General features: G+C 32.7%; 1 protein-coding gene across 2 annotated transcripts; it reads left to right on the top strand.

The window, feature by feature from the left end:
* Window positions 1–24,528: 24,528 nt before the first annotated feature.
* Window positions 24,529–116,918, top strand: LOC142333958 (tripartite motif-containing protein 3-like). Of its 2 annotated transcripts, XM_075381602.1 has the most exons (13): window positions 24,529–24,801; window positions 29,515–29,638; window positions 57,129–57,252; window positions 60,649–60,908; window positions 66,807–66,989; window positions 71,624–71,839; window positions 76,954–77,194; window positions 77,306–77,519; window positions 84,219–84,384; window positions 91,608–91,762; window positions 96,676–96,853; window positions 101,671–101,821; window positions 108,673–116,918. In XM_075381602.1, exons 2-13 carry the CDS (start codon window positions 29,633–29,635, stop codon window positions 108,909–108,911), a joined length of 2,133 nt encoding a protein of 710 aa, XP_075237717.1. In that variant the 5' UTR covers window positions 24,529–24,801; window positions 29,515–29,632; the 3' UTR covers window positions 108,912–116,918. The 2 variants fall into 2 exon arrangements, with proteins under 2 accessions (XP_075237717.1, XP_075237718.1); XM_075381603.1 differs by lacking the exon at window positions 57,129–57,252.
* Window positions 116,919–128,388: the final 11,470 nt, after the last annotated feature.

Raw genomic sequence — 128,388 nt, 5'->3', positions numbered from 1 at the left:
TTTTCAACATAATTTCCTACCTTATGAACAGATCAAGATGCTTTTATAAAATTCAGTATATACTGGGCGTCCCAGTGGAATGACTGCTTTCAACCGATTTAGAAGGTTGCATGAAAAAGACAGTAGTAGCATAGTAGAAGGTTTTTATTTGCAATTTGCAAGTTACCATTACATGTAAGGACTTCAATTAAATTTTCACCCTGGCAACAAATTAATTCATTCTTTGGAAAAAATCATATGTGCTCCAGTAAATTAACATTTATTATTGCATTGTTACCTAACAAATATTTCTTTCAGTACTAGTAATTTTGTAATTTTATTCATAAACCTTTGACAAGTTCCATAAAAAAAAGTAGTGGGTTTAGATCCAAAGACCTTGTTGGCCGATTGGCATTCCAAACCTTGAAATTACACTCCGTGGAAAAAGTGTATTAATATTGAATCCTGATATACGTGTGCCATTGCACCATCCTGTTGTAGAGTGCACAATCTTCTGCATAGGGACTACAGTAGTGTAAGCATTTCTTGGTAATGTGCTGCTGTTGCTATCAGTTACATTGTTCTCAAAAAGGTAGGGCCGAATGACTGAAATCTGCTCCATAGCAGACTGTTATATTACTATGAAACAGCATTAAGATAACAGGTTTTTCACACTTACCAGTTTGGGTAACATATTTTTGGTTTGTAAAACCAACAAAAAAAGTTCTTTTGTTCGTGTATCATAATTGAAAATGAGCTTCAGTAGACAATCAGTCTTTGCATAACAGTTAGAGATTATTTAAAAACTCTAGAATTGCGGTACAAAACTGTAGGCAATTAGATTTTGATTTGATTTTAATTCTCGCACGATCTTGATTTTATATGGATGCAGTTGTGAAGGTCTATGTGTAATAGAAAATACTTTTTTGAGAGATATTCTAAAATAACAAGAGACTGTGCTACCACTTCCCATCGTACTTTACATACTATTTCCAGGGTACATACTTAAAGGCAGTTACTTTTATACAGATTTGAATACTAGATTGTGGATGCCAGTGTTCTTTGGCGATTGGATTTCAATTAATCACACATTTCAGGAATGGTCAACCTGAGACTGTACAAGACTACACTTTATTCACGTTCATACATATCATCCTCTGAAGTAATAATAGTTTATGGCTGTTCGGGAGGCTAAACAGAAAAAGAAAGAAAAGGGTAGAATATGTAGACCTGTGAAATAATTGTTTACAATTTAGTCATTCATATTAATTCTGACTTAATGCTGATGTCATTTTGTAGCGTGCCATGAAGATTCACATTTCTTCACCAATATCAGTTTTGGAAGTTAATTACAATCTATTAGAGGTTGCCTCATCAGTGAACAACTAGTTCAATTTTATTAACGGCAAAGTTAAACTTGTACAGTATGTCAGCAGGTGTAAGAGACTGCATGCACTGCTAATTAACAGCATAATCAAACTGTTCGTGGAACTCTCTAAGCTTTCATATGTCTAACTTGTTTTAAAGTCGATGTATTATACTTTGAGTAGTATCTTGATTTACACATCTAAGATTTTTTTTTCGCTGGAATTATTAAATTCCATAAAAATATAGTTTTAGAATTCTTGTGCCAAGAATCTGGAAGCAGCTAAGCCGCAAAATTGTTTCCATACGTACTGATGAAAGACTAAAAGAATTATTAAGTAGAAATCTACCTAGGAAATTTGGAAACAACCTGGAAATTTTCAAGAAGTTCATTACCGACTATGAGTCTAATTTATACAGTTATGGCCTTGAGAAAAAACCCAATCTTCTTAGAGGAAGAAGCCGCCTAACTCAGATGCTCACTGTGTTTGTTTTTAAAAGGAAGGTGTTCACTACAGATACGCTGCAAAAGGCCAGACAGTGAATAACAGATATTACTTGGAAATTCTAAAACAATTTTGAAGCATAGCAACAAGGAAATGGCCTGATTTATGGAAAAGCTGTGTGACTGAATGCTTTATCATGACGACACACTTGCCTGTTTATCACAACTTGCCTAGCAATTTCTAATAAAACAGGATTTTGTAACTTCATCAGCCCCCTGATCTGCTTCATCTGACTCCTTGCCTTCTGTTTGCTAAATTGAAAAATCCTCTAAAAGGATGAAGATTTGATGATTTAGTGGAAATTTTAAAAAATGCACAAAATGGCCATTAGCTTTTCAGAAAGATAGGGAGTGCTTTAAAAAGCAGTTGTGATTTTCAGATGGGGAGTACTTTGAGTGAACATTGCCTCTACCACAATTATCTTTTTCACCAGCCACAGCACAAGCTCGATATCTCATATTGTTCAGCCATATGTAGAAATTATGACTGCCTGATCACAAATCGGTTAAGTTTACATAACTGATACCAGAAGTCGCTTAATATGATTAGCAAATTATGTGGAAACAATTACTAAATATTTTTAAATAATGTAACCTTTAATAATTAAAATCATGAGGTGTCTATTATGACAAACAGTTGTTATTTTTAAATAAATAATAATACTTGGATCTGTTGTAAAACATTTGATTGTTAGTCTTTTTAATGGAGGAAAAGAAGTAAAGCTTATAATTCAGACCGATTTTGTTTCAATAATTTCTAAAGAATTAATTGTTTTCAATTTAAATAAATAAGGTGATGTGATTTTGTTTGTTATAAAATACTTTATATATTTTCTAATGAAACAAAAACACAGCAACAAAGATAATAAATTACTTAAAGAGGATTACCACAATTTTTTAATTTTCTGACGATAATTTATTTTCCTATGTACACTTCCGTTGAGAATTTTAATTTAAACGTGCATTTCAAACGTAAAGAAAATACAAATGCATTATTGAGGTATGAATTTATATTGCAAAAACAAAATGTTGAGCGGATGGAAAATTAAGCTTTTATTGTATATGCAGGTTATTATAGAGTATTTTTACATTTTGATGTGAGAAATGTACTTTCAAAGTTTCTCTGTGTATTAAAAGGACAGACACCTCTGTGTAGCGATTGATATGAAAAAGTTATAAAATCTTTTACTCGAAACTTATGGTTTTCCTAATAGTATCTGCAAAATATACTTTTGACATTTATGGTAGTAAAATGTTATCGATAAGAATGGTGTATGAAGACAAGTTAAATAATAATCTAAATCCAATGACCGTACTAAATGCATCTGCTCTTGCTGTACTCCTATACTTTTAGCATATTTGTACACCGTACTGGTTTTTTGTAGATGTGTGTTACAGTATATTTTTACTGAAGGTCATAAAGTGCTGCAAAGAAAAAATGACTAGTATTGCTACACCAGTACCTGCCAGAGCGGTAGTGTCTTTTGCCCTTCAGTCAGAATGTTTTAAAATTCCTGGTCAGATTTGGCATTTCTCACATGCTGTAATTGCATTTGTAATTTATTATTATTTTTAATAAATAAATAACTGGAGGGTAATCTGGTATAAGTTAAATTCCTTGAGAATAAATATTATTTTTATTATCAACTTCTATTTCAATCTGTAAATAAAACTTTATCTTATTTTATATTTACATATGATTACTTTTTATTTGCAAAAAATGAATATACTAACTTGATTAATTTTAAATATTTATGTTCTATAAGCAAAGATTAATCATATAATTTTTATCGCTTTCAGTCTTATAAAACTTGATTGTTAGTATTCAGTAAAATGCATTATTAATTGTTCATGAAACTTAAAAATAGTTTGCAGGAAAATGTTTATAATATAATCCTGTATATACATAATAACAATGTTAAAAGCTACCTCAGCATCTATATCTAATTTCTTAAACGGGTGGGAAAGTTTCAGTTTTTGGTAGTCGGTTGATATAATTACCATTCACTTTTGTATCTATATTGAGAATAACGATATTAAGTACATGAAAGAAGAACTAACTAATGTGCTTAATAGTGTTTGTTGTAAAATAAAGATGCTGCTGCCACCTGTGAAGAATTTCATATGAGATTCCTAATTCTCCACTTATGATTTTCAACATTACGTAAAACGATTATAAAATTTATAAAAATGTTGAAGTGGATAAGTTCTTAACCTAACAGTCTCAATGCACGCAAATTATTATATAACCTCTTTTATAAATATACTAAATTTTTTGAACAAAAACCACAGCAGCATACATTTAATTAAACTCATACAAGTTTATCAAACTGATTCTGAAAACTTATAGCTGGTGAATAGTACTTTCTGTCGATTAAGAGGGTTACAGAATATGAAACTATCACTCAACAGCAACAGTTATAATCGAAAATCACCACACCATATTAATAAAAATTAATTCTCTTAGTACCTGCACAAAGTTGCTTAGAAATTTCCTACGGCCGGCCACAATGTCAAACATTTTATTTATTTCTTATTGATTTTATGCAGTATAAACAGTGTTAAAAAATGTAATTGATACATTTAATAAAGTTTACAATAAAATTTCAAAATTCTGTCCTGCTTCAATAAATTTGGCTGCACACTTTCGAATTGCTAGCATTACTCTACAATTCTGTACAACTTTCCTTAATTTGTGCGATGGCATCTTTTATACGAACAACTAATTCTTCATCTGAATGAAGCTTTCTTGTGTATACAATACTCCATTCAATCCCACTGGCAGAAATCTGACGTTAGATCACGTAAACTTGGTGGTGGCTTGCTGCGGCCAATCCATCGCTGTGGAAATTACTCATTTAAGTATGCTGATACGGCACGTGAGAAGTGGAGATGCGCACCATCGTGCTTAAAGTACAGGCAGTATCTTGATGCTAGTGGAAAATCTTCTAACAGTAGCGGCAATTGTTCCTTAAGGAATTCCAGGTAAATCTCGGAATTTAGATGACATGGAAGAATGAATAGTGCAATTAACTGATCATAAATCTAGACCGTACCACACACTGACTAAATCTGTGTTGGAAATCACAAAGATTTTGTACTCATTGATTACGGTAAGGATACAGCTTATTGTTACAGTGTCCTCTACATCAGAGGCCGGCAACCTTTTTGTCTGTAAGGGCATAAAATAAATTCAATAGTTATTAGGGGTGCCACACTATTATTGCACAATAAGCAGATACATTTCCTTTAAAGTCAATAAAACAAAATTTTTCTTCTACAGTTGTTCATGATGGGTTATTTATAAAATCCGTTTAACCAGTACAATACATATTTGATAGTGAAGAGTGTGACTATCTTGTGTGATATGGTTACTATTAATACGTAAATAATAATAATACTCAAAATACAAAGCACTCAGAATACGGTAACATCCAACCAAATTTATCAGAAGCGAGAATATGCTTGTATGTCAATGTATAACCTTGATTACTATTTGCTGACCTTGCGCAATAATATTGTGACGTCGATATGGTTACTGGGCTTAGTAGGTGTGTAATGTAGTGAGGGCATATAAAAATCTCATCGAGGGCACCGCATTACCATCCCCTGCTCTAGACCATAGACTGGAAAAGTAGGAACACCCGGGAAAGGTTTTGTGTACTAACACCCAGACTGCATTGAGGAACCTCGATAATTGTTTTGTCAATATCAGTATCATGATTGGCAGAACAGTGCGATGAGTAGCAATACAGGAAGTGCACCCATTTCCCATGGCGACGGAAAGTTTCACTAATTGTTTTAGGATTTCGAATTCTGGGATTAGGAAAACGTCTTTGATATTCTGCAGCAGTTGCAATTCCATCACACTCCTCCAAGATAAATACCATGTTGGCGTATTCCTAATGTAAATAACAGAGGGATTGTTGCAGTATGACACCAATTAAAACAAAAACATACCCAGTTGATTTAAACTATACTTTACTGGCAACAGTTCACTGCAGAACATACAATGCAGTGATGACAAGACATAAAATGTTAGTTAGCCAGCTGATTTCTGTGTTGCTAACTTACGAAATCAGATTTCTCAAATTTTCAATTTGACTGAATTCGAGAAAGATAAACTTTATTGCCTGAATAACATTAGTACTGGTTTTTAATTTTTTAAATCTTTATACAGAATTATTTTTTTTTATCAGTGCACTTTAAAAAAAAAAAAAAAAAACATGCTTAGTACGTGTAATCCTTTCGTTTTCATAAGTGTTAATAATAAAATCAAATTTCTTGTACTTGTATTTGTTTTTATCGGGCTATTTTACATCAATTTTCTCAGTTTTAAATTCTCTACAAGTTTTGAAATAAATTTTAAGCATTTATTGGTCACAGAACAAAGTTTTTTGTATTACAAACATAAGAAAATGAATTTTTAGACAACAATTTTTTCTTTTTTATGTCAGTTATGAAAAATACTGGAGGTATCATTCTGGAACCTGTTTTATTCAATCTGTCAGGTAAGAAACCATTAAGGTTACCAGCCCTTTACTTTGGGTTCCTAGAATTTCAGTCTGGTCGTTAAGGAAACTAGTATAAATATCCATATTTATGAACAGTTGTTTTTTAGAAAAAAAAGCAGTAATTATAAAAAAAAGTAATCTATATTTAAAAAAATAGATTGTCTTTCATTATAAAAAAATCTCACGTTTAGATTACTATTATTACATGTCGAAATTATGGAAGCAATTTTTTCTGACTTAGCACAATGCTATTGCACACTCTGCAGTTGATGCACCTTTGAATTTAAGTATTTTGCATCTGCTTCGAGTACTAGCCCATCTTGGCCAGTGAGCTATTCCATCCGTATGCATATCTATGAGTATAACTGGAGTGTTTGCAGGAGCATTTCTACGATACTCAGCCTCGAGCTAGGCTGTCCACATTTCCCTATCGCTGGTTCACCCCTCCTACATATAGCAATAGTAAGGTATTCTCAGAAATCTGCTAGCGTCGTGCTTTTATTATTAAATTGCTGGGACTTTACCCGCTTGTAGAGAAGCCAAAAATGTACAACTCTCACATCTAACGGTCGGTAAAAGAACTTAATTTACCGCTTTTCCATTTCATTGCGATTTTATATCGTCATATCAAACTATTGAGCAGATCCACACCCCCATAGTATAGCGGTTGAACACACACAACTTTTGGACAGCCAGTAATTACTGTTTTTTGTCGATGAATTTATTACAGCTAGTGTTGGAAGCAGTTATGAGCGTGTTGTCTTTCAGACTACACCTGAAATACCTACATCGGCAATACATTTTTCCATTGTGGCTCTACAGGCTTTTTTCACTTAACAGGTTCACATTTGGAAACCCGTTTCTCCTAACCGCTCCAAGAGCAAATAGTCAACAAGAGGCGATGAAGTAAAATAGTTGTCAAAGTACACCGTATAATGGCAATTATCAGGTAATGTACATAATAAATGTTCTACAAAGGCTGATACCAGGATCATGCTCATGTTCAAGACAATTTTCTTCATTGTTTTCTTGCCCAGAAAAAATGTCAAAATTATAGACGTAACCGATACACCGCAAAGGAAAAATAGTTTACATCCCTACTTGTTGGATTTCATGGATATATATCACTTGAAAGAAATAGCATGCCGTGGTAGCGCATTTGTTCACAACCAACAAAATTTCTTCAACTGGAACTATAACAAATAAAACACAATCTCTTAAATATCGGTTGTATTTAGTAAAGGCGGTCACGGTAAGGGTCATCATTTGCTTTAATATTATTTAAACCATTAAAGTGTGAAAAGGTCTAATTTTCTCAAAATTGTTCACATCGATTGCTTCCACAATGACTATGTTGCACAGATTTTTGGACCGGTGCTTTCGAACGCTTGGAAAATACAAATATATTTCTACATTTCAGTAGTAGTAACTTCAAAATGAACAAATATTAATGTTCTGAAAATAAGTGTTCACAAACTTAGAACTTTTTACAAAAGTTGTAACGGTAAAAATGTATATACTATTTTTTTAAACGTCATGTAACAACAAAACAAATTGAAAATCACTCGAGAAAAATGTAGACTTCACTAACATCTTAATGTTTTACTCTGCTAGAATTGTAAGCGTATAAACAAAACAGAGCAGTCCAAGAGTTATGATACTATCGCGTTCCTACCGTTTTTTTGTTAGCCTCTGGGACCACCATTAGGTATTTTGCTTCAGAGGATGAAATGGCAATTTTGTAGCTTGTGAAAATGTCATTCGTGACCGGAATTTGTACCCAGGACGTACGGCTGAGATGCTACCGCAGAGGACGGCAATAAAAAAAAATAAGCTATAATATGCAGTAAAGCTTAATATTTTGACTATTTAATGGTTTTATTATGTTATTTGTTGTGTTGCATATGTGCAGTATAGGGTTAATCGTATTCTAAAAACAATGTTAAAAAATTACCGGTACAAGTTCCGAAGTAGTAACCGAAGTCGATTTAAAAGAAAGGCAAAGGATTAAAAACAGAAAAGAAAACCGTAGAATCTTGAAGAAAAAAGAACTTCACGTATTTTACAAAAATTAAATATTAAGGAACTATAAAGATCAGAAATAGAGAAAAAGTCGATTAATTTCAATAATAATAAATAAACACTGTTGAACCATAATGGTAATGGTGGGGGTGGGAAGGTGGGCCCCTACTTTGAAATCTCATTTTTTCTATCTAGACGAAATATTTCCTAATGAATAGTTTGTTGATACGTTAAGAAAATAGGAAAACAAAGTATAAAATAAGTTACGTCAATTATGAATAATATAATTGATCATTAACCGATAAAAAAAGTTAATGCGATGCGATTACAAATTATCATTAAAAGGTATAAATTTAGAATTGATATTTGATTTATTAAAAATCGTCGCGTCTCATCTATCGCGGGAAAAATTTCAGTTATAAAATTGGAGTCGTCTTGTTTTTACAAATTATGAATACGGTTTAAAAATGTTACGTATGGTACTTATTAATATTACAAACGGGATGAAATTATTATCGACTACATATGACGAAAGTAACGGTTGTAATTATTATTAAAAGTATATTACGTTTAAAAGAAGTACCGAACGAAGACTTGTGGTGTTCACTATAAACGATGAAAAAAATTTTTATTTTCTTATGAATGTACTAGCTAGATTTGGACCCTTAGGGCCCGGCGAACGAGGGAGCCGACTCAAGGGCTCTACAGGGCCGCTTCGCTTGCCATTCCCGTGTGGCAGGAAGACGTCCCCTTGGACACCCGTAAAGCTCGCTTCGGTCGCCATTCTCGACTACCAGAGGGCTCCACCCCCTCGATCATTTAATCGGCATCGGGTTTTATCGATGTAAAATACTAATAAAACACGATTTAAGTAAAATCGTTTAGCGGTTTATCGCTAATGAACTATATGATCTAAAAGAATAGTTGATAAATTCGATTAAATAATTACAAAATAAATATTTATAAATACGCTTCTTACTTTTTATACAAAAAACACAATAACATTAATTCAAATTATACCGTAAATTATCAAAGAGGTAGTGGAAATTAACTCGATTAATAAACCTATAAAAACGAAGAGAGTTTTTGTTTGTTCGGGATAAACAAAAAACTACAACCAAATTTTTACCCGTGTCTCTTGGTATAACCGAGAAGGTTTTTAAATATATTTAAAAAATATTTATATATATACATTAGTTTCCCGTCTAACGCTACAGCCGTAGAAGGGAAAGTATTGTAATCGGTCCGATTTGGCCATATGCGGTTTTCACCGGATTTTTACGTTTTGACACCTAAGGTACCCGAAAAACCGGATGGAAATTTCCGGATATTCGCAAGTACTTCTGTACTTTCGGTGTCGCCCGCTAAATCGCCTTATATCTCCAGAATACTGCACCGATTTTGACCGAACTCAATCAGATTATTTCTACGTACGGGGCAATGATGCCGTTAAATTTTAAACTTAAAAGGTGAAGGGAGTGAGGCTGTAAAGCGAGGTCACCCTCAGTATTTGTAAATTCGTCCTAATTAAGGTCTTATTTTTCTTAGGCGCTTATATATATTTTTTTTCTTATATTTTCTTATGAAGAAAAATATTAAGTTTTCTCACTTAATTCTTATACGATTTAATATAAGAAGGAAGAGAAGAAATGAATAGTTACTGAAATATACGTAATTTGAGCGAGTTTCTGAGTCGGGCAAACGGTGTGGAACTAACTCCAAGCTTAACCCTTAAGGCTAATTGTCTGAGATTCACAGTTCGAGAGTCGGTCATTTGGAAAGGTTATATTTTTACAGGAATTGTAAAATCTGAATAAAATACGACGGCGGCTCGCAGCTGAAATTAATGGGGGTTCTGCTCCAGAAAATTTTTTCTGGGCCTTTTCAAGGCCACGGTTAAATTTTTCTGCAAATAAAAGAACCGAAAAAACGAATCGAATAGAATAACTGGAAGCAGGATAATAATCTAATTCTACACTTTATCGCATTCAAGAATACGATACACGGCTTTTTATGCGGATTGTGTTTAAAAATCGTATTCGCTTTAACCGAATACCGACACAAAAAGAAAACATCTTGAGGGTCTGTTTCACCTCGCACTCCGGACAATTTTCAAATTGATCGAGCCCGAATCTATACAAATAAGACCTGAATGCCCCACGACCCCCCAGGAATCGCGTTAACTCAAAACTCAGCGTGCCACGGGTCCTCCGAAACCACGCCCTGATGTGTCCCTAATAAGGCGGTGGGTCCACCTACCCTTCGTGGTCCGATACCACCGCAATCGCCATGTTGTGCGATCTCTTCTTCTAGTTCTTCAGCAGAACGCTTCCTTTCCTTTAACGGGAGTGTTCTCAGTTCCCTAGTTCTTCTACGCCGCATGAATTCAGTTCTGCTACGCCAACTGAATTTGGTATAGACGCGATATAAATATCGCCTGCAGAATTCGATGCCGTCGGAATACTTTGTTCATTTAAACCGGTAAAATAATCTGAAAGCTCCAAAGTAACCTTTTTTCTTATCGATACTTAATTATCTTATTTGTCAGTAAGAATCGGAACAAAGTACGTTACAGCAGTCCGCTAGAGTAGTTTTTTACGTAATTAACGGGTGCATAGAGTTCGAGACGCAATAGTACATTCACTGCTCGTACTACTGGTGTTCAACCTAAGTAAAGTAAATACTAAACGCTTATTTTTATTAAAATGCATAAGACGTGGAAGATGTTGGTATGACAAAATGTAATCTGATTCATTACCATAATATTCGTATCGGAAAAAGTTACCGTCGTACGTTATATCAAAAGTCATTTTATCCGAGTAATGATTTATACAGATATATTTCTATTCATATCGGTAAAAAAGTGTTTTTTTTCTAGAGATTTTTTCGGAGATTCAAAAGATTTTAATATTATCAACGAATCAAATATTTGCGGCGACTCCTATTCTGTGACCAAACTGGAGTGTATCGGCCGCATTCAGAAGCGCATGGGCAGTCGTTTGAGAGCATTGAAAACAATGCGAGGACAGAAGTCGTGCTAGATAGACTGATGTAGCAACGTTACTCTTCCAAAAATATTTCGATTTAGCTACTAGATGGAATGTTACTGTTGAATGTATGAAAAATGATATTTGGGATTTGCATTTTTAATCTTCTAATGACGATCTACAACACAGGCTGTGTCCAAAAGATGAAGGGACACTGTGTAAATTAGCAAAAGCTCAGCAGAGAGGAGAAATGTATGATAGCGACCAACATTTTCACATTCAGAGAACTGTTATGCAAGCGGTTAGATCTATATTCAGGGATTTAACCGATAAAGATCTTTTGAAAACGTGTTTGCGTAAAAAGACGCCGAATCCTACGAATCTGTAAATCGGATTATCCGGTCTCGATTACCAAAAATAACGTTTGTCGCATTAAAATCGCTCGAGTGTGTTGTCGATACGATTTATAGTTTTAATGAAGGTAGTATTGTAAAGCGCTTGATATTTCAAGAGATCGAACTAAAACCTGGAAAGAATTGCGCTCAGACGAAGTCGCACGGAATACGTATGTAAAAAAGCGATCGATGAATTTTGAAAACCGGCATCTGAAAGTACAAAGACTGCTAAGAGAACAACATAAGACACGTTTTGAATTTTACGCTCCTTTTTCTAGAAAGTTACTCAAGCGATTAGCTGGATTTTTTAAAAAAATTATTTCTGTAAGTTCAGAAGTTGTGCGGAAATAAAACTTTTCAAAAGTATTGAAAAGAAGTTTAAAAATTAAAAATCTAAAAAAAATTACCGTAAAAAGTTCAAAATTAAACTTTTTTTAATAAAAAACCGAAATTTATAAATTTCAGAGTTTCAACGGATAAAAAATTATACTTAAAGCAGGCAAAAAAATTTCAAGCGACTAGCTTAACTAGTTTGTAAGAAAATGGAACGTAATATTTCGTGATTTTAACATCGGCAGAATAAGATACCAGAACCCCTTAAACGTAACACGGGTGAAAATTCTTTTAATAATAATGGTAATTTTAAGAAACACCATAAAATTCGTACAGGAGAGATTAATATTTGTTTAAAGACAATAATAGAGACGAAAAAAAATTTATGTAATATTTTTAAAAAAGTGTTTTAATAACGGCACTGATTTGACAAAACATCTTAAAATTCATACCGAGGAAAAAAATTACTCGTAATATTTATTTTAAGTCTTTTAATCAGAGTCGTTTTTAAACGTTTCCATTCGTAGCGGTGAGAAAAAATTCGGATGTAATTTTTGTCAAATGTTTTTTAACCAGAGTTTTCATCTGAAAACACGGAAAGTCATCAAAATTGTCATCTTTCTAGTCGTACCGGACGGATAAAAATTGCGATTTTTGTCAAAAGTTTTTTATTATTATCTTTTACGGCCGCATAGGATCACTTTAGTCCGGTCCATTATCCAAGTCTCTTCGATGGGACTGTTTGGGCCTTGTAGCCCTCTCGGTATTTTTTCATACGTTCCGATCTTTGTGGCCTTTCTAGTTTTGAAAACGTTCGTGTCGTAAGTTTTTTTCTAGCGAGTACGAGGCGAGTGTTTTTGTTTTTTATTTTCTTGTTTAATTTTATCTTATCTGCGGTGTCTTTCGGTGTAAAGCTGATTTCCTTCAAATCCTCTCCTATTTCTCTGACCGCTGCGTCCTGTTTCGGTGTTCTTCGATGTTGAGATCGTACTGTACTAGCTGTTTCAGAAGTTTTGAATCTTGCATCCTCACGATACGTCCAAAGAATCCTAGTCTCCTTCTACACTCTTCTAACTCTTTGTACACGACTTTGTCGGGTACGATCCATCACTGCCTGTCTTTCTGGTACTTTTTATCGACGCAGCCTCTTCCAATTCTTGTTTCGATTTTCTGGAATCTGTCTGTCTTTGATCGTTTGTTCAGGTTGAAGAGTGTTCCTGTTGCATAAGCGGCTCTGGTTTTATAATCGTGTTGTGTTGTATTTGCGTTTATCGATAGACATTTTTTATCGTAGTGCACCGGGTTAATTTTTGAGCTCTAGCTAATTCGTTTCTTCTTATTCGTTTCGGTTGTTTGCTATTATTTCTCCGAGATATTTAAATCGGCGTACTATTTTGATTTTATTACCGTTTATGTAAAAGTTTTTTAATAGAAAGGAAAATTAGAAAAAAAACATAAAGAAGAAGAAATTTCTGTAAAATTTTCTTCATAACAGTTTATATGTATAACTCTTCTAAGTTTACTAACGATACAGAGTGTAAAAGTTTAACGATGCATTAGCGTTTTTTTTTCATATGAAGTTAGTATGTTATAATTAAATTTTGTTTTTAAGGATTATTTATTTATTTTAGTAACTTATATCGGCTTCAAAAGGATTAAACAAGTTTTACTAAAAATATTCATAGCCAAAAGAAGTGACAGTAATACAAACTATTTTTGTTCAAAAAGTATCTGTTTATAGACCGGGGAAAATATAACTCGCCTGTTACCTTCTTAATTTAATTTACTTCTAGCTGTGATTTCACGTAACCCTACAGTTCTTCCGTTGTTTGAAGTTTTTTTTTTTTTGTTAGCTGCGCGTAACAATTTTCTTTATATTTTCTCAGTTCTCAAATTAGGACGTTTTCACAGAATCTCAATTTGAAGAATCAGAAATCACAAGGCGTATATAAAAGGTTCTTTTTTTAAAATTTATTATCTGTGATATTAAGAGTCCTTGTGTAATAATGTTTTCGGCCTTTTTGGAAAGAGAAATAAACTGTAAAAGTCGTTCCTCGTCTTTATCGCTGTTTATGCTCGTATTATATTCGTATACATTAATCACAAACCTTTAATAATACCAGAAAATCTTTTGTAATTTCTTACTTGGTAAGTATTCGTGATAAAAAAAACATTATTTCCTTTGTGATAAAACAAAAATTGCTGTTCCATTATCAAAAATGCGAGCTTCATCACGATCTGCACTCTTTTTGAAATTTAAAACTGTGTTCTTTCCTAATAATTTAAATGTTACATGTTCTTTAAGGCTGTTGTGCCAGCTTGTCGATCGTAAATATTCTCTTATACTGAGTAAAACGTTTCTTTCACACTAAATACATAATATGGGGGGGGGGGGGGGTTTAACAATGCGTTCGCATAATTTCTGTGAATATAATCAAGCAAGAAACTTATTGCGGTTGAATTCTGGCCGACTCGAAGCGGTATTGAAGAAACGTTTGTTTCTTCGGTTTAGAAATGTTCTTCCGTTTCAGTCTTGGGATGAACTAGATTTTCTATCGAGAGAACTTTTTTTATCGCTGATGCGACTTCATTCGACCCACCTAATATGTCTTTCTTATCAGAATGTTTAAATGTACTCTCTTCGTAGCGGAGATATAAATATTCACGGACGACAAAAATTAAACGTACCGGGTGTCCTTAAAAGGTGAGGCCGAATTCTAGAAAGTGATTCTTGTTAACATAACATCCAGTAAACGTAAGTCCGAAAACGCATATTTTTCCGTCTGTCTACCGTTTTATGTTTTTTAAGAAAAAAATTATTTTTCACGAACGGTTGGGGTAACGCGATAAAATGTTGTACTTTATTTTAAACTAACATTTTTTAATAGGAAAAGAAAATAACTGTACCTTCGTTGACAAATTTCAAAATGGCGGTCGTTTCAACTTTTAAAACTTAAATATCTTAGGAATTAATAGATTTATAAAATTTTGTTACGTTATAGAAATTATGAAGTTTTCTTTTTGCGAACAAAATGTCACCGTAGTCGTAAAATTCTAACGACAGACAACAGAGTTATTGCAAAAAGTAGACTTAACCGATATGGCGGCCGTCTTGTTTTTTTGTTACCGTGACTCGCTTGATATCTAAATCAAATTTTCTGTTAAAATTGCTACAAATTTAATATGGAATTCCATACCTGATTGCATATTTCAGTCATCAGGATGGCGACGATGGAAATATATTTCGAGACGTTTGCAAATCTCTCGAAAGACATTTCCATCGGTATTAAAACCCGTCGACTAACAAAATATATTTTCAGATTCGCCTAACCCGAAACGTAAAACTGACGATCGATAAAAATTTACAAATCGACCTGTAACAAAATATTAATCTCATACCCTCGAAAATTATTCGCGACACCGGAATTTTGATCTACCGTACCAAACCGTCCAAAATTATCTACGAATCAACCCACCGACATACCAAACAACAAGCGGGCACAATTGCCGAATGTCCCTACTTTTTTTTTATAGAGGTGGAGGAATCCCATTTACGGACGCCTAGGGCCGGGCTCGCTAACAGGTTCTTCAATATATTACTAGGTGCGCATGTGTTCCTGTGCACTTCCAACACTCTTGGGAACCGCTTAGGCAACATTACTTCAGGATGGGGAAACGCCCGCTCACACAATCGGACACCGAAGTCAAGGAACGCCGATACAATCACATACAAAACGCAAAGACAAGGCAAATCACAATTACGTCCACACACACAGTCGGCCCTCACAGGCAAACACCAAACGCACACAACAGAACAACAAATTGCGGTACACATTCACGTACACACACAGCCAACATCAATCGTGCACACTCTCAGGTACTTATCACATACTTACACAGAACTTACCAGGACGTCCACAGTCTAAGTTTCAGAAGAGGGGAACTTACCTTCGGGCCCGTGCCGGCGAAGTGACCACGGCTTCATTAAATTCAGTTGATCCCCACGAGGTCGGAGGGCCCCCTAGACGCTCGACCGCAAACGTTTTTTATCGGTTGAACATTTTCTACTGGAATTTTTTTTTTTTTTAGTTTCTTCCATTTAACGTAGTAAAAGTAGAAATATCATAAAACTTTCTTGGAAGGCGATTTTGGAGGTGGTGAACCAGAAAATTTTTTTAAAATACTGATTTTTAAAACTTTTTTTGTTTATTTAAACGTATAATGATAATTTTATGATAAAACTTGGTCGTAAATTACCCCCACCCCAAAAAAGAAATCTTAGATAACTTTTTTCACGTATAATTTATTTTTCTATTATATAAAAAGAAATAACCGATGCCTGGAAAGTATGACAACTTCGTTAACTTTTTTCAAATCCGTAACTACTTTCACGTCTTGATATTTCACGCTACATGTAACAACTACGTAGATTCCTTACTCTGATTTTTCTATTAACACGAGAAGTATAACCCTTGATACTCGATTACAGATTGTCAACTTTTTTTCTTATTTTTCTTTTCTCTCTAGTTTTTCGGTTATACAACACATTATTACACTATACTTCTGACATAAAATAGCAGGTAGCTACTAACACGGTTTCCATTTACTATTATTTACAATAAAAGAAAAAAAAACAAATATAAAAGAAAATCTAAATGTAATACAGTGTTGTTTTTATTATTAATATAAGATCTTATAATCGACTCCCAAATGAAGACTTATTTTTTTCTTATTTCTTTTTTTAGCGGATTTCCAAAAAAATTTGGAAATCACTACTGCGATGCATATGTTTGTACCACTCTTCCGTATGTATGTGTAGAGCACAAGTCGGCAACCTTTTTATCAGTAAGGGCGCAAAATAAATTCAAAAGTTATTGGGGGAGGGTGAAAAACTTATTAAAGGCTTTATTTCAAATACTATTATGGCAAACATCCGAATCGGTGGAACACTTGACATTGCAAATCGTCTGTCGATTTATCGTTGGGAGTATAATTAACGGTTATCTAAATTAGAATCTGTCAGCTTAAATCGTTATTTTAATTTTAGATACGTCATATTTGAAAACAGATGTTCGTGATTATACGTAATCGCAAAATAAGAACAAATTAATAGTGCGCATTTACTTAAAATATGATATTTGTCTTTGCGAACTACACGTGTTCCAAAACATGTTAATATTATCAAACGATGTTAATACGAGTATTAAAATCATATCGTTTTGCAAATTTATTATTTCTAATCTATTTCGTCCGTATTACAAAGCTCAAAATATTGGCCGATCGCATCAGATGCATTATTAGAAATCACACTAAACGGTTTAACAAAAAATAATATAACAGATACTAATTTTTTTATATCGGCAAGAAAATTCTCTATAATTTTTATATACCGTGTAACATTAAATATTTTATTATCCAAACTTTCAGTAATACGTTTCGCATTTCGAAAATGCATTAACGAATTTTTTCCCGAGTAATGCTAATTTAGTTTTAAGTGCGTTTACCAAACCGATCGTATCAGCGAAATGATAATTTTTTTCCGTGTAAATCTATATTTAATTCGTTTAACTTGGCCGAAACACGGGTTAAAAATCCCAAATTTATCGACCGGTCACTATTTTCTAATCGCTTGTAATATTCGTCCCTTGATGAAAGTAATTCTTTTATTTGTGGCAAAAGGCTAATAAATCTTTCAATTATTTTACCCCTGCTGAGGCATCTCGCATCAAAAAAAGAAGGTCATTACGTCTGTTGATTCATCCAACTGTAGCGAAAAGAAAATGCATTTTTTCATATCGTTTGATAATTGTCTTTCGAAATCGTCTGAAATCGCTTTAATTCTTTTGGTTACCGTTCTGGCTGACGATTGTAAAGTATTTACGGTTGCAACTATTTCCGATTTATTTTTAAACCCTTCAGATAACGAGTCAGAAGCTTCTAACGCGGCTTCTTTAATTAAATCCCCATCTGTTATGTTTTTTTCTTCTTAGCTAATAAAAGTTAAATCTTAAAAGACGCGGTTGTTGTAGCTTTAGACCGTTCCAGCGGTTTAGTAAGAAAGCTTTGTTGTTTGATAATAACCGATTTTAGGGAAGATATCGTTTTTTCTTACTTCGGAGGCTACAAGATAGTCGGCATCAAAATTTGAATGAACGGTTTTGAAATATCTTTCGATGATACTTCACTTGGGGATCGCCGCACAATTATTACACAATAGGCAGGTACAGGGGACGATAAAAAATGTAAGTTACCTCTCTATGAAACAAACGCATATTTATAAGACAATTTTTTTTTTTATTGAACGAAAGGCTATATATTTTTATCTATTCTTCGACATAATCGTCAAGTTTTTCTAACGCTTTTCATACCTTGTGCTTTAAATTTTGCTCTCATAAAACCTTTTGTCAAATTTCCTTCAACCATTTAAAGACCGCTTATTTAAGTTCATCGTCAATAGCGAAACGTTCCCCTCCCGGGGCTCGCTTGTGAGGACCAAACAGATGGTAGTCGCAAGGTGCTAAGTTTAGGGCTGTAAGGCGGATGAGACTACACTTACCGCTTGAATTTTTGCAGTAACTCCTTTGTCACGTGAAGCTGAATGAGGAGTAGCGTTGTCGTGAAGAAAAACGAGTCGCTCAATCTTCCGGGTCTTCGATCTTTAATGGCTTTACGCAATTTTTTTAAACTCTCACAGTAAGATTCGGCATTGATTGTTGCTCCTCAGGGTATAAACTCGCCGAAAACAACTCCCTTAGATTCGAAAAAGACTGTCAGCATAACCTTTCGAACGTGTGGGAATGTTTTCACTTTTTTGGGGTGCGGCGAATTTTTATGTTTCCATTCGCGTGACGCTCGTTTAGTCTCAGGAGTGTAATGAAGCACCCGGCTCTCATCCCCTGTGATGATTTGTTTCAAAAACTGTGGACCGGTCCTGGAATAACGTTTAAGAAAAGAAAGAGCAGACGCAAAATGTTGATGTTTGTGGTTGTCGGTCGACAGATGTGGCACCCGTCGTGCACACGGTTACACAGAGCTGATCGGTTACACATAATAAGCCGATCGTGAATAATCGCAAACACGCTACCATAACCGACGTTAAGTTCACTTGCAATCTCTCTAATTTTAATGACCGGTTACTCAAGATCATTTCATTCATGCGTTCCGCCTTACCCGTCGTGTTTGCAGTAGAAGGACGTCCGGCACGCAGTTCGTCACTCGCATTTGTTCTTTCGTTTCTGAACGTTTGACACTATTTTGTGATCAGCAGGCGTGGCGTTGTATTCACACCGTATACCTCAACAATTTGGCGATGAATTTCACAAAAATTATAATTTTTTACCCGCCAAATTCGGACAACTGAACGCAATTTTATGCCGGATGAAACCTCTAGAGGAAACGCCATATCGACAGCGACACTGCACACGTATTGAATGTCGTACAAAATTGCTGCTTGGGAAAATTCATTGCTTGTTGAAGACAACAACGTGACCGGTGCTGCCACCACAAGACATATCCCTTTCAGTTCAAGAACACGGCAGGGGTGTAACTTTTTAATCCGATTCTCGTACGTTTGCCTTTAGAGTCGGTAAAACAAAATTTTTCTTCCCGGTCAACATTAAAACAATAAATTCTTTTTCCTTTACGATTATTCATGACGGGTTACTTACAAAATCCGTTTAACCGGCACGAAACGTATTTGATAGTGAAAAGCGCGACTATATCTTGCGTGATATGGTTACTAGTAATACGTAAATAATAAAATATATTCGATAATAATAACACTGGCAATAAGTAACACTCAGAACACGGTAACATACTAGCAGATTTATCAGAAACGAGAATATTCTTACAATTTTATAACTAATAGAACCTAATATTGAATTAACAGTAAGATAACAATATAAAAATCTACGATTCATGCGATTCACTTTCTGTAAGTATTGTTCACTTTTACTGTTTAAGCCTACCCTTTACGAATGAATAGAATACTAACACTTTCACTCCTGTTTACAAACATTTCTTGTTTTCCACAGCTGTCCAAAATGGGATACTCGTATTGCACTCTTGTTTGTTACCAAACACTGACTGCGATCGCTTCTATTGCAAACTGCACCAAACTAGACTTGAAAAACCAACTAACTGCCCTCCTCTGGTCCACGGCAGTATCAATATCTGACTGTCCTTTTGATCGCTCAAATATAATAATTTTATTGTTTGCCTCATCTACACTTTTCTTTAAGTCCTTTTCTAGAAAGAATCTCTTTGACGTTCCTTCTAGATTCTTATTTTGTTTTCTCTCTCTTTCTTTGTTCTGGAAGCTTCTCTACCCGTTACAATATATATATATTGGATGTCCCAAATAAAACTCTGCACCGATGTTTAGAAAAATCTAATTTATTATATTTCAATAAAACGATAGAAACAGGAATAAAACTTATAGCGATAAATTTTTATTTACAGAGATGCTCAAAACTGCTTCCGACTACGCCTGAAATATTTGAAAATACATATTGAAGCACCAAAGGATTGACTGCATTTACAAGTTCAGTTATATTATATTTCAGTTCATCGATGGTTTATAATTGTTCTTGTATACAGATTTTTTAGTACTCCCGTAAATAAAAATCAATATGTATAAAATTTCAATGGCCAGATGATCTTTCAAACGAACCGATCCCTGAAAACTTAATACGGCAATTTAGCAAAACGCTGGCAGCGTGCGCAATTGCTCCATCTTGTTGGACGTATGGTCCAGAAATTTCTTTCTCATTTAATCGGCCGATAAAAGAATAAATGATATCACACGCCGCAATAATGTTCTAAGTGTACTGTGTTTTGGAAAACCGAATGAATATCCACTAGCGATATAGCACACCAAACTCCAGTTTTTTCACGATGTAATTATTGTTCTAAGATCTCATGAGGATTACTCACAGATCCCAGCTGATTGTTCTGGTTGTTGTTATGACCTAATAAATGAAACCGTATTTCATCTGAAAAGAATGTACATCGAGAATGTATTCTTTTATATTTATAAAATCAAAAAACCATGGCAGTATTCAACACGTTTGAGAAAATCAGTGTCATGTAACCAGCGCCCTGAAGTTATTCTATGCGGGTGTAGTTTTAACTGTTTAATCGGTGCTCTTTCACCCAGAGGTCCCAGGTTCAAATCCTGGTCAGGCATGGCATTTTCACACACGCTACAAATCATTCATCACATCCTCTTAAGCAATACTTAACTGTGGTCTCGGAGATTAAAATAAAATAAAAGAAAAACTCAGTGCTCTTTGCATATTACTCCTTGAGATTTTTGCTTGTTGTGTCAATTTTTTCATAAATTTGTTTGATCTTTGGCCTTCCGATCAGAAATATCATCCGACTTTTCCTCTGTCAAGATACATGTTCTTGCAGACTTGTGCACGTCTTTGACAGATTTCTGCACAATCACAACCACAACAAATCATATTTTCAACCAAAAAAATGCAGGCTTCAAGAGTTAAAACTGTTGTCACACACTGGAACCAAAAGAGCAAACAAAAGCTTCACCGGTTTTGGAAATGAAAAACCGTCGTCGACAATGAAATATGGAAATAAGGTGTGAACTAACTACTGACAAAAACAGATTAAATTATATTTTAATGATCGAGATCCAGATCCTTTTGTTTAGATGCACAGTTAATTTGAGGCCCTAGTGTGTGTGTGTGTGTGTGTGCGTGTGCGTGCGCGCGCGCGCATGCGTGCACTTGTATGCATGCACATGTGTAAAATCGGCTCAATTGGAGCAAGAATGGCAGTTGGAATGGTCACGCTCATGAGTCGGGGATTGGACTAAAAGACTAATCCCTGATATAGGTAGGTGGTATGGAAGTAGACGCGGAAACGTTGACTTCTATATGACACAGTTATTATCGGGGCATGGATCTTTCGGGCAGTACCTAGCCAGAATTGGAAAAAGGGACACACCACAATGTGTTTATTGTGAGGAAACAGATAATGCGGAGCACACTATATTTGTATGTCCTAGATGGGCTGAAAACAGGAGGGTAATTATAACAAATCGATTAACACCGGATAATCTAATTAATTGGATGGTACAAAATCAAGAGAACCGGGACTGGTTCAGAAGGTTTGCCGGAGAGATCCTGAGAACTAAGGAAGAAGGGGGCGGTAGACTGTGATTAAGTTAAGTAGGGAAGGGTGGACAGTCTCTCCGTGGAGGGCCCGTATGCCCTGGTATGCGGGTTCCTGCGAAAGGGGATAACTCCAGGGGAGATGGGAATAAAAGAAAAGACCGAGTCCCGGACGGCGGTGTTTCTCCCTGCGGGCGTCTAGGCGCTTTGTGGGGTGGGTACCGTCGGTTAGAGGCATAGGCGTAAAGACCGAGACCCGGTTCCCTGCGGAAGGGCTGGGGGACGGCATCGCCGGACCTTGGCCCTAACGCGGGGAATTAGAGGCAGGCAAAAAATAAAACAAAAGATCCAAGACCGGTGGGGCCAACCTGCCGTGCCGGATGTAAAGCCGGTGGATGGGGAACGCCCCCTTTGAGTAGAAGGACACTCTCCCCGACTGAGTATACTTAAATGGATATCCGGTCGGGGAGAGTAGGGAAAAAAGAAAAGAAAAAAAAACATGTGTAAAATGATAATAAAAAAATATTAGAAGCTCATATAAATAAATTAAAAATAATAATTATGTGAATTAGTAAATATGTAAATAATAAATAAATTAGTAAATAATATGCTGATCTCTGTGGCAAAATAATAGCATCTCTGCTTTCCATCTGGAAGGTTCTGGGTTCAAATCCTGGTCATGCTCAGCATTTTCTGTACTCCAGAAAATGTTGATCCTTCATCAGTAACTTTAATCGGGTGAGTCGCCTGTTGTTACTAAAATAAATAAATAATCAGTAATATCTTCAATAAAAAAAAAAATTTAAATGTTTTGTATTTATGGAAATTATTTAACGTTTAACAAAAATTTTAAAGTTTTATTAAGTTAGAATTTAATTTAAAACAAATAGCAACGTAGGCGCATTACAGCCCTTTTTCATACACTGAAGTATTGCGCAGAGTTAAACAAAAATAATCTTATTGTCTGGTTTCACGGAAAGAATACAGTTTTTGTTTTTTTAAGAATAAGCAATCATTGTTTTTAGTAAGTTTCTTTAATCATAAATAATACAATCGTGTGGATAAGTTAGAACTTTTAATTTACTGAGTATTATTAAACATTCATATATATGGGTGGCCAACACTGATATGTAAGCCCCTGTAGCAGAAACGATAAGACGTAATACTGATACGACTACTAATTTTTTTGTCTGAAAACACTTGTTCCGACTTTTAAAGTAGCTCAAAGCTTTAATATTATATTTTAAACATAAGTATACATAGGTAAAATAAATAATTAGGAATGACAAAACGTTTAAATTTTATTAAGACGGTTCGATTCAGAACAGTATGATTTGATTTTTTTGTAAATAAAATAATATTGTCTACCTCTAAAAGTTATCATTTACCAAAAATTTCCAGATATTTCATATTTGGGCCAGAAAAGATAATTAAATACTATCTACAATATCCCCTGTTCTATGTGTTCAAGTGAAGCTGTATGTTAGTATCGATATAAAAAAAAATAAATGTTTTTACTACAGTGATTGTTATTATGATAAGTATATATCTTAAAAGTAACAATGTTGTATTATATAAAGAAATAATAAATGGTAAACTCATCGGCTTCTTTAATCTTTAAACATTGTCATATATGTGTTAAAAAACCCCATCCTGTTATTAAAACTTACTGCAATCTATAAATTCGATTACAGTGTGTGTGACATATTATCATAATTATATAATAATTAAATTTGAGGCGAAAAATAACCCAGTCATCTAAAAAATCTTACTTTAGGGATCCTAAGAAAGTTTTTTTGAACTTGTGGGAACCAGTAAGTAATTCTGTCTTATATTAAGCCTTTAATACGCAGATTTACTTTAAGTTATGACTGATGAAGATACTTAAGTTTTTACACATTTTAAAATTGTAACGTATATTGTATATTTTAATTCAAAAGTGTATGCTTTTTTCTGTTACCAGGTTTTTTTTCAAATTGGGAAAATATCCACTATACAATAATAATTATGTCATATCTGTGATTTGTTTTCCTTTTACGTATTTTAATTGTTAAAAAAGTTCTTTTTTCTTAATATTGGAATTTGTACGTTCAGTTAATTCATCATTATTCGGTACGTATTTCGATTTAAAAAAAAGTCGTGACGATAACCTTTTTTTAATAATAAATATAATTATTGGCATACGCAAATATAATTTGTTAGTTTAAATGTAGATATCGATCGTACTTAAATACAGCAGTTCTGCAATCGTTAAGTGTAAATAGGAAAAATATTGAACTGTGTTTGGCCTGATGGTTTAGTTTGTTGCCACAAGATGTCACTGTTTTGTGAGAAGAGAATGTTGAACAGTTCATGAACATCAGCTGATTCGACTTCGTATTGTATTGATATATGTTTATTCGTCGTTCTGTAGTGAACAAAGAAATTTGATGAAATTTACGCGCGTTTAATAATTTTATTTAATTGTGATAATATATAAATCGTGTGAATTAGTATTTATAGTATATTATTATGTAGATTTGTGCAGTTGGATACGTTTTATTGACAGTTTAGTTAGAGTTTACTCAGGTACGCATTCAACAACTATTTTTGATATTTACGTATTTGGTATATAGTTATTTACTTCCTTTTGTTTTAATTCTATCGATGTTTATTTTTGGAAATAATCAAGGAGACGTAGAAACTGCCTAGTGAATACTATTCGATCAGCTCTTGTTAACAAAATACTCGCTAATAAGTTTACTATTAATTGATACGATACCAGCTTTATTTTTTATGGTTTTAAATAATCGAGGAAGTAAAAAATCGTTTCATCGATACTGATGGATGTTAGAAAAAACACGTGCACCAAATAGTGTTTCGCTTCATTTATTTTCTTTCATACCTTTGTATGAAACGATTATATTGTGTTGTGTACTATGAAGTTATTTAATTAGTGTTAAAATAATGAAATTTATTGGAAAAAAGTTCAAAATGATGCTTTACCATATAAATAAGTTCAAAAAGATAAACGTTTTGATTGAGAATATTTTAATTGAAATTAATTTATTCACACAATATAAAGATAAAACAAAAAAAAAATAGTTATTTGTTTTTAATGTATGAAATAAAGTCATCCTATTAAAATATCTGTGTAATATAAAATATAATACTTATATAAGTATATATACTATTTATATTCATTTTTTTTTAATTTATGAAAATTGATAATTTCTGGAAAATAATTTTTTTTTTCATTTTCATCCCCTTTTCTTTAGATTCAGATAGAATATAGACTGTTGTCTGGTGAGAAGATTAATATTTATATTTATTTTACATAGTCTTTAAAAATCAAAATTAGTATTAAATTTAATGTCTTTCAACCCAAGTCATGCCTTACTAAATTCTATTTTCTGAGCGGATTATTTTTTCTTTGTTTTCATCTTCATCCTTCTTATGTATATTGTAGCCTAGCCCACGTATTGAACAGATACAGAATTATTGAAAACAATTGATGAAAAACACTTCTCCATGCCAAAACCTTCAAGTGTTTAAAATTTTTATTTTTAATTTATTTCATGAATATTAATACAAAAAATAATATTAAACTTGAGAAAAAAATGTATTTGTAAATTAAAATTTATTTTATTTATCACTTATATTAAAAAAATTGGTCTGAAACGTATTTCCAGACCATCCGGTGGCTTTTCATTGGCCTCATTTTTTTATTTTATTCCTTGGAATGACCAACAGATAACACAAGCATGATCAGACCCTAAACTTAAGTCTCTTTAGAAAGATCCTCATTAATCTTTAATCGAGTAACTTTCTGAGGTTATTACTTACAGGAAAATCATTTTGAAAGTTCCATTGATGCCTATATCTATGGAATATTTCAAGCAGAATAAAAAAAATTCAGCCCAATCCATCCAGTAGAAAGACTGGACAGACTGGATATAGGTTTTTAGCACGTATTTTACATTTGGTAGGAAAGGAAAGAGAAAAACATGGAGGTTGGTGTTGAGACATGTGAAAGGAATGGGGCTTTAGCCATCATTTTATAAATTCAAAAAAATTGTTAAATTTTTTTATTGTTAAAAGCATTTAATTACCCTTTAACTTTCTTTTTTATTACTTCCTTCTATGAACTAAAGGAAGTATTGTGATTGCAAAAAATTTTGGTTTTCAGATTTCAACAAAAATTTCCATTTTGACCATCCCTGAATCCATTTATACTAGTTTCGGCATTATTCTGTACATTTGTTTCTCGCATAACACGGAAATGGATTAGCTGTAGAAAGTTGAAATTTTGGATTTAGGACTATTGTAACATCCATTTGTGCACCTCCCCTTTTGATTGCAATTGACTGGACCAAAACTGTCCGACTGCAGTAATAAGCCTTCACTGAGAGCTTTTTAACAATATATCAAAAGTGGTACTTATTTTCATCGGTTCCAGAGTTATAGCCAAATAAAATTTTAATTAATGAAATATTTGGATCTTGTTAGGGAAATGCACATCGGTTTGAATCAGACTTCATCTCCTTTTTTTTAAAAATATATTGTTAAATATATATTAATTACATTGTTTTGTTTAGTAATAATTAACCTCTTATTGTAAAAATTTTGATAAATAATATTCAATAATAACAATAAAAAAAGAAAATATGAAAAAATATCAGAAGTTATTAATAAATACAATTTTATGTACTTTTCATTTTAAAAAAATATTTATATGTAATTTAACAGACAAAGGAAGTCATGTGGTGTCCCCATCAGATTTTTTATTTATCCTTTTTTTTAATCTTGTTTAGTTTTGAATTAAATTTTTTTATTATTAAATTCATACCCTTGATGGCATGTTTCTACCCATCAGTTGTAGTTTCTGCCAAAAGAAAACAATGTCATTGATAATTCTTTGTATTTCAATTTTTTTGTCCATGGACGCTTAGTCTGTTCTAAACTTTTTCTCTTTTATGTTATAATTTCTCTTACATATACAGTGCATATCTGCCAGATTAAAAAGCACTATTGCTGAATGGCCGAAAGGACAGACTTAAGGGGAATCATGCCAGCAGAAGAATGGACGACAAATTTTGCAACTTTACCGGTTCAAATTTTATCATATTTATAATCAAAAAAAGATCATATTGCAATCCAAAACTCTGTTCTCTTTCAAAGAACTTAAACTTTTAATATATATCTCCTAATAAATAAATAAATGTTCTATTCACTAATACTTAAGTATTCATATAAATATTTTAAAATAATTTCCCCGTAAAAATTTGAATCTTAAAATTTTCAAAAACCTTTTAAAATATTGATTTTTATAATTTACTGGGTTATTAATTTGCTTTGAAATTTAATTCTTTAAATTTAATTTTTTTTATTGTTTTTCCCCGTACCTATTTTATATTGCACTGCGAATAGTTTGTTTGATAACATTCAAAATAATGTGGCTTAATTCAAAAATGTTGGCTTAAAAAAAGACTATTTGAGAGTAAAAAACCTTTTCTCCCTGGTCTTAATATTTCCTAACTATCCTTCTTTTTGCTATTGAATTTCATTTTTTGTTTTACTATTGTTTATATTTATCCTGAATTCTCCCTTAGAAATAAATCTATTTCAGCGTGTCTTTTAACTGCAGCTTTGATTTCTGCCAAAAGAGCGACATTGTCGACGAATCTTAATGGCTTTTATTTTTTCTCCTCTGCTAGTTACCCCACTCTGAAGTTAGTTTTTCAGTTTCTGTGTATTAGTTAAAAAGCGATGACAGTAGATCTATTTTTAAAATAGATCTATTGTAATTCTTATCTATTTCTAATTCTTGTTCTGCTCATTTTTAATTCAGCGTTTGGCTTTCTTCATCTTCTAATAACAGTCACCTGATTTCTTGTATAGATTATAAATAACTCTTCTTTCCTGACATTTAGCTCAAAATTTCTATAAATTTTAAATTTTTTATTATATGCTTTTTCCAGATTTACAAATGTATGTCGCTTTATTAATTTTAACTTCTTTCTAAAATTAATGCGATGGGCATGAATCATCTATCTGTCTTTACGTTAATGTCCAATACTAATTGAATATTAAATTTAAATAAATAAAGTGATTGATTACCTTCTACTGTGAATTCTGTTTCTCATCTGTTGATGTTTGTTTGTTTTCTTAATGAATTATTTTCAGTTTAGGAAGTTACATTATATTGATTCTTTAAACACGTCTCTGAGAGTCTTTGAATATTGTAATACAGTAGATATGTAGGTTGTTTGTCTTTCTTTTGTTGATGTAATTTCCTTATTTTCTATTTTTTGAGAATTGTGATCATTGTACTCTTTATAGTCATTGTAAAAAACATTAGTATTTTATAGTGTTTTAATTCTTCTTTAAAATCATCAATGTGATGAGGTGGAAGAGTTATTAATTTGTTAATTAAGCTGTTGTATGTTTTTTTTTTAAAATAAATAGTACAGGCTAGCCTGAATATTAATATCTTTAATTTTAGGTTTTCTGCATATTTCATGTTTGAATTCGCCTTATTCAACATTCCCTGTTAGCATAATAATTTTTAATCGTGCAATGAAGAGTATGTATTTTTTAATTTTATGTTTTTACTATTAATATTTCATGATCTTCTTGAAGTAATATTTTGATAGATCTGTTGATGGAATGTGTATTCTGAAATCCATCATTTACTAGATGGATAAAGAAAATGAACTCTCTTGCGACTGGATACTACTATAAACCAAAATTTTTGATTGTATTTGTTAATAAAAATACAACCTGTTTCACAAAATGTTTAACTACCTTCTCACTGTGGGTTTCACTTCTTATAATTTTCATTGAAAATAACAAAAGAATTTTTCTTGATTGCATTTCCCATGCAAAATGGTTAAATAAGGTTTTGTAACCTCATTCAATAATTAGTCATCAGCACTTAATAATTAAATTTGTGTGCGCAGGTGGAATTGAGTTTCTCATTTCAGCTGTAATCTCTTATGTATTAGTGAATTATTGTATGTCGATAGAACTGTGATAAATAAAAAGCTAGTGTCAAACTATTTACAACTGAAGTGAAGATGAATTTTTAATTAGTTAAAGAAAGTTTGATGGTTATATGTATATAACCATCATTTTTACCTTTATGTGCTTTACCTGCTTTTCCGTAAATGTAATCTAAGTATAAATATGTATACTGCTAAAAATTTGAGTGGCACGTGTTTTATGTTCGAAAATTGTTTCAATTTACTTTGCTGCTATTTATGAAACTATTATTCACTGATATAGTTTTTTTTTTCACAGGATTTTCTACTGGTGTGGGATAAATATTTATGTTCATCGTGTGTTAATTATGGCTTCATAATAATCATTATAGTATTTGATAATATATACATAATATTTATTTGATAACATTTTAGAAATGGAGGTAAGTGGTTTTTTATATATAATTAATAAAATTTATTATTTTTTGTTTGGTAGTGAATGTGATATGATAATTTTTGTTTGACATACATAATAATTGTGTCAATTTATATTTGTTATCTTTGTTGGTACGATTAAGTTATGGTATTTTGTCATGTGGTCTGAATTTTTCCTGATATTTTTTTGTGCTGTTCAAAGTATTATTAATATTTATTAAAGAATTTTATAATGAAGTAAACCGCCTGTGTTTATCAGTAAATTCATGGGCATTTAATTTTAATTGTAATGAAGTAATTTTTAACTCGTACTATAAATATAGGTGTCTATGAGAAGTATGAAATTTTAAAAATTTAATATTTTAAAAATAATTAAATTAATTTATTGTGACATTTAATATTAAAAAGTTTGTTCCAACGATTTTGGTTCTTAAATACTAACACGTAAGGAGGATGCATTAAATTTTTCCTTAAAGTATGCTATATGATTGCTTCCTGAAGTTATATTTTTATTTGAATTTGAAGCAGCCATAAGACAATCAGTATTTTATGAAAGTTATGTGTGCATGAACTAATAGGAAAAAGTAATTATTTTTATCTCAGGTTTCACAAAGTTATACACAGAGGTAATTTTGTTCAATAGTAATCTGATATATGACGCTTATAAATTATGGTTCTGATAGCATCTGTTATTTTGCTTAAGGATTGGTCAGGAATAATTTGTATGAAGGATTCTTTTGCGTGTAAATTCCACTGACGGTCTCTTTGTTACGGAAGATTAACTGTGCATTATTTTTCTTTTTTATAAATTACGATTTTGTTGACTTCTGCTATAAAACTACAAGGGGTCACAATATATAATGCACATTTGCTCATAACACAAATGAAAAGAGATAGTCAATTGAGGCAATTACGTCGTAAAAGTACACTTTATTTGCTACAAAAACTTAACATTTATTTTTGTATGTAATCTCCATTTACAGCTATGCATCTCACAGTGGGGACCGGCTTTCTCATTTTATAATTTAAGATTTGAGACGATTTTTCTTGATCCATGCCACACTGCATTTTCAGTTCATCTGTGGTAAAATGAATCCTCATAATATCCCTCTTTTAATTGCAGAAAGAAGTAAAAATCGCACGGCCCACAATCCAGTAAGTATGGAGAATACTTCTTCTGAAGTATTCAACTTCAGAAGAGCCTCAGTGGTTACATGAAATGCGTGTTGCTGAGCATTACTGAGTTACAGAACTATTGGCTCTGTGGATGGCAAACACTTGACACACATTTCCTAACGGTGTCTTTGTATTGCGTAGAATATACCCATCTTCCAGGTTGTCAGTTTGGAATCCTAGAACACTGTTGAGAAAAGGATTCTGTTTTGAATTTTTTGAATGTAGCGAATTACAGCGCAGGTATTCCCCTTTCTGCCATTTTTCTTCTGAGTTGTAATGATGCTCCCAGATTTCATCTTCCTCACCTGTAATGATGTTTCAGAAACTTTTCACAACATCCATTTTGGTTTTTCTTTACTGTGAGTTTGTGTGGCACCCACCGTGGACAAATTTTATGATAGTTATTAGTCATTCAATAATGTGTCCTACTCGTACTTTCAATATGCCAGTCTGTATTATTTGTACTCCTGTTACATTCCAGTAAGAATCAGATTTCAGCTGTCTCTCCGTATTACTATCAGTTCTTTGATAAGGATGTTGTAAACTAATATGCAAGCGTCGTGTAGTTTTAATTAAAAAGTGTGAGTGTTTCTGTTATGTGTAATTAAATAAGCAGCACGATTATTTTAAAATTTTAAAACGATATTTATTAATGAGAACATAATGATTAACTGAAATGTAATGAACTAATTGAACGTAATAATATTATTGTAGGAACTCTCCTCATCATCGATCCAATTCTTGATTCTATAGTTGGCTTACAGTTGATATATTGAACGTTGGGATACAACAGGTCTCCCACGCTTGTTGAAAAAATGTTGAATTTATATACACGTTTAGTGATTTAAATTGTTAAAGTATAAAAAGGATACGTCGTAGTCTTTCAGTTTTGTTGGCAGTCTACATTCCCTTTCTGATTGTCTCTAAATAGGTTGTTGCTGTACTCCCGATTGCTCTTGAGTTGTTGCATGGTCTTGGGAGCCACGGGGTGGAGCCCCTTTGGGGTATCTCTTCTTGGTTCGTCATATGTGTGTAGTTACTGAGCAATTGTCACTGTTTTCTTTGGTTTTGAATCTATAGAGACGAATAGTAATTGATCGATGTGTTTCTTCAGGGAATGTCGCCATCGAGCCTAACCATATAGTGAAGTTTTCAAAGTTTCTGGACTACAGTTCCGAGTCTCCACATTGGTTTGCCAGCGGAGGGGTACCACCTTGCTTGTACTTGATGTCCCATGGGTAGTTGATGTGCTCTGGGAGTGATGTTGGAAGGTGATGGTGTGTGTGGTGGTGGTGGTGGTTTCAGAAGGTCTAATATTCGTTTTGTTGTTCTTCGGAATAATTAGGAGGGTGGCTCCCTCCAAAAGGTCTCACCTTTCCTTGATGTGCGAAAGGTCACAATGACACCAACTGACAGGAACAAGAAAAATGTGCTAACTGTGGTGATCGAACATTCAGTTCGATCTTGAGAATGCCCAACTTTTATGGAAGAGAAGGTAATCCTAGAAATCTGTACCGAGCACAAGCTTTCTTTCCCAGCCGCCCGAGAGAATATAAAAAGACGTTAAGCTCCGAAACCTTGTTAAACCGGATGACTCCTTTACTACTGCGACATCAATTAAAGCTCCTATAAATGCAGGCAACCTGCAGTACGGATCCTGCAGAGAACTGAAAAAGCTTCTTCAGGTGTTATTTGATCAGGTTGCTTCACTTACTGCAGCTGTCTCTGACTTAACAAGGATGAATAAGAAGTCTGTAGTTGCTGCTGGTGAAGCTAACAATAGCGGGATCCCCCGGAAAGTTACTAAGTCAGGGGTTTATTTAAGCGCAACCTGAGTTCACTACGGGAACTAGGACTAATTTCGTTGTTGCGAACAACATGTTTGGTGGTATGTTGTGTTATTTTGCCTCGAATTACGAGACGTTCACGAAATTGGCTCATAACAAGTAGAACTAGGCGCGGGGTTCGCGCTTCCGCGAGCTCGGTTAGCTAGTTCAGAGGGAGACGATGTAGGACATTCAAGATGTCCGGACGAGGCCTAAGCGAAGGCAATAAGTTGAGTTATTAAATCACCGATGCAAATGTCTACCGCGAGGCATTTGCATCAGTGGCATCCCAACGAGGCCAGGCTTATTACTATGAGATGTAAAAAGTCAGAGGGCGATAGACGACTCCCGTTAAAGCCCAATAGGGCAAGGAACGGAGGGGGGGTGGCGACCGGAACGTCACTAGGCGGGTGTCTTGACCTCAGGGCATCATAGTTTTTTTAAACCAAAAAATTCGAAAAAGAAAAACCGAATCACTTACAACTAAATTTTTCTTACATATTTATCTGTATTTTTGTAGTTGATTTTATGAACATTTTTCAGTGGAACGTTAGAGGTCTTCGGTCCTACATTGAAGATGTTAGAATGTTGATGCGCGCACAAGAACCATTAATAAAGTGCTTCCAAGAAATGCACCTATTACAGCAAGATGCGGTAACATTCAGAGGCTATACGTATGAGAGATACGATTGTCTTGTAGATAGTAGAGAGAGTGCTGACTGATGTTGCTATTTTCATGCGGAATGAGGTGTCGGCTCCAAGGCTACCACTAGCTACCCTCATTCCTGCTGTTGCTGTAAAAATCTCAGTCCCGTTTAAATTGCATATCTACAATTTGTATCTCTCGCAGAACTGTGAGTTTGGTGCTGTAGAAATATAAAATCTCTCGCAAATTTTTCAATGCCCAACATGTCTCCTGGGGCTAATCTTTCTGTTCTGCTCAGGAAATACGATAAACAGAGTCAGATAAAACTTGGATCTTTATCTTTTGAATGTGGTCATACACATTTACGTCTTCATTTTCTGGGACACTGTCGAACATAGATCTTTCCTTATGTTCACCAAATCTACTCCCTCGTCTTAATCGTCTGTGACGACCTTCACGGCAGTGACTACAGGTCAATTATTATAACCACTGGTGTCGACAGCAAGACGAATAAAAGGCTACGGAGATGGATTGTTGAAAAGGCAGATCGGAACGGTTACCATAAAGCCTTCCCATCACAGTATTACGATGGTGCAGACGCCCTTGACGAACTTACATCTCTTACGTCTCTAGTACTTGACAATGCTAATAGATATATTCCACAAACATCGGGAAACCCAAGACGTCTTTCTGTTCCTTGGTGGAAACGAAATGCTATCGGCAATCGACGAAAGGCACTGCGAAAATTTAACCGCAGGCCTACAAATGAACACTTAGATTTATACCGTAAGACTAGAACTGTATGTCGTCGAGTATTCTTGGACGCTAAGAGGAAGTCTTGGAGGAAATACGTGGACACCATCTCACGCACTACTCCTACGTCCGTACAATTTGCGGATCACCAAAACAATCCATTCTCGGACTTATTCGTGAAGGAGAACCCCTTACATCACCTTCTTCAGCGGCAAGTAACTTGGTAGATTCTTTCCGTTCGGTGTCTCTCATCTCATCATACAGTAACGAATTTCAGAGATACAAAATACAGAGGGAAGTACTACCGTTCGGCGTTGATGATTCGGTCGGTGAATTAAACGCTCCACTTTCATTCAACTAGTTGTCACACGCACTTAAAAACTCACGTAATACCTCCCCTGGACCTGACAACATTCGTCTCTGTATGATCTCGCACCTTCCAAATTCAGCACTGCAACGCCTATTATTTATTTATAATGGTTTATTCTCCTCGCAAATTTTCCGTTCGGTCTGTTCAGAAGCCATTGTCATACCAGCGCTTAAGCCTGGTAAAGACAAAGGAAGCCCCTCAAGTTACCGTCCTATCTCCTTGATAAGCGTCTTATGGAAAGTAACGGGGAGAATGGTGAACCTCAGGCTCACATGGTTCTTAGAGAGAAATGGCCTTTTATCCTCAAAGCAGTGTAGTTTCCGATAAGGACGATCATCCTTTGACCGTTAAGCTATTCAGAACGCTTTCCTGCTACCCCAGCGCCTCGTCGCTATCTTCTTTGATATCACGAGGGCGTCGATACGGCCTGGCGACGTGTTATCCAAAATACCCTCGAAGAACGGGGAGTAAAGGGCAACACTCGGGCTTTTATCACAGGTTTCTTAAATGACCGAACTTTCAGTGTTCGTGTTCGATTCTGTATCGGGTAGCGTCACTTTAGAGAATGGAGTCCCTCAAGAAAGTGTTTTAAGCGCCACTTTGTTCGCTATAGCTGTCAACGGTATTAGTGATTGTGTGTGCACCCACCTGTACACAACAGGTATAACCGTATATATTACGTCTCGTTCAACGGACATAGCATAGAGACTACTACAGAACACAATATTTCGCCTTGAAGCTTGGTCCAAGGTGAGAAAACAAAATGTGTAGTCTCTTCTCGCTTGCGGAAACCGACTGCTCCGCAAGTTTTTCTCAACCGAGAACAAATTACTATCGCTCTTGATATCAAGTTTTTAGGTTTGATTTTTGATAACCGTCTTAAGCAGGTCAAACACATCAAAGAACTAAAAACAAAAAGGTTTCAAACCGCTAGATATGCTACAAGTTGGGGAGCCGATAGGTCATGTACGATGCGATCTTATTATTCCTTAGTTCATTCCCGTTTAGATTACTGTTGTTGAGCGCGTAATACCGCGCTGAAAACGTTAGATGCTGTACACCGTTTCTTTCTACGTCGTGTTACAGGTGCTTTTAGATCAAGCTCTGTCACTAGCGTACTTGTGGAGTGCGGTGAACCATCACTTTGGGATAGACGCGACCGACTTTCAGCATCTTACTTTGCCCGTCTTAAAGGACAACCGAATTACCCGGCTTTTATCGCAGTTCTTGCGAATCCTAATTTACAAAGATTCGAGGACCATCCACGATCCACTGCACCTATGGTTGTCCGTATCCGGCGGTTCTACAGCTTTTAAACGTAGACGTACGTGCTATTTTTTCAACGTATCCCTGTTCGTATCCGCCGTGGAGAATCAACCTTATAAATTTTATTTTTTATCTCACCGTATATAAGAAAAATGAACACCACTTATCGTCTTTCAGCAAAATTTTCACCATATCCTTTTCAGAATAAACCCGGACGCACCATTGATTCCCAAAGTGGTCCAGGTGGACCCCCAGGGGTCCACGGGAGACTCGACGGGGGTCTACGTTGGCGTGACAAAAAAATAGGGGTTCACAATTCGTAAGCGGGGGTCCACGAAAATTCATCTGATTTCGATAGTGAAGAACTAAAATATTGGCTTGACTTTGCGTATCGATCTAAGCAGATAATGTTTTGAGAAGCTCGGCGACTGCTACTTGTTAAAACTTGCGTATTCCATATTCAGTACAACGTACGTGTCGAGACTTGCAAAGCGCCGCCGTCGCCGTCCGCAACGCTTGTTCAGACGTGCAAAGGGACGAAATACGACTTGTGGTGTGTGTGCTAGCAATCTTGCATCAACTTGTTGGATTCTTCACTAATATAAATACGATTGCCAAGGATAAACGTTACTCGTTTGTTTCCGGAATTTCGAAAAGAAAAGTAAAGCGAATAGATGTTAGCGTTTGCCAGTGTCGGAAAAAGTAGTAAGTACTTACCTTCTTTTTTGTTATACTTACTTTTATTTTATTTATTGTTTATTTATTGATTGGACAATTTATTGTACACGTCAGTAAACAAAAAATGCACAAATTACAAAAAGATACGTAGGTACAAAAGGCGAGGCTTATTCCTAAAAGAAATCTCTTCCGTTTAAGGATTTATTAATTTTTGGTCTAAATTTTTTTTCAGATATATAAAAAAAAACTATTGGAATCGACTTAAAAACTGATCCTGAACATACCATTTCCCGGTTGTAACCCTTATTCTGTAACGCGTTGTATATTTTCATAAATTGTACCTTCCTTCTTTTTCCTGTTTAGCCTCCGGTAACTACCGTGTAGATAATACTTCAGAGGATGAATGAGGATGATATGTATGAGTGTAAATGAAATTGTACCTGTCTTTACATACTCGTAATGCGCATCAAAGTAATAAATAAACGATTAAAATCGCAGAGTTGTGATATCAAAATATTGGTTATTTAAAAGTATTTTCTATAGAATTTACAGAAATATATCAAAATATAATTAATGAAAAAATGTTTTACATCGCATTAAAATCGGTTCAGCCATTTTCATAAAACTTTATTATGGATCTTACCGATTTATTGCTTTTAATAATTAGAATAGGTTTGCCGCTGGTACTTTATTTCATTGCGATAATTAATTAATCCTATTCTGTTAAAATAGTCATATCCTGTTAAGTAAGACCGCTTGAGATTACTAAAACAAAGTTTTCTTTTTATTTACCGGTAGGTAACCGATACGAAACACGGCTGAATCTAAGAAGAAATGTCGACCGTACAGTGTTGATTATTGAAAATTTGGATTTCTTCCATCAAAGGCAGACAAGCGATTGCCTATGCCTTTTGTGCAGCAAAATTTTGAGCAATGACTATGAAACCGTCGAAGCTCGAAGATCATCTAAGAAGGTGTCATCCTGATAAAATAGGTAAAGATTTGAAATATTTTCAAACATTGAAGGAAAAATATGAAAAGAGACCTACCGTGCACAGTATGTTCGCTTCAACGTCTGAAAGTAACGATGATGGCTTGCGGGCATCGTACAATATTTCATTACTTATAGCGAAATCTGTACTTCTAGCACACCATTGGAGAACAGTTACTCTTACCCGCTGTTGAAGAGGTTTTAAAAACTGTTCTGCATAAATCTCCATTTGACATACTCAAAAGAATTCCTTTGAGTAACAACACTGTACAAAGACGTATTGATGAAATGAGCTCTGATATTGAAAGTTTCTTGTGTAATTATCTGCAAACAACTCAATTTTCTATTCGACTGGACCAGTCAACTTTACCTGGTAATGAAGCATTATTATCGGCATATGTTCGATTTGTTATGGACGAAGAAATTCATGAAGAGCTACTATTCGCGAAAACTTTGGAAACGGACACTAAAGGTGAGTCAATATTTAATGTCCTGAGTGATTTTTTTTAACGAAAAATCAATTCCATTCACAAACGTCATTTCGGTGGCAACAGATGGAGCTCCTGCCATGGTCGGGCGATATCGTGGGTTTATAAGCCATCTTAAAAGAATTATACCAGAGGTAACTGCAATTCACTGTGTCATCCACCGACAACACCTAGTAGCGAAAAATCTGAGTGATAGATTGCACCAATCGCTTCGACTTGTAATTAATTTTGTTAACAAGATAAGAAGCGATGCATTGAATACGCGTTTATTTGCCCAATTGTGCGATGAAAATGATGACTTCCAACGATCGCTCTTAAATACTGAAGTAAGCTGGTTGTCGAAAGGTGCATGTTTAACAAGATTTTACTCAGTTTTTGAATCGGTTTTAGACTTTCTGGAAGGTAAAGATTCAGATTTAAAAGAAACCTGATCACTTTGAAAGCTGACATCGCGTATTTGACAGATTTATTCCAAAAATTTAATGACATTAACTTACAATTACAAGGGGACAGTCTCAATTTAATAAAAACAAAGGGTGTAATTTCAGCTTTTCTTGGAAAATTGAAATTTACGAAGCACAATATTAGTCGGCGCGTATTTTCCCAGTTTTCAAACTTGTCACAGGTAGAATGCCTTGATAAGGATATTCAGACATACGTTCAACATTTAATCGCCCTGCATGATGACTTCAAAATCAGATTTGAAGATATTCTGACGATGGAAATACCACCACGGATCATAAATTCCATTTGATGAAACGGAAGTGGAGAATGTGATATTACAAGAGGAGCTACTCGAGCTTAGCACTAATGAGGAGCTGAAGGTGAAATTTAAGAGGGTATCAAACATTTCGGCTGCAGGCAGAAATACCAGAAAAATATCCTGGACTGTGGGGAATTGCGAGAAAGCTTTTGATAGCGTTTCCCTCGTCATATCTTGTCGAAAAAAGTTTTAGTGTCGTTACAAACCTTTTTATAAAAAAAAAGGAGCAGATTCAATATCACAGAACGGGGAGATTTGCGCTTATTCCTAACAAAACTGAAGCCAAATATTGATAATTTGCTGTCAATCCATCAAGTACATCCCTCCCATTAAAATTGTAACTATTTTGTGATCGTCATTGTAGAAGTTACATTACGTTATTAATGTTTAATTTGAATTATATTACAATTTTATTATATTGCATTGCAATATGATAACAATAATAATAATTTAATAGTGTAACGATTACATATTTGAATAAATGCAACACAAAAAAATATACTATTTTTCTTTTGCTTTTTAACCACTCTGAACGGGAAGTTTTCTAAATAAAATAAGTGAGAATCGATTGCTTTCTTGTGCTGCGAGTAGATGTCAAAAATGTAAAGTTGCATTTGACATCCACTCACAGCACAGTCGATCGAAAATTAACCGATCGATTCTCACTTTTTTTTTCGGAAGCTGTTAGTTCGTGGAACTCAGCCGTAATGCAAATTTTCATAGTTAGATCTAATCTTCACATTTTCCGTCGACTGGAAATACGGTAGAAATGTAGGACCACCGGAACAAGCAAAGCGGTCTATGAGAAAAATAAGTTTGGGAACCTCTGCTATGCACAGGTGGATCGAAACAGAATGTTGCCATTGGATGCGCATTTATTAGTAATAGCAGAATTTATATGTTTGGTCTGCCTAATGTTACAAGTATTACTGCAGAACTGTACGTCATCAATAAAGCTTTAAATATCGTTAAACCAAAATACCGTCATATCCTTATTTGCAGCGATTCGTTTAGTGCACTCCAAGCTTTGGAAGATTTTTATTCTAGACGTCCGTCGGTCATCGAAATTTATAACGCAATCGCCGAATCGAACCGTCGTAACGCACAAGTGAGTTTCTGTTGTAGGAATTGTGGGCGATGAACGCGCAGATTCTGCTGCTAGGGACGCATGTAGTCAACCTTCTTTCACCAATCGCGTTACTGCATGCGATTTCAGCGATTATGTAAAATACGCTCTTCGGACAAAGTAACTGGACTGCCGCGGTGAATAATAAACTCCGATACGTTAAAACCCCCGTGTTGCCGTGGAACTCGTTTTTTAGTAAACTCCGTCGACAGGAAGTAGTACTTTGTCGATTGCGGTTAGGCCATACAAGAGTCGCACACGGATGTCTAGTGCCAAAAGTAAATGCACCAACATGCGTACGATGCAACTGCCGCTTGACTGTGCGCCGCATTCTTGTGGATCGCATTTGTTATGCGGAATTGCGTCGTAAATTTAAATTGTCCAGGAACATTCGTCAAATCCTGGGCGATAATAAGGAAGTTTTGGACCGGTTCTTTTTATATCTTAGATGTATTAATATTTTACATACCTTTTAATAGTGGTGTTCTTTTTTTTTACTGTTACTTGTTAGATTTTCAATTATATTTTCTTCTGTTATCCGAGAAGGAGCCTTTTACACTCCAATTTATTTTTAAGTTTTTTATCTGTGATAGTAGTTATATTTATTTTTTACCGATAAAAGTTTTAAGTTTTTACGTTTTTTTTTTATTGATATTTTATCTGTTGTTATTATTAGTTAAGTTTTAGCCTTTTTATATTTTACGTTTTTAACTTAGATTTTATTATTTTTTTTCATTTTTTAGTCTACCCGTTAAGTTGGAGCCCTTTACACCTCTCTTGGACTTTGTTAAATAATTTTTAGTTTTGGTTTGATTTTACGTTTTTAATTTTACGCTTATTTCTAATTTTAGTTTTTTTTTCGTCTTCAGTCATTTGACTGGTTTGATGCAGCACTCCAAAATTCCCTATCTAGTGCTAGTCGTTTCATTTCGGTATACCCCCTACATCCTACATCCCTAACAATTTGTTATACATATTCCAAACGTGGCCTGCCTACACAATTTTTTCCTTCTACCTGTCCTTCCAGTATTAAAGCGACTATTCCAGGATGCCGTAGTATGTAGCCTATAAGTCTGTCTCTTCTTTTAACTATATTTTTCCAAATACTTCTTTCTTCATCTATTTGCCGCAACACCTCTTCATTTGTCACTTTATCCGCCCGTCTGCTTTTAAACATTCTCCTACAGTACCGCATTTCAAAAGCTTCTAATCTTTTCTTCTCGGGTACTCCGATCGTCCAAGTTTCACTTCCATATAAAGCGACACTCCAAACATATACTTTCAAAAATCTTTTCCTGACATTTAAATTAATTTTTGATTAAACAAATTATATTTCTGACTGAAGGCTCGTTTCGCTTGTGGCACTTCTGAACACTTTTCTTTAATCCACTCTTCCTGTTTATAGCACTTCTTAATTGTCGATAGATCCTTTTACTTTCTTCATCACTAGCATTCTTATATTTTCTAAGTTCATCCATCAGCTGCAATATATCGTCTGACACCGGAGGTTTTCCACCGGTTCTCTTTGTTCCGCCTAAGTTCGCTTCTGCTGATAGAATTTCCTTTTTAACATTCTCCCATTTCTTCGTCTACATTTTCTACCTTATCTTTTTTACTCAGACCTGTTGCGATGTCCTCCTCAAAAATCTTCTTTACCTCCTCTTCCTCAAGTTTCTCTAAATTCCACCGATTCATCTGACACCTTTTCTTCAGATTTTTAAACCCCAATCTACATTTCATTATCACCAAATTATGGTCGCTATCAATGTCTGCTCCAGCGTAAGTTTTACAATCGACGAGTTGATTTCTAAATCTTTGCTTAACCGTGATATAATCTATCTGATACCTTGCAGTATCGCCTGGCTTTTTCCAAGTGTATATTCTTCTATTATGATTTTTAAATTGGGTGTTGGCAATTACTAAATTATACTTCGTGCAAAACTCTATAAGTCGCTCCCCTCTTTCATTCCTTTTGCCCAGCCCGTATTCACCCACTATATTTCCTTCCTTGCCTTTTCCAATGCTTGCATTCCAATCTCCAACTATTATTAAATTTTCATCTCCTTTTACGTGTTTAATTGCTTCATCAATTTCTTCGTATACACTTGCCTGCCCGTTATTTGAAGCCGAGTTAATTATTCTAAAATCACCTGACCAAAAGTCGCCTTCCTCTTTCCATCGAACCTCATTAATTCCTACTACATCCACATTTACCCTATCCATTTCCCTTTTTAAATTTTCTAACCTACCGTCCTTCTTTAGACTTCTAACATTCCACGCTCCGACTCGTAGAATGTTATTTTTTAATTTTCTGGTGAGCCCTTCCTTAGTAGTGCCCACCCGGAGATCCGAACGGGGGACTGGTTTATCTCCGGAATATTTTACCGAGGAAGGCGCCTCCATCATTGCTATATGAAAATGCAGAGAGCTACATTTTCTTGGAAAAAAAGCACCTGTAGTTTTCCATCGCTTTCAGCTTCGCAGTACTCAGAGGACCTAGCGATGTTGATATGGCCGTTTAAGTCGTCCTGACTTACGCCCTTAACAACTACTGAAAGAGCTGCTGCCCTCTTTCAGGAATCATTCCTTAGTCTGGCTCTCAACAGATACCTCTCCGATACGGTTGCACCTTCGGTCCAGCTACTCTGTATCACTGAGCACTCAAGCCTCCTCACCGACGGCAAGGTCTCATGATTCATAGAGGAAGCAAGGTCTCATAATTTTAGATTTAAGACTGTGATACTAGTTTTAAGTCTCTTTTAAAAAAGAAAGTTTTCTGTGATATTAGCGGTAAGTTTTTGTTTTAATTTTTTAGTTTCGATGTTTTAGTTTTTTAGCTATTTATTTATTTATTTATTTTTTCCTCAATAAAATTTTATATCCGGGCGATAACGCTATGGTGTTTTTCGCCCGCCAAAAAAAAACCTTTCGGTCTAGATTCCACAATATTTCATTTATCAGCAGTCTTAGTCGTTTTAAGAAAATAAGATCTTGTCATTTGGATTAGAGCTTTTACTTTGCGATTTCTGTCCGATGATTGAAAAATATTCGTCATCGCATTAGAGATATACGTTTTATCGCACACCTCTTCATTTTTATCATTTGAAAGTTTTTAGACTTTTTTAATAGTATTGTAGTTTTGAATTTCACGCCGTACTTTACTAGGATTATTTCTAATTCCGGCCTCATTAGACCGGTCGACCTGCTCTTATAACTTGTGTGATAATTTTCTAATTCTCTGTTTTCTAAATGTCTTCTAAGACGCAAATACTCGTTTTTCTTCGGTTCTGGTTGAACGTAAGAGCGCTGTAGTTATGCTAGATTTCTATCTCTAATCGAACTCATAAGTACAGCCGCTTCGACGCGTTTTATTATTTTACCCGACAGATTTTTAGCGCGTTTGTCGGGTCACCGTCGGCAAATGGAGCCTGCAATTATAGCTCGGTTATTTTAGGTTCAGAATTAGGTAAACCTTGAGTTTTATTGCGCTCTTAGGAAATACTTGCTATTATTGAAAGCTGCGAATTCCAGTTAAAGGTACAGATTTTGATAATATATAATCTACACAAGTTTTACCGTCACCGTCCGCTTTTATCGGTTTATCGATCACCGGCAGATATCGACAAAATATCAACATCCTAGTCCTCCGCAAGCGTACGTATTCCATCATTACTGTTACTTAGCGGTAAGTAGACCGATAAATATTTATTAAATAGGTCGAAGTCAGAGCACGGAGGTGTAATCGTATCTTTGATTTTAATCGACCATATTCACCGATCTGCAACCACCCTTTCCGGAATAAAATAAATTTCTTAATGTAGACGATAGTTCCTTCGCTTCCATAGAACTTACTTTCACCGTGTATTATATATATCGGCATTATCGATTTCCCTCTTCTCGGAGCAGTTTTATATATATCTTAATGTAGGTTAAGAGCGCCTAAAATTTTTTATTAAAAAATTGTGCTTTGAAACGAGCAACCGTTATTTTCCCCGATTCAAAATGTATTATGACTCGAATTAGTTTTTTTTCAAGCCGTCTTCGGTACATCTGTGTTTTGGATTAAATTCATCACTACCTATCGCTTACGTAGAGTTTATATAAATATCGATTCCGGTTTTTAAAAATTCAAGTCTCGATTTAAACGACTCCGGTGCTTTTGTATCGGAAGCATTATGATTTATATTCTATCGATTATTGAATTAATTTTATTTAGCGATTTGTATTTTATTTCGAATTAGTTTTACTCGTTTCTTATCTTCGCGTTCGTAAATTAATTATTCTTACGCGTTAATATTAATTATAACCGTATCTTTTTTTGCCGCTCGTATCTAGTATATTTTGCGGTTTTTCTCCATGGAAAAAAGTCCGCATTTCTATTTCTGCGGTAACAGAATAGCAAACCTATCTTTCCCTACGCGTGTTATTTATAATTAATGCGCTTGCTTATTTAATCAAAAGCTTTGTCTTTTCACGTTATTCTCTGTAAATTTAAACTCTCGTCGAATTACGATTAACTTAACATCTTAGAATTTTTACAAAAGCACCGTTAACATTAACGTAATAGTCGGTAATGACATCGATGTCGTACATTCCTTTGGGTTCTGGTTAAGAACCGTACCTGTTTCTTCGTAATTTCATAGCCGTTCATTTATCGAACCTATGAACTGCATACGCGGTGGTCTTCTCGGGTAACCCGGAGGTCGTCTTTACACCCTCTAACCGATTACATCTGACAGTCATCAGCCAGGCCTCGGTCGGGATACCACCGATGTAAATGCCTCGGCAGATGTTTGCATCGGTGAAATACAAATCAAATTAGGCCTCAAACGGACATCTTCGCATCCAACCTAACGCGATTCCCTCAAACTTATTGACCGAGACCGCGGAAGCGCGGACCCCGCTCCCAGTCCAAATTTCACAACACCGTTCGTGACTGTGAATTCCTCAGAAAGCGAACGAATTGTACGTTAAATCGGTGCTATACTCGCACCGATCAAAATTATGTTTTACGTAACATAGAAATTCAGATCTACATCCAATTAAGTCGACAAAATCGGGCCGCCTAGCAAAGGGAACGTAATCTCATTCCGGTCCGCGCAGGAGCCGGGGACAAACTCCCCCGTTCACACCCGGTCCGATCGTGGAGTCTCGCGCGGCATTACCGAGTCACAAGTCAGCACACTATCGCGGTATAGTTAGCTTTTTTAATAAAACGACGACTATTTTTAGCTTCGGTGCGGTTGTTTTTTTTTTTTTAATAAAAATCGCAAAGCATGTCGTACACTGTTTCACGATAATCAGTAACAGGTAGACTGTCGTCGCTCGGGTATTCAGACGCTTTAAAATTTCTTGTCTCTTTTCACGAATCGGATACTATTATTATTATTTAATTGTTAGCGGATAAAAGGGCCCCCCTACTTTTCAGTCGTTCAGATGATTTGGACTTACTCTTTTATTTTTCTTTTATTCGGTTCGATCGGCAGCATTGCATTTTACGCTTTGTGTGCAGTACAGTATTTTGTTTTGAACTCTGACGTCACAACTTGTGACTGTTCCTGAAATCTCGATGTTGTCGATATTCGAAATCCAAACCCTTCCGTTTACGAATAAATTCCATTTAAAGAAATTTAAGCGGTCCGAGTAGCTTATTCGTTTATTTACGATCACAGCCGCGGCAGCAGCCGAACATTTCGATACGGTATTGTCAGTAAATCTCGTGTTTGGAGTTGGAGTCTCTGTATTTTTTTTTAACACTGATGACCGTCGTGCCAAATTTCATCCGAATCGGCCCGTTCGATCTGGAGAAGTCAAAAAAAACACGTATATCCTGCTAATATGTTTCGAGCTAAAATTGTGTCCTTCGGTAAGGAGATCGTGGCGTCAAAATCTGAAGAACGTATATACATCTTCTGGAAAATGTTACGGGCTTTTTTTTATTACGTCTTGGATTGAGGAATCATCGAGAAACGTCGACGTTCGTAAAAAACCCACACGATATGCGACTAAACAGATATGCGATTAAATTATGAATCTGTGTATATCGACAGTATGACGTTTTAATTTCTTAGTATTTGAACTTACACGCAATACCACAAAATTGCGTATTCATTTTCTGAGAAAGATAACAGAAAGTAAATGTTACAACAAAGTTATTCTTATTCGTCGATGACGGTACTGCTGATTTTGATTTTTCTACTGTAACCGGATCGAATGAGCCTTTCATAAAGTTATATTCAGTATATACTATGACGCTTTTCCTTGTACGCCTTTTATACATCTATTTATATACGGGGAAAATCTCTCTTGTAATAGGAAAAATTAGACGAAAAAAAAATAATGATCGGTTCTAAATTCTGAAAATAATTTTGTTTTTGTTGTTTCTAAGACGTTTGGTTACTAAAGTTAAAAATGTTTAATTTCGTCGAATATTAAAGATTTGAAAGGATTTATTTTAAAGATATCGCTTTCGGTTGGTCGTTTCAATAAATTCTCAAAATTACTTTTAATTTGTTTAATGTTAGATATTTTGGTTTCATTTTTAAAACTTTTTTATTTAAATAAAATTTTTATTAACTTTTTTCCTTTTTCTTTTTTTTTTATTGTCGCTAGATTTTATAAATCGAATTTTAGTTCGCCGGGGTATAAAACGCGTAGCAGGTACTCGGGCGAACTGGAATTCAATTAGATCGATTTATCGGGTCGTCCTTATGGATTAATCGTCTTTTGTTCGCTTTAATGATTTTCTTTCTCGTTGATTTGTTGTTCTTATTCGGTTCGGTCGGCAGCATTGTATTTTACGCTTTGTTGTTTTGAATTTAATATTTGTGATGTCACAACTTTTTACCGTTCCTGAACGTTCTCCTTCGTGTTAATTTGCGTATATATATATAATAACGATTATTTAAGTAGTTAACTGTTGTAGTTAAAATGATATTGTATGTACTCGTACGCATACACACGCTACGGTCGCATGACTTATACTTATCTCGACCCCTGTTTTATTGTTTAAAATGATGGAACGGACGATAAACAACCGTTTTCGTGAACGTGCTCTCTCTCGCACACAAACAAGCGCGCGCGCGCACGTTCATAATAATCGGTTTTTGAAATCTACAACGTCGTTCGAGAAGTTCACTGCCTGATACAGAGATGGCGCAAGTGCGACCGAATGACTATATAATATTTGTCAAGTATGTTCGTTTAGACGGCGTGCTGCGAAGTTTCAGACGCTTTATGTTCAGTCGCTTGTTTTTGGCTGTCGAGGAAAACGTACAAGTTTTGAGGTTTTCTGGAAAACGGATAAACTTGAAGTTCGAGTTAGTATAAAATACTTTGCTTTAAAAGATTTAATTCCGGCGGACTTACAAAGGATTCTTTCCTTCGTAGGGCGGTCATTCTTTCATTCGTAGGGTGGTCCATCCCGATCGGGGTCTAAATTTTAAAACGATGAAACTTTTGTATAAAGGAGTATGCGAGGCGATAATTTTTTACGCAGCGCCTCTTTGGGCAAACAGAATGAGGTGTAAAAGCTGCTGCGATATTCTGTCGAGGGCTCGGCGTTTCGTTACGTATTGTGACGAGCGCTATAGGACTATTTCACGCGGGGCAGTTCTAGTTATTGCGGGTATTAAACCGATTGATATCCTCGCTTCGGAACGTCAGGCACGTTACGCTGCGAAGAAGTCGGGTGAACCCACTGCGCAGCGTATTCGGGAAATGTAGGAGGATCGGTTTGCTTGGCATTTCCATTTTGCCCGCCGACACCCCGTTCGGCCGCCCTAAAGCATAATACCGAATGTCTGTGCCAAAAAACGGCTACTGAGCCTCGAAACAGTTAGCGACCGGTATCCTAACTAGCTTCTAGAGGTAACCTAAAAGCGCGAGCGGAATAAGCGTTGTACCGCACACCGATCGCTTGCGTGTCCCACCGCCCGCATCGTACATCACTAAAACGGGTAGGCGCACCCCGTCAACTACTAAAACATATATGACGATCGATAATTAAATTTATTTCGTCAAAGAGGCCGCTGAATGCCAGCAAGTACCTGTCCACCGTTGAAGCGCTTGGAGCCTTAATCTGGCCGGTAGCCAGCCGTATCTCTCGGTTAGCTTCCTACAGCAGCGCGGTAGGAGTCTTTTCCCTTAGGCAAACTGCTGATGTCGGTTGAACAAAGCAACCGCATCAAGGAATCCGACAATGCGGCTCTCGCCACATCGACTCGCCGCTTGTGAGCGGTCAATTTTCCCCTTGACCTCTAAGTCGCAGGGTAACCTGAGTTCTCGGGCAGTCGAACATCATGTGTTCGTTCGACTAGACCTCCCCGTAGACACACAGCTCATCAGCTGCCAGACGGAACCGAAACATATATAGGTTCAAGTCAGCGTGGTTGGTGAGCACCCGGGCACCCGTTGCCCTTAAAGACGAGCTCGAGGCATTCCATCTCCTCAGGTCCTATATAAACTTATACAAGGATCTTCCCTTAGTCGTGGTGTCCCGTTCCGACTGCCGCGCTTCCATCGCGAGGTTCTGCAGCCTCTTCCGCAGACGGGAGATGAGCGACCGAACGAAATTTAGATCCGGTGCATTGCGATCACCGTTCCGTTTCGGTACCGGCCCGGCTCGAAACCGCACCCCAAATACCTCGGCCTCCCGGCCTCTTCGCATTCTCCGCACGGATGCCCGTGGAAGTTTGTGTATCACTGAGACGGCGTCCGCCGCTACTTGCGTAATGCGGTTGCCAAACAGCAACTTTTCATCGACCTAGGCGCTTATGAAATACAGGAGGAAGAAGGTTTTGGTATTTGGTAGGACGGGTCGGATGAGACGGTAGATGGGCGGTATACGCACGGTCTCTATCCAGACGTAAGGGCGTTAGGAGTCGCCACATGGATCTCCCCGAACCGGCATGTGACTTTTCATTTCGGGACGGGCTGGCTCGATTTGACTCGCCGACTCGGGTCAGTGTCCTCAACGCTTAGTATCGGGTGATGCATATTATGCGCTGCACGTCTGCTGAAGATATGAGTTTAGGCGTGCAGAGGTGGTCAGGGAGCTGGAGATTATAGGTTTGAATCTGGATGAAAGCATTACATAGGGTGTTTAGTGCAGAATTGTAGTCTGGGGGCTAGAGACCCGTTTGGGTGCATTTGACAATTGGTATATCGGTGGGTTGATTCATAGATAATCTTGGATGCTTCGATACGGTAGGTCAAAATTGCGATGTTGCTAACAATTTTTGGAATATTCTGTTGTAAATTTTTATCGGTTATCGGTTTAGGGGAGTTTGAAAAATATCTTTAGTTTGTTGACGGGAAAAAATTTCTTTCGAGGCATTTGCATCGGTGCCATCCTGATAACCGAGATATGTAATCGGGTATTGCGGGTTTAGAACGTGAGAAGCGGGCCAGATTTTGTTCGGTGGGTCGCTAAGTCGTGGCGTCACTTGCCTCTGACAAAGGGAGGGAAGGGTGTGGTAAAAAGGGTACCGATAGTTTGGAATCGCCGAAAATTTGTTGACGGTTGACTTTTTTGGTTTTCACTTTTAAAATTCTCTAGAAACGTTTACGATTTTACTTTTACAAGTGCATAGCAAAAATGAAGTCGACGTCAAAAAATTAATACGAACGGGGTGATGTCATGAATTATCGCACCAGATGACGCCATGCCTAGTGGCGCCTCTGCACTGAGTATTTGAAAGATCTAGGAGTAAAGAAAAGCACACGCGTGCTTTATAGATTACAGATTAATATCCTTTGTTAATAAACAAAGTTCCAGGGACGTGTATATTTATGAAAGTTAGTAAAAGTATATTTAATGTGAAATCTGCTGTTACTTATTTTCAGATAGTTTTTTAATATTAGGTTCGTATTCCGTATTCGTTAGTTTAGCGCATTTTTCAGTTAATTCGTTTCCGTTTATTTCTGTCGGTGGATTTTAAAAAATTCATCGAGGAAAACAATTTTTCACGCAAATACGCGGACCCACCGTCTGTTGTTACAGAAACTATTTTCTGCAGGTCGATATTCATTTCTTTAAACGCATTATAAAATTCTTTAAAAAATCAAGACCGATACGCTTTCCTTTCGACCTTATTAGTTTCATTAGCTCTTCTTTAATTGTATTGTCCGATTTATATCGAGCCGTTTACATCATTACTCTCGTCTAAAACAGTTGAATATATTTCTGCGTACTTTAAGTTATGTATTTACTTCGTAAACATTTAGTTTCGTATTACTTCGCAATACGTGTTTCTATTACGATTAAAGATCGAGTAATTTCTACTTCTTGGTAACTCATATGTACGCTGTATAATCAAGCCGTTTTCTAGAAAATTTGCTTACAAAGTAACACTGCATTCTATAAACGTTTGTTTTTTACATCGATATAAACTGTCCTTGTGAAAGAGGTTTCCTGTGGCGAGAGATGAAACGGGCTACTTGAAAACTAGCAGCGTAAAGTTATTTTTTTGGAAAGTTTTTTAAAACGCTAGTTTCTGAATGATTTTGTTTTTTCTTTTGTAAAAAAATATTTTCTTCTTTCTTCGTCTGTCGAGAAGCCGAGATTTGAATGCGACTTTCCAAAATGTCTTTTTACATTGTATGTACGTGAAGTGCCCTTTTCGTTACAAATTACACACGCAATCGTTTCATTCTTTTCAATCGCACCGTATTTTTCCAATCGTTCTGTTTGATACGGTGTTGATATATTAAGTTTACGCATTATTTATTGATCGAATACATTTTGCAAAGAAACATTTTCGATTGAATTTTGGTAATTTTATTTGTCGTAATTCTTTTTCTCGCCGCTCAGCTGACTCAATATTAGACAAGAGGTGATATGTAATAGTACGGTTACACAACGTATTCATCTATTCAATCCGTTACATTAATACTACTCAATATATTCAATGTGTTATTATTAAACTAAAATGCAATTACGACAAATAAGATTACCAAAATTCAATCGAAAATGTTTCTTTACAAAATGTATTGGATAAATAAAATAATGTATAAACTTAATACATATTCGTCTATAATCATTTGAACTTCAAATAATCAACATATTTATTGGTCCTCCAATCCGGATATTGAACTTCAGCGACGTATTTAATTTTAAATTGTAAGTTTCAAAATTGACTTAATTCGTATAGACATTCATTCGTATAGTTATACAAGCTACTCCAAAAACTGTAATGCGTACAAACATTATACGCAGTGAAATTTAACTATAAAGATGTAAGCAACAGTGGAATCGATGTGTCGGAAATTTCCAAATTGAACCGGATAGTGTTTTCATGTGTTATCTTAGTTCGCCGAGTATACGACAATCTACGAGAATCAACATTCATCATATGCGTAACCCGTTGTTCATTTTATTAACTAATTTTACTATTCTTATTATTATGTTTAATTTCTTATTATTAATATATACGTAAATATAATTAAATTCAAAATGACTGACTAGGAGACACTCAACAGTAAGACTTTGCAGACTAATAGCAAGGAACTTTTTAAAAAACGTGGTATAATTAAGGCATCGATCACACGAATCAATACCTTTGCTGATAATTTTAACCCCACAAAAAATGAAATATATTCTTTACAAATAAAATTAAGAAATTGGTTAGAATTACAAGTTAAATATGATGACATTCAGTCTCAGTTGGAAGCTGTTGATGAGGATACAGCTGAAGACAGAATACAAACTGAAGATAATCTATGTAACATAGAATGTAAATTAAAATCTTTGTTAGATAAAATGTCTATAAAACCTTATGATAAATCAGATCCTGCCGATATGAAACCGATTAATAATCGAATGCAATTCTTACAGCCGATTAAATTGCCATGTTTTAGTGGAAATTTACTTGACTGGCTGCATTACTTTAATACATTTAATGACTTAATTCATTCTAGAAATGACCTTTTCGATATTCAAAAATTACACTGCTTACAGTCATCTTTAAGGGATGAGGCCCTTAATATCATCAAAGACTTACCGATTACAAGGGAAAATTATTCAGTCGCCTTAAATCTCTTTAAAAAAAGATATGATAATAAATACATAATCTCTGTTCATCTTATTCAAAATATTTTAAAAATTGGTTTTATCGAAAAGGAATCTGCAGATAATTTAGATCATTTTATTAATAAAATTAATTCTTGTATAAGTTCATTGGAGGCAATGAATTTACCTGTAAATCCTAATGAGCTCATTGTTATGCGATTACTAGCATCAAAATTAGACAAAAATACTTGCAAAAATTGAAAGGAAAGACTTTCTAATGAAAACTTTCCTAATTTCAAAAACTTTGTTGAGTTTCTTAATAATAGAAGACAAATACTTGAAAATGTTGCAGCTAAACGTGAGTATAATTCGCGATCAAATAACACTCACTCTTTTAACAAACAAGTATTTAACAAACCCTTTAAAGGTCGAGGAAAATATAACGATAAAAATAAAATTTACAGAAGAAATTTAGTTAGAAATTATTCAATGTACTATGTGTAAATCCGATCATTATTTATATACATGTAAAAGATTTCTTGATTTAACAGTAGATGAACGCAAGGAATTTTTAGTCCAGAATAAGTGTTGCTTTAATTGTTTTCGAACAGGTCACTTTGTAAATAATCGTATGAATAAGCACGTATGTAAAATACGTTTCAAAAAGCATCATTCCTTAATCCATACAGAGGAAATTAATAAATCTAGCTCTAAGCGTGAAAATAATACTTATCGTGCGTTAAAATTACAAACAAACAAAAATGTTTTATTGTCTACTGCTGTGTGCAATACTGTGGACAAACATGGAAATTATCAGACGTGTAGAGTGTTGCTCGATTCAGGCAGTCAAGCCGATTTCTGCACAATGGAATTTGCTCGTAAACTTGGGCTAACTTTAACAAAAAATAATCTTCCAATTTCTGGAATTAATAACTCATTATATCAATCAAATTACAGTGTCACAGTTAAACTATACTCTCGCTATGAAAACTTGGCGTTAGACATTGTTTGTGCTGTATTACCGAACCTAACTGACAATCTTCCTGCTGAATCATTTTATTCATCTTATCTTAATTTACCTGAAAACTTATTTCTTGCGGACCCAAACTTTAACATTTCTTCAAATATTGATGTCCTTTTAGGTGCACAGTACTTCCTAAACCTTATTCTGCCGAATAAATTTCTACGTAACCAGCATTTTCCCTCGATACAAGAAACAAGACTAGGATATATATTAGCTGGAAACCTTCTTTTAAATGTTACACGCAACAATTCCGTTTCTTCCTTTTTCATTCGTAATGACAATAAACTTCTTTCAACGCAGATAGAAAAATTCTGGGAGGTAGAAGAACCTATTTTAGTCAAACAAACCTCTCATGATAACTCGATATGTGAAAGAAATTTCATAGAAATAAGGATGGTAGATTTATAGTTACGTTACCTCGTAAATCAGATAACATCAAACTTGGCGATTCTCTTAATAACGCCAAAAATAGATTTTTGTCTTTAGAACGTAAGCTTATTCAAGACCCTAGTTTTAAGAAGGGATACTCTAATTTTATTAATGAATATATAGACGTAGGTCATATGTCTGAACTTAATTCAAAGGATTTATTGATACCCGACTCAGACGTTTTTTATCTACCTCATCACGCTGTTTTCAAGGAAACAAGCTAAGAGTTGTATTTGACGGCTCAGCCAAATCCAGCAACGGTCTATCTCTAAACGATACACTAATGATAGGACCTACGGTCCGACAAGAATTTTAAGATTTAGAGTCCATAATTATGTTATGACATCTGATATCACAAAAATGTACAGACAAATTCTAGTTACTCAAAAGAACAGTAATTTACAAAGAATGTTGTGTCGTGAAAACCCTGAACAAGACTTAAAGCATTATGCCTTAAGAACAGTAACTTACGGTACAACTAGCGCCTCATTTTTAGCTACTCGTTGTTTAGTTCAAAATGCCGATGATAATAACGATCGATTTCCTAATGCTTGCAGAGCCATATTAAATGATTTTTATGTCGATGACCTTATTACAGGAGCTGATAGTGTACATGAAATTAAGCAGTAAAAACTGACGTAAGAAACTTATTAAAACAGTATGGCTTTCCCCTTCATAAGTGGTTCTCCAACTGTCAAAATATTGTTTTCTCCACTGATGATACTGTATTATTAAATACACCTATATCATTAAATAAAAATGAAAACATACATACTTTAGGTATATTATGGAATAATTACTTAGATAAATTAACTTATGTATGAAGTCGATCAAAGGGAAGTTAAAATATTCACTAAAAGACATATTTTATCAATTATTTCTGGTATCTATGATCCATTAGGTCTTATTGGAGCCATTATATTTTTATGCAAAGCCTTTGGCTAGTCAAGTGGAATTGGAATGATACTTTACTATCGCAGTGGCAAATTTTATACGATCGATTAAGTTTAGTTAGTTGTATAAATGTTGACAGATGTGTAAAGTTAAACGCTGATAGTAGCATTTGCAGATGCATTTCTTAACGGTTTCGGTTGTTGTATGTATGTTACAATTACTTACTGTAATGATAAAGTTTCATGGAATTTATTGTGTTCCAAATCACGAGTTGCCCCTTTAAAACAAATGACTCTTCCAAGACTTGAACTCTGTGCTCGTTTGCTTTTATGTTTACTTAAGTTTTACATTAGCCTTAAATGAAAGAATCAATGAAATTCATTTATATGTGTTTGTAGCCGATCGAGTTTCAGAAATTCAACAGTTGACTTGACTTAATGTCAAGTGGCATCATATTGAATCGCCTTCGAATCCTGCCGATATACTCTCTCGGGAATTTCTTCCGGAAAAATTAATTAATTTTGTATTATGGTGGCACTGTCCAAGCTGGCTTTGCAAGATTCTTTCTGTTGGCCGACTAATTATCACTTTAATTCTACTGAAACAAACGTTGATCCTCAACGCCTTGTTGAAAAACGTCAAACTGTTCAAGTATCTCTTTTGACCTCTAATATTACTGTATACGGAGAAACACTTATCGCTGTCTAAACTAATTCGTGTCTTTACTTATTGTTTTAGATTCATTCGAAATATTAAGCGTAAATCTACTAACGATAGAAAATTTGATGCATTGTCTTCAAATGAATTAGAATTCACTCTTGAATTTTTCATTCATCAATCTGAAATTAATGATCTTCAAATAAACTCTGTTCGCCAGATCCATTTTTAGACTGTAAAGGTTTACTTCGTGTAGGAGGTAGACTGGAACATTCTAATTTCTTTCGATAAAAAACATCGATTAATACTACATCCTCGTGCAAACATAACAAGGTTAATCATCCACAGTGAACATTTACGTCTTTTACATGCTGGACTCCGATTAACTCACAGTTCTCTTCGTCAAAGATTTTGGATTGTGAATGCAAAAATAGCTATTCGTTCTATAGTTAGGAAATGCTTAAAATGTTTTCGTTTTAATGCTGATAACCAATCTCAGCAACTTGGTCAATTACTCTCTTCTAGAATCACTCCTTCGCGAGCCTTTTCTAGTTGCGCTATTGACTATGGTGGCTTTATTATGATTCACCATGGCGGGCAGAAATCTAAAATTCTTTCAAAGGCCTATATTGCGCTTTTTATTTGCGAATATGTATTAAGTTTATGCATTATTTATTGATCGAATACATTTTGTAAAGAAACATTTTCGATTGAATTTTTGTAATCTTATTTGTCGTAATTGCATTTTAGTTTAATAATAACACGTTGAATATATTGAGTAGTATTAATGTAACGGATTGAATAGATGAATACGTTGTGTAACCGTACTATTACATATCATGTCTTGTCTACAATAGTCAGCCGAGCGGCGAGAAAAAGAATTACGACAATTAAAACTGCCATTACAATATTTTTAAATGTAATCAAAATATGATATAAAAACTTAACATACGGTCTGGATCTTGTATCGTTTGTTTTTGTTTTTTTTTAACCGCCGACATAGTACAGGGGTACAACTAAAAATATTTATATTTAGAGTACAGTAATTTTAGAAGAGATTTCATGTAGATGAGAAAATTTAATAATAAAAAAAAAATAATAATAAAGTTGAAATATTAAACGGTGACCGATAAAGTTGAAGCAATAAAAAATAATAAAGTTGAATTATTAAATACTTGACGCGTACGCCAAGGCTGCCAGTTAGTTCAACACTGCGAGCTGGTACATCCCCGTTCTACGATGCAACGAATATGCGCGCTAAATTCATGAGTCATACACAGGTGCAGAAATATATAGATCAGTTAGCCAACGTCCACCTGGAAATTTTTTTAAAAATAAATTTGACATTAGATATTTATACTTTAATTTTCTAATATTTTCCATCGCCTATTCTCTCTTTTACGATATAAAATATATATTTGTAAAAATCAACGCAGGCGACCGGGATCGTCGCAAGGCGGTTGTCTTCCCCTATGGAGTCAGGAAGGTAAAAAAAATTGGGCGGCTGAATTTAAACGCGGTCGTACATCGATTCAAGTTGAACGCTCGGGATGCGCCCAAAAACCACTGCGACCGACTGAAGGGACGCGAGCTTGTTGTTGGCATTGCAAACGTCACGGTAGACCGTGTCCGCACATTTTACACGATCGTTTGGGCACGAAGAAAGGCACGACGGGTGCAGCGATTTTTAACGTGCTGAAAACAGCTGAATCCGATCGAACGCTTTTCGAGGGTGCTTCGGCTTATTTAAATGCGATTCCGCTGTGTTTCTTCGACGTTTTATAAAACCGTATGAAACACGGATTCAGTAGAGATCAAACAGCGGGAGCGGATGAAAACGACTCCTATGTGCTGGAAAAGCCGTGGAAAACTGTTTTTCGAAATTCTGTTTACGGTGTTCGTAGACCGGGTGGTAAAACGAAACGAAAAAATGGTGTTTACACGCTAATTCGAATGTTAGTTTCACTGCTTACTAAATCAAAAAACAGGTTAAATTATATTTTATTGGTTGAGATCCAGATGCGTTTTTTTTAGATGCACAGTTATTCTTGCACACTGTATGAATATTTCACATGTTTGTATTTCTTATGTTTTTTTGTTATCTGTGATAAATCAAAGAATATCTTATTCGTGACTTTTTCTTTGCCAAAAACCTGATTGCCCTTATTCTTACTGAACTTTAACATTTACATCTGAATTTTGGTGTTATAATTTTTATATCTAATTAAGTAAGCTGATTTCTACTTAATCGTCTGCATGTTATCTGTTCGTACCCCGATTCAATGTATTGTACTCTGTAGAATTACGATAGCTTGTAGTCAAATATTACTCTGCTCAGAAATAAATATGGATTTATTATGTGTTTAATACCTTATTATATTATTTTCTATGTGTGTTACAGCAAGGAACGCCAAGAAGTAGCAATGTTAGCAGTATTGTGAGTATGAGTTCGACATTAGTAGAAACCGTTTCAATTAATTATGAAGACTTCAATGAAAGCTTCTTGACGTGTGGAACTTGTTTATGTAAGCCAGTTATATTATCGGTTCTGTGTGTTATTCTCATTCGCATTATTAGGGAAATCAGATTTTTAGTTCCAAAGAGACTTTTTATTTGAGAATTCTTTAATGTACAATGATTTTCAAGTTGTCTGTTGCAGATTTTTATTAGTTTTTCTGCCGTAAAGCTTAATATTGAGAAAATGTATCTCTTCATCGTAAGAGGTCAAACTTACTTATTTTTGACTTTATAAATAAAATATGATTCACATTGTTAGGAGGTGCTACCGGAGATTAACAATCCATAGGCCCCAAAACTCTTGAGGAAGAATTATGTACGTGACATGAATAATATTATTTGATATGAGATTTAAAACTTTTTAAAATTTTGATTCGCAGACCAAACCAAATTGTGTAAAAGCTTTTCTTGAAAATATTTGTCTTTGTGAGCATCCTCTGTGACCGATAATACTCTTTTCGCACTGGCATTAGGTGATGTTACAGCCAATGTTTTTTGTTTTTAAATTAAGCGGACATATGTATTAAGAATGCAATTTATTCGTATCTGTTCATTTAGTATATAGTTTTATGCTCTATTTGTATTTGAGTGTTTTTTGTCTTGTGTTTAATATCAACATTGTTATCAATATTGGTAGATTTATAATACATAACTTAATTTGGAAATGTTGACTTTATGTTATTATGGATGGTTTTACGTTCATCATATATTTAAAAAAAATTGCATCCTGTTTGATTGCTATAGAATATTATGCGATGAGAATGGTTCAATTAATGTAATCCGAGGGCATTGTGATTACTCTATGACTTTATTCTGTGTCTTATAATCTACTTTATCTTCATTGTTCTGTAGCCATATTGAATCCAGATTTAATTTTTTTTTTGTGTTTTTTCTTTAATTTATTTTTAATTTTACTTAATTAGTTTGGGCATCGGCCATTAAATTACTTCAATTGTGGTAGGTATTTTGTGGTGTGTAGTTCTGTACGGTCGATTGAAACGGACATGCCGAGTAGTCTGTGGATCATACTTAAAGGTGATGGTTAATGTAAGGTCGAATGATTTGATCCGTGAAATTTGTGTGATATTTTTTGTTTATTGTACATATTTAAAATGTTTTTTTGTTTTTTTCAATGATCGGGAGGTCAGCAAAATTTATTTTTTTATCGGGTTCACATTCAGCTGTTTGGGATGTATTTTATTTGCATATGCTAATAGTTGGTGCTATTGGCTTGCATCACCACGATGCAATAACATAATGTCATCTGTGTTTTTATTCAGCATGTCGTTGAAAGATTTCAACTAGGTTTTTAGAAATAGAGAAATCCATTAGGAACGGTATATGGTTTTCTTTTCTCATGTTATATAAAACTATAAATATTTTTTGATGATGCTCTGGAAAGAAATGCTGTAAAAAAATAAAATTTGTGTGAAATAGTATAAATATTGTTCGAATCTGTTATTGTATGTAAAACAGGTTTATTTTTGTTTATTATTTCTGGTATGGAAAGTAAAATGTAATTCTGTCCTGAACTGTCAACTTTAAAAATTTCAACAAATTAAAAGTGGAGATAAACATTTTTAACTTTTTGTTGCAGTTTATCATTTTTACTCCTTACAAAGTAAAGGAGTATTATAGTCGTGAAAAATGTTGGTTTTCAGATTTCAGTGGAAATATCCATTTTGACCATCCCTGAATTCACTTTGACTAGTTTCGGTGTGACGTCTGTATGTGTATATGAATGTACTTATATACTTGTGTATCTTACATAGCTCCAAAACGATTAGCCGTAGATCATTGAAATTTTGTATGTAGGAATGTTGTTGCATTTAGTTGTGCACCTTCCCTTTTTATTGCAATCGACAGGACCAAAAATGTGAATATAGTCAGGCTTTTAAATAAAGAGGGGTTTCAATATTGAAACATTTGGATTATGGATGTTTTCTTAACTGCAGCAATAAGCCCTAGTTGAGAGCTTTTCAATGATATATCATAAAGTAGTATTTATTTTCATTGTTTCCAGAGTTTTAGCCAAATAAAATTTTAATTAATGAAATATTTGGATCTTACAAGGGGAAGGTACATTGGTTCGAATCCAACTTCATATGCATATATATTTTTTAACTTTTTTTAAATTTAAATGTATTGATTTATTAATAATTATGGGCAGTGGAGGAGCCCTACAAAGAGTTAGAACCCATCGCTGACAACATGTGTAAGAGGAGACTAGAATTCATTGGACGTGTCATGAGGATGCAAGATTAAAAACTTCTGAAATGACCGGTACAGTACAATCTCTGCTTGAAAAACACAAAGAGAGGGTGCAGTTGGATGAGAGAAATAAGAGAGGATCTGAAGGAAATTGGCGTTACACCAGAAGATACCAAAGACGATATAAAATTAAACAAGAAAGTCATAAATGAAAATATTCGCTTCACACTCCCAAGAAAAAAATCACAACACAAACATTTTCAGCACTAGAAATAGAACAAAGATTGGAACTTATGAAAAAGTACAGGAGTACTGCAAGGCCCAAGCAGTCCCATTAAAGAGACTTGGATAGTTGACTAACTAAAGTGATCCTATGGGATCATAAAAAAATAATAAAAAAGCCTATGTAATCAAAGTTAATAATGAATTTTATTTATGACATTGTTAAACTGATAATGCTGTAGTGTGTGTTTTGTTTCTCAGACATGTTAAAAAATATAAATCAAATCACCTAAATAAAAATGAAAGTTGAAAATAAAAAAAAAAACCTTTAATGATATGTTTAATTTAGAATATTTCTGTTCATTGACAAAAATTATTCAGCTGTCAGATAAATTTTTTTTTTTTTGTGATTTTATCATCGCATATGTGTCTTGTAAAAGATTTAAAAGCGAACAAGTAACAATTTATGTAGGATATTTAATTAAACAAAAGAATGACCAGAGATATGCTTCTTGGTTATTAACACCCTGAACGGGGTAAGCTTTTGTAAGTTGATCCTCTCCTTTTATTTACTTATTCTTTATTCCTTTTATTGCACTTTTCTCAGTTAAGTACCGTGGAAATCAAGTCTGCCACCATTCTGGTTTCGTCTTTAGCATCATGCTGGCACTTTTGAGGCATCGGAAGGCAGTATTTCTTTAATAAGATTCAGTAGGGTTAGAACCTTCTGTTTGGAATCATTTAACGATTCTTTTTGTTTCCTATCTAGGGGTTGTGCAAAAAGCTGAACTGTCTGCCGAGATGGCTACAGATTACAGCCAGGCCTCCTATTTCACATAAAATGTAAAATTATAACTGAGAATATTAGAAATATTGAACACTTCGGTACAGTCATTACAGTATTACTTTATAAAGAAATGCTGTTATGTTGTTTAATGTAAAGTAATTAATTTTTTCCCTGTTTTTATTAGGTATGTATGATGGCGGTGAACACACACCTAAATTGTTGCCGTGTTCACACACAGTTTGTCTTCATTGCTTATCACGTATAGCGGCATCACAGACACGTGATACAGGTAGTTTTAGGTGTCCGATATGTCGAGAAAGTATCACGATACCACGCGGTGGTGTACCTGCACTTCCACCGTCGTTTCTTGTTAATCAGTTATTAGATTTAATGGCTAGACAACGTCGGGAAGTTGTACCCAAGTGTTCTATTCATCTTAACCAGGTAAGGTACTTTCTTTTTTTTATATGTTTCTTTCAATTTTTTTAATATTTATTAATTTTCAGCTTTTTCTTACATTAATTGTACTTTTGGCCAAAAAGTGTTGATGTATTTTATATATTGTTATTTTCTTCTTTTTTTGTATAAATAAATTTCACAACAAAGTTTTTTGTTATTAAAACTAGTTGTTTCAGTTGCCAAAGCGTTATGAGTAGCTTAGGCACTGAGGAGTAAGTATATATAAGAAGATAAATTTAATAAATAAATTAAAAAAGAAGAAAAATTAAATAATAGTAGGTATTAATCGATATATTATTAGTTTTTATAAAAATGAAAAATAATATTTAATAATATAAATGTGACGTTTAAGACTGTTTGTCAATTAATATTTATTATTTTTTACTTTTTTCATTTATCTATTTACCTATTTTCTTATGTGTACTTTTCATTCATTATTTATTCATGATAATGTTTAATAATTGAAATCACCATCTAGTTTTAAATTTTACAAAAAAATTTGTAGATAGTTTTTGAAGTGTAATCATATTTTATAATTTATTTATTTCTAGATTACAGAAATAAATTGCAAAATATCATGGGTAGTATTATTACAGGGGTCTTGAATAGTTTAAATTAAAAAAATATCATTTTTTATATATCGTGAAATTAATGAATAAGCAATAAATAGTTATTGCCATTTTAGTATAACAAGAGGACCTATTTTTCTGTTTTAATTGATGATTTTTGGAATCTTTAATGTACCCTGATAATTTTTTTCCTAAGCTATGGTTTTAATTAGTTACTAGGAATCTACTTTAAATAAATATATATACGTCAAACGATACCTGACAGGTGGTTTTCTAAATTTAAGGTGGAAGTTGTATGAATCGTAATGTTTTTATTATCTTAAAGTATTGTTTGGGTGGAAAAAATCAATTTTTCAATTAATAAGAAAACAGTTAAAACAGAATAAAAAAAAAGTTTATTATTAGATGTTTAGAACACATCAGAGGAATTGTTGTTCTTCTGTTCTTTAGCATCGATGGGAGTTTTATTTCTCGATGAAGTTTTGCCTTGATTTACAAAATCGTTTGAGTTTTCAATCAACAGATTGAGACGGTTCAGGTCATTTGGATTTGAAGAAGATATGATGCGATTTTTTATTCTTGACATCAAATCCCATGAAATGTGTCTTGGAGAATTTGGAAGTCTCGCATGAAATTTTTTATGGCTGGCAGAGTGATATTATTTTTTCACAGACACTAAAATATAAATCTTGTTCTTGTTTTATGGACCTTATTGTTTTATTATTGTCAATATGGACACAAAAATTAGTTAAATAATAATTATATTTGCTGATTTTTTCTAACTACAAAACCAAAATTTCCCACAGGTTAAAAAATATTCAAATCTGTATGTAGGGAAAACTTGACAGTCAGTTCGTAATAATATAGTTTTATGTTGTAGTTACTTAATTTAATTGTATTGAAATGAGTTGTTTTCCTTTAACCTGTAATAATGTTAATAAAATTATTATATCCACTTTGTTCTATCTCCTTTAAGGTAATGTGCTAATACAAATGGTTTGTTTTAGTAGAGTGAGCTTATGTTTATTTGACTGCATGTGTAGACAACAATAATATTTTTTTAATTTAGGGGGTTTCTACCTTATTGGATCAAAAAATTGATTATTTTTTACATTTTCCGAAAGTATATACTTGCAAAAATATCTTTATAAATTTTCAAGCAAAATTCATATTTGTGAAGATATAATGAGTGAAAAAATTAGTAGAGACGTGGGTAGAATTTTGGTGCAGTGACAATAGCCATTTTCTTTTTCTGTTTAGCCTCTGGAACCACTGTAAGGTATTATTTCAGAGGATGAATGAGGATGATATGAATGAGTGTAAATGAAGTGTAGTCTTGTACAGTCTCAGTTCGACCATTCCTGAGATGTGTGGTTAATTTAAACCCGACCACCAAGAACACCAGTATCCATGATCTAGTATTCAAATCCGTATCAAAGAAATCGTCTTTACTAGGGCTTGAACACTGGAACTCTTGACTTCCAAATCAGCTGATTTGGGGAGATGTATTTACCACTAGACCAACCCAGTGGGTTGGATGGAGGTGAATGACCTGGCTTCTCAAATCTCAACTTCCCATTGTTTAAGTTAGCATCCGTCCTATCTTTTTCAAAACCTTTTTTCGCTTATGAGTAGAATTTATTCAAGAATCTTATAGGGATATTACTATGGTTTGAGACATACAGTTCATTTTTTTATTTCAGTACATTTCAAAACATTGTAGCAAAGGACATTAATTATATTTTTATTTATTTTCAAATTTACATTGTATTTTTAATCTTGTTTGTTTCTGCAAAAGGAAAAAGAGGAAGCAATTCACAACTTGGACATAAAATTAAAAAAAAAAGTTTTATGCAAATCATCATATAAAAGAAGCAGAACAGTCGTTTATGAGTACTTGGGGAAAAAATTAAAAACTAATAACACTGATCAACAATGATTTTGTTAAATGAGAATGATTAACTGATTCTTATATTATTTACCTTGCTGATTTCAAATATGAAATCAGAATTCTTCTATCAGGCTTAGTTTTTTGTAATTACCCTTCTTATTTTCAGGTAGTATCATGCATGAGCTCCATAAACATAGCATTTTGTGAACGTATTTTATTACAGTCCCTTAATTGTTTTGTTACATTGATTTTTTAGATATTAGTCACCATGTGTATTATTTACACACTAATTAAAATGAACAAGAATGTGACCCATTCTTCCCATTTTCATCTTGCTATAAACATGTCATCCACTCATTAGTTATTTCTCTCATTATATTTACTTACAAACTGTCATGCAGATTAGAGAAATATTTTAATTCTCATTCAAGTCCCAGTTCTCGTGCGTGTAACATTCAGTTTTATAGCTGGCTTTAATATTTGCAGGTATATGTTGTTCAGTAGAGTATGTTTATTAAACTAGTGTGTTTATAAAGTGTTTCTTTTTAAACAATATTAGTTATTGTAATGTATTAACAATGCCTCGCAGTTGCATTAATCATCCAAACAATTTTTGCTGCATCTGTGGTGAGATAACATTGAAGTCTCAGAAAAGAAGTATAACTCCACCGATAAAAAACTCATATGAACTGTATTTTGGATGTAAATTAGGTGATCAAGACAAATATTGCTCCTCGTATTTATTGTGCTTCTTGTGTAATGTTGTTGACTAAATGGATCTCATCACATGCCATTTGCAATTCCAATGGTTTGGAAAAAACCGAAGGATCACACCACAGACTGTTATTTTTGTTTAATAAAGACATCTGGGATAACAACTAAAATTAGACTTTCTGTTAAGTACCCTGATATTCCTTCTGTCATGCAGCCAGTGCCGCATAGCCAAGAGCTTCCAATCCCAGTACCACCAGAAACATGGAACTTAGATGAAGATGAAAATGTTGAATCTTGTGCTGACTTATCTGGCGATGAAGAAAGAGATCCAAACTTTTTAGAAAATAGATATACTGAACCCCATTTAATTAATCGGTCAGAATTAAATGATTCGGTTTGTGATCTAAATTTATCAAAGAATGAAGCAGAAATATTGGCATCAAGACTAAAAGGATGGCATCTTTTACAACCAAGCATTAAACTAACTGCTTTCCATGACCGACAGTCAGAATTTTAACATTTCTTTTCTCGCTATGAAAACTTAGTACAATGTAATGACTCAAATGCATTTGTTTGTAACGACTCTTTACTGGAAGGTTTGAGACACGTGTACCATTCTGGCGAATGGTGACTTTTTATTGACTCGTCAAAGCTTAGTTTTTTGAAAGCTATTCTACTTAACAATGGAAATAAATACTTATCAATATGATTAGCATACGCTATTCACATGAAAGAGTCTTAGGAAACTTGTATTGAGCAGGATTCAGTACGAGAAATATTTATGGCGTATTTGTGGAGATAGGAAAGTAATAGCGCTTTTACTTGGACTGCAACTTGGATACAGCAGAGATAGGAAAAATCATTACATAAAAGAGCAGTGACCAAAGAGAGAGGTACTATTGACTGTGGGAGGGAAGAATGTTGTCAGTCAAGTTTTAGTAAAACCAGAAAAGTTTATCTTTCACCGCTACAGATTAAGCTAGGTTTATTCAAAAATTTTGTTAAAGCAATGGATCATAATGGTGCAGGGCTTTAGTTTCTAAAAAACAAATTCCCTAATATAAGCGATGCTAAAATAAAGGAAGGTGTATTTATTGGATCGCTAATAAGAAAACTAATTACGAGTTATCCAGCGTTTGAATGACTTGGAGGATGCTGCATCGAAATCATTTCAAAATGTGGTAAACAACTTCCGTGGTAAGGCCAATAACTACAGAGAACTTGTGACTGAACTCCTTCAAAACCACAAAGAACTTGGGTGTAACATACCACTCGAAATCCATTTCTTACATTCACATTTGGAGTTTTTCCGTAACAACTTTGGCGCTATTAGTAATGAACATGGAGAACACTTACCAGAAGATATCTACAATGGAAACATGATACCACAGAAAATGAAACCCAAAAATGTTAGCTGCTACTGTTGGAATCTAAAGAGGGATCTACCGACAGCAGAAAATCCAAAAGAAATAGATTTTAGGTGAGTACAAAATGTATGTAATTTGTTGTCATATTACATTCACCATATATTTTTTGTTTCAAAAGAAATTTCAATTACAAAAAACTGAGCCTGATAGAAGAATCCATTAACTTATATGAAATCAGCTTGAAAAATACTATTAGAATCAGCCATTCACTCTCATTTAACAAACAAAAAATTAAATTTTGTTGGAACAGCGTAATTAATTTTGAGGTCCATGTTAATAACACACATGAGTATTGGATTATACCCTTCGCGTTTGTTGAAAACAGATAATATACATGCGTATTGTATGTTGATGCATTAGAGAATATTCTATTAATAAACATACAAATAAAAATGGATTTATTAATAATAAACTAATTGAAATGGTAACATTGTTTAAATCGATAGACCTGACGATGATTGAATATTTTTATAAATACTATTCATTATCTTACTGTGGTAGATATAAGAAGTTTCAATTGACACTAGTGTGTACTTTTCTATGATTTTTCTAAATGCTAGATAGGTAAGTGTTCTTACCTTTTATTTGAATTTTATTTGGTGGATTTAAATATTTGTTTTTAAAATAATATATATAATATTCACTTACTGATATACTAAAAACATTACCGTAAGAAATGTGACGGTGAAGTGAATTTTTATACAAAAGCAGAACAAGGATTTGGATTTGGATTCAAGATCAATGTTAATTGTTAATAGTGAACTTTACACGTATTTTTCTTGAATCGACATGTTTTTCTAAATTGGCTTTAGATCTCTGTACTTACCAAATTATTCAATTGGAGGCATGGTTTTGGCCTTAAAATGATCAGAAACATCCTCTGCATATTGTAGACTGCAGTAATGAAAAAAAATATTAAGAACTCTTTTTTTTTACAATAAAAAAAAATTTCTTTCGATAAAAACCAATATATTTAAGTAGCCATAACAGCCAAAAATTAAGTTTTCAAGTTCATTCTAGTTTAATTTACACACTGATGTGTAGAACCGCTTGATTTTTTAATTTCAATTCTCCTTACCTTGGTATTGATTATAAAAGTAATTTTATTTTTACTCTGTAAATATGTATAATTATATTTACAGCGCTTCATTTATCTAATTAGCCTTTTTGAAAATTACCTATTTTTGAGGCCTACAAGGTAGAATCATCTCCCTTTATCATTTAGTTTTATTTATTTATTTTTTTATCATGTTAATGGTATTTGGTATGATTGGTTTTACAGGAACTGTTATTTTGTGAGACATGCGATATGGTATTCTGTTCATTATGTGTCGGTGGTACTGGCGCTAGTCACAGTGCTGCTACTAGCACGAATAATTGTGAACATACTGTTATACCATTCAGTATTGCCATCAAACGTATGTCGGAAATATTATTATATAAAGCGAATGAATGCATATCTAAGGTAATTTGTGTTTTTTTTTTGTATTAAATCGTATAGTTTTTTATTTGTGTAAAATTTTTTCTGTGTTGTACAGTAGTAAAATCATCTGATAGAACAAAAGTTTGCCTATAAAGGGATATTATTGTTCCAATCTTGTTTTTTATTATAAAAATTTACGGGTAATTTTTACTGTAATAATTATACAAAATTTAAGAAAAAAATGTATTGTGTCAACCGAATAGATAAATGTTAAAATATTGTGTAATTCATATTACGCCTTATTTTTACAAATGAGAAATAAGAAAAATTTATTGATAAGTTTACTTCGTGAAGACAGGTTCGGTTTTAAAAAAATGATGGGAAGATAAGCGATAATAATCTTTAATAGATTTTAAAAGCCGGTTAGAATAAAACCAAAGATGTATATTTTACATCATTGAAAAATTAATTATGTGTAATTTGTATAAGAATCAAGTTGTAATTGGAAAGGTAAAAAATGAGCAAAAGTAAGCTACTTTACAGAAACACGAGACAAAATGAGCTTGTTGATTTTGCTTTATGATTTTTTTTTTTGAGTGGATTGAATTTGAGAATGAAGAAATATTTCAAGTAAAAAAAATTAATATTTACCGATAATATTGTTATTTTGGCTGAAACTTGAAATGAATTAGAAATAGATTGTTAGATTCTAGGGGAGAGAGAAATTTTATTTAAAAGTAAAGAAGAATAAAAAAAATTAAATGAAATGTAGCATAAATGAGTATTAACTTTTCATTACGGGTCCACCATTACATATTGCCTCAGATAATGAGATGAATGATTTATAGCGTGTGTGAAAATGCCATGCCTGATGGATTCGAACCCGGGACCTCCATTATCATCCTTTACTAAGTTAAAATGACACTGCTTTCCATTACTTGCAGAATTTTTATGAAATTTTTACAGAGTGAAGAAGAAACAGAATTAAAAGAGTAATAAGGAGCTATGGCTACTACAACAAAAAAAGTGATAATACAGATGTTAACAATTATAGATGTATTTCTCAATTATACCGGTAACTACAAATCCTTTCAAAAGCACTATCAAACAGAGAATAGAAAACTGGACTCACAGCTAAGAGAATAAAAAGGAGGCTTTAGAAAAGGTTCCTCTTTTGTGGAACAAATTCTTAATTTAAATCAAAGTTGCATGCATATCTCAAACTGAAAACGAAATACTTGACTTTTTTGATTTTAAAAAATGTAAGAGTGAATCGATAGAGAAACCCTAATTAAAGTCTCAGAGGAATTTGGCTTAGATAATAAAACAAGGGAACTCATCAGATAAATACTAAAAGATTCTTACTACAAAATAAGGTTGTGATAGGAAATTTCAAAACTGTTCAAAATAAAGATTACAGTAAGACAAAGTAATGGTCTCTCGCCTGTACTTCTTTAATATTCTTCGCCTCTACTTCAAAGAATGTTATTAGGGAACGGAGAAAAAAGTGAAAGACCCAAAATTATAAAAAAAGTCAGACTAGAATAGAAGATAAACAGCTTAACAATCTAGTGTTTGCAGATTATCTGACCGTCATATCAAGTTCAGTAGAGATGGCAGTGAAGGAAATAACTTTATTAAAAAAATAATCTGAAAACACAGGCCTGCAGATCTCCTTCAAGAAAGCAGAATATAAGGTAAACATTAAATCGGGCCCCAAAAAACTAATAATGGTGAATGGGAAAATTAACATAACCGAAAAATTCAATACCTAGAGGAAATAATTAAAGTCGAAAACTGTGAAAAGGAAGCATTTGGGTCAAGAATAAATAAAATAAAACTAGCTTATCGATCGATTAAAAACACCTACAGTAAGAAATTAATTTCAATAAATGCTAAACTAAGAAGCTATGCTTCCAGAAGCTCTATACGCAGCCGAATGTAAAACATTTAAGGATAAACTGAAAACAAAAATGAAGAACCCAGACAGGTCTGAGGGCCAATAAAAGACGGAGAAGAATACAGAAGACAGTAATGAACTGTACATAAGGGTAGCAAAAAATATTGTATGTAATTAGAAAAAGAAGAATTGCCTTCTACAGTCATCTACAAAGAATGAATGCTAACAGGCTAATTAAAAACCTTAAAAATGTAAAAAAACAATAACAAATACACCAGAGAAACTGAAACAGATAGGAAAGAACTGAAAATAAAACAAGAAAGCATTAAAGAATGTTTACCGCTAAGAAAAAAACTGCAAACATCACAGGTTTCCAGGAAAGTTTAAAATAATGAAAGAATTATTACCGGATAGAAGAAAGAAAAGAAAAACTCTGAGAAACGATGAAGGAGATGATGATGGAAGAAAAGAAACTGAAAAAATGAATAGTTGAAATAACGTAGTCCATAGTGACTAAAACAAAAAAAAGAGCAATACCTAAAAAGTAACTAGATCTTGTTACTGCAGTAACATCAAACAGGCTAAGACATTGATTTATGCTCACCTCTCTTTCTATCATTAAAATTCCAAGTATTTTCAAACACATAGTTCTGAAATAATTTTGTTCAAAGCAGACTGGACCAAGCTTCATCGGAATAATGTTGATGTTTAAACGTGGAATAATATATCAGTATAAACTTCCTTGTAAAACTTTGACCATTTTTTATAGAAATGTACAATTTTCAAAGAAACTTTGTGGTGTGTATATCACGTATTAAGGTTTTCAGTCGGGTTAAAAATTTAAAGAGTGAAGGAAAGCGATCAAAGATGATCTGTGTACTCTGGTTATCGTCATCCATCAAAATCAGATTCTAACATTAAAAACTGATCGTTCAAACAACTGCTGAATCGACTAACAAAGAAAATTTTTAGATACACAAAAAATTAAAAATCAAGAAAAGTGTGTAAATTAGTTTTTCTTTTTGTTCTATCGCTGTTATAATCTTTGTCAAAACAAGATACTTTCATTTTTGACTTTGAACAGTTTTTTGATTTTGATTGGAGCAGTGTTATAATTCATTTTAAGGAATTTGGGTGGTGGAAGGAACAGAAAGAATGATAAAGAACAGAAAATAGCCATTTCAAAGTAAGAAAGAATATTAAGGTTAAACATCTGTTATGATTTTTATACCTTCAAGCGGGAAGTTTTTGCACTGCTAAAACTTAATCGCTTGTTTACTTTGTTTAACCCTTTGAGGGCATAATTAATTATTTAAGGACCAAATCTATCATAAAAAAAAATTTTTTTATGATATTGTTAAAAAAAATTGTACACTTATTATTGGTAAAAAGCTGTAAAGTGCCTTATGGTGGCAATATGTAAGGTGTGCTAAAAAATTTATAGCTATTTTATTACCAATATTTTGTAGCAGTTTTTTTTTTAATTTTAGGAAAACCATTACCCTTAGAAATTAGAAATGTATTTTGTGATAATTTCTTATTTGAAAATTTTTCTTAAGATTAAAACCCAAAAACAGATAACTCAAAATCAAGTAAAAATTTTACTATGGAAATCAGAATTTTTGTCCTGTTTTATGCTAAACCAGAAAATTTCATGATTTTTGGCAAGAAATTGATAAATTTTAATCAAATTTGTAAAATTAAGTTTTTTTAGAATTGTCAGTATACAATCCTAAGTTCCAGATCGATTTTACTCTTAGTGAAATACACCACTCATTTTGTGTATTGTAGCAACTCGCTAATAAATATTGCCAGAAAAATGAAAACAAAAAATTAGCATGAAGTAAGTATAATGTTACAAACCAAACGTCACAAACAACTAAAAACAATGATAAACACACAATGTTCTCAGCTCATCTACATACTATGCAACACCAGTAAAAACAGGTAAATAAAGTAAATCATTCCTTTTCACTCTAAACAAACTATGATTTCATGGCCAAACAAACAATATTTTAATGATATGCAATGAACACGATTAAATGTTCTCTGAAAATAAAAACATAAACAGTCGTTAAATTAAAAATTATATAATTATTTTTGTTTACCATTTGAATATTAATTGCAATGTCACTTCATTACTTAGTTTCCTCCAGTAAGCTTTGCATGATATGGTTGTTTTATTTTTGGGAACGGCTATGACATTTTTAATAGCGAGTGATGCCAAATGATAGATATCCTACAATAGTTAAAATTGTGGCACTTTATATACACATACAAATGATAAGGTTTTAATTTGTGATATGTTACAGTAAAGAGAGTTACAGTAAATAGTATGAATTGAATATGAAGCTCGCTAAATGCAATTGGCTTCTTTGTGTCTGTTTTGAATATGAACAATATGTTATAAAGAAATTATAACTCGGTCTTGAAATTAATAATTTGATCGGGCCAACCTCTTTTTTTTCATTGTATTCTCTGATAGTTTTGGAACTTTGCTGTCTTCTTTGTAAACAGTATTTTTTCCTGTGTAATATTTTCTTACTCGGGTTGAATTTACAAAAAATTTGGAAATGTTAAAATTTAATTTTTAAACATTGGTATGCTCAAAATTCAAAACTTTTTTATGAGGATTAAAAAGAACTTTATAAAGTATGAAAGATGTGCAAAAAACCGGGAATCGTATCTAGTTTTAATAGGATTTAATAATTATTTTTAGTAATGTATCTTTTATTTTTAGTTATTTAAAAATATTATTAAAAAAAATTTACTTTAGTTGACAGCCGCTCAAGAAGCTGTGACTGGTGAATTGCAGAGGCTTGAACAAGCAACCCAGTCGTGTTTAGAAGGTTTGGATTCAACGTTTCAAGAAATTACTACTGCTGTCGATAGGAGAAAATCAGAATTATCATCTGCCATACAGGAAGCGAGGGACGCTAAAAAAAAAGTATTGGAAGAACAATTAGCTCTTATTGAATCTGAAAAAGACAGGGTAAGTTTTATTTTATAATTTTATATCTGTATTACCTTTCTAGTAATTAGACCGTAATTTTATTAACCGATGTTTTTAGTTATAAAATGTAATGAGAAAGGAACCAGCCGTTTCTAATTTTAATTTTCCAGTTGAATGTTTTTTTTAAGGACTTTCCTGTTTTAAGGACTTTGACTATCCGTATTAATGTGGTTTCAGTCGTCTAGAGAGGAAGTTTCATACAATTTATATTGTTTGTTACTCTCTGGTAACAGTTGTAGGTGGATGTCAAGGAAGATATGCTGGCAGGAAATTTAGTTATAGAAGCACTTTGTTGATCTTGGAGATGCTGCAAGCAGTAAGCATAAGGATGAAACCTTAATCTCCCTCAAACATTTTTCTAGTGAAAACATGTTTTCATAAAAGCAGAAGGTAAATGGGATGTCCTTCTTTTAACAACTTCAGTGCCGTGCCGATTTTTCGAGTCCTTTTATTGGCCATAAAATCTCAATTGTTGTTTCACGCAATATCAACAACAGGCTATGAGATGCCACTTGGAATCTCACACTCGGTTAATTTATAGCAGTATCGTATCTTGTTTTGCTGGTTTTTATATGTACAAGTATTCATTACATTCCAACCTAGAAATAGATATACTTAGCTTCATGTTGCATTAATGTTTAATGGAATTAATAATTTTTAGGAACTAAATATCAGTTCTAATGCTTAAATTTGAGTTTTTATTATTTATTAATAAAAGCCAGAGTTAAAAGCTAAAAAAAGGTGTGATATTGCATATTACAAACAATATTCATTCAAGTTTGGAAGAAAGTAAGCTCAGTGAGTTTTTTTATATACTTTAGTTTTTTAATTTTATAAAAGAATTCAATTTTGATAACATTTTTTTCTATAAATAATTATTAGTTGTTAAAGCTTACTGTGTTTCTATGCAGGTACTTTAATTTATTTGTGAGAATCTTAGCAGTTAAATATTTCATGTAGCAAGAATTGGAGCAAACATAAATAAAAGTCGATCCTGTAGCAATCGACCAACAAGAATCTCATATGGATAAATTGTAACCAATTTTAAGTAAGAAACCATCTCATTAAGTTTAATTAGCATCTGCAATTTATATCCTATTTTATATGATATATTATATGGAAATAGACAATTACAAAAAATATGCACCACCAGGAGATCATGAGATCCCACCTTAGATCTCGTATTCTAGGGCCTTCCTGACCCCCATAGGAAAAGACACCCTCTGCCACCCCTCCGTTCCTAGCTCTTATGGGGTTTACTAGAGGTCATCTTCGAAACCTTGGCTTTTGACATATTCCAGTCCACCTCGGCCAGAATGCCACCGATGGGAATGTCACTCGTGACATTTGCATCGGTATACTACTATTTAATGAACAAAACACATCTTATCAAGTCTTAATTAATACTGAAAGGACTTAACTAAACAAAGAAATTGAACTACCTACCTGTAGAAGGTAAAAGTGAGTTCAATACATAACACGAAACATAAAAATATTATACGGAACAATAAAAACACAGTAATATTAAAACAAAGGACAAAAACATAATTTATACAACAAAATATCAACAAAAACAGAATACAAGAGAAATCTAAGCAAGGCTCTAGATCTCCTCAGCAATCCTTTCCTTTGCCAAGTATGCTATAAAACTCTCCACTATTGCCCATTTGGTCTGGCTCCTCCAGTTTATACAGAGATCCAATGCCGACCCAATAAAAAAGTTGACAGATGGTGTCCATGCGCATTAACTCGTACTTTGAGCACTTGTAAAGAACATGGTAGTTGTCTTTCAGTTGTCTAAAATGAGAACATATTCAGAATCTACCAGGCTGAATTTCTGCAGTCTATCACTTAAAGCACTATGGCCAGAAATTAAATCACATATTTATTAGGATGTACCCAAGAGGTGTCCCACAAACGAACAACAAATTTGGAAAGAGATCATGCATATAACGTCTAACGTCCACCTTCTGTCTCATCCCATCTGGCCTGCAAGAAGGCATTGCCATGTTGTTTAATTTCTAGAACTTTATCTGAAGTCAACTCACTGGACTTCAGCAAAATACCGCTGCTGCTTCTCAGTTGAAATCGGTTTCACGTCTGCAATCACCAAGACTGTCTCCCGTGAAATAGTACGGTAACCACCCATTACCATTAACAATATTAGTCATTGAGCCCTTAATAATATTAAGTGACATATTGAAGGTGCTTTTTAAATTGCAGTTTCTTGCCAAGAAATACCCTGATACTTTTGAACCTGACCGCGTACTTCATACGCTGGCCTGCCATTGAAACACTGACTTGCTGACTCACTGCCAAACGGCCTTTGAGGAGTATCATTGTGGTCTTTTCCAGGCAAAGCATAATCTTGTGTTGATGACCCCACAGCTCGAGCATCCTGCAAACATAAGTAGTTTGAAGTTCAACCTCCTTCAGCAAGCATCATTCGACCAGCAGGAGCCCATTGTCAGCATAAGCCATGATGCAACACCCACTGGGAAATTTCAGCCACGGGAAAGAATCAAACTTCACCACCCCAATAAAGGTAATAAAGGATCCAACATGCTGCTTTGGGGACATTCCTTGGACAGCATCTTGCCAACCTCATGGCTGCCCTCATGGAACAGCAATCCTGATGACTGAAGTAACTTTGCATAACTTGCAATTCACTTACAGTTCATTCTCTTTTTTTGAGTTGATAAATAGCAGAAGGCCACCGTAAATTATTAAATGCTCTGGAGATGTGCAGGAAAATTCCTATTCCGTCTCACTGATTGTTACCACACTCATCACACGAAGTATGATGTCCTCAGTACCCTTTCCGAGATGAAACCCATACTGATTCTTTATCAACAATCTTTGTGAGGTTAACCTCTCATTTATATGCAGATACAGAACCTTTTCAAAGACCTTACTAGTAATCGGAAGCAACGTCAAGGGCCTATACGAAGAAGTAACAGCAGGATCCATGTCACCACCTTTAAACAACAATTTTATAATCCCCTTTTTCCAACATACAGGGAAGTATCCACCAAAAAACAATTTATTAGAAATTTGTGTGACAATTCTCACATGAATCCAAGGGGATATCCTAGGGCCTGACCCTGAAGGGAAGACACCCTCCATCGCAGTTAGGTCGCCATACTCTACCCCCTCTGTACCTAGCCCTTAAAGGCTTTATTGAGGTCATCTTCAGTACTACAGCAGCAAACATCTTCTAGTCTTGATTGCCTCAGTCAGGATGCCATCGATGCAAATGCCATGAATAACATTCCCATCAGTGTACTAACGCTAACCTAAATGGAACATACTTACATTGGCCTCAAACAAGACCATACTGATTGAGCTGTTCACCTTGACCTACCTGAAAACTGTAGAAGGTGAGCCAGACATGCAATACCAGACGAAAAACAAGAAGATAAACTGTGAACAAGGGAAACACAAAAACATGTAATATACTAAAACTAATGCATACAAAACAAACTGTAAATAACCTAAACTAAAATGTCAAAACAAGAAGTTAACAAAAAACAAAATCACAAACTATAAATAAACCTGAAATATAAAATAACTTCTAAAACAACAAAACCATGTAAATAAAAAATAAAAACATAACTGGTATACAACAATTAATCTAAACTACTGCCAAAACCAAAATATAAATAAGCATTTAAATGCATGTATTATGTATTCATTACCTAGATGTAAACAGAAAAGAACAAAATCAAAACAGAAACACAAGATGGAGGGAGAATTTCAAAGTTTACATTAAATAATAATCAAATGATGAATCTATCAAATTTTAATTGAATAAATAGTAAAATTTATTAATCTGAAATTTTATTGTTGTAGTCAAAACTTTTTGATTAAACTGTGTATGTGAAAGAACGTTGTAACAAAATTTAAATGGAAATTAAAATTAAATTTTATAAAACATGTTTAGAGTCATGAAGATTGAGTTTTGAAGAAGATAGCTAGAACGAATATGCAAGATATTTTTCTTTTAATGGCCTATGGCCAGATACCTTTAAAACAAAGCGTGTACTATTAAGGCGAGTCAAAAATTTTTTGTACTTTTTGTTATTCTTTTTGTTAGTTTGTTATTTTTGTTATATATATATATTTATTTACACAAAGGTAGAGGCTCAACAGTATATTATTTTTCTAAATAGTCATCTCCCTTGTCAATGCATATGGTCCAACGGTCCATGAGCTTGTGTATTCTTTCTAAGAAGAAGGTTTTTGGTTTGTTGCAAAGTCACTTTTGCACCGCTTGAAAATCTAAATCCGCAGGTAATCGACAACCTCACAAAGCACCCTTGAGTGGTCCAAATAGATGAAAGTCAGAGGGGCAAGATCTAGACTGAAGGGAGAGTGTTTCATTACCTCAAAATTCAGCTTGTTGATGGTTTGAATGGTGATCACCAGTCTTTGTACCCATTGCGCACAGACTTTATGGAAACCAAAATGGTTGTGGAGGATTTGATGGGCAGAACTATGACTGATGTTCAGAGAAGACACTGCCTCTCATGGATGGTAACTCGCCTGTATGCCAGAACCATGTCTCAACTTTGTTGTACCTTGTCGTCCATGGTAGAGGTTGACAAGTGTCTTGCTCCCTCTTCATACGGCACTCTCAAGAAGTTTAAAAGTTACAGCCACTTTTAAACTTCTCTATCCATGAAAACATATTTACGTGATAAAGCACTGTTTCTGTAATATGATAAAGGTCTACAATGGATTTCAGCCCCTTTCAAACCCATCTGGCTAGAGAAATCTGATCACTGTTGTTTATTGTTCCTCCTTGGTGCAAACTGCTAGCAGAGCAGACATTTTTCACTGTAATATCTGGAAGGCTAATGATGAGATCAGGATCAAATTTCGCACATGTGACGACAGTTGTACCAACTCTATGCATTCATGTGCATAAGGCAGTTTGACAACATTGAAGGTGTATTATGGCTAATGTTTAGATAATTTTTGATTTGCCTTGTTATACATATATATATATATATATATATATATATATATATATATATATATATATTTTTTAAAAATAATTTTCATATATTGCTATAATTGTATTTTTACAGGTAACATTAGAATGTAATGATGTCCAATATTTAGTTGAAGTACGGAACATAACACAAAGGATTAGCAGCCTAGGTGAAAAATTGGACAGTGCTGGTGCATTATCAGAACCAAGGGAGAATGCATTTTTAGCTTGCGATTTACCTCCTGATACGTTATCTCGCCTCGATGCTGCTTTAGAAACTTTAGGACGTGTTAGGACATCTACAACATTTCCTAGTTTATCGACTGTTCAAATTAAAGGTTCGTTCAATTTTAAACTTTCATTTATCTTTGAAATATAGAAATTAATTTTTTATTATGTACATTTAGGTACATGTAACATGCTCGATAATTTTTTTGTTTATTTTACAGATCCATGTACAGTTAATTTAGAAGCAACTGCAATATTAACAACAGTTGATTATCATGGAAATGCACGTATAAATGGTGGCGATCCAATAACAGCCGAAGTCGTTCGTGTGATAGAAGAAGAACCATTACAGTGTTCATCCCCTTTAGATACCGAAATTATTGACAGAGAAGATGGAACTTATCATATTAAATTTAGACCACCTGCACCTGGAAAGTATGAAACTTACTTTATGTTTTATATATATATATATATATTTTAACATATAGTGGAGCATCAATTATCCAGATTGACCTTTGCAAGGCCAAATCTGGATAATTTGAAAATTAAAAAGGTCTGTCATATTTTATATATACTGGACATATATATATATGTCCTATCCTACTAAAAGGCATTTGTACCCTATCCTACTAAAGGGAAAATATATATCAATATATATGTGAAATATATATTAATTATATATTTTTTTATTTATGTGATTTGTGTTTCTTCATAAAATAATTAACTATAACCAAAAAATAGGCACTGTAATGTACCAATCACTAGCAGAAAATTACGATTCGTTAATATCAATTTCTAATTTAACTTATACCAATTTTCATCATTCAAAAAAATATTTTTACACAAGAGGTAATCAATTTTAGACACCTTATAATCCAATTCCGAGATGCCACCTGCCAGGGCAACCGGTCAAAAGCACCTACCTGCTGAAAGTGTGTCATAGGCGGCACATCTGCAGCTATCTATACACCATACAATTCCAAGAATCGATTTTTGTGAGATCCTGGATCTTCAGTTTGTATTTAATTCTGTAATTACATTAAAATAAATTGTTTTTATAATTTGTGATTGTTGAATTTTTCAAGATTGCTACTGTTTTATAAATTTTTTAATTTATTATGGACAAATATACAAATTCTACATTCTAGTACTGGACAGCAGGCCTAAATTTATATGTTTTGTGCAGTACAAATTCCAAAAAAGTTAATTAAAAACAAAGATCTACAAAAAATACATTTCCTGTTGAAGGAAAATTTTATTTGAATATTATTTTAGATTTATAAATAGCGAATGTGTTTTTTTTTTTTTAATTGCCTAGTGTTAATGTAAGCAGTTAAAATAGCTGGACATAAAAAAATCAGCATTCAGATAATTTGCCCTGATGAAACACTATTGATTGTTTTAAGATGGTTTTATGATATCCTTATTAATCTGATCGAAATGAAAAAATTCATACAAACATGCTTCTGGTATTTTTTTTTTCAGGATATGATTAATCAAAGATTTTTCCCTTTTGTTTAAATTTAAAACAATGTAATAAGGAATTTATTTAATCCTTTAAACATGAAGCATCTAAACAGTCGTACCTCCAAATGCAAATGCTTCTTTGGATTTGTTCCTTTTTTTAATAATCCTTTTGTTCCTGTCATCTACATTCAGCTATCATGTATACAAAAAATATTTTAAAAACAGTGTATTAGTGACCATTTGGAAATGTCTGCAAAATTTCAAATATATACTTTAGCTTTTATCATCAATTTTGCATCAATAAGATACAAAAATGTAATTTTGCAAAATTTTGATTTCTACTCAGTTGTAATTTAAATAATCTTTATATCATTAAAGCTTGCTACAAAGTTGTGTTTGAAATTTTTTTATTAATCTGTTCTAAAATTAATATTGAGCATTAGCATTTTACTTCCTTTTTTTTCATCAGTAGAAATCTGAAAGTTCAAAATCATATCTGAGCTTTTATTGTTAATGAAATTTCAAAAAAATGGAAAAATATATTGTTTTTTGAAAATTATTTGCTCAAAGAGAAATTCTATTTTTTTGGCCAGAAAAACAAGTTTAAATTTTAAAAGTACAAATATTACAAAAATACACATTTTCACAAAATGAATGTTACAGAATACAACATTAATTATTAAATCTGGAAATAAGATTAACTGTATATTTTACTGTCAATGTAATCAGTCCTATTTAGTTCATCGCCATCCTTATTGTAACTTATATGTTGTTGTACATCAGCAATGGATGTATAGAGTCTGGTAAAATATCTGTTTATCATGTAACATACAGATTGAGTGAAAATTTTTGCACCCACATGGAAAACAAATATATATGGAACCGGTATGTGAAAAACTATCAATTTTAATAAATAAAGAAATGTTAAATAGTTTCATAACTTACAGTAATTTTGTTGTAATAAATGATAAAAATATCTTCCATTTACAGCCCATACAGGCATCAACATATTTCATTTTAGCAGCCAGTTTTTTTTTTTAATGGTTGCAGCGCCGATATGGAATATTTTGACTTAAGTGTTTCATCTGAGTCGATCAATTGTGGGAGGATTATTTCTGAACACTTTTTGAAAAGAAAAAACTGACAACACAGATGTTGGACTTTTCCGTCACTCGGCTTTTTACTGATGCACGGCTTACACACATACAACATAATTAAAAATATTCATAATCTTATTTAAATACTAGCTTCAGAGGTGTGCTGTAAGTGCACCCTCCACAGCTAGGCCCTCTTGGTGGGTCCCTCAGAATGGGATTATTAGGGTTCCAAAATTGATTACCTCTTGTGTAAAAATATTTTTTTTTTGAATGATGAAAATCGATATAACAAAAGTTACATTAGAAATTGATTTCTAGAAATCAATACTAATGAACCTGGATTTTCTGCTGGTGATCGGTACATCCTGGTGCTAAGCTAAGGGGGTCAAATACACACACACACACACACACACACACACACACACACACACACACACACACACACACACACCAAGCCAGACATACATACAAATGCCTTTAGTAGGTTAGGATAATATTTTTTGTTTATTTAATTCAATAATTCTAACTAATGCGCATGCACATACTGAAATTCATTTCCGTGGGTATGGCGATACTAGCGGCCACATTAAATACTTTTTTTATATTTTAAATATTATTTCCTTATTTAATTCTACCACTCACCTGCGACGTTAGAACATAGCAGACGACTGCAGCAGTTGTATGTCAGTGCTACACTAGCGCTTCTTGAGGTGAGAGGGTACTAAGGATGCACTCTACCTACTTAGCCGCTAGTATATTTAGAGCATTTTTTTGGGTTGGGGGTGTGATTTTGCATAAACATTTTTTTTAAATATTATTATTTTTGAATCGTTAACAAATGTACTTATGAAAAATGAGATCTTGATTAGGCAAAATCACAAGTTACTGATGGTGACCTTTCTCTACAACTACACCCCCTTGACCTTTTAGGTTGAAAATGTAATGGCATCAATGCCCTGTACATAGAAGTAATCTGACCAAGTTTGGTCAAAATCAGTAGAGTGGTTCTGGAGATATAAGATGTGAAACACCAAATACACACGCACATGCAAACATTTCCAACCAGATTTTGTTGTTTTTTTGGTTCCTTAGGTGTCAAAACATCAAGATCCAATAAAACTACATATGCCCAAATTGGACCGATAGCAATGCTTTCCCTTCTAAAGGTATAGCGCAAGACGGGAAAGTAAAAATCTGTGAGTGACAAATCTGGTGATGTAGTTGGCCACAGACCACAGAAAATGATTCTCCCTGAAGAATTCATGTAGCAGTAACATTGTGTTATTCGCTGTGGGGCTGTTTCACCATCTTCCTGCAACCAGGATTTGCATTCATCTTCTAGCAGCGCTATGAAGTCAGCTATAATCTACTGGTAGCATTCGGATGTTACTGTTTCCGTGAAAAATAATGAATCTTCTATCTTCTGAAAAATTGTGCACCAGAATCTTTTCTGAATAGAAGAAAAGACCATATTCTCATGGAAAAAGTGAGGGTTCTCTGCACTTCAATATAGATTGTTCTGGCTATTTACAAAGTCATTTAAAAACCGTGTCTGAACACTAATGAAAATGTTATCCAAGATCTGAATATTGCTACAAACAAAATGCATAAACCGTTAATAATAATCGAGTCTTTTTCCACAATCAGGTTATCATAATTCCTTCACAACATGAATATGGTACAGACATAATTTTAATTTCTTTATGACTTTCTCCGCATGATATTCTGGTCTGCTGAGGTAGCCTCATTGTATATTTTCAAGGTGATCATTCAAAGAATGGATGGACATTTTCTAAAGATTCTTTTTAAACTTGACGGCCATACTATTTACATTCATCTACACTACCAGTCTCTCTAATGAGTGATTACACATATAGAGTTGTTTACCTATTGGAAATATTTGATTGAGCAAAAGCTGCAGCAAAGCTCTGGCACTTTAAATTGAACTTTCAAGAATAAATTGCACATGAAGATGGTAAAATGCATGATATTCTTTTTATAGCACACCTGCCATTGACTGACAAAATGTAGAGGGGTTACGTGATTGTTGTATACATATTATTGCTACAAGGTCAAACATTATGAATCGCTCATTAGTGTCAACCTAAAAGCAATTTTCCCACTTTAATGTATTAATAAATTCAGCATTGCATAACTTTACTCACTCGCCTGTATCTTAATCTTAAGTGAAAATTGCTTAATAAAATAATAAATTTTTATGCTTATCACTATATTTAATACTAATATTGTGTTTCAAATGAATTTTATTTTAATTTTATGTTTATTTTAATAATTTTTTATATTGTTCCGACTGTTTATAACACTGATAAACATAATTTTGTTTTCTAACATGCAATATATGATTTTAATTTGTTTTTTTGATGCTGGAAACAAATATGAACTCAGAATCTTTCTATCACCCACCATTTTTTAAAAATTCTTAAATTTTAATCAAAGGATTTTTTTCATTTTTCAACAGATAGTTAGCTTTTTAAGCTCCTATATTGTATTTTGTTAGCTCATTTTTTATTGTTTAACTTTGTTAACATAATTTGTAAGCTATAAATAAACAATACTAGACAAAGAATTAAATCATATCATAGTCAAATATTATGACATCACACCTAATGCTGAAGTGTGAGCCTTCATGGACAAGATTAATCATGTCTGTGCAGGTCAAAACATACAGCTGTAAACACAGTTGTGTTGTTTGTATTAAGCACTGAATTTAGGAATGAATTAATTTTGTTCAGTCGTATTGCTATCTTAAGTTTGTTAACAGTGCGGTGACATAATGTCTCGAAATTGTGTAAATGATGCAGATGCCTTTTGTTATGTATGTGATGAGTTTACCGTAAAATCAAATAGAAAAATCATTTCGCCATTAATTAAAAAAGCATATCATTTGTACTTTCAGTGTAAAATTGGTAATCAGGATAAGATGTGGACTCCTCATATAGTATGCACTAATTTTTCTGTATATTTAAGAGGATGGCTGAAATGTACTCAGAAGGCTTTGCCATTTGGTGTACCTATGGTTTGGCCTGAACCAAAGGATCGTGTGATCGATTTTGTTGCTTTTGTTTAACAAGTGTGTCTGGAATTTCTAAAAAATCTAAACATACTGTAAAATAGCATCATTGCAATCTGCAATCAGGCTTGTACCTCACAGGGAAATTATCCCAGTTCTGAGCCACCTGTGAATGTATGTTTCGAAAGCAGCGATGAAGAATCAGGCACTATTGAAGAAGACAACAATGATTTTGATTTTGAATTATCTTACAATAAGCCACATCTTTTTTTACAAGGTGAATTAAATGACTTTGTGACTGCAAGGAATTTACTTTAAAAAAATACAAAAATTTCAGGCTTTGAAGCCAACAAAAAGAACTTTCTCAGTACTTTATTGATGAAAATAATTTGGTTTATTGCACAAATATTGTTGAGCTTAAGTTGCACTCATGACAAGTTCATAAACCTGAGGACTGGCACCTTTTCAAAGATTCATCCAATTGTAATTTAAACATGGCTCTACTACACAATTTGGAACAGCAATGTGATGAAAGACATTCTTGAAAAAATTAATTATAAAAACATAGCTGGAACATTTGTAGTGATTTGAAAGTTATAGCTATTTTGTTTGGCATGCTGTTAGGCTATACTAAATACATGTGTTTTCTTTGTGAATGGGACAGCCGAACCTAGAGATAAACATTATATTGCCAAAGAGTGGAAGAAACAAGACTACTAACTCCAAATGGGATAAATATTATTCATGAGCCTGTAGTTGAATCCAAAAACATATTTTTATCTCCTCTCCATATCAAGCTAGGAATAATGAAAAATTTTGTAAAAGTAATGAAGGATAGTCCTGGATTTTTCAGACAGAAATTTCTGAATGTAAGTGAAGGAAAAATTAAAGAAGTAATATTTATTGCTCCTCATATAAGAGTTGGTCAAAGCTGATGTATTGAACTCGATGTTAAATAATGTAGAAAGTGCAGGTTGGGCTTCATTTAAAGACGTTTCCAAACATTTTCTCAGCAAACAAAAATCCGACAATAACCACTATATTGTTAATCAACTTCTTACTTCATATAGAGCTATGGGGTGTAATATGTTTTTGAAAATACATTTCCTCCTTTCACATTTGGATTTTTTCTTGGACATACTCAGTGACATAAGTGACAAATGTAATGAACATTTTTACTAAGACACATTTTGGTGATGGAAAGCCACTATAATGGGAAATGGAATACTAGCATGCTAGCCAATTACTGTTGGGCATTAATTTGGAATGTGCCTGAGGCTATTTATAAAAGAAAAGCATCAGCAAAATCATTCTAACACAGGTATGGCCATGCAAAATTATAAATTTTACAGATTTTAACTATATTTTCCCTTTTTTTTTTGAAGTATAATTTATTTAAAACTAAGGGTGATAGAAAAATTGTTTACAGATCTGTAATGTACGCAAAAAAAGCAATTCAAGAAATGGTATCACACTTAAGAGAAGCATCAAAAAAAATTTTTTGTCTATCAGTGTTATTATATTAATGTTTGCATACAGGTATCAGGTGAAAGTGAGTGTTCTTGAACGCCCAGTCAGACATAGTCCTTTAATATTAGAAGTCAGTGAACATAATAACCCAGTTAAAGTATATGGTACAAGAGGTTCAGGCAAAGATGAATTTCTTCAGCCAGTTGCAGTGGCTGTTGATAATGATAATGGAACTGTAAGTATGTTTGATTATTAGATTTTGTTTTTGTTTATACTAATTATTTATAATTTTATAAATGTAATAATTTTTTAAGATACAAGCTGCATGGCTTCTCTAAATTATTTTGGTTCTTGATAGTGTACAAGGGATATCTCTAAAGTAAAGAATGCTGGGAAATTTCTCTCCTTAAGTTTGCCAAACTTGTGTTGTTCATGGTCTCACTAGTAATGTATAAACTCCATTGTTGTCTGTAACTTGTCGTGTTGTAGCATCTTTGATTACGTTATAAAATAAAGAGGAAAATCAATTTTGCCACTGATTGTGAAATACGTGGAATCATAGTTTTTTAAACCATCATAATATTAAGCTCGCTGAAATTCATAGGCAGTTGGTTGGTGTGTATGGTGATAATGTAATGAATGAAAGAAACATCCGAAAATGGTGTGAAAGGTTTAGAAATAACAGAATTAATGTGCATGATGAAGAACATTTGGAGAGGTCCTTGATAACCACTGAGGATTTGTTGAAACGCGTCGATAATGAAATCAGAAAAGGTCATCGCCCAACAATTTCTGACCTGGCTCTTATTTTTCCTGCTGTTTCAAGAGCTGTTACCAATTGCATTGTTCATGACCATTTAGGCTTTAGAAAGGTTTTTGCACATTGTGTGTCTTAACGGAACGTCATAAAAAAACCGAATGGGATCTGCTTCGCAATTTTTGATGCGTTACAAAGAAAAAGGTGATGACTTCCTTAATTCAGTTGTTATTGGCAATGAAGTGAGGATTTCGTATTACATGGCAGAGAGAAAACAGCAGTCAAGTGAATGGCGTCATCCACAATTACCAACCAGACAGGTCAAGCCACAGTCATTTGGACACAAATATTGAAGCTGGTGTATCGCTATGATAAATGTCTTAATTCATGTGGTGATTATATAGAGAACTAGTAAAAGGCAGGTATGTATGTAATTTAAAAGAAATAAAAAAATATTTATGAAAGTTTTCAAAATAAATTTTTTACAATGAACTGTCTGTACTTTAGAGATAGCCTCTCGTTCAATGTCGGCATAAAATGTTGTAAACTTTAAGGAAAGTAGTATTGAAATACATCAATGTTATCCCCTTCAAAATAGATATTCGATCATACTTGTTGAGCTTTTTTTGGTCTTGGTGGTCCAGAATGTCTCCACTGGGATGATGGAGCCTTAGTTTCAACATCGTATCCATAAACCCATGTTTCATCACCTGTTACGACACGTTTCAATAGTTCTGTATCGTTGACTGTTGACGATCATTTAAAAAATGATCTGAAAAAATTTCATGGAATGAGCCAATTGATATCCCAACATCGTCAGCAACTTCTCTGATTGTGATTTGGCGATCATTTATAATCATTAATTTCACTTTTTCCACATTTTCATCAGTTATTGATGTGCTCTGGGGCATCCGGGGCGCTTGTCATCTTCAACGTCTTCAAGACCTTCTTGGAAACGCTTATACCACTCATAAATCCTTGCTTTACTCATAGCAGACTCACCAAAAGCAATATTTAATATTTTTAAAACATTGCTACGCTTTATTCCATTCTTGTAGCAAAATTTAATACAAATTCTGTGATCCATTATACAAATAAAAAATCGCTGATCATTCCAAAACACATGTTATCCTTTTCACAGCTGACAGCAGACTAAACATACAGTATGGCTGAAAATGCACAGATACTTTTTAGACAATGATTACCAATACAACGAAAAAATCCCAAGAATGAGACTAATAAAACCCATGAAATTTCAAAATTCTCTTTTCTTTTTGAACACACCTCGTACTCAAAGTTGAGGAGATAGTCACATTCTCTTGACGTCATATTTTTATATATCTAACTTTTAATTTCAATAATTTTAATTAATATTAATTTTTAATATTTTTTTTTTATTTCTTTTTAAAAATGTAAATTTGAAAATTTTTAAACTTTTAAATTTTTAATCTTTAATAGATTTAATTTTTAAATCTTATATAGTAGGTTTTATATATTATATATTTTAATTATCATTTTGAGTTTAATATGTAATTTGGTAATAAACATTTTATAAAGAAGAATTACAACTGGTGATGTGGGTTGCCATGAAAGTACTATTGTAGACATGAAAAAATGAGGTGAGTGTCATTTTACTTTATTTAATTCTGTACCTGGGTGGATCAGGTTGAGTTTTATGTATATAAATAAATAACTTGATTCACCAAGTATAGTATAAAATTAAATTAGGTAGGATGACACTTACCTTATATCATTGTATATACATAAGAATACTTTCACGACTTTCATGCATCCTCAGTTGATACAATGTTTTTATTGTTCACATAAGATTAGATATTATAAATATACACAATTAACAAAATAAATTCTGATAAATACAATAAAAGTTAATTTTGCTAAAACTTAGATGTAAACTTTAAGTTAAAAATTCCATATATAAAAACATGTTGTCAAATAATAAAAATATTAATTAAAAGTTAAAACTATTTAAGGAGTTTAATCTATTTAAAATCCCACACACTAATATAATATTAGCTAGCCAAATCACCCACACAAATTCATTCTTTTAAAACTTTTTCTTTTTTCATTTTAACTTTTAAAATAAACTCCATTTTTTCAATTCTATATTGCTTATTACAGTTCATTTCACAAATATTTTTACTATAATTTAAACTGTTCAATTTATCAGAAATATTAGACATATTTGAAATACTATATGAAAAAATAACAATGTATAAAATCAATATTTTACTGTTGTTAAAAACTTTTCTATTATTTATAGATTAGTAAAAATGAGTATAATCAATTATTTGTTATAAACAAATAAAAGACAAGTATTCATACGGTATTTTCAGTGATTTTAAGCTTATAATCTATACAGATTCAAGTTTTTTTTAATGTGACAAAATTATGTCAAAATTTAAAAGATTTGAAAATTGGTTTCATAATAAAGATTCTCAAAAACGGTCACTCAGATTCGATTGACAAAAATAATTCATATAAAGCTGGTTCAAAGGGAACAAATCCATTAGATTTGCTGATTTCTGGTACTTATTTAAGAGAAGAATTAATTTTCAATTTAGCTTGTTGAATCTCCATTGATTTCTATAAAAAATGTTATAAAATTATAAAAGATTATTTATCAAAAATTTTAACACATATCAAAATGATAACAATCAATTATAATTGAAATTGAGATATGTAGATGATAATTAAGAAGAATTGCAAATTGAAAATAATAGACTTGTAGATGAAAATTTAAAACGTGGAAGTGGCAAAATGATGAATTAAAGGGTAATGTAAAAAAATTTTAAACCATGGCCAAACCATATTTGTCTACACTTTTTCCACTTGATTAAAGTGATAATTGCCTTTAATGATGCGTATAAATATTATGCTATTCACATTCAATATAGATATTTAATTCATACATTATATAAACTAAAAAAAATATCCCAGTAATAAAATTGTTTTTATTTTTTTATCAAAAAATAAAAGATACAAATAGTATATTACTTCAATCTTGCTTATAAAGATCTTAAATTTAAAAGGAAATGTAATCAATTTAATATAAACATGGATATTAGTGATTTCAAACAAAAGTTAGATATTACCGGTTGTGTAAATATGAAACTGGAATTTTTGTATAGAAAATACATATTTATTGTATGAAAATGATAAAAAATATATTATTCAAAATATTGTCCATCGCTAACTATACATTTTTCCCATCTTTCTGATAATTTATGAATGCTACCCCAAAAAAACCTTGCTCTTTTGAGGCAAACCAGTCATCGAGCCATTTTCGTACATTTTCATAAGAAGTGAAGCGCTGCTCAGCAAGTGCGTGTTCTACCGATGCAAATAAATATTAGTCGGATGGAGCCAAGTCTAATGAGTAAGCCACACGTGATGGTATTTTTCAACTGAATGCCTTAATCGTTTCCTTGACCAGTTTTGTTGTGTGTGATGGTGCATTATCATGAAGCAAAAACACTTTGTGCTGCCTTTTTTGATATTCTGGTCGCTTCTCACGCAATGCTTGATTCAAATCAATCGTTTGTTGTTGGTAGCATTCAGTATTAACGGTTTCACCAGGTTTTAGCAGCTCATAATAGATCACAACCCCTTTGATCCCACCAAACACACAGCATAGCCTTCTTTCAATAGTGTTTTGGCTTTGAAATCAATGTCAATGGTTCGTCTGGAGTTACCCGTGGTCTTTTATGCTTAGGATTCTCAAAGTTGTCCACTTTTCATCACCTATCACAATTTGATGGAGAAATGACTTTATTGTATCTGGCGAGAAGCATTTCGCAAGTGGTTTTTCAGTTTTCTTGCTGTCTTTCATTCAGCTCATGTGAACCCATTTTCCCATCTTCTGGATCTTTCCCACGGCTTTCAGACATATGGAGACAGCTTCTCGTGCTACATTTAATTGATCCGCAAGTTTTTGTTGTGCTTGAGCGTCATCCTCACCAATAATGCTTGCAATTTGCTGTCTTCAAACTTTTTCAACGTTTTTTTTTTATGTGTTTCTCACATCAAAATTGCCATTTTGAATTTATTTTTCTAAACCACTTTGCACTGTGATTTATCCAGAGATGCTCACCGTAAACTTCGACAAGCATTCAATGCGATTCTGCAGCAGTACAGAAATCAATGCTGTCCGCAAATCATAGTTTGTAGGTACAAAACTCGACATGTTCAACGCTAATTAAAAACTCTGCTGTTGCATGAAACTTGTATTGTTATCAGTTGAAAATCTTTGTGCTGTCAAAGAAAGAAAATGTTGCCAGTGATGCGGTTTGACGGTAACTACATAGACAGCTAGGGCCATCTATGGGCAAATTCTGGTTTCATATTTACACACCTGGTATTATATGATAAATACTTTAAAATAAGTTGCAAATCAGGACAACATCAAAAGAGTCATTATTTGAAAAACACGAGGACGTGTTTGACTAACGTGAAATAGAAAACAAACATTAACACATATTCAAGATGATGAAATCGGACGAGTTGGTTAATGTAGGGTCGAAGGGAATACATTATTATTTATGCTTTTTTTTTCTTCTACTAGAACAGAGCAATGTCAATTAAAGCCAATTTAGCAAAAGAATTACACTAGCTGGCCAGACGCAACTACCTGACTAGAAAAACAGTACTAAAGGGCCTAAACAATCTTGTCCAAGTAGATATAATATTCAAAATAATAGCGTATTCCAGACATAATAAGGGAAAACAGACATGACCATTAGAAAAAAAAAACCGGTGTAGAAGTTGCATCTGCTTTGGAATCGATATTTGAAAAGCATAAGATGAAACATTTTCAAACGGATCAGGGAAGGGAATTTTATATCCCTCAAGTGAAAAAGTTATTAAAACTATATAGCATAAATCATTATTCCACTTTTTTAAAAAAAAATAGCTTCCATAGTTGAATGTTTCAATAGATCGTTGCAAATGAAAATGTGGACTAAATTTACAGAAAACTGCAACCATAAATGGATTGATATATCCATTGACGAGCACAATACAGTGCATACAGCTACAAAATTTAAACCAAAAGATGTAAATAGAAAAACTGAACACCAAGTGCTGGGAAATTTAAATAAGAAATATGATAGGAAAAATGGTGTAAAAATTAAATTTCAAGTAGGTTTTACGTTCACATAAGCAAACGTAAAAAGATATTGGATAAGGGTTATGTGACGGGCACTATGATAAAGCAACAGTAATAGGTTACAGGTTGCAGATTTTTTATTTTTTTGTAGTTGTGGAGGTAGCTACTGATTGACAGCTGACATCATGTTATTAGAAACGGGATTCTCCCCATGACATCAGCAGCAGTCTGTTATATTTAATGTATATCCCAAAACATTCAAATGCAAAATCATTATATATTATTTAATGTACCTTTCTAGTATTTTTCCTACTCACCTAAAACCCCTTTTTACTATGTATTTTTCAATAAATATGCTCCTTAACCTTGAAAATTTAACTGAAAACCCACCCTGTTCAAGTAAAAACATACCTCAGGTTCAATAACCAAATGGAAATCATTACTTTCAGTCAAAATGGCTATAGTACCTGAGGTTTACATACTGCTAATATGAGTCTTAAAATTGACTTTAAAAAATTAATATATATATATATATAATGAGATTTGTTATGCTTTGATAGGTGAGGGTAATCTTCCTTGTTTGCCCTTATCTGCTTAGCTTCCTGTGATTTCTGACTGTTTCCAAGATTAAAGACTACAGTAAAAGGTCAAAGATTTTCAGAAATCACTGATATTCAGCATAATACCTAAAGGAGCCTGAGTATTCCGGAAAACACTTCCAAGCCTGCTTTTAGAAATGGGAAACTTTCTAAATCGTTGTCTAGGTGCATAATGGGAGTATTTTGAAGGAAAATGTAATATAAATGTAGGTTTTTTTACTGTGCATCCCAAGAATTAAATTTGTCTTATAATTCAAAAGTGTCTGCTAGTTAATCCCTTAGTAAATAGCAGCTTGATGGAAAAACCATATGCATACAGGAAAGAACCCCATTAACAGTTAATTTACTGAAGTTTGGACCAGTCCAGAATTTTCAAAATATATGTTTCTAAACAATTCATAATTTATCTGTTAAAAGACAACAAATATGTTTATTTTAAAGTATTTTATTTTTAGCAAGGTTTTCTGTTAGCATATTCAGCTTTATTTTTAGCCAGGGTTAGTTTATAGCCATTAGAAAACAAAGATGGTATGTCAAAATGTTTATCGATTAATGTGAAACAAGTAGGTTGTATTTCCCAATTGTACAGTCATTATGGCAAAATGCCATAATACAAATAATGACTGAAACATATACAAAAAAAAATAATAAAATAAAAAATAAAAGGTTAAAGAATTATCATTCATGGAGATGATTTAAACAAGTATTGTGTTTGTTTTGGAAAGAAAGTCTGACCATCAAGGTCAATGAACAGTCCAGCCAATTTTGACAAAACATATTTTGGCCTGTACATATTTTAGATGCATGTTGTAAATAAATAATTTATAAGATTATCTGAAGCAGTTTATTGATTACAGAATATGTTTTTCTGATTTTTTGTTTATTTCACTGGTTCAGTGTATTTTACCATCCTTACTGTTTTGGATTAATATTTAACAAAGTGTTGGTAAATGTATTATTAAATTTTTTTTTATTAGGTTTATGTTGTTGATACGGGAAATTCGAGAGTTAAAGTTTTAACTACCGACCTTCATCTAATAAAGCATCTTGAATGCGGTGGATTATCAGGCAGGTCTTGTACCGGTATCGCTGTCAATGATTCTGGGGGTTGGTTGGCGATTATAAATTGGAGGTATTAATTATTATAAGTTTATATATCTGTACGTATGTTCTATTTTATTGTTCTGTTATTTATCAGCTTGTGTAAATTTCTCTTGTTCTCTTTTAATTGATGTCAAGAAATTTTTTTTAAATATTACTATATGTGGGAAGAAAGGGACTAAGAAACTGGAGAAATTTGAAAACTTGGTATGAAGGATGTTGGAGAATATTAAATGGACAGACAAAATGAAAATTAATGAAGAAAGTGAACAACAGTGTAAGTTAATTTGAAATTTAAAAGTTTGTGAAATTTAAATGATTCAGTACACCAAATTTTATAATGAAATATTTTTTTTATAATAAGGTATTTTAAATCTTGAAAAGTTTTGTCATATTTTTGATTGTCCTTACATTTGCTTTTGTTATTAGCTAATGATACTGCTTGCAGATCTTTTTTTTAAATTAGGCAGTCACACATATTAAGAATGCGATTAAAAAGCATATGTTACTTGAATCGTGTCAGTTCATTAGTATATTGTTTTTGTATGTTTATTATATATTTCATAAAGTTCATAATCGTATAAGGTACGGTCCTTTTACTTTCCGTTGTTGTTTTGTAGCAGATACAGCAAGTTATAAAGAGAAAGTATAAAATTGATCCAAAATTTTGATTTAGAATTTTTTATAGATTTTTGGCATTTCATGGACCTCTTTGAGTCCAAAAAACATTAAAAAATGCATAAAATTTCCAAAAGATGTATTTATGTACATCTGTTGGCCTATATTTTGATTAATAATTCTGCATTTGCTCATCATAAATTCTTTTAAAATTTCCCAAAAAATGTCTATATATGTGGCATTGATAGCATTCATTTTAGACAAAATTAAAAAATAGGGGAAGGGGTAGTTTTTGCCATTATCCCTTTTTGTAGAGGGTAGAAAATTGGACTTTAGTAAGATGAAAGTATTCATTAAGTTGTTTTAAATTTCAAAGTTTTAAATCTACTAGATTTTGTGTTGAGAAATATTCAATATTATTTCTAAACAGTTTTTGTTTCATATCTCCAGAACTTGTTGATTTTGGTCAACAAATATTTGGTTATAAATATTTGGTACAAATATTTGGGTTATATGTATCCCAGCTTTACCCTGATTTTTCACTCCATCAGATATTGTATCAATGTTTCTCAACTCCACCCACGGCAATAGTTATACCGGGTGTTCCATGAGGTGTTTGTTTAATATAGGGACTGATTCAGGGCATCAAAAAGTCGATGTGGACAAACACTCTTATCTTGCTTTTTTTTGTCTGTCCACCATTTTGTGTGTTGATAAAAGTTTATATATAAAGAACGAATTAATATATCCTAATGCTGTTTGGTGTACACGTACCCAATAACATTTTCTCAAAATAAATAAGATTGATAATTTGAAATTTAGTATAATGGTGGTCTTCAAAACTTTTAAATCATTAATATTCATGAATATCAGTTTTATCAAATTATGTTTCATTTGTTAAGCCCTTTATTGTGTGAACAAAATGACATCTCATTTTTTCATGTTGGTGTACAAACAATTGTTTGAAGTATGGCTGAAATTGTTTAAGTGAATCACAAATAGTATGTTTGAAAACAGGAACAAAATTGTAAACTATATAATTTCTAGTCTGCACCTCTACCAGCAAGCAGGTAATGTACCTTTCAGTAATTATACTCTAAATACAATATCATTTGATGATAGAAAGATCATTTGGTCAAAGGAAGAATCGTTCAGGACCCAAAATTTGTTTGTTAATTAGAATATTGATTTTTTTTCTTATTTAAATATTTATAATACTGCATAATTTTCAATGTAACAACATCGTTTGATCAAGGGATTCAAATTGGATGCAAACATTTTATTTAGCATATTGATCTTTTTGGTAATTATTCTCAAAATATTGGATAATTTAGTCTTAAATATTTTTAAAAAAATATAAACTGTACAGTATTTAAAATAAAGATTTGTCAAGAGCAAAGCGATGAAAGTTATGCAATACTTTATCAGGTTCTATGTACGTGTAAAATATCAAGGTTGTTGTCAGTAGTACTGGGGTTTTTGTATATATACAAATTTTACTAATGTATCAAACTTTGCCATACAGATGTTGAAGATGTCATTAAGAAAATCTTAAAGAAAAACAATTATCCATATGTCCTGAGAAGATTGAAGCTCAATATAGAGAAATTAATGACATTGAAAAATGAAGACTTACATCACACTGTTTTCATATTGCAACAACATTCCATAGCTAACCCATCTTGAATCGCATAACTGTGGATAAAAACGAAGACCTTTTGAGTTTAGTTTAGTCAGTTGGAAATGCTCTAGGATATAATATCACAGATCAATAAATTGATAACTTATCATCTTCCTGGTTGCCAAGGTGACAAATCTCTGGTAATTCTGATAAAATTTATAAGAAGAATAGACAAAGAAGAAGAATTGAATGAGACTTTTTGATGCGTCACTTAAACCTCTGTTTCTAAATGAAAGCTTGTTTCCGGAAAGAAGGCAAGTGCTAGCTCTGGCAAGGCAGCGAAAAGCGACAAAGGTTTTAAATATTTGTGAATTTGGAATAAACAAAATCATGATGAAGAAAGCAGGTCAGTCGATTATTGTACTAGAAACAGTTAAGAATTTGAATTAGTTAAGAAGTCAATATATAACATACTAACATAAGTATAACATAAATAAGTTAATTTTTGCTTACTTTATTACTACACTACTACAACTGTGAACAATGATAATCAATTATTTTATTCGGTCCAAAATATTCAAAGCATGAGAAAATTTTTATCTAGTTTTACTTGAAATAAGTAAATTTGTCGATAAACCTATATCTATTATGTTGAGACTTGGATTTATATGGACGAAATGAAACTTTACCTTTTTGAGAATTATAACTGTTATTCTAATTGCAATGATTATTATAGATTTGGGGGAATTGGAATTTATATTAAAAAAAAAAAAATGTTAAAGTTCAGTCTGAAAAAAATATTGCTTGTTTTTGCAGATGGTTTAAAAGTAACCTTTAAGATAAATGAAAATAAAATTTGTATTATCACCACGTATAGATTTTGTAACATGACAGTAGATGAATTCCTAGAAGTAATTAAAGAATTCCTACTCTTTATGAAGAAGATAATGTTATCTTCCGGTGATATTGATCTCCTGAAATCAAATATAGTAATAGACGAGTATAAATTTGTTATGTCTAGTTTTGGTTTTGATTTCCTTGTTGATGAACCAACATGAGTGTGTAAGTTAACTACTTAAACTCATGTGCTTAAATCATGTTTGGCTTGCTCCATAACTAATGTAAACAACATTAATTTTAGAGCTGATTTTAAGTATCTTGGTATCATGGACCACTCTATGATTAACCTGTTTGCAAACCTAATAATTAAACTTCCTATTACTATACCAGACAAAACAGTAAAAATAAAAAAGTGAGTGTCAACATCCTTAAAAAATCGCCTAATTAATACAACAAAAAAAAACTTAAAATCTAGCATGAATAAATGAGATATGGATAGCATATCTTACTGCAACGAGCTGTTCCCTCAAGCAAATTCAATTCCTCAATGTTCTTCACCCCGAACTACAATCACTGAAATATATTAATTCAGTTAAATCCCGAAAACTAGGAAAGCACCAGATTTTGTTGGTATTAAAGTTGACGCCATCAAGATGGTAATCTATGCTATTTCAGATTTTTATATAATAAACAAGAACAAAACAAAAGTAATGAAACGTAGTAGAAATAATGTAGATGGACCGCTGAATATAAAAATAGGAAGAGAAAAGATTATGGAGGTATAAGAATTTTATTTAAAAAAGAAGAATTTTGTTTTCTTTACAACCTCAATATGGCAATAGGCAAATACCCTGAAGGCTTAAAAAAAGACTTATCGTTCCAGTTCACAAAGGAGGTAATAAAGACGTGAATAACTGTGGACCTATTGCCTGTTATTTGTATTTGCAAAAATCCTAGAAAAGCTAATTAGAAGCAGGCTGAATAAATTTTTAATCAAAAATGAGTTTTATAGCAAAACCAGTTTACATTTAGAATAGGACTAAACACAGAGGATGCTAAAAATGTTAGCGTTTATTTATAATGGTGTCAGCAAAAATAAAGAACGTGCATGTCTTTTTCTTGATATCAGAAAAGCATTTGATACTGTTAAATCACATAATTCTACTAAATTAACTCCATAATGCAGGAGTCAGAGGAATGTGTTACAGGTGGTTTTTTAGAAATTTCCTCTTAAACAGAACCCAGCAATTCAGAGTAGGTAATAATTAAGTATAAGCAAATCAGTAAAATGTAGAGTCCCTCAGGGCTGTGCCCTCTCAGCAGAACTGTTCCTGGTGTATACTAATGACCTGTATAAAGAAAAACTAAACGGTTCCATAAAAACATTTGCTGGTGACACTGGATTGAGCTATTGTGCTATCAATAGAAATGATTAGTTGAATTGCGATCTCAGAGAACTCAACCTTTGGTTTCAAGTTAACACTAAGTATAGAATTTTTTAAAAAATTAAAAAAAGAATTTGTTATCTATTTTTTCTTCAATAATAAATTAAAATCCCTCGCTCTTAAAAAAAATGCATAGAATGAACCGCTTTTTTCTTCAGCGGTTGAGGTAGTTAACCTTTTGATGTTTAATCCTTTTTTAAAGAAACAGCTCTTGTAAAATATTTCACTGAGTTAAAAAAAAAAAAGCTGTTGCAGAAAAAAGTGAATTTTAACTATATATATATTTGTGTATCGGTGTGCACGATAGTAAAGTGAAATCTTTTATAATATAAAAGATTTATATATTTATTTATATAAGAATAACATAATAACGTTATTCTTTGTAGTTGTTTAATTTTTTCATTAATTTTAAAATTTTAGATCGAAAATGGTTACTCGTTTATCAAATAAAGGTGAAACGCTGGATTCATTCACCTACTCTGGTTTTCAAGAACCGATCGATGTTGCCATCGATTCAAATTATGGACACATATTAGTTGCAGATAATGGTCCTTGTTGTGTGTTTGTATTCGATACCGAGGGAAAACTATTGTTTCAGGTAATTATAATGATTATTATTTATTTTATTTTTTTTGTACAAGGATCATTCAGAAATTAGACAAATGGCCATAGAAAAATTACTGTTTACACCTGATTTTTAAATGGCTTACTGTGACTTTTGAGTGGTGTGACAGTAAGTGTTATTATTTAGAAGAATTACACCTTTTAAGAGAAAACCAGGACTTTTCCTCCTGGTTATGAGTTTCACTTTATTTTCTAGCATGTCACTCGCTGTTGATTTTACATTGTTCTTCCAAGTAATTACAATAAATTGGGACTTTGTAGTCTCAAAGTATCATTAGCACCGCTTTATTGGCTGGTGCCTGGGTTTTGAATTTTTTCTTCGCTGGTGAATTTGGATAGATCCGTTCCAAACTGTGACGTTTGAATTTAGATTCAAAAATGAGAAATCAAAGTTTTGTCAAAAGTTATGTAGTGTATCTTCTAAAAACAGTCATTTAAATTTTGTAAAATTGTAAAATACATGTTTCTTTGTGACTGTAAGTCGACTTTCTTAAAACCTATCATGAGCATGTTCTGTGGTAATTCAGCTTATCATGGATAATGTAATGGGCAGTGTTGTACTTGCACTACAAATTTCAGAATTTCCCTAATTTTTTTGCGTCTCCTTGCAAATAAAATGAACGACCCTCATGTAATAATGATTATGGTAATAATAGCATGAGGACAGTTGTAAAATTGACTTTGCTTCTGAAAGTAAACAGATTGCTGCAGTAACATTACATATAAAAGCATTAGCTATAAGCAAACTAATCTTATTGTGCACTCATCTACTGTCAATTCTGTATTATTAGCACGAAACAGAAACATGGTTGATGAAATATGAAACATCTCATTGGCTATAACCGTAACATAATTAGGTCTCTTTGAAAAACAAAACATTGGTAGAAAGAGCACCATTGAGATCTATCTGTTACCTCAATTATAATTTTTCTTTTTTTTAATGTATCTAATTCCTTACAATTTTTTTGTATTTCTACTTTATACAGAACAAATTAAAATTATAATCTACTAATACATTATTGTTACATGTATTTATTTAGTTTTAATAATTTATGTAAAAAAAGCTGACAATATGGTTGTTTCTGATGCATGGCTTACATACATACAAATATATATATATATATATATATATATATATATGTATATGTACAACTTAATTTGAAGTATTTATCATTTTATTTAAATATAATATTTTTTTGTTTATTTAATTCAATGATTCTAACTAAAGCACATGCGCATACTGTATTTCATTCGCGTGGGTGTGGCGGTACTAGTGACCACTTTAAATATTGTTCATTTATTTAATTCCACCTGTTACCTGTGACGTCACAGCATAGCAGATGACTACAGTAGCTGCACGTTAGTGCTACACTAGCATTCTTTGTAATGAGAAGGGATACTAATGACACAGTATACCCGCTTAGGCACTAGTTGTATTTAGAGCATTTTATGGGGAGGAGATGCGGTTTTGCAAAATTTTTTTTGGAAATATTATTTTTTTAATTAATAAGAAATGCGCTTAAGAAAAATAAGACCTTAATTAGGTGAAGTCTTGAGATTCTGAGGGTAACCTCGCTCTACAGTCTCACCCCCTGACCTTTTAAGTTGAAAATTTAATGGCATTAATGCTATATGTAGACAGTTTGGTCAAAATTGGTCAGGTAGTTTTGGAGATATAAGGTGATTTAGGATGTGACATTGGAAAATTTAGGATATGAACATCAGAAAATTTCCATCTGGTTTTATGGGTTCCCTAGATGTCAAAATAAAAAGATCGGGTGAAAACTGCATATGCCCAAATTGGACTGATTACAACAGTTTCTCTTTTAAAGCTATAGCACGAGACAGGAACAAAAAAAATAAAATTTAACGGTAAGCTTTGAAAATGAGTGCATTTTTGGTATTTTAATCAGAAGTTGACTTTCTTAATTATTCTTTTTGCAGTAAAAACTTTTTATTAATAATTTTATTATTTGATTGTTTTAGTTTCTAACCAAGTAGCTTGTACGCGGTCTTACGTGAAAAATTGAAAAACATGAAACTATATTTCAGTAGTTTTCTAGAAAATTATTAAATCATAAAAATGGATTTGAAATTCATAATCTTTTGACGTTTGGTTTAAAGAATTTAATCCTAAGAAAATTGATGTAATTTAAGTTAATAAAAACCGAATAAAAGTTTCTAAAATCCAGTTTTATTGAAATCCAATTTAAAAAAAAAACTGAAAATCTTTCAATACAAATGATTATGTATATACTTAATAAAAATATACTTTCTTTTTTTTTGTCTTCAGTCATTAGACTGGTTTGATGCAGCTCTCCAAGATTCCCTATCTAGTGCTAGTCGTTTCATTTCAGTATACCCCCTACATCCTACATCCCTAACAATTTGTTTTACATATTCCAAACGTGGCCTGACTACACAATTTTTTCCTTCTACCTGTCCTTCCAATATTAAAACGACTATTCCGGGATGCCTTAGTATGTGGCCTATAAGTCTGTCTCTTTTTTTACTATATTTTTCCAAATGCTTCTTTCTTCATCTATTTGCCGCAATACCTCTTCATTTGTCACTTTATCCACCCATCTGATTTTTAACATTCTCCTATAGCACCACATTTCAAAAGCTTCTAATCTTTTCTTCTCAGATACTCCGATTGTCCAAGTTTCACTTCCATATAAAATGACACTCCAAACATACACTTTCAAAAATCTTTTCCTGACATTTAAATTAATTTTTGATGTCAACAAATTATATTTCTTACTGAAGGCTCGTTTCGCTTGTGCTATTCGGCATTTTATATCGCTCCTGCTTCGTCCATCTTTAGTAATTCTACTTCCCAAATAACAAAATTCTTCTATCTCCATAATTTTTCTCCTCCTATTTTCACATTCAGTGGTCCATCTTTGTTATTTCTACTACATTTCATTACTTTTGTTTTGTTCTTGTTTATTTTCATGCGATAGTTCTTGCGTAGGACTTCATCTATGCTGTTCATTGTTTCTTCTAAATCCTTTTTACTCTCGGCTAATTACTATATCATCAGCAAATCGTAGTATCTTTATCTTTTCACCTTGTACTGTTACTCCGAATCTAAATTGTTCTTTAACATCATTAACTCCTAGTTCCATGTAAAGATTAAAAAGTAACGGAGATAGGGAACATCCTTGTCGAACTCCCTTTCTTATTACGGCTTCTTTCTTATGTTCATCAATTGTTACTGTTGCTTTGGTTCCTGTACATTGTTTGGTTCCTGTACATGTTAGCAATTGTTCTTCTATCTCTGTATTTGAACCCTAATTTTTTTAAAATGCTGAACATTTTATTCCAGTCTACGTTATCGAATGCCTTTTCTAGGTCTATAAACACCAAGTTTGTTGGTTTGTTTTTCTTTAATCTTCCTTCTACTATTAATCTGACTATAACACTTTTTTTGAAGTCTGACGGAAATTCCCCTTTTTCATAAATATTACACACCAGTTTGTATAATCTATCAATCGCTTCCTCACCTGCACTGCGCAGTAATTCTACAGGTATTCCGTCTATTTCAGGAGCCTTTCTGCCATTTAAATCTTTTAATGCTCTCTTAAATTTAGATCTCAGTATTGTTTCTCCCATTTCATCCTTCTCAACTTCCTCTATAACACCATTTTCTAATTCATTTCCTCCGTATAACTCTTCAATATATTCCACCCATCTATCGACTTTACCTTTCGTATTATATATTGGTGTACCATCTTTGTTTAACATATTATTAGATTTTAATTTATGTACCCCAAAATTTTCCTTAACTTTCCTGTATGCTCCGTCTATTTTACCAATGTTCATTTCTCTTTCCACTTCTGAACACTTTTCTTTAATCCACTCTTCTTTCGCCAGTTTGTACTTCCTGTTTATAGCATTTCTTAATTGCCGATAGTTCCTTTACTTTCTTCATCACTAGCATTCTTATATTTTCTACGTTCATCCATCAGCTGCAATATATCGTCTGAAACCCAAGGTTTTCTACCAGTTCTCTTTATTCCGCCTAAGTTTGCTTCTGCTAATTTAAGAATTTCCTTTTTAACATTCTCCCATTCTTCTTCTACATTTTCTACCTTATCTTTTTTACTCAGACCTCTTGCGATGTCCTCCTCAAAAATCTTCTTTACCTCCTCTTCCTCAAGCTTCTCTAAATTCCACCGATTCATCTGACACCTTTTCTTCAGGTTTTTAAACCCCAATCTACATTTCATTATCACCAAATTATGGTCGCTATCAGTGTCTGCTCCAGGGTAAGTTTTGCAGTCAACGAGTTGATTTCTAAATCTTTGCTTAACCATGATATAATCTAACTGATACCTTGCAGTATCGCCTGGCTTTTTCCAAGTGTATATTCTTCTATTATGATTTTTAAATTGTATGTTGGCAATTACTAAATTATACTTTATGCAAAACTCTATAAGTCGGTCCCCTCTTTCATTCCTTTTGCCCAGCCCGTATTCCCCCACTATATTTCCTTCCTTGCCTTTGCCAATGCTTGCATTCCAATCTCAAACTATTATTAAATTTTCATCTCCTTTTACGTGTTTAATTGCTTCATTAATCTCTTCGTATACACACTCTACCTCATCATCATCATGGGTGCTTTCTTACTATTCTAAAATTTTTATTATAATAGTTGCAATTAATGCTGTTAGGTTTGGAGCAGAGCTCAGTGTAGCAGGCCCTCTCTTATATATGAACAATATTATTCTTAAATTTATATAAAAATAGTGGGGTTATTTGTTTACAATATTTTTGTTCAATTAGGTCGGTAAGAAGGGTAGTCAGCGTGGTTGTTTTAATTTAATATCTTCTGTTACTGTTGGCCCTGATGGAGAAATCGTAGTTGCTGATTCAAGAATACAGGTCTTCTCTGCCAAGGGTGATTTTCTACAAGAATTATATCCTGAAGGAAAAGGTAATTATATTTGTTAAAGATGTGTTGTTAATTTTTTTTGCCGTATACTATTCGTAAGCATACGTTCCCACAGTTAGGGTTAAAGTTCAACTTTAACTGATTAATTCTTCAGATATGATGTATGATTCTGGCAATAGGCAAGAGTTTTTTCCTTAACCCTTGAAGCAGCAATTGTCACTTCACTGATAAATATGCTGCGATTCAAACCGTGAATATCGGTAGATGTTGTGATATCTTGCTCGTTATTGTCGGTATGTTTTGATGAAAAAATGATTATTCTTATAAAAATTTAAATAAAACAGTTAAATTGAACACTTAAATAAACTAAAAAGAAAAAAATGGAAAATATTCTTTTCCATTTAGTATTAATTGATTAGTAAGTAGTACTTACTAAGGGAGGCATCAGCCTATAAAAGAGTATTGATACCCTTTAGCAAGGTGGTAAGAGGAGATTCCTACGTTAAATTCAAAATGGCAGTTCCCAATTTAGCTCTGTTCTGGAGTAAATTCCATTTAAAGATTTTCAAGTTCGTATGACTGATATGAAGCACCGATAGGAGGTAGATAAATCGATTCAAAATGACCATTCCATCACATTACCACCTACCACCTAGATAGACATATTGAAAGAACGAGTAGGACAGATTACTGCACAAATGGGCTGTTATAAAATCCATTTGTGCTGGGCGCTAAGTAAATTCATAGGAAAAAAAGAAATGTTGTGAACATCTGAAACATTATTGTGATGAGAGATGCGACTTCCTAGTCAATATTGTGATTGGATGTGAAACTCAGGTGCATCATTTTGAAGAAAAATGGCAGAGATTGGAATACCAGCGGTATTTGTAATTATAATTACACATTCAAAACAAAATTCTGCAAAAAGATTTTCTTGATGGTGTTCTGGGATTCCAAACATATATTCAAGACCAACGTGGAAGCTGTTTGACTAAAGTCTGTGCAGTAAATAGAGATGTTAAGATATCTTAGGGGATGTATGTATCGTATTTAACAATCTATGGAACTGGTAACTCTGCAACATAATGACAGTTAGCCACACACATCATGTACAATCTTGAAAGCCAAATTGGCAACACTGTAAAGTTACTGGTAAACATATAGTTGTATGAACAGCTGATTTATATCAAGTATTAATATTTTTAGTCTATTGTTGTCACATGAGACGTAAAAAAACTTTTCGTGAAACAAGTTTTTGTTGTACATTACAAAAATGAGCGATACTAATTATGAGCAATATTGTGCAATCAATTTTTGTGTTAAACTCTGTGAGAATGCTACTGATACTTTTTAAAAATTGAAAAGGCATATGGAGATGACGCTCTGTCACAAGCCCAAGTTTTTAGGTGGTTTAAAGCATTTTCAGATGGCCGGGAATCAGTTGCGGACGATCCATGCTCTGGAAAACCGTTAATGTCAAAAAGTTCGACAATGTTGAGCAAATCAGAGACGTGGTACGCACTACCTGCAATTAACTGTAAGAATGATTGCAGAATGGTTGAATTTGAACCGTACCACAGTCTATCAAATTTTGATAAATGAATTGGACGTGAAAAAAGTTTGTGCAAATTGGTCCCAAAAAAACTCGCTGTTGAGCAGAAACAACGTGGTGGAAGTGTGCCCACGATCTTCTAGGGTGAATTTAACCTAATCCTGATTTTCTAAAAAATTTTATTACTGGAGAAGAATCTTTGATATTTGAATACTACCCAGAAACAAACCACCAGAGCAAGGAGTGGTACATTTCAAACTTACCACATCCCAAAAAAGCAAAATTGAGCAAATCAGAAATCAAAACCGTGCTAATTTGTTTCTTCAGTGTAATTGCATTGTCCATTAGGAGTTTTTGGCTATAGAACAGGTTGACTGTAAATCAATATCTTTACTGAGAAATACTTGAGAAACTGTGGAAAAGAGATGCCCGCGTGAGATCAGCCATCAAAGACACCTGGATGCTGCATCATGACACTGCACTCTTAATTAATGAATTTTTGGCAAAGAAAGACATTCCTGTAGTTCTTCAACCACCTTATTCACCTGACTTGAGTCCCTGTGACTTTTTCCGGTTTCTGACTTTAAAAACGCTTCAAACGAAGACACCATTTTTGAACAGTAGAAAACATAAAAAAATTTAACCTACCACTTGAAGGATGTTTTGGTTTCCGAGTTCCAACACTGCTATGAAGAGCAGGAAAACCATTTAAAGCGTTACGTGGCTTCCCAAGGGAACTATTTCAAAGGTGATAAAGAGTCCATGTATAATTTGGATTATAAATAAAAAATTTTCTGAACCTGTCTTGTTACTTTATTTAAAGACCTCATATGTAAATTTTTAAATCAAATAAAATATACTTTTATTGTGCCAAATTTGTTTCAGTTATGAGTTCTGAGCAACTCTGCATTCAGCCATTTCAACCAACCTTCATATAATTTACAGAGTGCGAACTGTATTAACAGTAATTTTGAGTAAATAAAGAATTTAATATCATATATCTAAACAAAACTGGTTGTAGTATAAAAGAAGAAAATAATAAATATTAATCTAAACATAAAAATAAAATTAATAAATTTACAGAAAAAATCAAGACAAGACGAAGAAAAAAAAAAAATATATATTTAATTCATAAACGAGGTCTGTTAAGAAAATAACCAAAATTTATTTTTTTAATCTTTATTATTATTTTACAGATTATTGGTCTTTTTCCTCTTCAAAATACTCCCTATTCACAACGTTTCCTGGCAGTGTTTCCACTTTTGAAGCAGTCCTAGTTAGCTTCGTTTGAAATGGCTTTTAAGGTCCATGATGAATTTGCTTTAATGTCATCAGTACTCTTCAAAATGGCATCCTTTCATCACTGATTTTAATTTCGGAAATAAGAAAAAATCGCAAGGAACCAGGTCTGGCAAGTAGGGAGGCTGTGGCTGACAGAAGACAATAATCTGAAAGGCAGTCTCTGATTTTTAACACAAAACTGACAAATTGACAAAGCTGAGTATGCAGACACATTGTCGTGGTGAAGGAACTGTGAGTTGTCTCTTTGATATTGGATCAAGACTGATGTTCTTTCTTGGGGGTGAGGATACCATTTGCCTATCCATTGTGATGATTGAACTTTTGTCTTGATTTCGTAGTCCCAAACCCAGCTTTCATCTCCCATTATGATCCTTTGTATGAATGGTTCATAATCATCGGCTAATCAAGAAGTTGCTTACAGAGTGTCCACTTGAGAAACAAACTTGGCTGCAACTTGATACATGATCAGTTTATAAGTCAAAATGTCAGGGCATGATTCAATCAAGATGCCAACCTCTTCTGCAGGTTCTCTGACAGTCAATCGGTAATTTGCTGACACCAGTTTGTTTTTTTTCTGAACGCGGGTGTCATCAGTTGTAGTCAAAGGTCTTCCTGGTCGAGGGTCATCTTCAATTGACTGACAGCCACGTTTAAATTGTGAAAACCATTTGTAAGACTGCATACGACCCAGAGTGTCATCTCTGTAAGCTTGTTTTAAAAGTTGAAACATTTGTGAAAGTTTTCCCCGGTTTCACACAAAATTTTACATTTTATCGCTCCTGAAAATTGCAGATCACAAAAATCACTACTAACACTTCCAATATGTCATACTCAAATAACATAAAAACTAAACAAGATATCAACAATCCAAGAACATGTGGTTACAGAGGAGGTTATGCACAACACAATGCACATCACTAAATATCTCCGTTGGTGCATAATTAAAGATGTTTGGTTATTTTCTGAACACACCTCGTAAATTTTTCAAAAACATTTAACTATTAATAAAATCACCTTTAAAACTAATTATAAAATATTGAATAAATGATTTAAAAAAGAAACCTAATTCTAATATTTATAATGTAGAGCGGTCTCTAAAGTAGAATGCAAAGAGCAAAATTCTGTGTTTCTCTAAATAGAAACTTTTGAAAATGAATCAGCAAAATTTTTTAGCATGTAAACTTAGAATAAACAAAAATCTTATGCCAATAATATCAAATAAAATTAACATGTTTTGTCACATAATAAAAAATTGTATGAATAAAAATTTAATAACCAAATAAAATTTGAATGTGATGACTAAGTTCTAATTAAAATAATGAATTTAATTTAAATTATTCTAAATTCATGATTTACGTTTAAAAGTTTTACTAAAGAATAATTTTATTAATTATCAGTAGGCTGTAATAGCAGCAGAATAATTAATTTTATTTCAGAGATTGAAATAGCAAACACTTTTAAAATTTGACTGTTTTTTGTATTTTATTAATTTATCATTTAAAAAAAAAAGCTGTTCTGAAGAAACAGAGATCTCTGTGTAAAAGCGTTCTACAAGTAGAAAAAAGAAAATGTAGTAGTTGAAAATAGAATGGATACATGAAAAAATATAGGTGATTTAACCAAATTTTTAAAAGGAAGTAAAAATTTGTTATGCTTACAAAGGCAGGAAGTTGCAGCATACAATTAAATTTTATCATTGTTCTATTTCAGGGTGGTACGAGGGGAATATCTGTACTTTAAAAACCAAATGGCAGTTTCCAACTCTATTCCAATTTGAAGTAAATTTTATTTAAAAATTTTCAAAAGGTTACTTGTATATCTAATTACAGCAGCAGCGCCTTCTATCAAGCATTCCTCTCTCATTATTGAGAGGTCTCGAGTTTAAGGCTTTGTGTTGTTTTTTTCCTTGCAGGTTCACTAATGCATATGATTTTTTTAATTATATGATATTTATTATTATTATTATTTTTGAATTCTCCCACTAAATGGTAGACGTTAAGCAAATAACTCAACTTTCCTTTCGGTTCTTCTTGTCGCTCCAATAAGTTTTCATTCTTTCCGAGAAAGCTTGTTTATGCTCTTCTGACCATTTTGGTCTATACTGTTTTTGTTTTGGTATTATCTATTATTATTATCTTTTATGACCGAATAGGATCACTTTAGTCAGTCCGTTATCCAAGCCTCTTCAATGGGACTGTTTGGGTATTGTGTCGGTCCTGCCAGTTTTTCTTGTGAGTTTTCCAAAATTTCAACAATCTGGCTAATCATTTCTGAGTTATGTGAGATAAATACATCTACGGCTAATCGTTTTTGAGTTATGCAAGATATATACGTACGTACATACAGACATCATGCTGAAACTAGTCAAAATGGAAATTTACATTGAAATCTGAAAACCAAAACTTTTCGTGATCACAATACTTTCTTTACTTCATGTAAGGAAGCAAAATGTCACTACAAAACTTGTAAGAGAATGAATTTCCATTGCCAATTCAACAAATAAAAAAAATTTTATGTGGATAACACATGACTTCCTTGTACGCCTATTAAATTACAAATACACTTTTTTTTTAATGAAAACAAAATTTTATTTCCTTAATAACTTCTGATATCTCTTCGTATCTTTTTTTTATTATTGAATTATTTATAGTAAATATTTTTTATTAATCAGAATTTAATAATTATTAATAAATCAACATATTTAAATTTTAAAAATAAAAGTTAAAAAAAAGGAGATGAAGTCTGATTTGAACAGATGTGCCGTCCCAAATATTTCATTAAACTTTATTTAGCTAAAACCCTGGAACCAATGAAAATAAGTACCACTTATGATATATCGTTGAAAAGCTCTCAATGAGGGCTTATTACTGCAGTTAAGAAAAAATCAAAATTTTGGGGATTTTTTTTAATACTTTGGTTCAGTCAATTGCCATCAAAAAGGGAGGTGCACAACTAGATGTTACAACAGTCCTAAATCTGAAATTTCAACATCCTACGGATAATTTTTTTTGAGTTATGCAAGATACATACAGACATCATGCCGAAATTAGTCAAAATGGATTCATGGATGGTCAAAATGGATATGTCCGTTCAAATCTGAAAACCTATCAGCTTGCAAAAAGGCATCAATAAGCTCTGTTGTAAGCTGATGATCACCTGCCCTTGTAAATCTTGTCATGTGTTTTCAGGTGACCACTTCATGTTTATTGTTCACCTCTTCTTGCCAAATTTTTTAAGAGCATCCATATCGTGTACTGATTTGCCGACTGATAATTCAGTAGCAATTTTTCCAATTTTCAATAGATATTTATCAGTTTTATCAGTAGTTGATTTAGTCGCTCTAATAGCTTGAAATTTTTATTATATTTATGGTACATTATTTAAAAACCGATAAACTCAATTATTCGTATGATTGCAATTGAAATCACCAAATTCAACATTACACGATCATTTTGATAATAAATTTCTCATCTTGTACATTTTATTATTTTTAAAATATTTACATAATGTTCACAGAAATAATGCATCTAACATAATTAAATCCGTATCTGTTATTTATTGGATTTTTTTTTAGAATTTATTATTAAACTATAAAAGTTAAAAGTAACTTCTGAATGAATAAAAATTAATCTAAAAAAACTACTGTTGATGGAGAAATAAGGAATGAAATTTTAAAACCGGCAAAGATAATTATTCAAATACTAGAAACAGATTGCACCATTACATAACAGAAAATTCTCTTTTATTGTAATGTAGCGTTCTAAATGTGCTTTCCTGCTCAATGGAAACTGAAATATTCTGGACTGTAGTGGTACAGTCATAGAACAGTACTCTGTTCATTCCATACGCATATTAACAAATACCATTTCTTCATGCATGTAATTTGATTTTTTATTTATTATTGTATTTCACTGTCATATAGTGAATTCATGAAAAAGTAGTTTTCTTTAATTTTTCAATTTTTTTTTAAATTGCTAATACCTTTTTTTATATTAATGCATTTGTTTTCCTCTATTAATTTTTTTTTCTGTATATAAAGGTCGTGGCAGATACGGTGGAGTCGCTGTCGATACAGAAGGCATGTTAGTCGCATCAAGATCTGAAAAAGGTCGTAATTTTATACAAGTTTTCCAGTTGAGTAGTGGATCTTTGTTATCTACACTCGATTCTGCCGATGCTAAACTTAAACGTCCTAGTGGACTCACTACAACGAACGATAGACATTTAATTGTTGTCGATTTGGGTAATGACTGTATTAAAAAATATCGATACTGGTAAATTTGTAATTTGCAATATTATTATAATGTACTTAATGTATTTTTATTTAGCTGAATTATTTTGTATGATTTTTTTCTAAAAATGCATCTAAATCAGGTTATAGTTGAAATTGTTTTTTTAAGAAGATCTGCATTTACAAATCTGTCCAAAAAAAACAAACGACATTTTCTACCGATCATTTACTTTATTCGTGAAGAAATGTTCTGCTTATTGTAAATGATGTCCAAATATATTCATGGAAGAGAAGATTTAGATTATCTACCTTAGGGTTTTGTCAGCGATCGAGGACATTTGTATCAGCTGTCTTTGTAAGTACAAAATGTTGCCAGAAACTGAATAAAATTCATCTTAGATATTTATACTTTTAAGTTCCTCCATTCCTGTGGATCTACTCTGATATTAACATGTACTATTACTCCGTGCAGTTTCGAGTTGTTTAACCCGGTCTACTTGAAAGATAAGCCTTTCTGTTACTTCTTATCGTACTGCAAGTTCTAGTTCCGTGAAATTTTTCTCTTTTCTGTATGCAATTTTCCACTTCCTTCGACCACTTATTCCTCATCTTCTTTTCAACTCTCCCATCACGTGCATTCTGCATAAGTTACCTTCATGCGTTATTGTTACATGAATATACCACTTCATCCTTAATCCTCCTGCTCGTATATTTGATCCTTTCATCTCTTACTCCAGGATAAGAATATAAATGGAATAGTGAAGGAAATTCTTATAATCTTCTTACTTTTCCTTATAGAAATTTGATTTTACAAAGATGTATTTTGTTGATGTTCCTTCTTTTTATAACCCGTAACTTTGACAAACATATAAATATTTGAATGTAATGTGCCTAGTATACCACCCTTCTTTTCTGAGATACATTCTAGCTCCAGGTCAGATACCGTGCACTTAAAGAAAATAATAAATGTACTTGCATAGTCCTCTCACTAATTTTCTTATTTCAACAAAAAGACGACAACAGTGACAGTTATTTTGTTCCTTATGTTTGGTAAAAATATTTTTTTTTAATATAAGTTTTTCTTGTAATTTATTCTAAATTTTTCTTGTAATATATAGACATCGTAGTTTAAATCTTATTTTTAAGGCAAAAATTAATAGGAAGCTGAAGAGTTCTGGATAAGTCTGAAATGATTCTCCCTACAATCTGATGGTTTTACAACATCCGGAAAATTAAAAGTGTGTGAAACAAGGCAAAATGCAATTAGTTAGTCGTATCCATTAAATTGGTTTATCAAATATCACTGAAGTTAGCAGCACTTTCTCTCTATGTTGGCAATATTTTTTTTTTTGGTTACTGACCGTTTTAATTGATGCCCGCTCTGAAATAAAAAAGAAGCCAGATTTAATGAGTATAAAAGGAATGTAGGACAATTTTTATTGTCTGATGACTATTAGGGTCACAGGACAGAAATATCGATAGTATATTATGCAGTTGTATCCTTTGTACTTAAATCATAAACCATTATTATTATTTTAGTTTTGTAATTTGATGTCGCTTCAACTTTGATCATCATTACAGTCTTACTTTATTTACACTTCTACTGTCTTAAAACATTCTAGATGTTGCAAAACTAGGAGGTCATAAGGGGTAGAAAACTTTATGATGAAGTTATTCAGCAGAAACCATATCGTTCATTATGGTTTCAGTTTTTAATTTAGTTTTAAAGCAATTGACTTGATCGTTCAAGATTCCTGCTTAGTAAAAGTAGTGGATCTATATTTGTGATATCTTTTTTGAACATTTGTACAATTAAAGAAGCCTAGCTTAAAATTTTCTTTTTTTTACAAGCGATGATTAGACATTTGCTTGTTTCAACTTGGTAAATGATCTCTTCACCTCAATCTGGGTTGTCTTAAGCTTAATTTTATCAGATGGTTTGTAGTATTTTTAGTTTTGAAATACTGGTGACAGCCATGCATTCTAAATTTGAATTCATTTTTCTCTACACTGTAGAACAATATATAAATCTGTATTTCTAATCGTTTATGGATATTCATTTTACACTGTGTCTTTTCAAAGTACATCTCATAACTGCCCTAAAAACTTCATTTCTGAAGCGGTAATCTGTTTATGTAACTAGCTTTCTCTATAAATAGAAATAATACAATCAAGACGTATCCGTATTTCTAGTAAAACTTTACCTAAGTTTGTGTTGAAGATTTTTTTCTTAATTCTTAACGATAGACCAAACAATGCTGTTCTTTCCATTACGTATGCAATTTTCATATGATGTATCTTGATCATAATCGTGAATACAGATAGTTAAAAGCAATTAACTTGCTCTAACATGTAGACATTGACAGTTTTGTTTTGATTGCATTTTCTGTAAGGGAAGCCTTAATTTGTTTTTTCCAATGAAATTTCCACATTATATTGCCTACATTTAATGTAATCTATAAATCAATTTCTACATATTGTCTTATGTATTCTTATATAAAATCTATAATCTTATATAAAGCATTAATATAAAAAATGGTATAAAGGATAAATCTCACCTTGTTTGAAAATGGTGTTAAAAACCAATTTCTATTGCTGTATGAGATTATCTAAACATATGTTCAATGAAACCTGAACCGGATTACAATCTTGATTTTTATAGAGACAGGTTTTGAAATTTTATCGCTCTGTTAGATTACTTGTGATTAATTACTATGGAATGGTTTTCGCCTATCTTTTAGTTTTTCAGTGTTAATTTTGTAAAAATTCAGTTCACAGTTTGTTTTAAACCTCAGTTTCTTATAAATTTGTTCAGTTGTAATACACTATAAAAAAAAATGTTTGGGTAACTTTACCATTAAATGAAGAAAGTTTCTCTGTTCAGACTTTTTCCAGTCGGCTTACTTATGTGATTTACAATAACAAAAAGATTGTCCTAGGAGAGAGGTGTACATATTATTTTACTGCAGAAAAAAAAATTGTATTTTTGTTAACAAGACAGGTAGATCATTTCTGCATTTTTTAATAATCATAATAAGTGGTAAATAAAATTAGGTGGTATCTATTATTAAATATTTCAAAATTTTCAGATTAGTACAAATGTTTTAATAAATATAATATATTTGAATATTGAACAGATTACTTAGTATACTCTCAGTGTTGTATTCAGCTGTAGAAAATTTGTGATATTTACAGTTTGTTGTTGGCTTCTTAACCAGCCTGATCGAGACCGAATCATTGGCCAGCAAATCTGAAATCAGATTAAAAAATACACTATAAAATATGTACTCGCTAATTTTTAATAATAAAAGATCGATATAACAAAATGTTAACCGTATTTTGTTGACACCTAGGTTGTAATACATGCAATTTACCGGTTAAAAATTTATCAATATGTTCCGATTCTTTCAATTTTGTTTCCTAATAAGAATGACATAGTATTTTTCACCTGCCTTTTTTTAATAAAAAAAAAAGTATTGAAATTAAATGCAAACAGAGAAACTATACAGAGTAAAAGAAAAATTTGAACCAAATTATGTAATTTCAATTAAATAAATATACTGTTGCTTTTCTTTCATGAAACGTAAACTTTGTAATTTGTTATCTTAGAATAATTTAATTTCTATTACTTTATTTGATTTTGCAATATAAGTTCATATTATAATTTTTTAACTAGACTGTAATATAGTGCCAGTGTAAAAAAAAATTGTACAGCCTTGAGTAGCTGGATAAATTAGAAGTTCTTTTTATTATTTCCAATGTATCCTGATACTCAAGGTTGCACAATTTAAATAAAGAGAAATAAAAATTTTCTGGGTAACATATCTTTTATAAAATGTTGGGTATAAAAACTGTACTTTTATATATAATTTTGTATATAATTTACACGATTAATTTTGAATTTAAATATTTAAAAATTAAAATATTAAAAAGGCAGTTTTAAATATTAAATGATGATATCATTAATGTAATCTGAACAAGTATTAAAAAAAATAATTTGTATTAAGATAAAATTATTACTCTCTGTATTTACAGATGATGATTTAATGATCAGAATGTCTGTATAATTAAATATTTTTTTATTCTACAATTGATTTTTTAACGATTTTCAACATCCACTTAATCATAGCCACTTAGTAAAAATACAAGGTCTGTCAGGTAAAATACCTTGCATATATTTTGTTTAGGTTCAAAAATTTGATTGTACAGAAAACACACTTAACGTAATGCTTTTATGGATCTTGAAAATATTTCTTATTTTGAAATAGCATTCGGCTGTCATCATATTTTTTAAACATCCTCTCGGTTACTGATCATAACCCTATAAATAATATTCTCAGCTCGAAGTATAAATAGAAATCACCAGGAGCTATCAAAGGCGAACGAATCGTTCAGAAAGCCACAAATCAGATTCTTTAGTTAATATATTCAGGACCGAGCGTAACCGATAGACTGGAATATTTTCATGATGTCACACGATTTCCATCCACATATTTGAATCGTCTGTTGAAATTGCGTTTGCTAAACATTTATTAATATTGTCATCTGTAATTTTTCAGGAAGTTTTGAATTACAAACTTTTTTTAGTAGAAATTGCTTTCTATTGAAGTTTGAAGTTTAAATTATTTTTTTTAATTAAATGCCGTAGTAGTTAATAAAAATAAAATACAGTATTGCAGTAAGCCCTACCTTGTCAGCCACTCCTGAGAAAAAGATTCTGGACAGATTCTTTTTGAAAAGGTCTCTTAAATGATGTTATTTCTTAATTTACACTGAAATGTCTTCTTTATTGTTAAATATTATTAATACTATTTTTGTTATGCATGTTAATTTTAATTGAGACTGTTATAATGTTTAATAGCTTTACAGTAATTTATGTATACATACATTTTTAGTCTGTATAATGTTGTATATATTGAAATATGTTATTTTATATGTTCCTTTGCATATTTATTATTTTTTTTCTGTGATTAATTTTAATTTTTATTTAGTTGTGTTTTTAAAAGTAGTATGTTATTGTTTCAGATTAATGAAACAATTGTGCTATGTGTGTAATGTATAAATCTGTTAACAATGCAGTTTCAAAAAAAAAATCACTCAAATTAACAAAAAAAGAAAAAAGAAATTTTGTAACTTGTTTTATCAGTTTTTATTAGTTAAAAAAGTCATCTTTAATGTTTCAATTAGCATTTCATTCTGATTTGTTCAAACTACTATAATAGTTAGTGTCCGTTTGAAACAAGTGCATTTTCAGAAGTTACAAAATAAATGATGTGACATAGAAGTATCGATTGTGATTATCTCTTCACTGATGTACCTTTTCAGATCTAGCTTATTCAGCAGTAATACTCTGTTCTTCATAAATGATCTTGGTGGTCAGGCAGATATTGATCTAATGAAATCTATCATTTTTTTCCCAAAAGAATTGTTTAAATTAAATTTATTCATTTTGCATACCAGTATTATCTTATTGAAATAACACATCTTGATCCATCCTGTTTAAAAGAGAAATTGAAAGTAATATCTTTTTAATGTACTATGTAATTGTGCCTTCCAAAAATATTGGACAGATGAGTCAGATTGTTGACAATTTAATTACATAAGCCTTAATTAATTAATAACCCCGGTTTAAAATAAGTCTCATCTGTTTTTTCTCGGATGAGTCATTTTAAACCAGACTTATTAATTGTTAATTGATTAATTAACTTTTGTTTTAAACATAGTTTTATTAATTAAAATTTAAACATAGTCGGAATATCCTAGTAAAATTAGTGCCCATCGACAGGAATTTATCAAAGTTGAGAGGTTTTAATTCATGTAGGACAGAATCTTATGTCCATAATGGTTATATGTGGAGGTGTAAGACATATTTACACGCTTGTTGAGAGCCATCTGTAGAAAAGGCAAGAGAAGCAATCATATGGTCGCTTCCACTTTTATGTTTCTTGTGTATACAGATTGTCATCTTGAATGCAGTGAATCGCTCACTTTGTGGTTTTCCCGCTGTTGATCATTTCTTTAAGATAGTTGTAATTCTTGTGGAAACTTACTGTGCTTAATTGCATTATTTAATCGTGTAATATTGTTTTATAATGAAAACTGTTCACTGGAGAATACATTTTGTGATTTTGAGCAACAACTCAGCTTATATCCTCATGATCGTTACCAATTCAATTATCCATTATTACAAAATATTTGGGTACATCCAGCGATCCTAAAAGTTCCTGCAGAACTCATAATTTTTAATCGCAATTGATATTTCTCTTGAAGCATTCATTAATTCACATTATAATTCAGTTCTAAAACAAAAAATAGAGAGGAAGTTTTTTTGTTAATATAATGTGCTTTAAAAGTGCTTATAACAGAAACAAAGAAATAAATCAGTAAAAAAAAAGGGGAGTACAGTTCAAAATATTTATTAAATTATTGTGCCACTAAAATTGATTTTGATAAAAGCTAGATAACCCTTGATCTTTAATTTATACAGAAGGTAATGTAATGTAATGAAAATTTTATATTATAACAAATTAATGATAAAAAAAGAAAAAATAACAAATTCTTCTTAGGATACAATAACAAAATTTAGAAATAGGATGCTTAGCTTTCGCAGATGATTTAGCCTTCCTACCAGAATATTTAGAATCAAGTCAAAAAAAATATATATCTACTAACAGTTTTACAGATTTCCAGGAAAAAATCCAAATATATGACTGACTTCAAAATTTTTAAAAACAGAAATAGGAGAGATAGAAAAAGTCAATCGATTCAAATACCTTTGTGAAATAATAGAACAAAATTGACTAAAACAGAAAGCTCTAGAAAAAAGAATAATAAAACTAAATAAAACCTTTGCATAACTAAAAACTTTAACCCTACTGCCCATTAAGAACAATGTATGTTGCTAGCTCAAATTTATATGTTTTTCGGCCTTCTGATTTTTTTCTTTACAACTTAGTTATTTGTAAAAGCACTATGAAATATAAGATATCATATTATTCAGAAAGATTTCATATTTCAAAATTTTAATTTTCACAAAGAAAAATAAAATTTTAGTACTCGCAGAGAATTATCCATAGAGAGCAAAAATTTTCCAAAATATAAATTTTGTTTGTTATAGTTTTTTGACTTTGTCTGTCAATGTTTCATCCCAGTAATGTGATATTAGTGCAAGTTAGTCGCAAAAAACTTCTTGCACTACAATATTCAGTTCACTACACTATTCACTCCTCACCACTGTACACAACAAAGTAAATTTATACATAAAACTAATGTATCGGCTTGTTCAAATAGTTACATTAGGATAATTTTACAAATTTATTTAATTCAGGCATTTTTCTGCCTTTTATAACATAATGGATGGTAGTAATCTAGTTTTTGAATTGGATTTCTACATTACAACCTATTCATTTTCAAAACAAAACTAAGCAGCCTACTAAAGAAAACAACAAAATTACAGTAGCCTATTTAAAAACACATTAAACATTTCTAAATGAAAGACGGTTTAACATTAAATTACCTTAATAATAATAAAAGCAACACTTACAACTGAAAAACTGTAGAACGCACTACGCACACTACTGTAAACAAACCTACCAAATAGAGGTTATATTCATGATACTGTAAATCGCCTACCATTTGGTCAATTACAGATATTTTTACGTAAATGGATTCTATAATCTTTTCTTTTCAAATAAAGAGAGAGGAGCACAGAATAATAACAATTCATTTTATAAGAGTTGATTGAGCTGATTTTGGCACTAGAGACAAGTAGATAAAAGTCACTGTAAGCGACTCTGGCACGTGTAGGGTTAATAACAAAAAAATGCAAAATTTAGACACTATAAAATCGTGTTAAAATCAGCAGTTTTAACGTTTATAAGGTATTCATTCTGAATGTTTAACTCACCTTAATAAAAGGTTATTGTAAGTTTAAAAGAAGAATTTTCCTACTAGAAAAAGCTTGGAAAATACAATAAACAATAAAAAATAAATAAAACTAATACACTAAAAAAAACTTTAACAAAAAATAACCATATATACCTATAAATAATCTATATATTATAAAATATAAAGAACAAACTGAAAAATTCTCAAATACAATAAAAAAAATAAAGATTCCAATTTTACAGCTGCCTCTATAAAATTAATAATAATTATAAATATTTATAAATAAAAAATGGAATAAAATGGTATTATAGAAAATTCTAAAAATTTAAAAGAAAAACAAATAATAGCAGAAGGTATTAAAAATTTAGAAAAATGATGAAAAAAACATGGAAGGATTTCAGAACAAATATCCTCTCCTAAAAAAAGGAGTAACAAAATTGACACAAGAAAGAAGAAAAAACACTTTGGAAAGAATGAAAAAATGTGGGAAAACCAAGAGAAGAAAACTAAAGCTAAATGAAAATTGCTATAAGATCCTTCAGTTGGCCAAAATTGAAATAAAAAATTATCAGTTTAACAGCACCAATTTCTTAAACCAATCAAATAGTTCTAATTATGCATTAATAGGACTTTAATGTTCTTAGTTGTGTAAAGTATGCTATTACTATTAACTATTCGTTTCAGGGGTAATCAACTCTATAGATGTTAAAATTTCCAAAACAGCCCAGATTATGTATCAGATTAGTTGTTTTCTTATACGCCATGCACTAAGATAAATTTTTTCTTTTGACATCGTTAATAAAGTATGTAAAATAAAGTTTTATGATTATTAATTACTTCATTAGATACTATAATTGTATTAAGGTACCGAAGGAAGTCTGTTATTAATTTTGCTTTGCTCCAGAAACATTTAATTTATTAAATATTATAAGCAAATATTTAAGTTATTTTATCAGTTTAGTAAATTTGTAATCTGTATTATTAATTCCTAATGAACTTTTTCTAGCGATTAACCTTTTTTTAAAGATAGGTTGATGATGGCAAAGCAAGTTCTGTCATAATGTCAAAGTTAAAAAATTGGGTATACCGTGTTTTGAAAGTCTACTCCTTATATATATTTCAATATAATTTAATTCATATTTTATATATATATTTATTTGTTAAAAAAAATCTTATCAGAGCATTACCGTAACTGTTGAATTAGTGTGTGTTCATAAAAGAATTTTAAAAGTCTTTCCGAATTAGTAATTAAACAGATGAATTCAATGACGCCATCAAAAAATTTGATGTACATTTTATAAGTTGTAAACAGTAAATTATTGCAAGATATGTATATTTAAGTAACAAATACTCATTGATTTCATAATTTAATTAACATTTTAGTACTAACCACAAAAAGAATTCATTTGCTATAGTTGTATTTATTTGTTGCTGTAATAATTAAATTAAATGATCAAAATTTTTGATATATCATTTCTGATACTTATAAAATCAATCAAATAATTTAAAAGAATGAAAATTAATGTAAATTATTCAATTTGAGAATAATTGGAGGTTGCATAGTAATGGTGTAAAGATATTATACCAGTTTCTCAGTGTATGGTTAAAATTGAAAAGAACTTGACAGTTTTCAACGAGCAAAAAAAATTGGATCAATCCAGCTTTAAAAACCATAAAAAAAAACAGCTTGGTAAATTTAATTTAGATTTGTTTAATATATTATCTGTAAACATTCTAAATTTACATATTTAAAAAAAAACGGTTAACAATATTTATAAAGTTTAAAGAAATAGTAAGTTTTGAAGTCTCAAGATGACGTCCTTTCATCACTGATTTTAATTTCAAAAATAAAAAAACCACAAGTAGCCAGGTCTGGTGTGTAGGAAGGCTGAGGTTGAGGGAGGACAGTCATCTGATTTTTGGCACAAAGCTGAGTGTGTGGGCGCATTGTTGTGGTGAAGGAACTCTGAGTTGTCTCGTCACAACTCTGGTCTTTTTTTGCAGATTTCATGTAACCATTTTAAAAGGCCTTTATAGTATGCACGGTTCACTGTTTCACATTGAGGCTAGAATTCAAATTGCACCGTTCCATTAAAATTGAAAAAAATAGAGAGCATCACTTTGATATTGGATCGAGACTTATGTGCTTTCTTGGGACATGGATATCCCTTGCCGATCCATTGTGATGATTGAACTTTTGTCTTGATGCCGTAGCCATAACTCGCAGTCAGTCGGCAATTTGCATGCACCAAATTGTTGATTTTCTGAACACGGGTGTCATCAGTTGAAGTCGAAGGCCTTCGTGGTCAAGAATCATCTTCAATTGACTGATGACTACTTTTAAATCGTGAAAACCGTTCGTAACATTGCTTACAACTCAGAGCATCATCTCCATAAACTTGTTTCAAAAGTTGAAACGTTTCTGTTTTCTCCAGTTTCACACAAAATGTTGCATGTAACATTGTATCATTGCTCATAAAAATTGCACATAACAAAAATCACTACTAACATGTTGCACTCAAATAACAATAGCACAAAAACCTAAACGAGATATCTAAAAATCCAAGAATAAGAGGTTACAAAAGAGGTTATGCGGAACACAATGCTGCCAACCGTACATTCTTTATTGGCATGTAATTAAGAATGTTCAGTTATTTTCTGAACAGACCTTATATGTGTAAAACAGTTGTGTGTTGAAAGTTGACAACTTTGCACACACAACTGTTCCGGGAATTATCCTGTAGTAATATAACTTGTAAAAAAACTTAAATTTGAAACTGTACATCAAAATTTTTATTGATTTTAAAGTGCTTCCCTTGTGCATCTATACATTGATTTAGATCGTGTTCTTGTTACTTGAAAAAGGGCTTGAACTCTTTTACTGGAACACTCCTAAATTCCTTTAACATGATATATTGGAACAACCAGAAGTCATACTGGAACAATCTGCACTTTATGTGACAATAGAAATCACAGGGGATAAAGACAAATGAATGATCAAGGTGACCTAATTTAGTTGTTGATTTCTTGGCAAGAAACTCTCTCATAACTGATAGATATACCTATATTAAAATCGATCTGTACTTATATATAAAACACACAGTTTGTACAAAAAGTTCCAGGACAGGCTATAAAAAAAAAATTTGCAAGAAAATCTATTTGTATTAATAAGCACCTCCCTTCAACATTATACTGTGTTTAGATTAGTTGTATAGATCATCGCCCTAGAGAAGTCTTCTTTTAGAATCGCCTTTAGGATACTTATAACACTTTTTTCTATGGCAACTGACTCCTACTGCTCCCTCCTTCATGTGCATCTTAACTTTATGAAATAGAAAATGGCAAGTATTATGGCCCAGCACTACCACCTGTTTGGCTAAAAACTACCACACAGTGATTGATAGCTTTGTTATTCAACGAGATGTCACAAAACAGGAACCGATCCTTGGTTTTATGAAAATTTAGTCGCATACAACAAATTCCATAAATGTTTCAGGACATGTTGCTTAATAAGCAAAAAATGCCTTTGCTGTCTAGCGACATTGAACACATGTGTGAGCATGCATTCAATGTTTTCATCGGCACAGCCGGCCACTGGCCTCCCCCTACTGTCATTTTCCAATGTTATATGAACATCATGAAAATGAGCAAATTGCTGTCAGATGAGAAGTAGCTTTATCATTTTGCACTTGTTTTATAATTTTAAACATTTCTGTAGCGCATTTTCCAAACCAAAATACATAATTTTATGTTCTTTAAAAATCTGTCGATAGGCTATGTTGTGAACAAGGCTTCTGTGGATGATTTACAATCTCATCCACAAAATTGCACCGTTAATTTCAGTTTTGTAACTGTAGCGTGGAAGAGTTTTTAGATTGTATAAAGAGAGAAAGACAGAAAGGACAGAGGGTGAAAGAGGACATAACTTTTAACTTTTCGTCATCGATAATAGTTTTTTAAATTTCTAAAAGTATACTCTTTTGCCTAATATATTATGACCTACTAGCCAAAGAGAGATTTTATCAATGCCTTTTTGAGAAACAAAAATTTAATAAACAAAAAAGCTTTTTTTGTATTCTAAAAAATATTTTTTTTTATTTTTAAGATATGCGATTCATGTTACGAACTTTGAAGTATAAATATATTGGAAACATGATTCTTATCATAGAGTTAGTTAAGAGGACATGATAGTTAAATAGGTAAAGAGGCTTCTTCAGTTATAAGGACCTGAACCTTATTGTATGATATGTACATACTCATTATAATCGCCCCTGCATTACTTTTATTGTTACATGTTTTCAGTAATCATCCATATAATACGTAATTTTTCTTTTTTTAAGTAGTCAAAAGACTAGAATTTACTTTCTTGAAAGATTGTTAAATGAAATGAACAAATTTTTTCTGTTGAATTATTTAACAAAATTAAAATCATTGACAAAATTCGTTATTACTTTTTTATTTCAATAAAATTCTTTTTTATATTATTAATTAAGAAATAAAAATGACCTAGTCATGTTATTATTTTTACTTTTTTTAATTATATTGTTCGCTTATTGTATTTGTTGCCATAATATTATTTTTACTATTAAATATATGGCTATTTATATTTATGCATGAAATACTATGTATTATTTATTGTTTAAAATAAAAAAAATTAAATGAATAATATTTTTGTTTGAGTTCATTATTTTTACCCGGTAAATAAAATAATCTATCAGATTCTATGAACTGCATAATTGATGAAAGAACTTAACAAGAATATATTTGTATTTAGGTACCTTGTTAACAGTAGATTACAAGAATGGGTAAAGGGTATATAGCTTTGTATGTGACTTTTACATGCAAAGGAAATTAATATATCTTGCTGTTGAACTAATAAACAAGAGAGAATTACGTCTTGATAGTTTTTAAGTCCAAACAAAAAATGAAATTATTCATTTTGTTATGTTTGAAATATTCTTGCATTACATATGTGTACATATAGATTTATTAGTTTAAGTACAACATGTATGACAATCATGCACATTCATACGTGTGTTGATAATAAATTAATAATTACATCAATTATCTGTAGTTTGACATTTCTCATGTTCAAAAATCGAATAACTGCCCCAATTTCACAATCGACAGGATTCTCAATTGACTTGAACACTTTAAATGATATTCAATCAATTGTAAATAATCATCATTCTTGTAATGGGGGTCTATCGAACCTGATGAATGAGATGACACATATACTCAGAGCTGAAATCACAGCACTACCTATTAATCCGATAGTGAGATTCCTGATCTGGTTGGGCTGATTTCTTGTGGCTTTACAAATCGGTGGTTTGTCAAGTACAGGATGAAATTTACCTTACTCCCTGCAGGATCAGGTCTTCTCTTTAAATATCTCCGAGATGCTGATTTTTGGACATGGCAGACATCCCAAATGGTATCTGTGCTTGTTCCACACTCACTTCTAAGGTCTTTAAATTGACATCATAGCATAGTGTATATTTCTAATGAACCATGGTGCACCCAATATCCCCCTCAATGTGATGTTTTGGACAGTTTTCAGTTCTATTGTGGACCACATCACAGCCTCCCATGCCAAATTGCAGAGCAATCTGATTGAACAAGTTTATATAATAGAACATTATGCCAAAATTTGTTGAACACCTCTGTTACAACCAGAACAACAGCAGCAGTTACCAATTTCCTGTTTAGGCAATTGACAGTACTCAAATAAGCTATACCAGCTGGAGATTCGTTGGGTGAACCCTCTCAAAACCCAAATTAACAACTCTTTCCTCTCTTTTTCTGTTTAGCCTCTGGAACTACCATAAAGTATTAACTTCAGAGGATGATATGTAAATGAATTGTAGTCTTGTACAGTCTCAGTTCCTGATATGTGTGGTTAATTGAAACCTAATCTGCCATTACTAGCATTTGAACTCTCAACTTTGTGATGACAAGTTTACCACTAGACCAAACTAGCGGGTTAAATTGACTATCCTGGTCCAATGATTTCTTACCTGAATTTAAGGGAAGTGTCATATTTCAAGCTTAATCATTTTATTAAATCGATTGTTATAGAACTGTCTCCTGACAGCAGATCATTAACAAATTTCTAGCTATTCAAAGCAACACTTCAGTTTTAATAATTGTATTTGTTTATTTTTTTCTTGTCCCAGAAAAGCTTTTGAGACGGTGAGAACAAAGTTTGCATTTATATTAAGTGTTGGTTTACAAATTGGATGGAGTAATTTGACTACAATGGATTGCTAATGTGTTAAATAAGGAATCAGATTTGCCATAAATTTGGTAAATATTTGAATATTGGTGTCCGATTCATCTGACACCTTTTCTTCAGGTTTTTAAATCCCAATTTACATTTCATTATCACCAAATTATGGTCGCTATCAATGTCTGCTCCAGGGTAAGTGTTGCAGTCAACAAGTTGATTCCTAAATCTTTGCTTAACCATGATATAATCTATCTGATACCTTGCAGTATCGCCTGGCTTTTTCCAAGTGTATATTCTTCTATTATGATTTTTAAATTGGGTGTTGGAAATTACTAAATTATACTTTGTGCAAAACTCTGTAAGTCTGTCCCCTCTTTCATTCCTTTTGCCCAGCCCGTATGCACCTACTATATTTCCTTCCTTGCCCTTTCCAATGCTTGCATTCCAATCTCCAACTATTATTAAATTTTCATCTCCTTTTACGTGTTTAATTGCTTCATCAATTTCTTCATATACACACTCTACCTCATCATCATCATGGGCGCTTGTAGGCATATAGATGTTAACAATCGTTGTCGGTTTAGGTTTTGATTTTACCCTTATTACAATGATTCTATTGCTATGCGTTTTGAAATATTCTACTCTCTTCCCTATCTTCTTGTTCATTATGAAACCTACTCCTGCCTGCACATTATTTGAAGCCGAGTTAATTATTCTAAAATCACCTGACCAAAAGTCGCCTTCCTCTTCCCACCGAACCTCACTAATTCCTACTACATCCACATTTATCCTATCCATTTCTCTTTTTAAATTTTCCAGCCTACCAACCTTTTTTAAACTTCTAACATTCCACGCTCCGACTCGTTAAATGTTATTTTTTAATTTTCTGGTGACCCCTCCTTAGTAGTCCCCACCCGGAGATCCGAACGGGGGACTAGTTTACCTCCGGAATATTTTACCAATGAAGGCGCCTCCATCATTGCTATATGAAAATGCAGAGAGCCAGATAGCTCTCCGATATGGTTGCACCTTCGGTCCAGCTACTCTGTATCACTGAGTACTCAAGCCCCCTCTCCAACGGCAAGGTCTCATGATTCATAGAGGAGGTCAGTATTATTAGTTATATGTTACATTCTTGTCTAGCTACATAATTCTCTTTAGTTGTATTTTATCAATAAACATAATTTTTCTAATTTCCAGTGTTATTAGTTATAAAAAAACTTATATTTTTTTAATATTGTTTATATCTTGCATTTTCAAGTAACAAACCCCCTCTCCCTAGTTGCATAGTGATGTAAAAGGTGCATCACCCATTTCCAGGAATTATTTAAATTTAAAAGATAAATTATTTAAATTTATTTAAAGATAAAATTATTTAAAATTCACCTTCAATGATGTTCAAAAGAATCCTTTTGGTGTTATGAAATAAGTAAATCCTAATTTAGAAAGAATTAATTTTCCCATGCCGCTGGCACAAATATTCTCTTGCAGCAAAGAATTATCAGTTGATTGTGATGATCAGTCTAGCCTAGCATGAAGTGCTCGTATCACCACACTACTATAGCGTCACACGCAGTCTCCACAGGAAGCTGATTATTATTAAACATAATTATTTAAATTTATTGTTGCTGCCATTTTGCAGGCGGTTACATGTCAATGCAGTATACATTTTGTTGCAGTGCGGTATTGTGAGTACAGGTGTGTTTGTGTAAGCCACCGGGTTGGTCTAGTGGTGAATGCGTCTTCCCAAATCAGCTGATTTGGAAGTCGAGAGTTCCATCGTTCAAGTCCTAGTAAAGCCAGTTATTTATACATGAATTTGAATACTAGATTGTGGATACCGATGTTCTTTGGTGGTTGGGTTTCAATTAACCACACATCTCAGGAATGGTCAAACTGAGAATGTACAAGACTACATTTCATTTACACTCATCATACATATCACCCTCATTCATCCTCTGAAGTATTATCTGAACGGTAGTTACCGGAGGCTAAAAAAAGGTGTGTTTGTGTAAAATGCCTTTTCAGTCCAGGAGAAGATTGTAGTAATCTCCCTCCACTGATGTGGAAATTAGGAATAATTGTTGTTCAAGTGCATCCAGGTAAAGATGAACTTATTAGATTAGTGGACAAGAAAACCAATAATACCATAATAAAAAGAATCATTAACAAATTGATTGTTCTTCCAAATTTAAGTGATTGCAATGACCTGAGTCATTCAGAATGTAATCCATGATTAGAGGCTAAACAGGAAAAAAAAGAAAGGTTAAGGCATCTTCCACGTCTGCTGATAAAGCTGCGAAAAAAATGCCTCTGAAGTTAAATCGCTAATAAGTTCGATGTGAATAGCTCACGTAGAAAGGCAAATAAAAATACCTACGTAGGCCTTTGTAAAAGTCTTATTTCTTGGGTTACCAGTTTTCACCATAATAGGGCCTACTCAATTTCACTGTATAAAAGGGTACGTAATGGTTGCATGCAATGTGCAGGAATTGCGCCCATCTGTTGTTGAGCACAAGACGGCCTTAATTTGAAACATTTTGTACATTTATGTATTGTTGATTTATTACATCTCGAATTATAGGAATCTTGTAAGCTGATGTAGTGATGACATAAGTAGCTGACCACCATGAAGAAGCCTTAGATGCTCCGAACAAATAATTAAATCTGTTAAGAGATGATCACCAGGTAAAATTAATCTACGTTTACTTTCGAACTGCAAAAGAGTTTTCCAAGACAACCACCAACTCATAAAAATCCATTTTGGCCAATGAACGGGTTTAGCGAAAAAATAGTACTCTTAGGTAAGATCAGAGTCCAAGAATTAAGTGCAGATATTTCGGATTGAAATTGTTCGTGTTGAACATATTTAATTAAGCTAAGAAATTGCATATTTTAAATTCCTTACTGGACAATGGTTCATAATTTTTGGTTTTGAGTTTGTAACAACTTAAATCTTAAGCAGTATGCTATAACTCATAATTTTATTAATTAATAATTGTATCCCATTTGGGTTTTCCAGTACTGTGAAGTGCTATGGTTTTTTGTTGCTCGGATAATGCATGTTCGAATTTTTAACTTGGTTTGTATTCCAAAAATTTTGTTGTGGGAATTTAGATACTGAGGACTATTTCACCAAAGTTTATCATCCTTAAGATGATTAGCCGGAACGCCTCTGGAAATTAAATCGGCAGGTTTTTCACTTGATGAGATATGATGCCTCGTAGCATTTTCAGCTTTTTTGTTGAATTTCCGAGACTCAGTTCGCTACAAACATTTTCCAGTTCTCAGGTAACAGTGTCACTCAAGCCAAAACTACAGTGTACCGCTGTCACCCAAGCCAAAACTACAGCTGAGGCTATCCAAAGATGAACTTCTAAATTTACGTTTATCCTTCGTCTTATTTAATAAATGCGATAGTAGCAAAGTGCCACATAATTCAAGTAGTGGAAAACAAAGTTTTTTCAAAGGTGCTACTCTTGACTTTAAACATAATAAATTCTTACATATATTTCCCTTTTCATCCACTGAACGAATATAAAGACAGGCTCCATAAGCCCTTTCAGGCACATCTGAAAAACCATGTATTTGTATTTTTGTTGGTCTGCCTGGTGCAAGTACTAATCTGCTTATGCAAATTTTATCAACATGCTTTAGTTGAAAATACAGAGAGTCTCAATACTTACAAAGTTCTTCTGGTAATCCGTCATCCCAATCTAAATTCGCTTGCCAAAGACATTGCAAAAAGATATTATAATTAATTACTATTGGGCTTATTAAACCTAAAGGATCACATATTGTAGCCGTTATCGATAGTACTAAACATTTTGTGATGGTTTCACTCCTTGTTGGCATATTATATGAAATCTGAAACTTACAAGTGGGTCCCAATGTTTTGACATTTTTTCTGTCTTCAAATTCCAGAGGAACATTAGTTTCTCGATATTCTTTGGGAACATTTTCAATTACCTCCGAGCGATTTGAACATCATTTTCTTAAAGGAAATCCTCCTTAATTTAGTAATTCAATGAACTGCGTTTGAGATTCAATAGCTTCTTGCACTATTTCGTTTCCGGACATGCAGTCGTCGACGTACATATCCCCAAAATTGAGCAATTTTATCCTACCGTGGGTGTCATAGGTTACATAAATATTTATAAAAAATAACAACTTAACCACCAAAACACAGTAACAGAAAAACTAATACCAAAAGTTGACTTTGGTATTACGTATTTCTGAATTATTGTGTTTTGGTGGTTAAATTGTTTTTTAAATACATTTATATAGCCTATGATAATCAGGCAACGTAACGTTTCTAATGCGAGGATCATACATCTAAATCTGATCACCCGTTGAGCTGCTACAGTGAAACAAACATATATACATACATACACTCTGAATACATTTTACTCTACGTTTTGGGCAGTCATGTAGAAAATTATGCGTACAAAATTGTCACCCGCGTGCCTAATGCGCTCATTTTAAAATCAAATGCGAATTTCAAAAACGTGCCCAGTAGCTTCCGATTTCGACCACTAGGTAGCGAACTCTTTTAGCATCGATGCTGATAAAAATGGCAATTAATGCCTCTTGCATGACAATCACTTGTATGCTAATGTGAAAGTTGAATTCGAAATTAACAGTGACGAAATAAACGAAGCAATTTTGCAATCGGTCACCACGCAGCAAAAGCAATACGTTGAACGAAATGAACTATGTCATTTACAAGATATAGGCAACGGAAAGATTATAGTATGTAAGCATTTTAACGAAGGTAGCGATCGATTTAGAGCAGAATCACGCGGTCGCCAGTGTACGACAAACGCTGTATTCGGCATTGAATCCTCTGCCCGAATGGTCATCAGAATTGTACATAGTTTTGCTAGCTGGTGACAGTTACTTCTTGCAATGCTTGTTGCACTTGGTAGATAGGCAGAAGATTGAAGAATTGTTGCCCCGTGTGACTGTCGATGAACATGCACGTTCAACTGTGTGTAGATGGTCTTATCAAACTCACTGCGCCTGAAGAGTTACTTCAGGCTGCTTTAGCGATATAGAATCGGGCGTCAAGCATTTCTAACAGAGCCGTGACCTGCCAGAATCAGTACTCAGTCGTTATAATTAAGGTTAATGCTCATTTCTATATCTTTAAGTTACATTCGAGGGGGCCAAAGGATTTGTAGCGAGTGAAAAAGGAATGTCAATGCTTTTTGCAATAGACTTGTCGTTTTGTATACTTTTGATCATTTTACAAGTGTGAAACGCAAGAGATCTGCAATTTTCCACCATTGCAGTGTCTGCTTTGTTGGTGACTGCAAATAGCCCTGTTTCTACTGCCCATGAAACAGCTCAACTTGTTGCAAATTATGAGAATGGATGTGGCGATTTACTTGATAATATGTATGACG

This window comes from Lycorma delicatula, chromosome 13, assembly GCF_047948215.1.
Source record: "Lycorma delicatula isolate Av1 chromosome 13, ASM4794821v1, whole genome shotgun sequence".
Classification (NCBI taxonomy): Eukaryota; Metazoa; Arthropoda; class Insecta; order Hemiptera; family Fulgoridae; genus Lycorma; species Lycorma delicatula.
This window is presented reverse-complemented; position numbering and strand designations above follow the sequence as displayed.

Bases quoted from the DNA above. Each gene is read 5' to 3' on its own strand.
- LOC142333958 (XM_075381602.1), top strand. The intron at 77,195-77,305 runs GTTCGTTCAATT...TTTATTTTACAG, and splicing joins ATCGACTGTTCAAATTAAAG to ATCCATGTACAGTTAATTTA. The intron at 91,763-96,675 runs GTATTAATTATT...TTAAAATTTTAG, and splicing joins TTGGCGATTATAAATTGGAG to ATCGAAAATGGTTACTCGTT.